This window comes from Procambarus clarkii, chromosome 54 (assembly GCF_040958095.1).
Source record: "Procambarus clarkii isolate CNS0578487 chromosome 54, FALCON_Pclarkii_2.0, whole genome shotgun sequence".
NCBI lineage: Eukaryota > Metazoa > Arthropoda > Malacostraca > Decapoda > Cambaridae > Procambarus > Procambarus clarkii.
Window position 1 is genome coordinate 23,096,691 of NC_091203.1, and position 105,698 is coordinate 23,202,388.

General features: G+C 46.0%; 1 protein-coding gene across 10 annotated transcripts; it reads right to left on the bottom strand.

Moving 5' to 3' along the window:
• Positions 1-6,413: 6,413 nt before the first annotated feature.
• MICAL-like (protein) lies at positions 6,414-89,302 on the bottom strand. Of its 10 annotated transcripts, none has more exons than XM_045763728.2 (10): positions 87,422-89,302; positions 47,359-47,518; positions 45,871-46,183; positions 32,271-34,276; positions 28,863-29,260; positions 28,544-28,687; positions 24,993-25,353; positions 20,101-20,339; positions 17,455-17,497; positions 9,210-9,381 (listed from the first exon to the last, which is right to left on the bottom strand). In XM_045763728.2, the coding sequence occupies exons 1-10, from the start codon at positions 88,626-88,628 to the stop codon at positions 9,369-9,371; spliced, it is 4,884 nt and encodes a 1,627-aa protein (XP_045619684.2). In that variant the 5' UTR covers positions 88,629-89,302; the 3' UTR covers positions 9,210-9,368. The 10 variants fall into 10 exon arrangements, with proteins under 10 accessions (XP_069161294.1, XP_045619681.2, XP_045619682.2 ...); XM_045763734.2 differs by having other exon boundaries at positions 17,451-17,497; XM_045763727.2 differs by having other exon boundaries at positions 17,455-17,500.
• Between the last annotated feature and the right edge of the window lie 16,396 nt (positions 89,303-105,698).

Sequence of the window (105,698 nt, forward strand, 5' to 3'; positions counted from 1 at the left end):
AAGTCCATTACATCCAGCGGTCGACCCCACAGACGCATTCATAAATTTTAATATGCTGTTCATTCAAAACGGGAATTTTCTCAAGTATAAATTAATATTATAATATATTAGCATATTGTGCATATATAGGCATAGGTTAGGTTAGGTTAGGTGTTTAGGTTCTGTTGGCGATTATTTGTATTTGTAGTACGTGGGTGAAGCATTTATAGCGTTGTGATTCGAACAAAATTCGTCAGTGAAACACTTGTTCCGGATATGTTCGAACGTCAGCAGTTGTGAGTCGTGTGTAAACCGCTTTTCATTCATAAACAGGGGGTTTGGCGGGTGCATGGAATCACTTTTGGATCTTTGTTTGGAGGACGGGCTGAAACTGTTTACCCACAGCCCGTCCTCCAGACAAAGGTCCAAAAGTAATTCCATCCACCCACCAAACCCCCTGTTCAAGTTCAAGTATGTTTATTGAGATAAGCAATAAATACATCTCAAAGGGATAGAGTAGCTTAGGCTATTTCTACCCCCCCTCTACTTCAAGTCCCTCAAGGGGCGCACAAATTCAGTGAGTACAAATAGACATATAACAGTACAAGAATCCCATTTAACATTGCATACAGCAAGTACAGCATATAATTGTTACATTCTTGGGGCAAAATTCTTGTAGCTCCTAAGTATACTGTCTATTATACCATTATCACACATCCAAACAATTTGATGTGGTACACTATTTATTTCCTTATTTCTATAGTTTTCAATAAGGTGACACTCTAATACATAATGTTCTAAGGTGTGGGCGTGCGGCATACTACATAATTTACACTCCTTATCTTTTTCACTGACATCAACACCGTATTGCCAGATATATTTATATCCTAATCGTAATCTCATGTAAATTGAATCCTTCCAAGTAGACTTTCCTTTACCATAAGTGAAGGACGAATTTGTATTTATTATTGAATAATTCTTAAGTGTGTTACTACTGTCCACCATTGCCATTCTCTTTATCATTTCTTCACCCTCCTGAATCATCTTGATTCTTGTTTTTATTTGTTTCAAGGTTAACTGACATACAACATCAACAAGAGTTTTTTCAGTGGCTCTCTTCGCTGTCATCAACTACCTCATTCAACAGCGGTCCGTCTAATTACCACAAGCTACCACATACTACACAAACTTCAGAAAGCTTCCTGGCAATACGTTAGTAATGAATAAATATGATATATTTACTCATTATAATGTTGGTGCTGAATGTACAACACGAAAAAACATAATTTTAATCTGAAAAAGTATCTTTTTATAAAGAAATTAGACGAAAATAAAAAGCTGGTGACGCCAAATCAAGTCGACGATCCAAGCTTCGGTTAGGTTAGGTTAGGTTTGGTTAAGTTAGGTTAGGTTAGGTTAGGTTAGGATAGGTTAGGTTAGGTTAGGTCAGCCTAACTTAATATATCATATTTATTCATTACTAACGTATTGCCAGGAAGCTTTCTGAAGTTAGTGTAGTTTGTGGTAATTAGACGGACCCCAACAAGACAACAACCCTATCTTAAAGGCCCCAAGCAACACCACTTAGCTGACTAAGAAGACTGGAGCCGGAGTGACAAGGGCCGCACCTGGCACCCATCAGAGAGAGAACTGAGTTGGCTGACCTGACCGTCAGACCCGGTACTCTTACCCCCATTCTAGATGGGGGAGGGGGGGCAAACTAGCTCCATGAAAAATTGGTAGTTTATTTTCATTGTTGGAGTTCTTTTTGGCAATTTTTAGGTTGCGGTCTCGTGTTTAAACCATGCAGTACTTTGCCCGAAACGCTATGCGTACTAGTGGCTTTAGGTATTGTATGTACTACCTCTATAAATCCAACATTATGTTTGTAAAACAACTATTTATGTACTTTCCTGAATAAAATTGACTTTACTTTGTTTTAGTTTGTCTAACTTTCTGGATGCTTTCCTGGTGGCGGCAAGTATGATTAAACTTTAAAGGGGAAATTTTCATAGACCTCTGCTACCTGCGCCTCTGAGGGGACCAGGCTGACTCATGGTTCCCGGTAGGCCAATAAATCTCCGTGACTGATGACAGCTGATAATTGTATTTACCGGAGGCCACTAAGAATCTAGTGTCCTCGACGAGGACAGGAAGCCAGCGACTTGTGAAAGGTCACCCCCATTTGCCCTGATGATTCTTTCAAGTTAGATTTTAAAATTTACCAGTTTTGTCATTTATGGCTTCAGCGGGTAGGCGGTTCCATGGGCTTATTTCATTTTATTTATTTTCTATATACAAGTTCTTACATTCTTGTACACGCATAGCGTTTCTGGCAAGACCTTAATCCTAATTTTCACACACACACACACACACACCCCAAGGAAGCAGCCCATAGCAGCTGTCCAACTCCCAGGCACCTATTTACTGTTAGGTAAACAGGGGCATCAAGGTGATAGAAACTCTCTCCCCATTTGTTTCCGCCTCCACCAGGAATCTGTGTCGAAGCTGAAGTGTCTTGTGAGGGTAAGAACTTGACACGTCAAGTGTTACATTCTTGTTGGTGAATATTGAAGATGTCTGTACTGAACCACTCTTGAAATTAGACTAATTATTTGATTAATTGATGATGAAGATTAAGCCATCAAAATGGTGGCACGGGCATGAATAGCCTGTAATCAGACGATTATTTGCTTGTCGATTGGTTTCTATAATCGGTCTGCACCTCGCCATCCTCTAGCAGGTAAGGAAGAAGTGTTAACTGTAATTCAGGAAGAGGTATGAATTTGTAATTAGTGGATTAAGAATAAATAACAGATCTGTCTCATTATCTGCACTTAAGCTAATGAGAGTTTGGAGCAAATATATTACTGACATAATATACTTACTACACTGTATTTCAACTGACCACAGTTAACTTCATCTCAGGATCTATGTAGAGCTACTTAGGTTCGGTAGGTTCATTCAATCCTACGCAGAAAAACAAAGTTCTAACAGTTTATTTCAATAAACCTTTTCAACCCTAGTTATATTCACCTAAGGGTCTATTTAGGTTAGGTAGGTTTTCTCAATCCTTCCAACCAAAAATTGACAAATCTTTGCAATTCTTACTATTAAACCAACGAACAAGGTAGTCCTGGTAATCCAAGGAGTTGCTGAAGGGTGTATCCCAATATCCCAATGATGGATGTCATGGGTTCTATGTGCAGAGACAAAGTGGGGTCAATTCTTCAACAATGTTCATAATCTTCCAACAGCTAGCTATCCACTGGTGTAGCAGGTGTAGATTTCATCAATGAGGAACTTCTTCAACCCTGGCATAATACTAAAAAGGCTACGTCTCCCTGGGAAATTTTACTCTTACCAGGCCATCTCCTAGTGACTTACGCATTTCCATGCAACCATAGGGGGTTAAAATTCCACACTGTGCATTTGTAAAATTTATGTAAACATAAAATTGATGTTATTAGATACTGTATTGAGATGTAAGTCTTGTCCTTACCACATACTCAGACCTTGACAAAGCACTCAGGCGAGTGCGAAAGACTTGGTGTAATATCTTTTACATAAATTTCACAAATACACAAGTGTGGGTTTTTATCGTATGTTATTACAGTATATCTGTGAGAAGACATTACCATTACTTACCATAAGGGGTGTCTAGGGGAGCCTCTGCCAGGATAGGTGGTCCTTATTGGTCTGTCAGACAAGCCCATAGTTTATTGAGCTCTTAGCATAGAGGACCAACCATGTCCAGAATGTAGAGTTAAGGAAGAATTAGTCTGTCAGCAGTATCTCTTCTACCCATGTCCTTCTATCCTTTTGGTTAACTATCCAACTGGCATCCTGTTGGGTCCTTTCTGGGTGTCCCCTGTATCTGAAATACCCCATAGGACCGAGAGTGACTCTCGAAACTTATCATCGCTTGCTATTCTCTGTACTTGGATTGCGAGAGAATATGGCAGTGACCTCCTGAGGACTGGAGGGTGGCTGGACAAGAAAAGATGTGTGTGGAGGTTAGTGGGTTTATAGTGTATTGTCGTCTATAGAACCCGGTTTTCAACCAAGTAAACCAGCGTATCTAGAAGGGCGAGGCTGGTCTCGCTGGTTTCTAGAGTGAAATTAAGGTTCTCATGCACCATGTATGCTTCTTGTCATTACCCCAGAGATATCATTTATACATCTTAGGTACAGGATAGAGGCCTGTACATAGTCTGTGAAACAACAGACTATGTGCACAAAAATTTCAGATACAGTACACTTATGGAGGCTCCGATGGCCATGCCTGTGTCAGTACAGAGGGATATACTGCTCCTGTCAAACTGGAGCAGTATATCCCTCATGACATGGAGTATGGCTTCCTCTAACAATACCATGGATGGGGGTCTCTTGATACCTGCTTGCATGAGCTCCTGTCCAATCCTTCCCTTTTTCTCATCAATGAAACCTGATATCGTTCTCGCCGCTTCCCTTTGTGGTATACCAGGGTACAAGGATACTACATCAAGGAAGAACAGACATGCTCCTTGCGGTATGGGGTAAAAAACAACTGCATCCAATTCAGGAAGACTGTAGTATCCTTGAGCCTTTCTGGTAGGAGTTTTAGGAGTGGTAAGGACAGCTGTACAGATAAGGCCCACTGGTCTCGTGGGGCCTTGCAGCCATTCAGGACCGGTGTTTTACTAGGCGTTAGTCTACCTGAGTTAGTCCTTAAGTCTCTTGGGAAGACAGTATAACGATGAAATATGGGAGGCAAATGCCAGAAAGGCGGCCCTCACCGATGCCCGGAGTAATCCCCCACTACTACCTATCCATGTATAGTTTTAGTATTAAGTGTCTACTGCATTTTCTTGCATTCTTCAGTACCAACTGGAATAATTTCTGAAAAACGATTTCTTGTAAAAAGTTTTTTTACTTTTTAAATTTTCAATTTCTCTAATGAAATAAGTTTTTCTTCATGAATCCTTAGCAGATCTTCAATTTTCACTAATCTGCTCATAAAGCCAGCATTTCTAATTTCCTCCTGAGTGAAGCCCTTGAAATTATTCTATCTTGTTGACATTTTCAGTATCCATGGCATCGGCTATTTTGTGTTTTGATTGAGCTGGCTATAAGTACCTTCATCATATTTGATCAAAGATTTTTGGTGTTCTGACCAAAGAACACAATTTGTGTTCCGTCCTCTCAGGAAGGCAGCATTAATCCTGTCAAAACACAATGCTTTGTTCCCTTCAGGTTTGACTACTCCTGTTGAAGAAGTGAACTTAATCCAAAAGTTGGATAAATTTTGTGTTTATATGGTGCTAATGAACTTGTTCTTACAGTGCCAAAAATTTAGTAAATATAATAAATTCCTCTAAACAATGCATGTGATGAAAGCATGTACACTCTCTAACAATTTAAGATCTAGTGTCACATAATTCCCCAGCATAGCAGAGGAAACTGCCTCTTCCTTCTTATCTTCATTATTCATCGCTCTGTATACCGCGTATTATGACAGGTATGGAGTTCAACCCAGACGAATGTCTGGACACCACCACTAGTATACCCTCCACCCAGCCCGAACACTCCAGGCAGGTGGGCGACTGCAAGACCTGCCAGTTCCTTGTTACGTCTAGGTAACCGCCTGTTATGCCGCCAGCTCCTCGCTCCAGGCCTCTGTGACAAAGGATGTAACGTCGCCATCAGGGGTATGAATACCCATGACCTCGGTCACCTCGGCAGTCTCTCTCATCAGGTGGCCATGAAATCAACACTACAGCCTCCGCACATCGCTTGTCTCCTGCTTCTTCATGCACAGGTTTTAAGTGTTTTTATGTAAATACTTTCAGTGTCACCCTTATTTTTGTGTTAAAGTCAATTAATTTATGTGTTGTTATTATTATTTCTGGTGTGTGCTAGCCAAGTGTGTTCAATCAGGGGTTTTGTGTATTTTTCATATTTGTTCATATTTATATTAAAGTGTCTTAATTTTTTGTCCGAGTATTCCTTCACTCTTGTACAATTTTCAAACGGCAAAGGCCAATGCGAAGCGAGTGTCACATTCCATCTGCCCAGTATAGCCGCACTACTGAGTCACGAAACGCTTTGCGTAATAGTGGCTTTAGGCATTGTATGTACTAGCTCTACCTATAAGTCAAACAATCCTTGTAAATATTTATTGTATGTATGTACCTTACCTAAATAAAATTGTATTGTATTGTATTGTATTGTATTGTACATCACAACAGTAAGAGGAAAGTCATAACTTTTCCACCAGTTCTTCTGAAGACTGAAAAGTAACTAAAAATGTTATATTATTAAATCTTGTCAGAAACCTAGCAGATATATAATGGATGAGAGAACAAATAATAATGTCCATTAGTCTTAAGATATATTAAGCAGGTGTGTGTGATCCAATGTGGGAACTAATTGAAAATGAAATTAAAAAAGTATTACCAAATTAAATCTTTATTCCCTAACTTAAACCATTTACTATAAAAAGCTTATTTATACATAAAACATCCCCTGTAGATGCATACAATTTATAATGCAGAATATACACTGATACTCATTAAATAAAAGAATATTGCATAAGTGTGGTGTATTGTCAATAAAATTGCACAATAGGTGATGGAACTGCATGTGAAATATAACAATTTAGGAAACCAACACCTCTCTGAAGATGTCTAATCACATTCCTACACAACATTAACTGATCAATGACCGATTTCGTAGAAAAAATAATCCCGTGCACTTAATAATATTAGTAAACTATAGACTTTAATAGGTACTTGCACCATAATAAATGTGACCTTGCATTCTACTGCAGATTTTTTTTTTTGTAATGATCTTTCAAAATATACTTTCACTTGTTGAGCAGAAGAAATGTGTTTTGTTTTAACATTTAGATATAAAAGTTCTTATCTCTAGACGAAGGCCGGGCTTGGCTATTATTACATAATAGGTTATGGAATGAATGAACATAGGGCAAGGATTTAAGAATGGAAAACAATTAGTCAACCTCTACATTGTTGGAAGCTCAATATCTTAATATGATTTAACAATCATCTGTGTAACAAATGCTTTACAAAGTTGAACTCTTAAAACTCAAAATAAAATATAAATATTTGCAATGCATTTGATTTTTCAACACATGTAAACCAAAATTATTTGAGTGAACAAAAGTATATACTATAATAATAAATTCAATTACAGTATTGGTAAGTAGCATTTAGTTGATCATAAACGTCACACAAGTTGGCACCAAGGGGGCCTCGTAGCCTGGTGGATAGCGCGCAGGACTCGTAATTCTGTGGCGCGGGTTCGATTCCCACACGAGGCAGAAACAAATGGGCAAAGTTTCTTTCACCCTGAATGCCCCTGTTACCTAGCAGTAAATAGGTACCTGGGAGTTAGTCAGCTGTCACGGGCTGCTTCCTGGGGGTGGAGGCCTGGTCGAGGACCGGGCCGCGGGGACACTAAAGCCCCGAAATCATCTCAAGATAACCTCAAGAACCAAATCTTCAGATTATTGTTCCAGGAAACTTGAACTTTGAACCAATAAAGCAAAAAGAGTGCACCCATCCATCATCTGTTTACAAATACAGGAATCCAGTACAAATATTGCTCCTCAACCAGCATTATTATTTATGGCTACAGTGATTTATCATCAGAGAACACAGCTAAACTTGGCAGTTCGAGTTACAGCCACTGTGCGCTAATCTGGAAGAGTTTTACTGTATCACATCTCGGTAAAGAAAATGTTATAAGAATTTATCACTAGATGACATCAGCTGCAGTTTCCAGGCAGCCTGACATGTGTATCAGCTCCTCTCTCAGTTATTTTAACACAACAGGCTCAGAACTTTACCCTCACAGTGCTTGATTTTCAAATTAACAAGACAAACTGCTACAAATACTAAAAGGTTTCTGTATTATCTGAACTACAACTAACACGCTGACAATCTGGTCTCTCGGTGCATAACTGAGCAGTGTCGGGCTCCCCGGGGTCCCACTCAGCGATGCATACAATGCTTACACTTATTTTGCATTTTCTAAGTTATTTGTAGGGTTATAACTACAAATTTAGTGTCACAATGTTCACAAGTGGATTCTCTACAGAATAGGTGCAACAACAAGAAGTGAATTTATAACAAATTATGCACAACAGTGATGAATGTTTGTCTCAAGTGAGGTCTCGTGTGCAAGTGGGAAGCCCTCTGATTGGTCTACTCATGCCCTAGATACGCTCTATCCACACAATAACAGTGATTTTTCATAAGTTTTCAGACTGGTTGATGCAAATAGAATAGCTCAGGAACTAGCGATCGGATGATGCGTCTTAGCATCATCAAACCGTTTACTGTTGGAATATGGATGACGCGCTTTAGTGTTATCGGAATGTGAAAGCGTTAATTAATTTAATAGAACAACTTATTTTCATTAACATCGTAAAATTAAGGCTTTTAACAATCCCTTAAGTAATTTTGTAAATAGCTCACAATCAAAAGGAAAAGGTTGATGTGCACTGCCTACTAGGGTTCAAATATAACCTCTCTTGTTTTCTAATCTACAAATCTATTATTTAACAGTGATGCTCTTGTGGCTGGTTTAATGTACAAACAAAATCTATACCCATCTAAGTACTCATAAAATATTGTAAATTTTATTTACAAACATTAAAACCAATAAATATGCGGTGGATGCCACTTTACAAGGAGACCAGCCGGTGCCTCGCAGGCTACAAGACGTATAGCTAAATCAGGGGGCACAATGACTCATTTCTTCCTAATATCTTCAATAATTTAACATTATGACTAAATTACTGCTTAAACAGGAGCAAATCTGCCTTCAAATAACTTTAATCGATCCATTAAAGTTCTTAAGATAACTTGGAATGCGAAACGCCCTTCAACAACAGCCGTCAGTGGCGGAGCCTTCAGTATGCGCAAGTGATAACAGGAGCAGAAAATCTCCTGTGTTTACTAACAGTACAATTGTGAGTATTAACTGACACATTAAAAATTATACTATTAAGTACAGTATTACTAAACACACATTGACCCTGAAGAACTCTGCCAGTTGAGGGAAGATTATATCATAGTTAAATACAATTTTGCATTGAATTCATCTATTATTTAAACCTCGTTGATGTGATCTTTATTTAACAGGGAGTCTTCCTTGAAGGAAGTGACTAACAGCGTCATCAAATAAATTAAAACAACCATTTCTTTTTCTTCTTCTTCTTCTTCACTTCTGTTACTTCAGTTTCATCTACGTCTTTATCAGCATCGGTCTTGCAACCCTTTTTATCTTTCTTTTCTTTCTTCTTCTTCTTCTTCTTGGGTAACCTCAGTGTCTTTTTCTTCTTTGGGGATTCTTGTAAACTATTGCCATTCTCAATTCCATCAATATGTTTTTCTGGAAAGAAAACCAAATAATTTGTGAATGTCCTTTTAATCATATACAGTATATGAGATTTAGGCCTGACTGTCCGCACTACACAAATCATATAGTGTACATATGATTTTGGCCTAAATGACTGCACTGATAATATCATATATATGTTTAAGAGTAATGTGTAAGATTTAACATTCCTGCTGATACACTAGTGGTTGACATATGATTTGGTTGATTTGGTGGTTGACAAATGGAATGCATTAGGAAGTGATGTGGTGGAGGCTGACTCCATACACAGTCTCAAGTGTAGATATGATAAAGCCCAATAGGCTCAGGAAACTGTACGCCTGTTGATTGACGGTTGAGAGGCGGGACCAAACAGCCAGAGCTCAACCCCCGCAAGCACAATTAGGTGAGTAAAGTGACCCACATCAACTTTCTCGGAGCTCCAGTAAACAGGTGCCATTTTGAATAAAAAAATTAAGGGCTCCGTTCCTGGGTGTGAAGACCTCAGTACTGAGCGAGCAACCAAGGTAGACACTTGCAGCACGAGCTAATAGTCCCACTGTTCAGCTTGTGACCACAGCATCACTTAAAAATAATCAAATATATATGTAAATACTATTCTTTTGCGATGATAATATCATAGAAGAGCCTGACTGTGATAAAGATTGTGTACATTGTTCAGATATCAGTGAACACAATGTTGTTTATGATGTTCACAGCATACAGATAGGCAGCCATAGCACTCTGCCATTATTTGATTCATCTAAGCATCTTGAAACAGCAGCTCTGGTTCCTTTACAAGATAAACTTGTGGAAAATTATTAATTTTCATGATTTAGTGACCAAAATTCTGATAATACTGTAGCAGTATTATGCCTAAAATTAAAGATTTGTATTATGTTGGAAGGAGGAATTTTGCTGAGTGAGGTAGTGTCTTCAGCAGACTAGTGTGCGGTGGCGCAATGCTGTCTGCACCCACCAGATCAGTTTAATGGTTTGTTATGGTGCACATAAATGTAGTTATACACAGTATAACGTGTGTATATATGTAGTGCAATAACAGCAAGAATAGTATGTTTTATTGTTCAAAATATATGACATTTAACTGATATTAGTGAAACGAATGTGTGTACCAATATTCTATACATTCTATGATACAAATACAGTAATGTTATTGACAGCCTAATACAACATTGCACTTTAAAAATCCATGGTAAAAACATTCAAAATACGAAGACTATTATCGATTCAACACAAGCTGTCAGAATTTAGTGTAAGTGTGACTAGGCTGAACTCTGATAACCATCTATAAGATTATTACACTCGCCAAGAATAGTAAGTGATTCATAATGGTGCATGAAACTGTAGATGCACCCTTGGCTGGACCAACCAAGCATCAATGACCATAGGACCCCTTCAGAAGCCTCATTCAGACTCATTCTTCACCAGAAGAGGAGCCAGCTGCAAGTGAACAAAATGCCCACTAGGGTCAAACGAACAAAATCCCCAGTGCCAAAGAGAGCATGAAACTCCCACAACTAGAGGCAAGAGAAACCAAGAAAAACATTTAATCTTGGATCACAGGGAATACCGTTAACCGAGTAGACGAAAGAAAAGAAAGAACGTGGTCTAGAGACCAAGCAAGTTCAGGTGGCACATGAGCAAGCTAAAGGTGAAACAATGCACAAGACAGGCTGTGAAATGGAGCCGAGGTAGTAACAACCCTCAACGCACAAGGAACCACAGAGTCGAATTGTACCCAAGGACCTATTTCCTACTCCCCAAAGCCTTGAGGGCTGCAAAGGAGGGGCCTGGGTCAGAGCCATCGTCTGCACCCTCCCCGCCCAGGATAAGTGGAGTCTAAGAGGCTTCAAAGGACGAAAAGATTGGCTAAGAGGAATACCCAGAAGCCTCGGCAGTACTGGAAGGTTCAACTGCCTCCGCACCCAAATTGGAAGTAGCAAACTCCAGAGCCACATCCTGAACTAAACCTTGCCATGACCCCAACACTTTTGGGCTGGAAGTGGAGGGTGGAAGGATCAGAGGAAGGGTGAACCACGCCCAAAGGGAAAGGAAGAGAAAGTGCGGATGACTGTGGCAAGACTGCTACTGCGGCAAGACTGCTACTGCGGCAGACTGCTACTGCGGCAGACTGCTACTGCGGCAGACTGCACCTGTGGCAGACTGCTACTGCGGCAGACTGCTACTGCGGCAGACTGCTACTGCGGCAGACAGCTACTGCGGCAGACAGCTACTGCGGCAGACAGCTACTGCGGCAGACTGCTACTGCGGCAGACTGCTACCGCGGCAGACTGCTACCGCGGCAGACTGCTACCGCGGCAGACTGCTACCGCGGCAGACTGCTACCGCGGCAGACTGCAACCGCGGCAGACTGCTACCGCGGTAGACTGCTACTGTTGCAGACGGCTACTGTGGCAAACTTTACATAAAGTGGCAGTGGTCTTATAGCAGTCTCCACGGCACAGTGGTAAAGCCCTAGCCTTTGAACTTCACGAGCACTTTGGCCTGGGTTCTTATCCTGGCCGGGAAGGAGTGACCGGGTGCCAATACTTGACTGTAGCCTCTGTTCACCCAGCAGTGAACGGGTACCTGGTTGTTAAACGATTTGGCGGGTCGTATTGCGGGGAAAATTAGGATTAAGGACCTGCCCGAAACACTATGAGTGCTAGTGGCAGTACAAGAATGTAAGAACTCTTGTATATACAGTATATAATAATAATAATAATAATAATAATAACAATAAAAATAACTAAAAAAAAATCCTTCTGCCGTACGCTGTACCCACTACACCCATTAAACTAAAATCACGGTACCTGAAGCTCTTCTGCAGACCACAGTCCTCATGTAGTCTGATAACTGTGGCCAGATGACCACTTTCTTGCCACTTCTCACACTCCCCCATGTTTTCTGGAGAATTTCTATATCCATTCTATATGTTTTTCACTGTTGCATTTAATCATTTTTGCATGTCAACATCCACACCTGCAGCCTTCCTATATTTCAGCCTCTAGAGTAGTGAATTATGTCTTCCAGAAATGGATAAATTTATAGTAAGTAATTCAAATTGAAGACAAAAGGGAAATGCAAACACATAGTTTTAAGCCGAGAACAAAGTACACAGCGGCAGAAAAAATAAAGCACTGAATGTAACGAGTTCCTCTTTTTTTGGTTTGTCCTCAGTAGCTTACCAGTGCATAAGTGCCAGTACTGCTAAGCCTTAGCATCATGTTAGATCATGTCAGGGCTTGGAAACCCAAGCTGATCTCCCATGAGCCTGGATCACAATCTGGCTCTCCAAAGAGGTGAGAAAAGCTTGGTAGAAACCGAGGAAAACTGACTAGAAAGTCAAATGAAATAAATCACTACTTGATAGAATAATAAAGGGAAAACAAAAGCAAACAATAGTTTTTTAAATGGGAAAACAATTCCAAGCCTGACTTTGCTTAATCCCTGTCCATCATATGGCAGACCAGGGTACCAGGGGTCCTACCGCCCAAAGGCTACCATACATAACCAGCCCAAAAGGAACCCTTAAAATTCCCATGAAAAGGAAAAGGAAGACAGAGCAGAGAGCTACTGGGACCAGAAGACAGCATTTCCTTACACTCAATGTTTGATTTCTTTGCAGTAGCTCTACAGCACTTACTAATAGTGAGTGGTGCCTTGGAGAAAGGCTTTGCTGAAAAGTAACATTGCATTAACAAAACAAGAAAAGCTGGATAAATGTTGACTATTGGGAAAGGATGGCAGAAGATAAGGGTGGCGGGGGTGGGGGGTGTAGAGAAGCTGCGTCTTATGGAGCAAGTGGATGCAAGCCAATAAATCAAGGAAGAGAGCCCTAGACCAAAGCCAGAGCATGGAGTGAACAATATGAAAGAAAATGCAGAACAGAACCAATGAAGAGCAGGGGTACCATAGGCACAATCAGAGAACACTGTATAAACATCAGAGGTCCGTGGCTGTTCAACACCCAGCGACTATAAGAAATATTGCTGGAACAACTGTGGACATCTTCAAGAGAAAACTAGATAATTTACTCCAAGGAGTGCCAGATCAACCGGGCTGTGGTGGGTATGTGGGCCTGCGGCCCGCTCCAAGCAACAGCCTAGTGGACCAAACTCTCACAAGTCAAGTCTGGCCTCGGGCCGGGCATGGGAAGTAGAACTCCCAGAACCCCATCAAGCAGGTATCAAGCAGAACTAAATAGCAGACTGGGAACACGCAAGGTGGGTGGTATAAAACAGTCGTGCAGTGTAGAGAATAAGAACAATACTACAGCATAGAACTAAAGTTCCAGGAATAACCAGCTACACTTATTTCTGTCAAAATATGGCAACTGGGTCCCAACAAAGGCCAGGTGAACTTTGTAGTACTGGGTGAGTGAAATAGGTTGCAGGATGAAACCACAGGTGACCACACCCATCATCTGGTGGGAACTGGCTGAATTACACCAAGAGATGTTTTCCCACAGAAAACCATTTTCCTTGTTTTTATGTCTTTCTTTCGCGGAATGCTTTCTTTCGTCTGACTTTGTTAGGTCTTTCTCGGTTTGGGTTCATCTTTAATCCCCAAGCTCCCATCACCTTTATACCAAAGAGCCAGAGCTCAACCCCCGCAAGCACAACTAGGTGAGTACCTCCCTGAGAGAGCCAGAATCAGGTCCTGGCTTCCAGTAGGGTGGCAGGTGGTCTCTGAGGCCTGACACGATCCTAAGGCTTAGTGGTAATTACCCCAAGTGTAGTTACAGGATGAGAGCTACACTCGTGGTGTCCCGTCTTTCCAGCATTCTGTCACACAACACTTTGAAACTACTGACGGTTATGGCCTCCACCACCTTCTCATTTAACTTGTCTACCAACCATCTACTTCACTCTTTTCAAAAGAAAACTTTCTAATATTTTTTCAGCACCTTTGTTTCCTTAGCTTGAATCTACTAGCACTTAAACACAATGGAGCTCCTGAAGAAGGCTTTCTTGAGATGATTTCGGGGCTTTAGTGTCCCCGCGGCCCGGTCCTCAACCAGGCCTCCACCCCCAGGAAGCAGCCCGTGACAGCTGACTAACACCCAGGTACCTATTTTACTGCTAGGTAACAGGGGCATAGGGTGAAAGAAACTCTGCCCATTGTTTCTTGCCGGCACCTGGGATTGAACCCAGGACCACAGGATCACAAGCCAGCGTGCTGTCCGCTCGGTCGACCGGCTCCCTCCAGAAGGCCTTCCAGAAAAGGTCACAATTACAAGCTTTACTGGTGAATAATTAGACTGTTTAACCAGAGTGTTATCCTCACTTTTATATAACTTGATGGTTTGTTCTCTTCTCACACAGAGATCACACTAACGTGATGCATCAAATGAACAAATTCACAAAAGCTCGGGTGCAGGGGGGGGGGGGGTTGTGTTAAAGCCTGGTTTGTGCCTCGGAGAGGCTACGGGATCCAGTAAGTTCAGTAGAACTTCGGTTTCAACCCTTTTACCCTGTCATAGCTCAGTCGATTAAGGCAGTGTCTGGGATGCTCCCGGACGCAGGTTCGAATCCTCGTCACGGCCCTTGTGGATTTGTTCATTTGTTCTCTTCTAGAATATTGCTTTCCATTATGGTCACAATATCTGAAGAGGGATATAGAGAAAATGGCGGACATTCAGTGTCGGGTAACAAAACTTGGGCCCTGGATAAGATATGCTGTAAAACATGAGTAAACATATTTATAAGAGCAGCAAAGCATCCACAAATAGCTAAGGCACAGATTGACAGTCTTGATCGACAGATTGATCAACAGCCTCATTTCCATCACGAAAATTGTTGAAAGTGTGTTCACAAGCCATAACCAATATCATTTTATAGTAGGACAACTATGATATGGTCTTGGATGCATTGGAAGACAAGCAAAAATGTAAGTGTAATATATAAAAGAAAGAGATTTCCCGAAAGCCTTTGACAAATGCAACCACGGCGCACAAGCACACAAAACGCGCACAAAAGTAATAACGGTAAAGGTACTCCCTTGTGTTTCACGCACAGCAGTATCTCTATGGATGACCAAGGCACACCAGTTTTCTACCTGGAGAGAGAATGTGCATGAAATAATAATGAGGGGGGGGATATTTAAGGTAAAGGTACTCCCTTATGTTTTACGCACAGCAGTATCTCTATGGATGACCAAGGCACACCAGTTTTCTACCTGGAGAGAGAATGTGCATGAAATAATAATGAGGGGGGGATATTTAAGGTAAAGGTACTCCCTTATGTTTTACGCACAGCAGTATCTCTATGGATGACCAAGGCACACCAGTTTTCTACCTGGAGAGAGAATGTGCATGAAATAATAATGAGAGGGGGATATTTAAGCAAGTACAAAGCCTGGGAAGGTAAAACACTCTGGCCAGATGGACAGAGCAAATATGTATGATAGAAATGTCTGCATGGAGGAGTAGAGAGCTGTATTGGACAGATACAATATGTGAAATGTGAAAGTCCAAATGTGAAAGATGCATATGAAGGGAGGTGTGAAGAGGAACAAAGCATAAGCATTTCTAGATTAGCATACATGAACCATCATCCTGCATGGTAATCAAAAAGCACATCAAATATTGATGGATGAACGGTCAGTATTGTAAGCAATGATGATACCTTTCACCATCTTCTATATACAGGTATTAAGAAATTTCCCCAATAAAGTGTAGTAGGGCATGCATGTCAACAAGCACTTGTGTCACCGTACAGAATACTAAGTGCACGCACTCACCATTCTATGCTTAATCTCTCTCTCCTCGTCTATGGGAACACTGAATAATCCTTCATCACCTTTGTATCTCTCTCCTTGACTATGGGAACACTGAATAATCCTTCATCACCTTTGTATCTCTCTCCTTGTCTATGGGAACACTGAATAATCCTTCATCACCTTTGTATCTCTCTCCTCGTCTATGGGAACACTGAATAATCCTTCATCACCTTCGTATCTATTCCTTACAACGATGTATAGAGGGTAGCACAAAGTGGGAGAAGATAGTATTAAAATTGACCTTCAAGGACTTTGCATGCCAAACCATCTTAATTAGTCTATTGTCAGCTTGATGTTTCCCCCCCCCTCCTCTCTATGGCTTGGCCAGTGCCTTTAGTGACCTGATGGGGACAGGAAGGATCCCCTCCTCTCTATGGCTTGGCCAGTGCCTTTAGTGACCTGATGGGGACAGGAAGGATCCCCTCCTCTCTATGGCTTGGCCAGTGCCTTTAGTGACCTGATGGGGACAGGAAGGATGTGTGCGGCTCATGGAAGCCACTCCCGTTCATGCTGATGAATTCATATATCATCATCTATCTTACTATACATTTACCCTTATTCCGATTGGCAGTTACACCGACACAACAAATCTGATCTATTGTTACAGTTTCTTCAAATGAGGGACTGGCTCCAGGTTCACCCCAGCGAGAATCTGAGCACTCTTTGTATGAACCCTACTGCATCACCCTCTTCTTCCCCATGCTCCTTGTCCTCCTCCCATAGAGGTCCTTGCCTCATTAAGTTCAAAGCATTCTTGAAATCATTTTCTTTATACCTCTTTCTCCATGCTTTAATATGAGCTTAGTATGCTACTCGGGGAGTAGAAGAATTCCTGGAACCCTCTCCAAGTGTCCAGGTACTTTTATATCTATATATATATATACACTGTATCTTCAGTCATGCCTGAATGATACTGTAACTATCTTTTTTTTCTTATTGCTAACTCGATTTATATTCCTATTTTCCCATTACATTGGAAGGATATGGCAGACTATGTAAATGTCACTTGATCTGCTGGCAGGTTAATGACAGCACTGGATCGGTGGACACATGAAGAGCCTCTCACTAACTATGAGGACCTAGATATGCCAGTAGCCCTAACGTCCAATGACAATGGTATACTACAGCATACCATACCATAAGTCATCTAACATCATGTGCTCCTCTACTTTCACAGCATACAACAATGTGGGATGCACCATTCCATGTCTCCTTCCCATACCAATTACTGACCCGTCTTTTTATTTCCATTTATTCTCTGTACAACTCCAGCAACGTACCTACCTTTCTGAACTCCCTTGATACCTCCGCTTCTGTTCCATCATACCTGCTGAAAGTTGTACCCAAATATTTAAACTCCATTTAATCATATTTCATACACAGAGCCCCTTTAAGATAACAATTTGTATTTTTATAAAGAGAATCACCACACAATGACCAGCCTTTACTGAATACGTCATTTCACTTATCCTAAAAAGAAATATTTTATTTATTATGCGTGAAATTTTCCACTAATCATATGTGAAACATTCCACTTATCGTGAGTGAAACATTCCACTAATCATAAGTGAAACATTCCACTAATCATAAGTGAAACATTCCACTTATCGTGAGTGAAACATTCCACTAATCATAAGTGAAACATTCCACTAATCACGAATGAAACATTCCACTAATCAAGAGTGAAATATTCCACTTATTGTGAGTGAAACATTCCACTTATTACAAGTAGAACATTCCACATAAGATGAGTGAAATGTTTCACTAGCCACACATAAAACATAGCTTAGTGTAAACGAAGGACACTGAGTGGTGTTTCTTTACGCATCTTGTGGACAGCTTGCCCCCCCCCCTCCACCCCAATGTCTTAAGTTTTGGTTTGTATGCATTCCAGTTCAATTTCCTCCTTGCAGATATAGCATTCAAATTCAGACATCATTCTTTCTAATTCTTTTCATAATTGCATCATTGTCACGAGTATATTGCACAGTAAAATACTGTACTTTGTTTCCAATTCTCTATACAGTACTCTCTTCAAACCGATGCCATTATTTTTTACCGAGAATTACTAGCAGCCACTATTAATTTATTGCATACATACCATTATAGAGGAATGCCATCATTATATATATATATATATATGATAGTTTTTCAAACTGCTATTGCATCTAACAGGTTTCAAGCACACCCGTTTATCAAACACACACACACACACACATGCAGCGTAGCTCTCGTCCTGGTAACTACACTTAGGTAATTACGCTAACTCATCGTGTAACTGCACTTGTATGACTGTACTACACACTGACTCACCATCACAACACTATTGGTCCAGAAGGCTTCAGGAATTTCCATATCTAAGTGTATTTTGGGAAGGTTGGTGGCTACAGGAGTGGTATCCCAAGAAAAATGAAAGCTAGAGATCTGCAAGTGCTAAAAATGGCGAGAGAATATATCAAACACAAGTCGTGTCAGACATTTAGTGACAGTTGCTGACTACCAAGAGTTTTGGAGGTGGATTAAAGCAAGCTCCCTCAAATTCAGTGATGATTAATCTGGTCCAAGTTTAGAGGGTCATACATTTATTTAATGATGACCAAACTGCACATCAGAAGGAGAAATGACGACATTTCGGTCCGTCCTGGACCATTATCAAGTCCACATACGACTTGCTAATGATCCACGACGGACAGAAATGTCATCTTTTCTCCATCTTCTGACGTGTGGTTTGGTCATCATATCTTCAGCCATGTTATCGTGACTCATCATCTACATATATTTATTTATTTATTTATTTATTTATTTACAAGAAGGCACAATGGGTTTGTGAGAGTTCATAATATAGTATTGGTATTTTTACACATTTGCAAAGCCACCAACACGCATAGTGTTTCAGGCAGAAACTTTATATTATTTAAGTGTTAATAGATAGAAAAATGGATAAGAATATATCCAAGAAGTCCTTTACAAAGACAAAGGGAAATACTAAGCATGCTTATCCAGGAAGCTCTAGCAGTAAACATGTGTTGAAGTTTGTTGAAGTTTGATCACTGTTGTGAGTTGCAGCCTGGAAAAGGCCAGTCGATGGCCTAGGAGGGGGGGGGGGTTCGAGGAGCCTAAAACGCCTACTTTCCCTGGCAATAGGAAACTTTATTGTCTAATCAGTCACCCTCTAGCCCTAATTATGTACATAATCTGATGAAATCCCCTTACCTAACCAAGGCCTCATACCTAATCTAACCAACTTCACCTGCTTGGGGACAGAGGGGCTGAGTAAATCATGTGATGAGATCTGAAGTTTTGGAAATTCAGTAAATCTCAGACTCACACGATGACTTGGGGAAGACGACAACTGGTAGTTTTTTTATATGGGCAAGTGGTTGCTCACTGCATGATATTTTATACAGCATGTTACTACCAAGTTTACCTGGATGATGAGAGAACTGTTGCAGGATTTTATATTATATTTTGATGTTTTTGTAAACTTTATGAATATTCTGTTCTAAGAAAATGCATAATATAATCAAATTCCATACAATATTTTTATTGCATAATGTCGATATTAATATTATAATCTTTATTTTAGATACCGTATAGGTAGATTCCTCCTGCTTATACTTGAGCACGATTCCAACTCTATTACTTGCCAGGCATTAATCACAGGTAATTATGCCTTCCTGGCATTATTACAATGACTGACACTAATATACCACTACTGTATATACACACCTGGTGTTCACGTCTGGCATTCAATTAACATGCACTAACATTTTGATTACAGGAAATAGATATGGAATGCAAATTAGGAAAACCAAAAAACAAGTAAATATATAATCACTAGGTTCAGCTAAACACAGTACAGTACTACAAAAAGAAACATGTGAAGTCACAATAAAATTTTGTTGAAACTCAGGCTGCCCAAATACCGACCTTGGTATTGCATCATGTGTGTGGCAATGCTCTCGTCCTCCTGTGCTTCTCGTAACCTGTCCAATTCCAAGCAGTTTATGATTTCGTCGCGCTGCTCCACCACCTTCACCAGCCGTGCTATCAGCTCCTCCTCCTGAGTATTGTCGGCATCAGATTTCTCTGCGGGGGTTTTGAGCATCAGGCACCGGATCTGATATTCAAGTTCCACGTACTCCTCTTCCAGTCGTTTCTCACGCTTGCTGCAGAAAATCAGTTAATTTACTTTCATTTGATGTGTTAAATAATGATGGGATTCAAATAAAACAAATGATTTGAAGCATTTTGGTTCAAACTAAGAGCTTCACATTTTGGCCATAATAAAATGGCTATGAATTTAAGTCACCAATTATGTTCAGTAAAGCCAACAAACTTTACACATGCTTTCAGGGATATAAACAGTTTGAAGTATCAAGTGCTTAATACAATCTAATAAACTTTAAAACTTTTGTTCATTTCACAGTAGAAAGGAAATACTTTCTATATGTAGAAGTAGAAAAATATGTACAGGATTTCTACAGATTTAAAGAGAATTAATGCATCTTGAATCTTGATCAAATTCTGCAGGATATTTTCCAACCAAATTTAGTGAATGTGCAAAACATGGGCTGTAATCCAGGAATTCATTCATCTTTTTAGGTGAATAAAGAGTCCATAGCATATACTACTTTTGCTACCAGGTTAATCTGTTACCGTTATTGTACTATAATAAATGGGGAATATGCATTATTGAACTAGTAGACTGTGTATGACCTGTTGAGGTCCTCCTGACCAGTCCATTTTCCATGTGCTCACCCAACCAATTACTGGCCAAACCCAAAACAATTTAACCTCAAGTATTTTTAGGTGTGATTTGTAGCCAATGATTACTTTTCAACTGTACCTGGATAGAATTTTGATAGTTCTTCTACTCTCCAATCATGGCCTGGGGACAGGCTTGAATTGTGAGAGCTTGGTCCAACAGGCTGTTGCTTGGAGCGGCCCGCAGGCCCACATATCCACTACAGCCCGAGTGGTCCAGCACTTCTTGCAGAAAACTGTCCAGTTTCTTCTTGAAGACATCCACTTTTGTTATGGCAATATTTCTTATATTTGCTGGGAGGGTGATGTACAACCGTAGACTTCTGATGTTCATACAGGTGGTCTGATTGTACCTATGGCACCTATACTCTTCACTGGCTATACGTATTTTGCATTTTCTTCCATATTGTTCACTCCAGTATGTTGTTATTATGCCCTATCTGAACACCTCCTAAACTGACTATATTCCTAACTGAGGCAATTGGTAATTGACTACAACAAATAAGGTGGATTCTACAACTGCACTTAATCAGACACAGATACCTTAAAATACCACAGCCAGGCCTAGATGTTCTGCCTCAGCTCCAGGGAAGCAGTACCGCCTCCAGTTGCTACCCAGTCCACACTGATCCAGTTTCTACTGACCTCTTGTGAGACTGACCTAAGTTTAGTTGCCAAATTAATCTTCGAAGAAAATTACTAACAAAATTCCTGTACTCGTCACTGAAGGTGACTTATTATTCCAAAACAATTGGGAAATTATCTAGATACTTGAGCCAGGCTAATTACAATATTCAATAGCACTTGCATATCACTAATTTACATGAATTAACAAGCAAGCTGGTAGGTACATATTTTCCAAGTAACTAGATACCATATTGTTACTTTAGTCAAATGCTTCTTTGATAACATACGAGGCTTATTCTTTATTCTCAATTGACGTTAATTTTAACATAAGTACTTAAACATGACTGATTCTTCCTACATGAAGAAACATGATTGATTCTTCTTTAATACATAAATTGTTATCCTAGTTTGATGTCTCGACACAGGATCCAGGTGGCGCTACTGTTTCCAACACATGAGCTCTAATCCCTGGGGTAGGGGGTGGGGGGGGGGGGTGACGACCCTAACCTTTCAGGTCAACTACCAACTCGCTCCATATTTTTACAAAGGGCGTATCCTCTCCTCTAGTGAACGCCAACTTTTAATGTTAAATCTATGGTCTTCTATATTAACAGTTCTACTGTTACAATTCTGGCACAAATCTTCTCGATATTCTTTGTTTTTCTTCACTGAAGCAGGAAGATTAAAAATTAACTCTCCAAAGTTCATTTTTACTTATTTTTTGGGTCTGGCGCCTAGTGATGTGTTTCGGAAGGTCTCGCCTCACATTCTCAAAGACAAATTTTTCTGTGTTAGCACCTGATTATATCGTCTAATGGTGAGGTGGTAGGTGACACAGTTGAATAACATACATGGGGTATTAATGGGGTCCTATATAATGGGGTGTTAATGGGGTAGTTAATTAAGAGTGTGACATATTGGCAGTGTATGTTCTTCTGGTTGCTTCTGTTCTTGTTGCAGGGTCCTTCGGTCCAGCTTCTGCATTGGTCCGGGGTCTTGAAGTGGGTAGAGTGTAACTGTGTATTAGCTGGTTATTGATGGCTGGTCTAGATTTCTTGATATACAGCACATCACTGATGTCTGATCTTCTATTGTTATTGTATCTATCAATTATTTCGGTGTTGCTCGTCAAAATATCCCTGGTGATCGTCTTGTTGTGTGTGGTGATTATATGTTCCTTGATGGAGCCCTGTTGTTTGTGCATTGTTAAACGCCTAGAAAGAGACTTGTCTTGCCTATATACTGAGTTCGTTGGGGCTTACAATCCCCAAGTGGGATTGTAAGCTGCCCGAATTCCCTGCCCGAAACAGATTGCGTAATAGTGGCTTTGGGCATTGTATGTACTAGCTCTATCTATATATTGATCCATTAATGTAACATCACTTGTATGTATGTACCTTACCTGAATAAACATATTTTATTTTTTTTTTAAGTGGGCACATGAAGGCGTAAACAATGTTGGTCTCTTTCCAGGCGTTTTGCTTGGTGTCAGAGAATTCTTCATTAGCAAATTAGCGGTTTTCCTACTCTTATAATATATTGTTAGGCGATGAATAGAAAGTGAAGGGACGACAACATTTCGGTCCGTCCTGGACCACACTCAAATCATACTCAAGCCAAATCAACTTGAGAAGGGTCCAGGACAGACCAAATCGTCATCATCCCTTCACTTTCTAGTGTGTGGTCTAGTCAACATTAATATATTGTCAGTTTTATCTATTGGTTGATGTCAGTTGGGGGTAACATTCCTCTCGATGATCTCTTTTAGGGCTCTTTTCTCTGCTTTGTAGGCTATGGAGAAGAAGTTTCTGTAGAACATTTTCATTGGAAGTACAGGTATTGCGGTATTAGTTGTTCCGTTGCCTGTTGCATACCTCGCCACCTTCCTTTTCATTATAGCTTCAACATAACCATTGAAGAAACCATTGTTGACCAAAATCTGCCTTATTCTACATAACTCCACATCCACCTGCTTCCACCCAGAGCTGTGAGTAAGAGCTCAGTCGACGTAAGCCTTCACAACACTCCGTTTGTGTGTCTCTGAGCAGTCGGTGTCAGCATTAAGGCACATCCTTATGTTTGTCTCCTTAGTATATACGGCATGATGAAAGCTGCCGTTCCTTTCCATGACTGCTACAGCTAAGAAGGGCAGCTTACCCCACTCTCCATCACACAAGTGAAGTTTAAAATCGAGTTTTGCTCGAAAGCTTCCTTCAACTGCAACAGTCGTTCAGTATCCGGGGACTTGTACAAATATGTTGTCGACATACCTGCAGTAGATGGTGGGTTTTAGGTCTAACCCGATCAGAACTCTCTGTTCAATAGTACCCATGTAAACGTTCGCAAACAAGACACCCAGCAAGGAGCCCATGGCAGTGCCGTCCACTTGCTTATACAAGTGTTCGTCAGGACTTAAGAAGGGATGACTCTTTTGTCTCTCGTTATTATTAGTTAGCTTCTCGTTATTATTATTACTATAAATTTAAGAAAACTTTGAAATATATGTACAGTATGAATAAAAGTATATGGACAAAAACTTTGAATTTAATAAAACTTTTTGAGTTAGAAATCTGGCTTTGAGTAAATATCAAAAGAACTGTACGGAGCAGTACTCTCGGCTGCTCCTTAAAGCAAGATCTTGCCAAAGAAGTCCCAAACAGCTTTGACACTGCTGAGAGTTCATCTTGTTGATTGGATAGCTGAAAGAGCCCATTGTAGCCAACACACAACCTGAGATAGCAGGCCGTGGCAAAGACCAGGAGCCCAGTAGATCTAGATGTTAGTTTACCTGTGCCAAACCTTCCAGAGAATCACCCTACTAATCTGATGAAAGTCCTGGGGACAATTTCAGTCTGAAATAGTGCCTAATAATGTTATTATTGATTAACCTAAAACCCCAGCCTTCCATGACTGGTGAGACCTTTTAGTTTGGAGCAATCTTGGCAAGATAGCCACATAGAGCCACCAGAGGACTCCCTCCAGAAAATGGAATGTATTCCATAGACCTCTCAAAGTACATTTTTCTACTTCTCTCTCAATATAATGCCTACCTGAATATTATAACTAAATACTCCCACCCCTTCCCAGTCACTTATCAGTAATGTAGACGAGAATAATTACCACAAGCCATTCACAAATACATACTGTACTGGTGTACTGAATATTATAGGCTTGAGGTACAGCAGGTTTTGCAGACTTCTAGGAAGGTGCCTTGGTGCAAGAAGCTATATCAAAATGCCCATAAAATACGCAAACTTGCACAACCTTTACTACTAAACTCAGCGTTTGTTTCCAAAATTTTGGTGTTTAAAACCTGCCTCGTGTACCTACAGTACAATAAATTTTGCATATACCAAACTTGCACATAGTATCTAATTACTGGTTTAAGTAGAGCATGAACATTAATTACAAGAGACACTGTTACTTACAGGTACATCAGCTCAGTCTGCCGTCTGAACAACTCGTTCTTCTCGTTGACGAGCTCAAACAACTGCAGTATCATATCTTCTACTTCTATACTATTTGGCCCACTGCTAGGAGTAGTTGCATCCTCCACAGAGTTGTTTAGTGCATTTTCTGTGCGGGTACGAATTGTAGTCTCGAGCAGAACACCCTGTCTTTCAAGCTCTGTTTGCTTGATCTCAATATCCTGAAGTTGCTGTTGGATTATGCGCATGGGTAACTTCTTAAGGGCTCTCTTCTGCGGCACTGGTCGAGGAGGTGCTGGGCCTTTCTTGCGCTGCCACTCCCCTGCCTCACTCTTGCTCATAGACCCATGCCTAAAAATACCTGCGAACAACAGATATCTTTGCTAACATTGTGTATGGAAATTCTGTGTTCTACTCATAAAAAAAAGTCAACCAATAGAGAACATTTTGAAGGATTACATGGTAAAAAGACATTAATTAGTTCAATAAGCTCTTTTTTATCTGGCATTGTCAGGAGGTAGGAAGTGTTGGTCACTAGAATGAGTTGGTTACAAGACCATCCAGTACCCAGTCTACATAAAGACAACAACTGTGTACTGCCACTGTCTTGCTAGTCTTCTATTTATCATCAGCCTTATCTTGTCATTATGCACGCTAGTTAGTTATTATCTTTAATATTATAAGAAAATCCACCGATGCTCTGAGGTGACACGAACCCACAACCAAGGCGCTGCCAGCTGCATATTCTACTACTGTACCACCATGGTATGGTAAAAGTCATACAAAATATACGCAGAAACCTATCTTGTAACTCATGACTCCCTTCAAATGATCCTTGACTGCTTGAAACCTGGAAATGGGGCTAAAATATAAAGTCTTAAGATATAGTGTCATATGAAGGGGGTGAACTTCTCCCTACATGGGAACAGGGAGGCCTGACGGCTGAGTGGACAGCGCTCGGGATTTGTAGTCCTGAGGTTTCGGGTTCGATCCCCGGTGGAGGCAGAAACAAATGGGCAAAGTTTCTTTCACCCTGATGCTCCTATTCCCTAGCAGTACATAGGTACCTAGGAGTTAGACAGCTGCTACGGGCTACTTCCTGGGGGTGTGTAACAAAAAGGAGGCCTGGTTGATGACCGGGCCGCGGGGACGCTAAGCCCCGAAATCATCAAGATAACCTCAAAATAAGGAACATGAATTTGATTGGTCACGCCCTCTTCTGAAGTTAGCACAATGGTGTTAACTCGGCTAGGCTTTGTCACATGCTGCATGAGAAAGAAGCACTGTACTAAGTCCAGAAATTACCCCCTTCCTCCTCTCCCCTTTCCTCCCAACTGTGATGTTAGACTCACTAAATCCATTGTCTCATGGTTATAATCCCCCATTATGAGAGGATGGGCTTTAGCTGCATCATTTATCCTTCTATGGAGATTTGTAACCATTGCCATTGCTGGTTATTACATTTTTTGTAATGTATTGTAATTTTGTAATGCTGGAATTATAGTCATTACCCTGTAGCATACTCCCACTGTCAGTTTGCTACCATACTGCACTATAAAGATTCTAGGGATTCCATGGTAGCTAATTCCTCACTGCAGGTTGCAGTCAAGTCCTCTTTTAACATATAGTATCACACTACATGCTCTTCTTGTTATCCTTTCTGAAAGGTGGATAGTATCCTAGAAGACGGAATTTCCCTTCAATTATTGTTTTCTCATTCCCACGTTTTGCTGGTTCCAACGATGTCGATTTTCTCGGCCTCATGTACGCACACAATGTGTCAAATTTATTTAAAGGCAATTTAAATTCCTAACAATGTTCCCCGGAGGCTGAGAGATTATTCCTGCATTCTGCACATTATTATTCTGTAATGTCCCTTTGGTTTTGTGCCTGCTTATGCAACTTCACCTTTTGTACGCACATCACAATATACAAGTTCAGCTTTGTACGCACATCACAATATACAAGTTCAGCGTTGTACGCACATCACAATATACAAGTTCAGCGTTGTACGCACATCACAATATACAAGTTCAGATTTGTACGCACATCACAATATACAAGTTCAGCTTTGTACGCACATCACAATATACAAGTTCAGCGTTGTACGCACATCACAATATACAAGTTCAGCGTTGTACGCACATCACAATATACAAGTTCAGCTTTGTACGCACATCACAATATACAAGTTCAGTTTTGTACGCACATCACAATATACCAGCTCAGCTTTGTACGCACATCACAATATACAAGTTCAGTTTTGTACGCACATCACAATATACAAGTTCAGCTTTGTATGCACATCACAATATACAAGTTCAGCTTTGTACGCACATCACAATATACAAGTTCAGCTTTGTACGCACATCACAATATACAAGTTCAGCGTTGTACGCACATCACAATATACAAGTTCAGCGTTGTACGCACATCACAATATACAAGTTCAGATTTGTACGCACATCACAATATACAAGTTCAGCTTTTGTACGCACATCACAATATACAAGTTCAGCTTTGTACGCACATCACAATATACAAGTTCAGCTTTGTACGCACATCACAATATACAAGTTCAGCTTTGTACGCACATCACAATATACAAGTTCAGCTTTTGTACGCACATCACAATATACAAGTTCAGCTTTGTACGCACATCACAATATACAAGTTCAGCTTTTGTACGCACATCACAATATACAAGTTCAGCTTTGTACGCACATCACAATATACAAGTTCAGCTTTGTACGCACATCACAATATACAAGTTCAGCTTTGTACGCACATCACAATATACAAGTTCAGCTTTTGTACGCACATCACAATATACAAGTTCAGCTTTGTACGCACATCACAATATACAAGTTCAGCTTTGTACGCACATCACAATATACAAGTTCAGCTTTGTACGCACATCACAATATACAAGTTCAGCTTTTGTACGCACATCACAATATACAAGTTCAGCTTTGTACGCACATCACAATATACAAGTTCAGCTTTGTACGCACATCACAATATACAAGTTCAGCTTTGTACGCACATCACAATATACAAGTTCAGCTTTGTACGCACATCACAATATACAAGTTCAGCTTTGTACGCACATCACAATATACAAGTTCAGCTTTGTATGCACATCACAACATACCAGCTCAGCTTTGTACGCACATCACAACATACCAGCTCAGCTTTGTACGCACATCACAATATACAAGTTCAGTTCTGCACACACATCACAATATACCAGCTCAGCTTTGTACGCACATCACAATATACAAGTTCAGCTTTGTACGCACATCACAATATACAAGTTCAGCTTTGTACGTACATCACAATATACAAGTTCAGCTCTGCACGCACATCACAATATACCAGCTCAGCTTTGTACGCACATCACAACATACCAGTTCTGCTTTGTACAACTTACGATATACCATGTTGGCTTTGGAAATGAGTCGCATGGTATCAGCTCAGGGCTGTATACACACACAAAACAGCAATAAACAGCACCAGCAAAAAGAAAAACACAGCAAGCAAGCACCAACCTGTCCCACACGCATGGTTATTGGAAGCCTGGAAAGCCCGGGAGGGCTTGGGAGGTGGAACTTGTTGATCTGTGGTGCCGTTCAACTTGTTCGAGTGGTTTTTCAAGTCCTTCTGCATTTTCCAACTCAGCACCTCATCCTGGTCTGGTAAGGGCCAAGCACAGAATCAGCTGCATGCTATTAGGGCCCATAATTACATAGGGACAAACAAACCGCTAACATAAAGCTAAGCACGCTACAAACTTGGGCTTCATATTTCTATCCAAAATGACAACATAATAAGCAACACCAACCCACAATGACCAATAAAGCCGCTTACCTTCCTCATGGCCTGACTTCTCCTGAGTATGGGCACCAATGCTGGAGAGGGACAGTGTGTCGGAGCTGAGGGTGTCGGCTATGGAGCTAGCAGGGGAGGCCCTACCACTTCTTGGAGTAGCCGCTTGGGGAGGAGCGGGAGCCCGTCGAGCCTTCCTCTTAAGAGCCAGAGAGCCGCTGGGAGAGGAGGGGGAGGGAGATGGGTAGGGGACAGTCATACTGGGGGATGGTGTTAAGTGTGACTGAGCAGGAGAGGTGGAGGGCGATGCTGGGGGGAACAAGTCTCTCATGCTGGTTGGCGGTTGTGGAGCACTGATCTTCTTGCGTGTGGCCGAGCCCCCTTGAAAAATGGGGCTCTGTTGCAAGCTGCCACCGCTATCGTACATCTGGGAGGGAGTACTGCAAAGTAGACATGCCAAGACTATCAGTAACAGCTAAGAACTCCGCTCCCTGAAATATATAGCAACCATCAAGTTAATCCATGTTCACTCCTGGTTTAGTTTGTGTGGTACATCACGTTCCTAACGGCCAAACATGACTTGCTCCTACCGTAACATTACTGTCAGCCCACCATTATCTTGGGAGACTTAAACCACATGGATGAAGGTCAGGGGCCAGATTCACGAAGCAGTTACGCAAGCACTTGCGAACCTGTACATCTTTTCTCAATCTTTGGCGGCTTTGTTTACAATTATTAAACAGTTAATGAACGCCGAAGCACCAGGAGGCTGTTCATAACAATAACAACAGTTGATTGGTAAGTTTTCATACTTGCAAACTGTTTAATAAAAGTAACCAAAGCCGTGAGAGATTGAGGAAAGATGTACACGTTCGTAAGTGCTTGCGTAACTGCTTCGTGAATCTGGCCCCAGGCACTTAGTTCACCCATAAATAAGACCACCTACATATTACGGTTAGTACCTCAGTATATATAATGCATCTTCAGACCAGACTGTGGAGTTACTATTCATGTCAGAGATTTTCTCGCAAACATGCGATTGGTATTTTGAAATGTGGTTTGAAAAATACAATGAAATTATATAAGTTCCTGGTTAAAAACACTTCTACCCTGTCTTCTTTAAGCTGGTTCTAATGTTCAGTGCGGTTCCTTTTACCCCCCAGCAGGGGTGCCAGATCTGAGTTGCCGAAAGTCGCGAGCTGAAGAACTAAATGTCACAAACTTTACAATAAAAGTCGCCAAATATTTTTTCTCCGATTGATTTGCTTTTTAGAATAAACAGCCCAGCTTATTTTAACTGTAGCCGAAAAAGTAGTAAGTAGCGACATACATAGATGGCTCTTTTAATTGAATACAATTATCCTAATTGGTAACCGAATTGGGCTTCCAATCTGGCATCCCTGCCCCCCAGACAACTGCTTGCATTAATTAACCTTTTTCACACTACAAATTTATGATAAATGGGTTCTATCTATATATATATATAATTAAAAACACCAAGCTCTGTCATTTCTATGGCTATTAATATCTAATAAAAGTACATATATAGTACTTTGTTACTGTACGTTAAAAGTTACATTATCTTGAACAGTTCTGAAGCATATGACATCACTGGGCCTAAAAATATTGATTAAAACATTAAGTTTGAAATTTTTTTTCTTCCTTTGCCCATATTTATTAATATTTTTCTTTAAATTCTGTAAGTAAATCTAAAAATGAGGGCTAACTATCTAAACTGGAGACACTGACATCAATATCTGAATTAAATCTATTTGAAATTCCATATATCCAAGGAAATGTACAGATTTTTTCTGTAAGATTTTTCTAAATATTCCAAATTGTAACTGCCATTCGGGAAGAAACTAAAAATAAAATCTAGTGTTACTTACACACACACACACACACACACACACACACACACACACACACACACACACACACACACACTAAGGTTTAAGATGCTTTACTATTAATAATCGGAGAGCAGTCTCCGTGGTGTAGTGGTAAGACACTCGCCTGGCGTTCCGCGAGCGCTATGTCATGGGTTCGTATCCTGGCCGGGGAGGATTTACTGGGCGCAATTCCTTAACTGTAGCCTCTGTTTAACGCAACAGTAAAATGTGAACTTGGATGAAAAAACGATTCTTCGCGGCAGGGGATCGTATTCCAGGGACTTGCCCGAAACGCTACGCGTACTAGTGGCTCTACAAGAATGTAACAACTCTTGTATATATCTCAAAAAAAAAAAAAAAAAAAAAAAAAAAAAAAATCAGTAGGAGCCACGAGGAGGGTCTAACATACAACACTGGGTACTCCCAAGCACACGCTCACGGCTCCTGCTGATTTTCATTGATATCGATTTATTCATATATACAAGAGTCTTAGTAGTAGGCATCCATCAGTCTCAGGACACTATGGAGTTGCGCCCTGGTTGTCAGCCTGGAGTGGCCTCACCAGGGCGCAAAGCCAGGGTAGGTTGATTCGGGGAAGAAGCTGTTACCCATGCAGCAGGTCCCCCCTCTCCACGGCGCTGAAAGTCTACAGCGCCGTCGTAGGAACTGAGTTCTACAAGACTACAAGAGTCTTACAGTCTTGTAAAACCACTAGCACGCATAGCATTTTAGGCAGGTCCTTAATCCTAATATTCCTTGGAATACGACCTGCCAAATCATTTAACAATCAGGTACCCATTCACAGCAGGGTGAACAGAGGCTGAAGTTAAGGATTGGTGCCCAGTTAATCTTCCCTGGCGAGGATACAAACCCAGGCCAAAGCGCTTGTGAAACGCTGGGTGAGTGCTTTACCACTGCACCATGGGGACTACATCACTTTAATGTGATTTCTTAGTGCATGCTCTATGTTGTATGTCTCCTTAAGATTGCCTTAATTTGTTCAGTATTTTTAAAGATTACTGCAGAAAAGAACATAAGAAGAACAAGTCTGGACAGTGGAAAACTCTAAGAATATTTTAAACAAAATGATCTGATAAAAATTGATCTCAATATTGACCATAATATAAAATGTTTGCTAATCTTATCTTGCATAGATAAGAACTATGCGGAACTGCATACATCTGCATGAAGGTCCGCAGAACTGGGAGGATGCTCTCCATATTATCACAAATATTACCCCACACCTACATTAGCAAACCTTCAGTTGCTATTCACCATCAGCTGCCAATACTTTTTGAAAGAACACTTTGCATACCTTCCTTATTAACATTCTCATCCAGTGCCTTTTATCCTCTGAAGTATTTACAAGAAATCTGTCACTTTTTACCATACTATAATAGCGACCCAGTGACTGCTGCTGCTACAACCTGTTGCAGCAGTCAAGAGGGTGTAGCAGCCATCTCCTTCCCTCTTGGCTCAACATGACACTGTTGCTAGATACACTGTACTGGGAACATAAAAATGTCTCAGACTGCTTAATTTACAACATTTGACCTACCTGTTTCTGGGCAAGGTTGGTGGTGGTGGTCTAGGAGGTTTAATTTTGTTTTTACTTGGTGTTAATTTGGTATTATCACTCTCTTCTCCGGCTTCATCATCGCTCCAGAAGGGATTTAGGTTCTTCAATTCGGTTTTCTTGTTATCTTTATTCATTTCCTTTTCAAATTCCTCATCCTCATCACTTTCAAATGGGTTCATGTTTACCTTGATAAGTTTCTTTGTAGTTTTCTGATTATCGTTATCTTGAGGTTCGGACCGTTCTGCCACACCTGCTTTGTCTGCTGCGGCATCCTCAACGTGACTCTCGTCGTCACTTCCAAAAGGATTAAGATCTTCTGGATACTGGACGGAGTGCAAGGAAGCAGAAGAGATGTCCGCACCACTGTCCTGCGAGACACAAGTGGCAATGAGATTATCGTCATTGCTGCCACCATCGGAATGGCATATTGCAACGCCACTTTCATCTTGCTGAGATTCATCATCCTCAAATGGATTATATTCTTTGAGTACATCTTTACCAAGTGGTGGTTCTTCAAGGCTCTTGGTGTCCGAGTCGTGCTGGTCATCAGTGCCATCGCGTTCCCTGCTCGAGTCTGCAACACGGGCAATACTGACTTTCTCTTTATTTCGGGTGATGCATATGGATGGAATGGTCGGTGAAGTTTCAACACTTTCACTTACTTTTTCGTGTTCAATACTTTCACGTAGTTTTTCGTGTTCAATACTTTCACTTACTTTTTTGTGTTCAATACTTTCACTTACTTTTTCGTGTTCAATACTTTCACTATCATTTACAGAGTTAGGTACTTTTTCAATACTTTCGTTTATTTTTTCAGAGTTGGGTAATTGTTCAATATTTTCACTGACTTTTTCAGAATTGGGTGATGGTTCAGTACCTTCCCTTACATTCTCAGAAATGGGCGACGATTCCCTTTCACCGATTGTTTTATAATTTTCTAGCGAGTCCATTAACTTTTTATTTTCCTCTTCATTAACGATCAGGTCCGAGTCCATCTCATCTACGTGCACAAACTTACTATTGATATCTTTAGTATTTTTATCCTTATCCGGATCCTCAACAACACTTTCGTTTTCCTCTTTAGTGACACCACTTGTTTCCTTTTCTATTTTATTTAAATGCAAATAATTATATTTTATTTCACGTTTTTCAACACTGGTATTAATTTTATCTGAGCTAACACTCTTATCACTAATTTCCCTAAACAATTTGAGACGCTGGGCAACAATAGACGAGGAGGTCTTGGGTGCACCATTAGTAACATTGTTAGTTCTATCTTTTTGTCCTGTGTCCAAGGTTAGTTTCTCAGGTGGGTCTGTTATTGATCCTTTGGCTTCATCACAGTGGTCTCGGAGGGAGTTGCCAGAGGCTGTTGCTCTGGAATCTCTCTCCTTCGATCCAAATAAGGCTGATGATACACGCGAAAAATGACTGATTCCTTCACTTGCCTTAGATTCTTCTGTTTTTGTGTTTAAGTCATGGTTTATATCATTCCCTTCTAAGGTTTGTGAAAGAAACACAGTACGAGGTTTAAGTGGCTGAGGAGTGAATTTAGGCGAGTGTGATAAAGAGTCACTGCGGGTGTCAACACGGTGGGTCTTGTCCTCGAGTAATGTCTCCACATCGTGACTATAACTATCGCTCTCTTCCCCAGAATCTTCACTGTTAGAATCAGATTCGGAATCCGAGTCGGAAGCCGAGGATCGTCGTTTATGTTTACTTGAAGTGTGGCTGGAAATACTGGCATTGTCAACAACTTCCAGCATATTATTGCGTTCTTCATCGGGACAGGTTTCACAACAAAATTGTCCCTTTTCTGTCTCATAGTAGCTCGCCAAGGTCAGCTGTGTATTGCATCGAGCGCAGCGGAAACACGTCCGATGCATCAGCTGACCCGGGGAACCTACCAACAAGCGTTCAGCGAGGAACACCGGGTTGTTGCAGCCAGCACACACCTCACGACGCACTCGCCCACCCGCCACCACCTGCAGATCCAAAGCAAATATCAGACAGATCCTTATCATTCATAAAGCAAAACCTTTTCATAATTCTTTTTAGACCTCTCATTCTGTTTATCTAAAGTTTAAAAATACTGCTTGAGCTATACAAGACAAAATTACAATAAAAAATACAATACACAGCAGAATCCATGTGGAAAAATGAAGACAACAATGTTCTGTATATTAGCATCTGTGCACCAAGACTCATCAGCACATACTGAAGAACACATTGTTACATAGAACAAACTATACAGAACTTACATATTTTCTTTATCCATGCGGGTTCCTTTGTACTAAAAACTAAGAATTATGAATACACACCGAAATTACAATAGCATGATATATCCAATAAACAAATCCACGAGGGCCGTGACGAGGTGGTCCCGGGCGTGGGTTCGAACCCTCATCACGGCCCTTGTGGATTTGTTCAAGAATTATGAAGTTTTGTACAGCCACAAACTAACAGAATTATAAATATTGCACATTATTCTTATCTCCATCCTATCAAAAGGATGGAAATGGAATATCTCTAGACTGCACTTTAAACGTGGCCAGTGAAGAAACTGTGAGAGCTGAATAGCAATCATGAGGTACAGCAAGGATGAGGTACACCAATGATGACACACAGCAGTGGTGAGGTACATCAGTGGCGAGGTACAGCAGTGACCAAGTACATCAGTGGCGAGGTACAGCAATGACCAAGTACATCAGTGGCGAGGTACAGCAATGACCAAGTACATCAATGGTCAGGTACAGCAATAAGATACATCAAATGATGACATACATTATTGATGAGGTAGAGTAATTATGAGGTTGCATCAATGAGGAGGTACAGCAAGGATAGGGATAATAATAATGGTGAGGCACATCAATGAAGAACTACAGGAGAACTATTGTCATGAGGTACAACAACTGGAACGTACAGCAGAGCAGATGTACAGTAATGAGGACAGCAATGGGGAGGTATAGCTAATGGAAGGTACAGCTATGAGGTGGTACAACAATGGGAGGGTACAGCTATGAGGTGGTACAACAATGGGAGGGTACAGCTATGAGGTGGTACAACAATGGGAGGGTACAGCTATGAGGTGGTACAACAATGGGAGGGTACAGCTATGAGGTGGTACAACAATGGGAGGGTACAGCTATGAGGTGGTACAACAATGGGAGGGTACAGCTATGAGGTGGTACAACAATGGGAGGGTACAGCTATGAGGTGGTACAAGAATAGGGAGTCACAGCATTGAAGTGGTACAAGAATAGGGAGTCACAGCATTGAGGTGGTACAAGAATAGGGAGTCACAGCATTGACGTGGTACAAGAATAGGGAGTCACAGCATTGACGTGGTACAAGAATAGGGAGTCACAGCATTGAGGTGGTACAAGAATAGGGAGTCACAGCATTGAGGTGGTACAAGAATAGGGAGTCACAGCATTGAGGTGGTACAAGAATAGGGAGTCACAGCATTGACGTGGTACAAGAATAGGGAGTCACAGCATTGATGTGGTACAAGAATAGGGAGTGACAACAATGAGGAACAAGAATAGGGAGTCACATTAATGAGGAAGTAGAGCAAAAGAAAGGTACAGTAGGCAGGAGCTGACCGCTAACAAGAGAGAGCGAACTACAGTTACTTGCCGAACATGCTGTACAAACACTGGTAGAAGTCACCACTTTTATACAAAATATCAACACTGTATACAAAGCAAGGCAATGAAGGGAACAATTATACAGCAATGGTGCTTTCACATACTTTATTACATATTTTCACTATTTGCAGCTCCAGCTGGGTCAATCTACACACAACGTTTGGAAAATAAGTGTTGCTGCAAATCTTCACTACGCAGACAAGAACCTAGTGATGTTAGTATCAGCATTAGTGTAACTTACATTAATAAAAACTGCAAGGTATCTTGTCGAGGAGCAGTGTTTTATATATAATGCTCGCGCTCTCGAGACAGATACGACATCCTGCGTCTACTGCTGAAAGGCTTTTTACAAGAGCTAGATAAACAACCTCACAAAGGGAGACCACTCCTGAAAAACCATTGATATCCCTATTATGCCAAAATCAGAAATAAAATTGAGAGAAAACAACATATCCACATTGATCAGAGGACCCCCCCTGACACAGTAATTATAGTAGAAGGGAAGAGATCATCACAGAAGGAGCCAACAGTAACAAGGGTGCCAATGATGTGGTTCCTCTACTAAGCATGCAGGAGGCGCAAGTCACAGAGAGAATTGAATGTGCCAACGTGACACGCACACCAGGCAACAGAACCCTAGAACAAAGCTACCAGAACTGAAGGTAATAAGATGTAGGCATGCGTGACCTTGCAGGGTAATGTCGTCAGCTCAGTGTTAGTACTCACATGAAGTCTCGTTTGTTACTGAAACACATTTTAACATGTATAACAGTGATATAAATAAATACCGGTTTCCAAATTCCATAACGTTACCAAATATGATGAATATACTGTAATTAAATTACTTTAAAAGCCATTAGTTAACACAAATAGGTTACGTACCATACAGTACTGAAAAATCATTGTTTGTACAGCCACTGCAAATTTTAATTATATATGTATATTTTTAAAGATATTTTGAGGTCTATGAGACCCTAAAAAGTTGCCATGCCACTACAGTACTTGTGACGAGTCCGCGGGTAAATAAGAGACAATACGTGTCATCGACAATTCAGCCAAAACCTGAACGCCGACTGAGACTAAGACCTCATGCCAGACACTGAGCCTCAGCATCTGACCCGCCACAAACAAGAGGTAACCTGTCGGTGGGAAATGATCTCATCCCTCGGTTTCTTGTGTCAGTCATTCCTCCCTGCTACCTTTGAGCATGCACAGGATTGTATGGTCTTTACCTCATCAACAAAATATTTCAGGCTTGTAAAGTCCCATGATGTCTAAATTGTCCTATAAGAAAGAGGGTAGGGTGAATTAGATTGGTAAACAAAAATATTATGCCAAAATAAAAGGTTATGGCTCCTATTAACACAAAACGCCTAACAAATGGATGTGCAAAATTATGGGTTATTATCTCGATAGTTTAAATTATCACAAAGTGAATGGCATATAATTAAAAAAAAAAAACATGTAAGGGAGCAGTTTCTTGAGCAACAAAGGAACATTCACAAACATGCAAAACATAATGTTACTTGGCAGCTAAAGCACACACTCCTCAAGTCAATAAGCTCAAAAAGAAACCGTCAATAGCAACTGTTAAGATGCTTCATGTTAACCAGTAAATTAAAACAACAAATATCAGAGAACACATTTAACACAGCCATGCATGGTTTTGCTAAAACACTAGAGGGGGAAAACAGACTGAATATTTTAAGACTGCATTGGTTCCAAGCGCTTGTGATGAGAATATGAGTCTGAAAAAGCTAAGAGACAGAGGGAATGAAGATAAGATTTCTAAACTAGTCTACCATCACAAAGTCCATTGCCTCAGAAATACTATATTTGATAATCAATTACCGGTATACCACACTGACAGTGGAAAGTCCTGGATGAGAACAAGTCCAAGTGCGTCAACAGAGCTCTGGCTACATACATTATCCCTCAAACTGAGCTCCATTAGACATTAAATCAAGTCTTAAACAAATAAAAAGAGACTATGCTCCTAGTAGATCTCTTGAGGTTATCTTGAGATGATTTCGGGGCTTTTTAATGTCCCCGCGGCCCGGTCCTCGACCAGGCCTCCACCCCCAGGAAGCAGCCCGTGACAGCTGACTAACACCCAGGTACCTATTTTACTGCTAGGTAACAGGGGCATAGGGTGAAAGAAACTCTGCCCATTGTTTCTCGCCGGCGCCTGGGATCAAACCCAGGACCACAGGATCACAAGTCCAGCGTGCTGTCCGCTCGGCCGACCGGCTCCCTATACTTGATAGTTTTACAAATAAAACAAACATCGAGCTGTTCAGTACTTGTATACAGCTCACCTGCAGTGACTAGATTGCCTTGTTTCCAGCTTTGTTTACAACAAATTGTAATGAATAAAAATGCAGGTAAAATCTATTAGAGATAATAGACTTTGATCTCTAATAGTCTATTAGAGATAATAGACAAATTCATTGAAACAATACAATGCAAATATAAGTGCTTCACCAAGTCTATCAGCAAATATGCTTTATTTTTTTATTCTTATTGGCAGGTGGAAACTACCAATGGTCAGAGACTGAGCCACAGAAAAAATGGAGCCTACAGAACCTTCTCGAAGTATGCCATACTGTACTGATATATCACACAGCTTGCACGATACTATAACAACAATCATACCTATCAATCAACTATCATGTATAACATTTTCAAGCATATTATATATCTACTGTACCACAATAATACTTGAACCTAAGTTAAAGAGTATGTTAGAAGCAAAAGATTAAATTATCACATGAGCCAACTGATGTAATTCCTGCTTTTAACTTGTGAAACAAAATTATACTGTACTAACATAATTTATCATTAATGCTTTACATATACCATGTGATGATGTACGTCCTAGAGTATGGGGAAGCATCTTTACAGCTATCGGGGGCTATTTTTCATTATCTAATTTATGGTTACAGGAGTAGAACTGTGTTGTGCCCCATCTACTGTACTTTGTTTAATTCATCGTACAGTACATGTTTTTGACAACAACAATGATTTCTGCTTTGCCGTGAAACAAATTCTACCCATTCACTGCTCAGATTTTGTCCATCCACGTCTCTGTTGGTAAAGATGCACTTCCTATTGTCTTTTACACCGGTTTTCAATAGTCTGAAGTGGTATACTTTTTTTATCTATTTGTACAGTATATGACATTTAACAATTACTCCATGGTCACATTTATCAAATGCCTTTGCAAAGTCTGCATATACCACATCTGCATTCTGTTTTTCTTCTAACCTATCATTGATTATGTCATAGTGGTTGGTCGAGTAGCTGTGAGAGGCATGATCTTCTTGGTCTAAATCCACGTTGGTCTGGGTTGTGGAGGTCATTGATCTCTATAAAATTGGAGGTGTGACTCCAGATCACTCTGTCAAAAACATTTATTGTGTGCAACGGGACTAATTCTTAGCCAATGCTTTGCTCCCTCCCTTGTGTAGGGGAGATATATCTGCTGACTTAAACACTTCTGCTATTTCCCCAGAGTCCAAACTTTTTCTCCACACTACACTGAGTGCTTGTGCTACTGGCACTTTGCATTTCTTTATAAATATTGAATTACACAAGTCTGGACCCAGGGCTGAGTACATTGGCATGACATTAATTTGGTTTTCAAAATCTACAGAGTTCATGTTGATGTCAGTTATATTGTCAGGGGTTTGGATATCATGCATAAAGAAGCTATCGAGATCTGAAGATGCTATGGAAACAAGGCACTTTCATGTTGTTTATTGCGGTGCTAAACATGTCCTCCTACAGCATTTTTAGGATTCACTAATTTCTTTGTCGTTCTCTTTGTACGAACTTTCACTTGTAAATATAGGTCTAATACTGGCGGAGGTTTTTGATTTTGATTTCTCATAAGCGAAGAAATATTTTTTATATTTCTTTATGTCTTGAATAGCTTTGTTCTAATTTAATTTCTTCAAACTGATATTACTGCTTCAATCTCTGTTCTATTTATTCAATCCCACTGCTTAAATTATTCTTTCTTTGTAGGGATAGTCGTGTCTGCTTTAGCATTTCCGTTATTTTTTCCTTCTGTCTGCATTCTAAAACCTGGTCCCCTTTCTGGCTTTTTTCAAAGGAACATGTTCCAGACATACTTTATAGGCTTCAGCAGTCAGTTGTTCTATTCCTTGCATTGGATTTATATTATTAGGAACAGTTCCCTTTGAATATTTATAAGTTCCATGTTCATCTTTTCCTAGTTTATCCTTTTATTATTAGAATTTTATTTATTGAATAATCCTCTCTCTTGACCATTTTTTTGTGTATTTTAAGAATATTGATGCTAGTTTACACTTACTGTACTACAATGAGCTTGTGATATGAATATGTGGTATCAGAGATTGTAATGTTCATGATTATTTCTTCATTGTTTGTGAAGATCAGATCTAGAATATTTTCAGTCCTAGTTGGCTCTTATCAGCTGGTTAAGCGAAAATCTGTTACAGAATCTAAGTACTGTACATAGTTATCTGACCTGTGGTTGAAAATTTCCAGATAGATTTCCTGGTATAATATTACTGTTGCAATTCTCCTTATTAGACTTCAGTGGCAGGTTGAAGTCTCCTAGGAAGATAATACCTGGTATTGGGTTTCCCAGATTATCAAGACTATTCCCTACAGTATTTTGTTTATCTGTTCTGAGAATTCATCAACCGTTGCATCCGGCAGTTTGTATATTATTATTTTTTTTTTTTTTTTTTTTTTTTTTTTTTGAGATATATACAAGAGTTGTTACATTCTTGTAGAGCCACTAGTACGCGTAGGGTTTCGGGCAGGTCCCTGGAATACGATCCCTGCCGCGAAGAATCGTTTTTACAACCAAGTACACATTTTACTGTTGCGTTAAACAGAGGCTACAGTTAAGGAATTGCGCCCAGTAAATCCTCCCCGGCCAGGATACGAACCCATGACATAGCGCTCGCGGAACGCCAGGCGAGTGTCTTACCACTACACCACGGAGACTTATTAGAATAATAACCAACTTGTTTTCTAAATTTTTACTCCCAGTACCTCTACCACCACATTTGTAGAGTTAAGAAGCTGCGAGCATACAAGGTCCTCTTTCATATACCAACATACTCCTCGATATGACCAATCTATTTTATTATAATCCTTGATTTGGTTCTCACATCTATTTTATCTCCTGGCGTCCAATGTGTGCATCTGCAACACCTTGAGTTTTTCCACCATTAGACAACGTAATCACCCAGGATTTAATTCATCTAATTCATCACATGTCATACAGTACGTCTAGCGGAACCATCTAGTTTCACCGACACTGCCCAAAATGCTGCACACGGGCAAAACTTCAATCACTGCACTATATACTAACTAACATTATCGCATTTCTTGTTTGCACCAGAGAATGCTAACTGGTGGAAAATAAATTAGACACAGATGGGAGACAACACTTCAAAAATTAGTGCTATGTAGAATGCAAAACTTGAACGAAATAGACCCTGACTGGGAGGTGATCACAGGAGGGGATGGAACAACTCACACAAATATATATGAAACAGCAGCAAGGCATCACAGTCTAAAAAAAAAACTGGAATATATATTAAGAGACAGAGCTTCATTAATAAACAATAAAAACAGGCAGAGGTTCAGCATGGATTAAGAACAAAAATATGAAAAGGCAGAGGAAGTGAACCGGAGGAAATGAGAGAAAAGAGTTGGAAATAATGCAAAACTAACAGCTGCCTTGGTAAAGGAACACCTCAAACTACTCACAGCTACAAAGAACAACAATGGCTCTGAGGCACCAAGTGATAATTTAAAATAAGAATATGAGACTACTTAGGTGTAATAACAAGAACGTAGGGGAAGAACTCGGGAAAATCAGCTGATATAGCTCCTCTGCATATAGGGGATAGTAAAGCTCTAGCAAAAAATTATAGACTAGTTGCACTAACATCACACACAATAAAAGTCTTCGAAAGAGTAATTAGGAATCAAATTTCCAGTTTTATGAAAAATAATGAACTACACAACCCAGGACAACATTGATTTAGAGCAGCAAAATCCTGTCTCTCACAGTTACTCAACCACTATGACAAAATCACAAAAGCCTTAGAAGAAAAGCAAAATGCAGATGTTGTATACACAGACTTTGCAAAGGCATTCGACAAATGTGACCATGGAGTGATATTCCTATTGATTTCATTTTATGGGCTAAGAGGTGAAGTGAGATTTTAAAGAGGATTTTCAACTTTGTCAAACAGAATGGAGAAAGTGATGGTCAATCAAAGAAGATCAAGCCCAAGTGCAGTGAAAAGCTCTGTACCCCAGGGTAAAGTCCTTGCACCGCTTCTATTTCTCATTCTTATCTCAGATATAGACAAAAATACTAGTCGCGTCATAGAATTCGTGTCATCCTTTGCAGATGATACAAAAATCAGCATGAAAATTTATCCTGTAGAAGACACTGAAAAACTGCAGGCAGGTATTAATTAAGTCTTCGATTTAGCAACTGAAAATAACACATGTTTAACGGTGACAAGTTCCAGGTTCTTAGGTATGGTGGAAATGAGAAACTTAAACAAAACACAGGGTACAGGACACAGGGTACAGGACACAGGGTACAGGACACAGGGTACAGGACACAATCAGACCTACTCATAGAAGAAAAGCAACATGTAAAAGATCTGGGAATTATGTTGCCTGACGACGTGACATTTAATGAACATAATTGATCAAATATAGCGGCGACCAGGAAAAACAATAGGATGGATTATGTGATTGTTCAAATCCAGGGACCCCACAGCAATGCTAATACGGTGCTATTGATATCACTGGTGCTGTCCTGTCTTGAGTATTGCTCGGTACTCACCTCATCTCTCCTACACACTGGGGACAGTGTGCAGGAGAGATCTCTGAATTAGAGGGAATACACAGAACATATACGGCATGCATAGAAATGATAAAACATTGAATTATTAGAACCGTCTCAAAGCTCTCAAAATGTATTCTTTGGAAAGGAGACAAGAAAGGTATAAAATACTATATACATGTAAGATACTTGAAGGCCAGATTTCAAATTTGCACAACAGAATAACAACACACTGGAGTGAAAGACACAAAAGGAAATGAAGAATACAACCAGTGAAGAGTAGAGGTGCCACAGGCACAGAGAACACTGTCTGAACATCAGAGGTCTGCAGCTGTTCAACACCCTCCCAGCAAATATTAGAAATATTGCTGGAACAAAAGGTGGATGTACAGTAGTCAAGAGGCACTTGAATACTGTACATCCAGACCTGGTTGGTGTGGCACTTGCCAGACCAATCAGGCTGTAGTGGATAAGTGGGTCTGCGCACCTCTCCAAGCAACAGCCTGAGTGGAGTAAGCAATTATAAGTTGAGCCTGGCCTCAGGCCGGGCTCAGGGAGTAGAACTCCTTCTAGAACCCTCTCCAGGTATGCTCCAGGTATGTAACTCAATAAAAGATTCCGGGAGGTATTGCACTTCAGCAAGAACAACAGCTGGACTAGAGCAGTACTGCAACAAAAAATACTAGAATACAGAATCATGGAAGAAGAGCTGATCAAGTGCTGGAAAATGCTGGATATAAATGTGACAATGACACCGAACAAGATATTGCCGAGAACACTGAAGGAAGGGGCTCAAGATCCGACCAAGCTACTATCAAAGAAATACAACACTAGAAAAAGACAATACAGTACATTACGTTAATGTTATGTTGGGATTTAGACTTTAAACCAGGTACAGGTTATTTAGTACAATTTTTTCACAGAGTGTAATACACCAATGATTATGTATCATGGTCGCCAATTACCGCTGGGAGCGCACACGCAAAGGATTGGTGTAACTGTGCCCAATTATTCCACCCAGCCCAAATATGCTTACAAATACACCACTGGATGCCCAAGTGAGATATCTGTAGCTAGATAATTGATAATCTTGTACAAATTATTAAAGGGACAGATAAAATGTCCTTAAATATAGACAGCATGTCTACTGGGACAGTGTGACTACTGGTGGACAGTGTGACTACTGGTGGACAGTGTGACTACTGGTGGACAGTGTGTCTACTGGTGGACAGTGTGTCTACTGGTGGACAGTGTGTCTACTGGTGGACAGTGTGTCTACTGGTGGACAGTGTGACTACTGGTGGACAGTGTGACTACTGGTGGACAGTGTGACTACTGGTGGACAGTGTGTCTACTGGTGAACAGTGTGACTACTGGTGGACAGTGTGACTACTGGTGGACAGTGTGACTACTGGTGGACAGTGTGACTACTGGTGGACAGTGTGACTACTGGTGGACAGTGTGTCTACTGGTGGACAGTGTGACTACTGGTGGACAGTGTGAATACTGGGACAGTGTGACTACTGGTGGACAGTGTGACTACTGGTGGACAGTGTGACTACTGGTGGACAGTGTGACTACTGGGACAGTGTGACTACTGGTGGACAGTGTGACTACTGTTGGACAGTGTGACTACTGTTGGACAGTGTGACTACTGGTGGACAGTGTGACTACTGGTGGACAGTGTGACTACTGGTGGACAGTGTGACTACTGGTGGACAGTGTGACTACTGGTGGACAGTGTGACTACTGGTGGACAGTGTGTCTACTGGTGGACAGTGTGACTACTGGTGGACAGTGTGTCTACTGGTGGACAGTGTGACTACTGGTGGACAGTGTGACTACTGGTGGACAGTGTGACTACTGGTGGACAGTGTGAATACTGGGACAGTGTGACTACTGGTGGACAGTGTGTCTACTGGTGGACAGTGTGACTACTGGTGGACAGTGTGTCTACTGGTGGACAGTGTGACTACTGGTGGACAGTGTGACTACTGGTGGACAGTGTGTCTACTGGTGGACAGTGTGACTACTGGTGGACAGTGTGACTACTGGTGGACAGTGTGACTACTGGTGGACAGTGTGACTACTGGTGGACAGTGTGACTACTGGTGGACAGTGTGACTACTGGTGGACAGTGTGACTACTGGTGGACAGTGTGTCTACTGGTGGACAGTGTGTCTACTGGTGGACAGTGTGACTACTGGTGGACAGTGTGACTACTGGTGGACAGTGTGTCTACTGGTGGACAGTGTGTCTACTGGTGGACAGTGTGTCTACTGGTGGACAGTGTGTCTACTGGTGGACAGTGTGTCTACTGGTGGACAGTGTGTCTACTGGTGGACAGTGTGTCTACTGGTGGACAGTGTGACTACTGGTGGACAGTGTGACTACTGGTGGACAGTGTGTCTACTGGTGGACAGTGTGACTACTGGTGGACAGTGTGACTACTGGTGGACAGTGTGACTACTGGTGGACAGTGTGACTACTGGTGGACAGTGTGTCTACTGGTGGACAGTGTGTCTACTGGTGGACAGTGTGTCTACTGGTGGACAGTGTGACTACTGGTGGATAGTGTGACTACTGGTGGACAGTGTGTCTACTGGTGGACAGTGTGACTACTGGTGGATAGTGTGACTACTGGTGGACAGTGTGTCTACTGGGACAGTGTGTTTGAAACACTGTCATGATTGTAATTGTCTTGGAAACGTAAACATAGTCACCAGTGTTTCCTAAACTCACAAAAGACACTGAGAGCCACGAAGAACCCAAGTTTTATGTTCCTTCCTCTTGAATCTCAAGGACCCAAATCATTTCCAGTACACACGATACGACAAGAATTAGTTTTCCTGTTGGCTACATAACACGAGAACAAAATTAAGTTGAACTCCTTAAAACAAAAAGAAAATAGTATGTTGTATTCTTTAAGACATAATAAAAAGTTAAGGCATTATGAAAATAAACGATTAACTCCTTACCGTTTCATTGTATTTTCCTCAAATGAAAATTATTATTACACGTAGATAATGACCGAGAAAAGTCCTATTGGACATACCTTATCTGTCTTGATCTCCGCCGGCTTGGCCTTCCGCTGCAGGGGTGGAGTGGTCTTGGCCTTGACCGTGCCAGGAGCCGTGGACTGGGGCGCCGCAGTGTTCACCGTCCTCTTCTTGTTGGTGAGGCCCAGGGCCGCGAAGGCCTGGTAGTACTGGGACACGTAGGTCAGCACGGAGAGGCGGTCCGGGACATCGTTCTCCACCATGTCTTCGGCGTCCAAGAGCGCTGGGATACCCAGCTGCTGTTCGGCAACGCGGAAGGCCAAGGCATTGTTCTCCAAGATGTTCTCCGGCTTCAACGACGAAAATTCGCTGTTGGCACAGGAGGAAAGTTTAGTAAAAGCAGGTGGCGGTTCATGTGATGAATATACATATTGCGCCACACAACATACTCCGTCCTATCACTTCAATACGAGTTTCAGCCCTTGTGCCACAGACGTTTCTCAAACTTATACATGACTGAAGGCTCTGTAAAAGCCTAACATTCCTACAAATACTCGGCCTGCAATTTCTAGCCTAAATTATACCGTAATTCAAATTTCATTTCTTCACAAAACAGGAAAATGACGCGTGAACAATGGCGGACACTTTTGGCGGGAACTTGTCCCATCCCACTCCCATAGCAGCAGTTGATTTTGTCAAACTCAAATTTTGAATTTTTACCATTGTACGTTATTAACTAAAAATATTAATTGTGATATACCGCATTTCATTAATCTTGCATACTGTATATCGTTACTACAAAAACCTAGCATAGTAGGCCTAATTACATATTTGAGTTTAACCATTTCTGATTTATATCACAGTATATGCCATATGCAATTTTATCCATTTACATTAAATAGTTCATACAATTGAATATATCTATATCTATTCTAGGTTTGGCAATGCGTCTTAGCCCTTGAGGGATTACGGTCTCATAATAACTGGTTCAAGCTCAACAAGCCACAATGTCGGACACAAAACAGGAGATGCTTTTTCACCCATAGGGTCGTAAACCCGTGGAACCGCCTACCCGCCGAAGCCATAAACCCCCAAAATCCTGCTGGGTTTTAAAATAGAAAAGATCATCAAGGCAAATGGGGTGACCTTTGACAAGCCGCCAGCTTCTTGTCCTCATCGAGGCCACTAGTATTAGTTGCCCTCAGGTAAATTCAGGTCAATAATGTGTTCTTATTGACGCAGTGGAGGAGTAGTTGAGGTGGTGAGGCTACTGAACAGTTTGAAGCCCACTAGTGTACTACCGCCAACCATCCTCCTGTTTAGGTAATACTGTTGTAACTGTGCACACCATAGTACAATCACTGATGTTCTAAGCACCTAGATAGTAGACCATTGTACTATTCACTTTAGCAGCCCAGGAGGATGGGCTGCTGTGTGAGGACTTATATGAGGTCGGGTCTCAAGGTACAATGACTCACATGAGGTCGGGTCCTCAAGGTACAGGGACTCACATGAGGTCGGGTCCTCAAGGTACAGGGACTCACATGAGGTCGGGTCTGAAGCGATGTATGAGGGCGCAGAAGGCGAGACCGTTGCGCCAGGCGGTGGTCATGTTGGTGACGCTGACACCCTGGTAGCCATCGGTGGCCCGCCGGGCCCATAGTTCCAGCGCCTTGGTCCCTCGTCGCTCCACACTCATCTTGCCTGGAAAGTCAACAACAACACACATTGATGATTTGTACACTACAGTATCATCACAATATCTGTGATGATTCGTACGCTACAGTATATCGTCACGGCATTGATGATTCACACACACGCTACAATATCAACACCTGTCTTTGAAGACTTGATATGCTACGGTGTTATCATTGATGCACGACTTACACACACACACACACACACACACACACACACACACACACACACACACACACACACACACACACACACACACACACACACTCACACACTCACACACTCACACACTCACACACACACACACACACACACACACACACACACACACACTCACACACTCACACACTCACACACTCACACACTCACACACACACACACACACACACACACACACACACACACACACACACACACAGGTGAGTACACACACACACACATTGATAGGGTAGATAAAGACACACTTTTTACCACAAGGGGACACAGGTGGAAACTGAGTACCCACATGAGCCACAGTGTCGTTAGAAAGAATTTTTTCAGTGTCAGAGTAGTTAACAGGTGGAATGCATTAGTCAGTGATGTGGTGGAGGCTGACTCCATACACAGTTTATAATGTAGATATGATAGAGCCCAGTAGGCTCAGGAACCTGTACACCAGTTGATTGACAGTTGAGAGGCGGGACCAAAGAGCCAGAGCTCAACCCCCGCAAGTACAACTAGTTAAGTACACACACACACACACACACACACACACACACACACACACACACACACACACACACGAGACATAACATGCATCAATACAGAACTTTAAGGCAAGCTTTACTAAATTATCATCAACCCATTTATGGCTCGAGGGACTTAATTACCACTTAAGGGACACTTAAGGCCTAACAGCTTACAGCATCAGTGTCAAGGTACACTTAAGGGACACTTAAGGCACTCTACTTCCCAGTACTTGTGATGGGAAGTTAGTAGTAACTTATTATGCACCCCATACCCCATAAAATACAGCTGGAAAAGATCGGGGCAAATGGAGGGATATTTGACAAGTCGCCGGCTTCCTGTCCTCATCGAGGCCATGTGCAGGCTGCACCTAGAGTCATGTGCTCCACACCCACCCAACTGGGCGGCAGCTTTACAGTCATGTGCTCCACACCCACCCAACTGGGCGGCAGCTTTACAGTCATGTGCTCCACACTCACCCAACTGGGCGGCAGCTTTACGGTCATGTGCTCCACACCCACCCAACTGGGCGGCAGCTTTACAGTCATGTGCTCCACACCCACCCAACTGGGCGGCAGCTTTACAGTCATGTGCTCCACACCCACCCAACTGGGCGGCAGCTTTACAGTCATGTGCTCCACACCCACCCAACTGGGCGGCAGCTTTACAGTCATGTGCTTCACACCCACCCAACTGGGAGGCAGCTTTACAGTCATGTGCTCCACACCCACCCAACTGGGCGGCAGCTTTACAGTCATGTGCTCCACACCCACCCAACTGGGCGGCAGCTTTACAGTCATGTGCTCCACACCCACCCAACTGGGCGGCAGCTTTACAGTCATGTGCTCCACACCCACCCAACTGGACGGCAGCTTTACAGTCATGTGCTCCACACCCACCCAACTGGACGGCAGCTTTACAGTCATGTGCTCCACACCCACCCAACTGGGCGGCAGCTTTACAGTCATGTGCTCCACACCCACCCAACTGGACGGCAGCTTTACAGTCATGTGCTCCACACCCACCCAACTGGACGGCAGCTTTACAGTCATGTGCTCCACACCCACCCAACTGGGCGGCAGCTTTACAGTCATGTGCTCCACACCCACCCAACTGGGCGGCAGCTTTACAGTCATGTGCTCCACACCCACCCAACTGGACGGCAGCTTTACAGTCATGTGCTCCACACCCACCCAACTGGGCGGCAGCTTTACAGTCATGTGCCCCCACACACATGACCGCCTCTCAAGGGTCCACCAGGCTGTTGCTCGGAGCGGCCCGCAGGCCCACATACCCTCAATGGCCAGCGTGTTATTAAGCCAGTATGTAGCTGTATACGGAACCCAATCACAGCAGGACGTGGATACAAGGAACAGGAACCTCCAAATGAACAAAGATACCAGAGGACCAACAATGAATTGGAAAATGACACAAAGTGGAGCCCCCGAAAAACAAGATGTTGGGCACCCACAACTGGAAGAAACAGGTAAGAAACAGGTGGAGGAGGCGAGGAAGGAGGGGGGGGGGGAGGGGAGAGACATCTTCAGACAATAACACGGAAGTGAGACAATCCCTAGAAGCTTCCAGAAGAAGCTTCACAACACAGCATTGTCAAACAGCAGGACCCGGATGAGCCTGTCCCTGGAGAGTGTGGCACCTCATACCATGTGGAGAGTGTGACACCTCATACCATGTGGTGAGTGTGACACCTCATACCATGTGGTGAGTGTGGCACCCATACCATGTGGAGTGTGTGGCACCCATACCATGTGGAGAGTGTGGCACCTCATACCATGTGGAGAGTGTGGCACCTCATACCATGTGGAGAGTGTGGCACCTCATACCATGTGGAGTGTGTGGCACCCATACCATGTGGTGAGTGTGACACCTCATACCATGTGGAGAGTGTGGCACCTCATACCATGTGGAGTGTGGCACCCATACCATGTGGAGTGTGTGGCACCTCATACCATGTGGAGAGTGTGGCACCTCATACCATGTGGAGAGTGTGGCACCCATACCATGTGGAGTGTGTGGCACCCATACCATGTGGAGAGTGTGGCACCCATACCATGTGGAGAGTGTGGCACCTCATACCATGTGGTGAGTGTGGCACCCATACCATGTGGAGAGTGTGACACCCATACCATGTGGAGTGTGTGGCACCCATACCATGTGGTGAGTGTGACACCTCATACCATGTGGTGAGTGTGGCACCCATACCATGTGGAGTGTGTGGCACCCATACCATGTGGAGAGTGTGGCACCTCATACCATGTGGAGAGTGTGGCACCTCATACCATGTGGAGTGTGTGGCACCTCATACCATGTGGAGTGTGGCACCTCATACCATGTGGAGTGTGTGGCACCCATACCATGTGGAGAGTGTGGCACCCATACCATGTGGAGAGTGTGGCACCCATACCATGTGGAGAGTGTGGCACCCATACCATGTGGAGAGTGTGGCACCCATACCATGTGGAGAGTGTGGCACCTCATACCATGTGGAGAGTGTGGCACCTCATACCATGTGGAGTGTGTGGCACCCATACCATGTGGACAGTGTGGCACCTCATACCATGTGGAGTGTGTGACACCTCATACCATGTGGACAGTGTGGCACCTCATACCATGTGGAGTGTGTGGCACCCATACCATGTGGAGAGTGTGGCACCCATACCATGTGGAGAGTGTGACACCTCATACCATGTGGAGAGTGTGGCACCCATACCATGTGGAGTGTGTGGCACCCATACCATGTGGAGAGTGTGGCACCTCATACCATGTGGAGAGTGTGGCACCTCATACCATGTGGAGTGTGTGGCACCCATACCATGTGGAGAGTGTGGCACCCATACCATGTGGAGAGTGTGGCACCTCATACCATGTGGAGAGTGTGACACCTCATACCATGTGGAGAGTGTGGCACCCATACCATGTGGAGAGTGTGGCACCCATACCATGTGGAGTGTGTGGCACCTCATACCATGTGGAGAGTGTGGCACCCATACCATGTGGAGAGTGTGGCACCTCATACCATGTGGAGAGTGTGGCACCCATACCATGTGGAGAGTGTGGCACCCATACCATGTGGAGTGTGTGGCACCCATACCATGTGGAGTGTGTGGCACCTCATACCATGTGGAGTGTGTGGCACCTCATACCATGTGGAGTGTGTGACACCCATACCATGTGGAGAGTGTGGCACCCATACCATGTGGACAGTGTGGCACCCATACCATGTGGAGAGTGTGGCACCCATACCATGTGGAGAGTGTGGCCCTCATACCATGTGGAGTGTGTGACACCTCATACCATGTGGAGTGTGTGACACCCATACCATGTGGAGAGTGTGGCACCCATACCATGTGGACAGTGTGGCACCCATACCATGTGGAGAGTGTGGCACCCATACCATGTGGAGAGTGTGGCACCCATACCATGTGGAGAGTGTGGCCCTCATACCATGTGGAGTGTGTGACACCTCATACCATGTGGACAGTGTGGCACCTCATACCATGTGGAGTGTGTGGCACCTCATACCATGTGGAGTGTGTGGCACCTCATACCATGTGGAGTGTGTGGCACCTCATACCATGTGGAGAGTGTGACACCCATACCATGTGGAGAGTGTGGCACCCATACCATGTGGACAGTGTGGCACCTCATACCATGTGGAGTGTGTGACACCTCATACCATGTGGACAGTGTGGCACCTCATACCATGTGGAGTGTGTGGCACCTCATACCATGTGGAGAGTGTGACACCCATACCAAGTGGAGAGTGTGGCACCTCATACCATGTGGAGAGTGTGGCACCTCATACCATGTGGAGAGTGTGGCACCTCATACCATGTGGAGAGTGTGGCACCTCATACCATGTGGAGAGTGTGACACCCATACCATGTGGAGAGTGTGGCACCCATACCATGTGGAGAGTGTGGCACCCATACCATGTGGACAGTGTGGCACCTCATACCATGTGGACAGTGTGGCACCTCATACCATGTGGTGGGGGGGGAGCATGAGTAAGGGAGGAGGGGGGGGGGTGACCAGGAGATATTAAGATTACTGGAGCAGACATACTGCCTGGTGAGTCATCAGGCAGTATGTCTGCTCCACGCTGAGTGATGCAACACCAGCGGCAGACATCACCAGCGGCAGACATCACCAGCGGCAGACATCACCAGCGGCAGACATCACCAGCAGCGGCAGACATCACCAGCAGCGGCAGACATCACCAGCAGCGGCAGACATCACCAGCAGCGGCAGACATCACCAGCGGCAGACATCACCAGCGGCAGACATCACCAGCGGCAGACATCACCAGCGGCGGCAGACATCACCAGCGGCGGCAGACTTGGACTTATCCTGTTTCTGATATACGTAAATGATCTCCCAGAGGGTATAGACTCATTTCTCTCAATGTTTGCTGACGATGCCAAAATTATGAGAAGGATTAAGACAGAGGAGGACAGCTTGAGGCTTCAAGAAGACCTGGACAAGCTGCAGGAATGGTCGAACAAATGGTTGTTAGAGTTTAACCCAAGCAAATGTAATGTAATGAAGATAGGGGTAGGAAGCAGGAGACCAGATACAAGGTATCACTTGGGAGATGAAATACTTCAAGAGTCAGAGAGAGAGAGAAAGACCTGGGGGTTGATATCACGCCAGACCTGTCCCCTGAAGCTCATATCAAGAAAATAACATCAGCAGCATATGCCAGGTTGGCTAACATAAGAACGGCCTTTAGAAACTTGTGTAAGGAATCTTTCAGAACATTATATACCACATATGTCAGACCAATCCTGGAGTATGCAGCCCCAGCATGGAGTCCATATCTAGTCGAGCATAAGACTAAACTTGAAAAGGTTCAAAGGTTTGCCACCAGACTAGTACCCGAGCTGAGAGGTATGAGTTACGAGGAGAGACTGCGGGAATTAAACCTCACTTCGCTCGAAGACAGAAGAGTTAGGGGGGGACATGATCACCATATACAAGATTCTCAGAGGAATTGATAGCGAAGATAAAGACAGGCTATTTAACACAAGGGGCACACGCACTAGGGGACACAGGTGGAAACTGAGTGTCCAAATGAGCCATACAGACGTTAGAAAGATTTTTTTCAGTGTCAAAGTAGTAGACAAATGGAATGCATTAGGCAGTGATGTGGTGGAGGCTGACTCCATACACAGTTTCAAGTGTAGATATGATAAAGCCCAATAGGCTCAGGAACCTGTACATTACTTGGTGTACAGATTCCTGAGCCTATTGGGCTCTATCATATCTACATTATAAACTGTGTATGGAGTCAGCCTCCACCACATCACTGCCTAATGCATTCCACCTGTTAACTACTCCCACACTGAAAAAGTTCCTTCTAACGTCTCTGTGGCTCATGTGGGTACTCAGTTTCCACCTGTGTCCCCTTGTTCGTGTCCCACCCGTGCTGAAGAGTTTGTCTTTGTCCACCCTGTCAATTCCCCTGAGAATGTTGTAGGTGGTGATCATGTCACCCCTTACTCTTCTGTTTTCCAGGGATGTGAGGTTCAGCTCCTTTAGCCTTTCCTCGTAGCTCATACCTCTCAGTTCCGGGATGAGCCTGGTGGCATACCGCTGAATCTTCTCTAACTTTGTCTTGTGTTTAACTAGGTATGAACTCCAGGCTGGAGCTGCATACTCCACACACGCATGGAGCTGTGTGTGTGGGGAGGGGGGTGGAGGGGGGGGGGGGGAGGGGGAGGGCAGCAGCAGCAGCAGGAGCAGCAGCAGTAGAAGCAGCAGGAGCAGCAGCAGCAGTAGAAGCAGCAGGAGCAGCAGCAGTAGGAGCAGCAGCAGTAGAAGCAGCAGCAGCAGGAGCAGCAGCAGCAGTAGAAGCAGCAGGAGCAGCAGCAGTAGAAGCAGCAGCAGTAGAAGCAGCAGCAGCAGCAGCAGCAGCAGGAGCAGCAGCAGCAGCAGCAGGAGCAGCAGCAGCAGCAGCAGGAGCAGCAGCAGTAGAAGCAGCAGCAGCAGGAGCAGCAGCAGCAGCAGCAGCAGCAGCAGGAGCAGCAGCAGTAGAAGCAGCAGCAGCAGCAGCAGCAGCAGCAGTAGAAGCAGCAGCAGCAGGAGCAGCAGCAGTAGAAGCAGCAGCAGCAGCAGCAGCAGCAGCAGGAGCAGCAGCAGCAGGAGCAGCAGCAGTAGAAGCAGCAGCAGCAGGAGCAGCAGCAGCAGTAGAAGCAGCAGCAGCAGCAGTAGAAGCAGCAGCAGCAGGAGCAGCAGCAGTAGAAGCAGCAGCAGTAGAAGCAGCAGCAGCAGGAGCAGCAGCAGCAGTAGAAGCAGCAGGAGCAGCAGCAGTAGAAGCAGCAGCAGCAGCAGCAGCAGCAGCAGTAGAAGCAGCAGCAGCAGCAGCAGGAGCAGCAGCAGTAGAAGCAGCAGCAGCAGCAGTAGAAGCAGCAGCAGCAGCAGCAGTAGAAGCAGCAGCAGTAGGAGCAGCAGGATGAACCAGATGACACAGCCTGGAGCTGGATAATGGCCAGATGACCCAGACCTTAGTTAGCAGTGCTTCCCTTACCTCACCCCTCTCACCCCCCCCACCCCCAGTCTCCCTCAACCCCCCTCCACCCCTCACCCCCACCAGTCACCCTCACCCCCACCCCTACCAGTCACCCTCACCCCCCCCTACCAGTCACCCTCACCCCCACCCCCAGTCTCCCTCACCCCCACCAGTCACCCTCACCACCACCACCACCAGTCACCCCCCCCCCCACCCCCACCCCCCACCAGTCAACCCCTTCATTACCATATAAACTCAACACAGGTCACAAGACACAAGCGGACCGCCCACAGATCCGTAAGCGGGCGGAATAAGTCCACAACGGGCTCACCATAGCCCGTGCTACTTGCAACTTCCTGTTCCAAGTAGCGAATCTTTAACAACAACAGACAGGCCACAGATGGAAAAAGTGCAGCACAAGATTGGTGAAGACTGTTAGGTGGTTCAACAGTTAGTGAACATTACCGGGGGAACATACACAGTTTATAATGTAGATATGATAGAGCCCAATAGGCTCAGGAATCTGTACACCAGTTGATTGACAGTTGAGAGGCGGGACCAAAGAGCCAGAGCTCAACCCCCGCAAGCACAACTAGGTGAGTACACAGTCAGCCAGGACAATGATACGGGTTGTGCAACCCGTTCTCACAGCTGCTTATAGTCAATATTTTGCTTATAAGTAAGTACATATGTGATATACTAATTTATTGTGAATATTTGAGTTTACCTGAAAAGCTGAATAGAAAACCACGACCTAACCTAACCTTCTTAGTGTGTTAAGATAAGCATTTTCTTGCTCCTTAATTACAAATAGTACTTAACCTATACCTATATTTATATTAGTTTTATAAAAAAAATAAAAAATACAAAAAAAATAATAATTTTATAAATAATAAAAGTCAGGACATTGTCAAATTTTGTATAAAATCTCTATTGTTTAATAAAACTGAAAAAGAAATTCTTAATATTTAAAACTTGTGTTTAGCGAATCGGGAAGAAGAGTTCGTGCTTTGGAAAAAAAATATAACTTGGAATATACCACATATGTACTTATTCATAAGCAAAATATTGACTATAAGCAATAAGTCATATATGTGCTATCTTGTGTGAGAGCAGCGGGTGGCAACATGGCAACCTTCCTATCCAGGGATGCCAATACTGTAGCATTGTATTGCCACTGTTCAAAATTGTTACAAATTGTGCTGTCCTGCCTTGAGTACTGCTCAGTACTCAAGGGCTGGACGGTAGAGCGACGGTCTCGCTTCATGCAGGTCGGCGTTCAATCCCCGACCGTCCATACAAGTGGTTGGGCACCATTCCTTTCCTCCCGTCCCATCCCAAATCCTTATCCTGACCCCTTCCCAGTGCTATATAGTCGTAATGGCTTGGCGCTTTTCCCCAGATAATTCCCTTCCCTTCCCCCCCCCCCCTTCAGAGTATCTTCTTGAGGTTATCTTGAGATGATTTCGGGGCTTTAGTGTCCCCGCGGCCCGGTCCTCGACCAGGCCTCCACCCCCAGGAAGCAGCCCGTGACAGACGACTAACACCCAGGTACCTATTTTACAGCTAGGTAACAGGGGCATAGGGTGAAAGAAACTCTGCCCATTGTTTCTCGCCGGCGCCCGGGATCGAACCCGGGACCACAAGATCACAAGTCCAGCGTGCTGTCCGCTCGGCCGACCGGCTCCCTGAGAGTAGGAGAGATTTCTGAAACCGAGGGAATACAGAGCACATATACGATGAAACACCTCAAATGTATATCTAAAAATGGACTCTCTTAGAAAGGAGACGAGAGAAGTATCAGATAATATATACATGGAAGATACTTGAAGGCCAGGACCCGGATTCGTGAAGCAGTTACGCAAGCACTTACGAACCTGTACATCTTTTCTCAATCTTTGGCGGCTTTGTTTCCAATCGACGGTGCTCCACGGCCTTCCCGGCTTGGTGCCTTCTTTTGGTAATTACTTACTTTGTTTACAATTATTAAACAGTTAATGAGCTCCGAAGCACCAGGAGGCTGTTTATAATAATAACAACAGTTGATTGGCAAGTTTTCATGCTTGTAAACTGTTTAATAAATGTAACCAAAGCCGTCAAAGATTGAGGAAAGATGTACACGTTCGTCAGTGCTTGCGTAACTGCTTCGTGAATCTTGGTCCAGGTGCCAAATCTGCACAGTAGAACAACAACATACTGGAGCGAATGGTATGGAAGGCAAGGCATCACAGACCCTGCGAAGCGTAGGTGCACCAAGCAACAACAGCCTGGTGGACCAAGTTATCATAAGTCAAGCCTGGCCTCGGGCCGGGCTATGGGAGATGAACTCACAGAACCCTCTACGGGTATACTCCATACCCCATCCTTTGGGTGGTAGTGGACCCCATACCCGTCCTGTAGGTGGTAGTGGACCCCATACCCATCCTGTGGGTGGTAGTGGACCCCATACCCATCCTGTGAGTGGTAGTGGACCCCATACCCATCCTGTGGGTGGTAGTGGACCCCATACCCATCCTGTGGGTGGTAGTGGACCCCATACCCATCCTGTGAGTGGTAGTGGACCCCATACCCATCCTGTGAGTGGTAGTGGACCCCATACCCATCCTGTGGGTGGTAGTGGACCCCATACCCATCCTGTGGGTGGTAGTGGACCCCATACCCATCCTGTGGGTGGTAGTGGACCCCCATACCCATCCTGTGGGTGGTAGTGGACCCCCATACCCATCCTGTGGGTGGTAGTGGACCCCATACCCATCCTGTGAGTGGTAGTAGATCCCATACCCATCCTGTGAGTGACAGTGGACCCCATACCCATCCTGTGAGTGACAGTGGACCCCATACCCATCCTGTGGGCAGTACGATTAACATTACAAAGGCACATAATTGTTCACATTAACCCAAAACTACATTGACGTGAGCAATTCAGTGTTCAGAAGCTAGCTACATAAGTTAACATGTATATCAGGAAGTCTTACAGCATTGTGGTTGTAGGAAGAGAACCCCCAACACTCCCCTAGTTCAGCATTATACATCTGTAGTGTGTTATCTTGAGGTTATCTTGAGATGATGTCGGGGCTTTAGTGTCCCCGCGGCCCGGTCCTCGACCAGGCCTCCACCCCCAGGAAGCAGCCCGTGATAGCTGACTAACACCCAGGTACCTATTTTACTGCTAGGTAACAGGGGGCATAGGGTGAAAGAAACTCTGCCCATTGTTTCTCGCCGGCTCCTTTGATCGAACCCAGGACCACAGGATCACAAGTCCAGCGTGCTGTCCGCTCGGCTCCCTTACTATACGGCTATAGTTACCTTTATAAGTTATACAGCTCGGGTTACCCACCGCGGCTCCTACAGTCACGCTGAAGCCTCAGTAATCGAAGCAATGTGCAGCACAAAGGTTTCCGGATCGTGTTTGAGAGGTTTCCATCTCATAAGGGCATCACTTAACACAGTAACTCCCATACTCTTGACCCACACTTTCTTGCCCCCTACTAGTTCTGCACGCAGCTTCTGTAGCACTTCTGAGCTGTGCTAGTGAAGCTAGTAGCACTTCTGAGCTGTACTAGTGCACCTAGTAACACTTCTGAGCTGTGCTAGTTCACCTAGTAACACTTCTGAGATGTGCTAGTGCACCTAGTAACACTTCTGAGCTGTACTAGTGCACCTAGTAACACTTCTGAGCTGTGCTAGTGCACCTAGTAACACTTCTGAGATGTGCTAGTGCACCTAGTAACACTTCTGAGCTGTACTAGTGCACCTAGTAACACTTCTGAGATGTGCTAGTGCACCTAGTAACACTTGTATAAAGTATGCAAGTGCATGCACTCTGGGTGCTGAACTATCCTCAACTTGACTACCCTCTTCAGCACTTTTCAGAGTCAGTGGCACTTATCTCATTCGTTCCTTGGATGCTGGGACTACATTTTTTTCCAGAATTGTGAGACGTTTCCAGTTTCAAATGTTTTATCAGTAGGTGAAAAAAGGCTCTCTACTTTGTAGGTGTTAACAAGAGGAGAGATAGTGATAGTGGTGAAAATTATCACCAGTGAGGAAAATGGTTATTAAGTCACCATCAAAGGTCACCTTCGGCTGGTTCCCAGGATCAATGCCCCCTGCGGCCCGGTCCCTGATCAGGCCTGCTGCTCAGTCATGACGCAAGAATCGCAGCCCGCTTGTCTAGGTACTCTTAGGTGTTAAATTTCTTCTTGAAGGGTTTCAAGATTTCTTGAAACCCCTTCAAGAATAAATCTAAGTTTGTTCTTTTTAAACCAAAGAATCCCCTTAGGGGGCTGAACATGCATCCAAAAATTAGCAGAAATGATTGAAATAAACTTGGTAATGGTAGAGGACATAAGAGAGAGTAGGGGAAAGGTGTTGAGTAACATCTACTCTCCGAGACGTGGTACTCCCCCAAGATGGAGAGTACAAGGAGCACTTGGAACACTGGTCCAAGCGGGAGGTACTGGTCATTGTCACAATGTTACGGTAAACCCACAACCCACACGAAGGTGTGGCGCAACACTAATATATTACCATTTATTAGAAGAAAAATATCAATATGTGTGTGTATGTGTCAGTCAGTCAGTCAGTCAGTCAGTCAGTCAGTCAGTCAGTCAGTCAGTCAGTCTGTCTGTCTGTCTGTCTGTCTGTCTGTCTGTCTGTCTGTCTGTCTGTGAGAGAGAGAGAGAGAGAGAGAGAGAGAGAGAGAGAGAGAGAGAGAGAGAGAGAGAGAGAGAGAGAGAGAGAGAGAGAGAGAGACAGACAGACAGAGAGACAGAGAGACAGAGAGACAGAGAGAGAGAGAGAGAGAGAGAGAGAGAGAGAGAGAGAGAGAGAGAGAGAGAGACAGAGAGAGACAGAGAGAGACAGAGAGAGACAGAGAGAGACAGAGAGAGAGAGAGAGAGAGAGAGAGAGAGAGAGAGAGAGAGAGAGAGAGAGAGAGAGAGAGAGAGAGAGAGAGAGAGAGAGAGAGAGAGACAGAGAGAGAGACAGAGAGAGAGACAGAGAGAGAGACAGAGAGAGACAGAGAGACAGAGAGACAGAGAGAGAGAGAGACAGAGAGACAGAGAGAGAGAGAGACAGAGAGACAGAGAGAGACAGACACAGAGAGAGAGAGAGACAGACACAGAGAGAGAGAGAGACAGACACAGAGAGAGAGAGAGACACACAGAGAGACAGAGAGAGAGACACACAGAGAGACAGAGAGAGACAGAGAGACAGAGAGAGACAGACACAGAGAGAGAGAGAGACACACAGAGAGACAGAGAGAGAGACACACAGAGAGACAGAGAGAGAGAGAGACAGAGAGAGACAGACAGAGAGAGAGAGACACACAGAGAGAGACAGAGAGCGAGCCATGATTCAACAGTTGCCACCAGAGGCCACAAAGCAAGCCAAAGAATTACCACCACCACACAACACACCAAGGAACAACTCCCACATATCCACATGTACACACACACGACCACCACCACACAACACAACACACATATCCACATGTACACACACCCACCACCACCACCACAACACACCAAGGAACACCTCCCACATATCCACATGTACACACACACTACCACCACCACACAACACAACACACATATCCACATGTACCTCCGCCGCCCGAGTCCTCAACACTCCTGATCAACTTTTTCCTCCCCACACACACACACATTGAGAATATTTCAGTATTAAATACGTTCATGTGTTCCGTTGCTCGGCGCCGCACTCTGGTGAGGTATATAATTGTTGGTTTGTAGTCGTTCATTAGGGGTCATTTTTGGCATAGATTTGGGTGTGGGTTGGCACTGTGTGGCACCACGGCCTGGGGGGGAGGGGAGGGGGGGGTCGTGGACCTGACCGTGCAGGGTACTGTTGACCGTGCAGGGTACTGTTGACCGTGTAGGGTACTGTTGACCGTGTAGGGTACTGTTGACCGTACAGGGTACTGTTGACCGTACAGGGTACTGTTGACTGTGTAGGGTACTGTTGACCGTACAGGGTACTGTTGACCGTACAGGGTACTGTTGACCGTACAGGGTACTGTTGACCGTACAGGGTACTGTTGACCGTACAGGGTACTGTTGACCGTACAGGGTACTGTTGACCGTGTAGGGTACTGTTGACCGTGTAGGGTACTGTTGACCGTACAGGGTACTGTTGACCGTACAGGGTACTGTTGACTGTGTAGGGTACTGTTGACCGTACAGGGTACTGTTGACCGTACAGGGTACTGTTGACCGTACAGGGTACTGTTGACCGTACAGGGTACTGTTGACCGTACAGGGTACTGTTGACCGTACAGGGTACTGTTGACTGTGTAGGGTACTGTTGACCGTACAGGGTACTGTTGACCGTACAGGGTACTGTTGACCGTACAGGGTACTGTTGACCGTACAGGGTACCGCTGACCGTACAGGGTACCGCTGACCGTACAGGGTACTGTTGGCCGTACAGGGTACTGTTGACCGTACAGGGTACTGTTGACCGTACAGGGTACTGTTGACCGTACAGGGTACTGTTGACCGTACAGGGTACTGTTGACCGTACAGGGTACCGCTGACCGTACAGGGTACTGTTGACCGTACAGGGTACTGTTGACCGTACAGGGTACTGTTGACCGTACAGGGTACCGCTGACCGTACAGGGTACTGTTGACCGTACAGGGTACTGTTGGCCGTACAGGGTACTGTTGACCGTACAGGGTACTGTTGACCGTACAGGGTACTGTTGACCGTACAGGGTACTGTTGACCGTATAGGGTACTGTTGACCGTACAGGGTACTGTTGACCGTACAGGGTACTGTTGACCGTGTAGGGTACTGTTGACCGTACAGGGTACTGTTGACCGTACAGGGTACTGTTGACCGTACAGGGTACCGCTGACCGTACAGGGTACCGCTGACCGTACAGGGTACTGTTGGCCGTACAGGGTACTGTTGACCGTACAGGGTACTGTTGACCGTACAGGGTACTGTTGACCGTACAGGGTACTGTTGACCGTACAGGGTACTGTTGACCGTACAGGGTACTGTTGACCGTACAGGGTACCGCTGACCGTACAGGGTACTGTTGGCCGTACAGGGTACTGTTGACCGTACAGGGTACTGTTGACCGTACAGGGTACTGTTGACCGTACAGGGTACTGTTGACCGTACAGGGTACCGCTGACCGTACAGGGTACTGTTGACCGTACAGGGTACTGTTGACCGTACAGGGTACTGTTGACCGTACAGGGTACCGCTGACCGTACAGGGTACTGTTGACCGTACAGGGTACTGTTGGCCGTACAGGGTACTGTTGACCGTACAGGGTACTGTTGACCGTACAGGGTACTGTTGACCGTACAGGGTACTGTTGACCGTATAGGGTACTGTTGACCGTACAGGGTACTGTTGACCGTACAGGGTACTGTTGACCGTGTAGGGTACTGTTGACCGTACAGGGTACTGTTGACCGTACAGGGTACTGTTGACCGTACAGGGTACTGTTGACCGTACAGGGTACTGTTGACCGTACAGGGTACTGTTGACCGTACAGGGTACTGTTGACCGTGTAGGGTACTGTTGACCGTACAGGGTACTGTTGACCGTACAGGGTACCGCTGACCGTACAGGGTACCGCTGACCGTACAGGGTACTGTTGACCGTACAGGGTACTGTTGGCCGTACAGGGTACTGTTGACCGTACAGGGTACTGTTGACCGTACAGGGTACTGTTGACCGTACAGGGTACCGCTGACCGTACAGGGTACCGCTGACCGTACAGGGTACTGTTGACCGTACAGGGTACTGTTGACCGTACAGGGTACTGTTGACCGTACAGGGTACTGTTGACCGTACAGGGTACTGTTGACCGTACAGGGTACTGTTGACCGTACAGGGTACTGTTGACCGTATAGGGTACTGTTGACCGTACAGGGTACCGCTGACCGTACAGGGTACTGTTGACCGTACAGGGTACTGTTGACCGTACAGGGTACTGTTGACCGTACAGGGTACTGTTGACCGTACAGGGTACTGTTGACCGTGCAGGGTACTGTTGACCGTGTAGGGTACTGTTGACCGTACAGGGTACTGTTGACCGTACAGGGTACTGTTGACCGTACAGGGTACTGTTGACCGTATAGGGTACTGTTGACCGTACAGGGTACTGTTGACCGTACAGGGTACTGTTGACCGTGTAGGGTACTGTTGACCGTACAGGGTACTGTTGGCCGTACAGGGTACTGTTGACCGTACAGGGTACTGTTGACCGTACAGGGTACCGCTGCCCGTACAGGGTACCGCTGCACGTACAGGGTACCGCTGCACGTACAGGGTACCGCTGCACGTACAGGGTACCGCTGCACGTACAGGGTACCGCTGCACGTACAGGGTACCGCTGCACGTACAGGGTACCGCTGCACGTACAGGGTACCGCTGCACGTACAGGGTACCGCTGCACGTACAGGGTACCGCTGCACCACGGACGTGCTGCGGTACAACAACAGTTACGTACCGCCTGGGGGGGGGGGCTGAAGGTTAGCCAGTCACGCCAACTCTCACGGTGGGGGGGAGGGGGGTGGAGAGGGGGAGGGGGTGGAGAAAGGGAGGGGGGTGGAGAGGGGGTGGAGAGGGGGAGAGGGGGTGGAGAGGGGGAGAGGGGAGGGAGGGGAGAGGGGGGTGGGGGAGGCGGGGAAGTTTATCAACAATGTCCGGTTAAGACAAGTCAAGTGCGTTCTTTAAGAATAAAGATTTTCTCCCCCAGGCTGGGGCGTCTTACCTGAAGGCTGAGCACCTCTCTGTCTGTCTCTGTGTGTGTGTGTGTGTGTGTGTGTGTGTGTGTGTGTGTGTGTGTGTGTGTGTGTGTGTGTGTGTGTGTGTGTGTGTGTGTGTGTGTGGGGGGGGGGGGGGGGAAGGGGCGGTCCTCCCCCCTCTCCCCCTCCTTCTGGTACAGGTGGTGGTGGTGATACAGGTGGTGGTGGTGGTGATACAGGTGGTGGTGGTGGTGATACAGGTGGTGGTGGTGGTGGTGATACAGGTGGTGGTGGTGGTGATACAGGTGGTGGTGGTGATACAGGTGGTGGTGGTGATACAGGTGGTGGTGGTGGTGGGCGTCGGAAATTTCCGACACTAACGGACAATTTCAAATTCAAATTTCAAATCACTAACCCCTGCCACAGCGAGATAAATGCGTTGTGTCAGGAAATTAAATTTCCAGGGAATATTAATTTCTAGTGCGGGGCCGCCAACAGTGTCCGTGTACCAACGGTGAACTGACAACGGTGACAACGGCTCACGCGGTCACCATGTCTTCATCTAATTCTTATTAGATGTACTCCGCAATTTGCTTTCAATTGGATTTGTTATTTAGATTTTAAATTAATTAAATTCAACAAGAATTAGCGTGTAGTTCCGTCCGAGGGTGAACGTCCACCTCCGTGACATGATTCACGGCCACAATAATAATCACGGCACATATTAAGCAGTACTTAAATGTGCTTTAAATCACGAAAAACCTTTCGACCCAGCGTTATGAACAATGGAAAATTGTTTTCTGTTACGTGATGTCAAATATTAGGGGTTAAAATCACGCCAATATCGTCTCGTTAGTGAACGAGATGACTTAAAGAGTCACTAATTTTCCCGGATATTGACCATGATGGAGGAGGAGGAGGCGGCGTCACAGCCCAACCCGTTCTCGCAAATTCGTAAAGTCAATATTGACTTATTAACTACGTGCATAGGTGATATACTAAACATAATAGATACCCTTAAAAAGATTCATAGAAAACACCGACCTTACCTAACCTTGTTAGTATCTTAAGATAAGCATCTTATTGCTTCGTAATTACAATTATTACTTAACCTATACCTATTATAGGTTAGGTAATAATTGTAATTACGAAGCAATAAGATGCTTATCTTAACTTACTAAGTAGGTTAGGTAAGGTCGGTGTTTTCTATGAATCTTTTTAAGGGTATCTATTATGTTAAGTATGTCACCTATGCACATATTTAATAAGTCAATATTGACTTATTAAATTTGCGAGAACGGGTTGCACAGCCTCACATCAGCTTCATCAGGTTAGCGACTTATTATCGTCTAATATCGGAGACATCCTTGGTGCTACGGCTCCTTGGACGTGGCTCCTGTCTCCACACCCGAGGCAAATTGTCTCCGGTCGGTTCACTTGGATTCTGTAAGGATTTTTTGTCGTATTTTCTCGTACTAGAGTTAACCCGTTATTACGGCTGATTGTTGGGGTTCTGGGAGTTCTTCTACTGCCCAAGCCCGGCCCGAGGCCAGGCTTGACTTGTGAGAGTTTGGTCCACCAGGCTGTTGCTTGGAGCGGCCCGCAGGCCCACATATACCTGGTTGATGGGGTTCTGGGAGTTCTTCTACTGCCCAAGCCCGGCCCGAGGCCAGGCTTGACTTGTGAGAGTTTGGTCCACCAGGCTGTTGCTTGGAGCGGCCCGCAGGCCCACATATACCTGGTTGATGGGGTTCTGGGAGTTCTTCTACTGCCCAAGCCCGGCCCGAGGCCAGGCTTGACTTGTGAGAGTTTGGTCCACCAGGCTGTTGCTTGGAGCGGCCCGCAGGCCCACATATACCTGGTTGATGGGGTTCTGGGAGTTCTTCTATTCCCCAAGCCCGGCTCGAGGCCAGGCTTGACTTGTGAGAGTTTGGTCCACCAGGCTGTTGCTTGGAGCGGCCCGCAGGCCCACATATACCTGGTTGATGGGGTTCTGGGAGTTCTTCTACTGCCCAAGCCCGGCCCGAGGCCAGGCTTGACTTGTGAGAGTTTGGTCCACCAGGCTGTTGCTTGGAGCGGCCCGCAGGCCCACATATACCTGGTTGATGGGGTTCTGGGAGTTGTTCTACCCCCCAAGCGCGGCCCGAGGCCAGGCTTGACTTGATAGGCACAATCAGAGAACACTGTATAAACATCAGAGGTCCAGTGAAGAGCAGAGGTGCCATAGGCACAATCAGAGAACACTGTATAAACATCAGAGGTCCAGTGAAGAGCAGAGGTGCCATAGGCACAATCAGAGAACACTGTATAAACATCAGAGGTCCAGTGAAGAGCAGAGGTGCCATAGGCACAATCAGAGAACACTGTATAAACATCAGAGGTCCAGTGAAGAGCAGAGGTGCCATAGGCACAATCAGAGAACACTGTATAAACATCAGAGGTCCAGTGAAGAGCAGAGGTGCCATAGGCACAATCAGAGAACACTGTATAAACATCAGAGGTCCAGTGAAGAGCAGAGGTGCCATAGGCACAATCAGAGAACACTGTATAAACATCAGAGGTCCAGTGAAGAGCAGGGGTGCCATAGGCACAATCAGAGAACACTGTATAAACATCAGAGGTCCAATGAAGAGCAGAGGTGCCATAGGCACAATCAGAGAACACTGTATAAACATCAGAGGTCCGCGGTTGTTCAACGTCCTCCCAGCGAGCATCAGAAATATTGCCGGAACAACCGTGGACATCTTCAAGAGGAAACTAGATTGTTTCCTCCAAGGAGTGCTGGACCAACCGGGCTGTGGTGGGTATGTGGGCCTGCGGGCCGCTCCAAGCAACAGCCTGTTGGACCAAGTTATCACAAATGGAGCCTGGCCTCAGGCCGGGCTCGGGGAGAGTATTAGAACTCTCGAAAGCCCCCTCCAGGTATGCTCCAGGTAAGCCTTCACCAACTATCGCTACGACTGGTGCTGCCACCAGCAACTGTGGCGGTCATGGTGTTACTTGCAACAGCTGGCACTCCCAGCAACCTCCAGTGTTGCCTGGAACCCCGTGTGCTCCCTGCCACCCCCAGGTGGTGTTACTGGGGTGAGGGGGGGGGGGGAGGAGGGAGCACCACCCGTGACATTTATTCAAAATAATGGACAAAACACAGCTTCGTGTGACGTCACGGACCGCTAAGCTTCACCTCCCCCTCTCTCATGCCCTCCAAGATGACTATGTTGCACTCACACACCAACATATCATCGTTATCTTGAGGTTATCTTGAGATGATTTCGGGGCTTTAGTGTCCCCGCGGCCCGGTCCTCGACCAGGCCTCCACCCCCAGGAAGCAGCCCGTGACAGCTGACTAACACCCAGGTACCTATTTTACTGCTAGGTAACAGGGGCATAGGGTGAAAGAAACTCTGCCCATTGTTTCTCGCCGGCGCCCGGGATCGAACCCGGGAGCACAGGATCACAAGTCCAGCGTGCTGTCCGCTCGGCCGACCGGCTCCCTTAATACACCAACATACTGTACCCACACACCAACATAGTGTACCCAGACACCAACATAGTGTACCCACACACCAACATAGTGTACCCACACACCAACATAGTGTACCCAGACACCAACATAGTGTACCCAGACGCCAACATACTGTACCCACACACCAACATAGTGTACCCAGACACCAACATAGTGTACCCAGACGCCAACATACTGTACCCACACACCAACATACTGTACCCACACACCAACATAGTGTACCCAGACACCAACATAGTGTACCCACACACCAACATACTGTACCCACACACCAACATAGTGTACCCACACACCAACATAGTGTACCCACACACCAACATAGTGTACCCAGACACCAACATAGTGTACCCACACACCAACATAGTGTACCCACACACCAACATAGTGTACCCAGACACCAACATAGTGTACCCAGACACCAACATAGTGTACCCAGACACCAACATACTGTACCCACACACCAACATAGTGTACCCACACACCAACATAGTGTACCCACACACCAACATAGTGTACCCAGACACCAACATAGTGTACCCACACACCAACATAGTGTACCCACACACCAACATAGTGTACCCAGACACCAACATAGTGTACCCAGACGCCAACATACTGTACCCACACACCAACATAGTGTACCCACACACCAACATAGTGTACCCAGACACCAACATAGTGTACCCAGACGCCAACATACTGTACCCACACACCAACATAGTGTACCCACACACCAACATAGTGTACCCACACACCAACATAGTGTACCCAGACACCAACATACTGTACCCAGACGAACAGTCATGTCACAGAATCTAGACACCTTATCATGTAATGGCTCCGGGGATCAACATACCCACGGCCCGGTCCCTCCCTGGTAGGCCAATTTAATACACAGGTTCTGGGACAACTCAAAAGAAGGGGTTTCTGTGTTTAGAGCGTGTTGAAAGGTCTTGGGGGGGGGGCGGGGGCCCCCTTGATGTTGATAAAGAGTTCTCTCTCAGTTTATCCACTGCTCTCTGCTTTTCAACGGGGGGGGGGGGGGGGGGGTATTCTGTAGCTCACACCATGCTGAAGGCCTGGTCGAGGACCGGGCCGCGGGGACGCTAAGCCCCGGAAGCACCTCAAGGTATGGCATTCGTGTATAGATTTGGAACCTGTCTCTTCTAATATTTTCCAAATGGAGATTATTCTCTCTCTTCTATCTCTTGATTGTAACAACCTGCTTGATCTCATGTATGTAGAATAACACCCATAGACTTGTGTATCTGGTGAAATTTATGTAAGGAATTTACACCAAGTCTTTCGCACTCTCTTGAGTGCTTTGTCAAGGTCTGAGTGTGTGGTTAGGACGAGAGTTAATCACACACTCAGACCTTGACGAAGCACTCAGGAGAGTGCGAGAGACTTGGTGTAATATCTTGATATATAATACACAAGTGTTTTTTTTTATCCTATACTCACCTAGTTGTGCTTGCGGGGGTTGAGCTCTGGCTCTTTGGTCCCGCCTCTCAACCGTCAATCAACTGGTGTACAGGTTCCTGAGCCTATTGGGCTCTTATCATATCTACATTATAAACTGTGTATGGAGTCAGCCTCCACCACATCACTGCCTAATGCATTCCATCTGTTAACTACTCTGACACTGAAAAAGTTCCTTCTAACGTCCCTGTGATACTGTATCAGTGAGGAGACATTACTATGACTAATTTCTCAACTGTTGATTGTTCCAGCTTTGAATGAGGCTGTTACTGTGCAACAATGTAAGGGGCCTCGTAGCCTGGTGGATAGCGCGCAGGACTCGTAATTCTGTGGCGCGGGTTCGATTCCCGCACGAGGCAGAAACAAATGGGCAAAGTTTCTTTCACCCTGAATGCCCCTGTTACCTAGCAGTAAATAGGTACCTGGGAGTTAGTCAGCTGTCACGGGCTGCTTAATGGGGGTGGAGGCCTGGTCGAGGACCGGGCCGCGGGGACACTAAAGCCCCGAAATCATCTCAAGATAACCTCAAGTGCACTAGTGTCTAGGAAGATTCATCATTCATATGGCGTCTCTTGAGTGAAATATTCTTGTTATGAACACCTGTGAACCATTGAAAGACCTGATTAACAACAGTTTAGAGGTTTGCTTCGTCATCTATAGTGTTTAAATGAACAAATCCACAAGGGCCGTGATGAGGATTCGAATCTGCGTCCGGGAGCATCCCAGACACTACCTTAATCCACTGAGCTACGACAGGGTTAAAAGAGTTGTCTATAGTGTTTACTCTCAACATCATGGTGGTGGGTGTGGCTGTGGTGGGCCTGCGGGCCGCTCCAAGCAACAGCCTGGTGGACCAAATTCTCACAAGTCAAGCCTGGCCTCGGGCCGGGCCAACCACAACAGATCACTGGAACATTACCTAACACAGTGCACAGTTACAAACCAAACGAAATTACCATTTAGACAACATGCACAGAAAAGTTGTTAAACACATAAGACTTAAGGCTTAAGACAGAAAGAGTAGAACCTTTTGGGCCAGCCAGAGACTTAAGGACCTCGCAAGAATATCCCTGCCTCAAGACACACTTACACCTGCCTTAAGACACACTTACACCTGCCTTAAGACACACTTACACCTGCCTTAAGACACACTTACCCCCCTCCCCCGTCTCCCACGCCTCACAAGGGTCAACTAATTAGGCACTTGAGAAGTTAGTTACGGCTTGTAGAGAGGTAAAGCAAGGTTGGTAATGTGGGATTGTGGGTGTGGGGTCGAGGCTCATATTCACCCTCGGCTCCCTTCGCATTCCTGCGGGAAGGTGAAGCTTACGTCATTGTCACGTCTAGCTCACCCGTCACGCTCCCACGGTGCATGGGTAACCACTTCACCCACGGTGCATGGGTAACCACTTCACCCACGGTGCATGGGTGACCACTTCTCCCACAGTGCATGGGTAACCACTTCACCCACGGTGCATGGGTGACCACTTCACCCACAGTGCATGGGTAACCACTTCTCCCACGGTGCATGGGTAACCACTTCACCCACAGTGCATGGGGGACCACTTCTCCCACGGTGCATGGGTAACCACTTCACCCACAGTGCATGGGGGACCACTTCTCCCACGGTGCATGGGTAACCACTTCACCCACGGTGCATGGGTAACCACTTCACCCACAGTGCATGGGGGACCACTTCTCCCACGGTGCATGGGTGACCACTTCTCCCACAGTGCATGGGGGACCACTTCTCCCACGGTGCATGGGTAACCACTTCACCCACGGTGCATGGGTAACCACTTCACCCACGGTGCATGGGGGACCACTTCACCCACAGTGCATGGGTAACCACTTCACCCACGGTGCATGGGTAACCACTTCTCCCACGGTGCATGGGTGACCACTTCTCCCACGGTGCATGGGTGACCACTTCTCCCACAGTGCATGGGTGACTACTTCTCCCACGCTGCATGGGGGACCACTTCTCCCACGGTGCATGGGGGACCACTTCTCCCACGGTGCATGGGTAACCACTTCACCCACGGTGCATGGGTGACCACTTCTCCCACGGTGCATGGGGGACCACTTCTCCCACGGTGCATGGGTGACCACCACACACACAGCCATGTTAGCACACCACCCAAGCAGTCTGGTGCAGCACGCCAGCCACAACAATTAGATGAACCAGAGCGGTGCGGCTAAGCACAGTCACCACTGACGTTGAAAGCTGCTCAGAGCTTCAGCATTCCTCCAACGCTGATATTAATCATTTACCAGCGAGGAGGGGAGCTGCCTGACAGCTAGAAGACGGTAGAGGCGTCACTCATCCTGTGAGTGGACACACCGCCATAGTGACAGTATTGGGCAGCGCCACTCATCCTGTGAGTGGACACACCACCATAGTGACAGTATTGGGCAGCGCCACTCATCCTGTGAGTGGACACACCGCCATAGTGACAGTATTGGGCAGCGCCACTCATCCTGTGAGTGGACACACCACCATAGTGACAGTATTGGGCAGCGTCACTCATCCTGTGAGTGGACACACCGCCATAGTGACAGTATTGGGCAGCGTCACTCATCCTGTGAGTGGACACACCGCCATAGTGACAGTATTGGGCAGCGCCACTCATCCTGTGAGTGGACACACCACCATAGTGACAGTATTGGGCAGCGCCACTCATCCTGTGAGTGGACACACCGCCATAGTGACAGTATTGGGCAGCGCCACTCATCCTGTGAGTGGACACACCACCATAGTGACAGTATTGGGCAGCGTCACTCATCCTGTGAGTGGACACACCGCCATAGTGACAGTATTGGGCAGCGCCACTCATCCTGTGAGTGAACACACCGCCATAGTGACAGTATTGGGCAGCGCCACTCATCCTGTGAGTGGACACACCGCCATAGTGACAGTATTGGGCAGCGTCACTCATCCTGTGAGTGGACACACCGCCATAGTGACAGTATTGGGCAGCGCCACTCATCCTGTGAGTGGACACACCGCCATAGTGACAGTATTGGGCAGCGGCACTCATCCTGTGAGTGGACACACCGCCATAGTGACAGTATTGGGCAGCGTCACTCATCCTGTGAGTGGACACACCCCCACAGTGACAGTATTGGGCAGCGTCACTCATCTTGTGAGTGGACACACCGCCATAGTGACAGTATTGGGCAGCGCCACTCATCCTGTGAGTGGACACACCGCCATAGTGACAGTATTGGGCAGCGCCACTCATCCTGTGAGTGGACACACCGCCATAGTGACAGTATTGGGCAGCGCCACTCATCCTGTGAGTGAACACACCGCCATAGCAGCATGTCCAACACTCCCCAATAGGAAGAAAACCCGCTGGGTTGTTCATCCTGACACTTGTAGCATTAGACTATTAGCTATAAAGTACCAATAAATATAACAAAGATAATACTAGCAGAAACAGCAAGGACTAGGTTGGTTAAGAAGCACAAACACTGCTTTAAGGAAGGGGAAAACATGCCTAACAAACCTACTCGAGTCCTACGACAAACTCCCATCAATACGACACCCTGGAAACACAAACCGAAACTGTCTCTATTTTCCGCTTGTTACAACTTGTAATAAAGTTGTTACATCTTGGCTTAACGTGTTTATGACGTATTAGAACGTTGTTACAACTTGCTATATTGGTTGTTGTAACTGGTTAGGAGGTGTTACTTGTTCCAACGTTGTAACAACGTCGTAGTCTCGGTGTGTGTTTGGCGGGCAGCACACACCAACTGGCTGACAATATTTCTGCATTGTGACATTTTTTTGTAAGACCCAGTTATGACTAAAAGGTTAACACACACTCGTAGAGCAGAAGGGCGTAACTGGTTGGGCACTGAAACAGGAAAGAAGACCTACGTGTGGGGGGAGGTGGGGTGGGGAGGGGGGGGGGGGGTGCAAGACAGAAGTTCTCATAACAATGACAGGAAATGACAGTGTAACAAAAAAGATGAGGAAATGTTCATACGGAACACTAATAGGTGAGTACACATAGACACGTAAACATAAAAATATATATATATATATATATATATATATATATATATATATATATATATATATATATATATATATATATATATATATATATATATATATATATAGATAGATAGATATATATATAGATAGAACTAGCCGGTCAGCCGAGAGGAGTGGCCGGGAGCCGGTCGGCCGAGCGGACAGCATGCTGGACTTGTGATCCTGTGGTCCCGGGTTCGATCCCAGGCGCCGGCGAGAAACAATGGGCAGAGTTTCTTTCACCCTATGCCCCCTGTTACCTAGCAGTAAAATAGGTACCTGGGTGTTAGTCAGCTGTCACGGGCTGCTTCCTGGGGGTGGAGGCCTGGTCGAGGACCGGGCCGCGGGGACACTAAAGCCCCGAAAGCATCTCAAGATAACCTATCATCTTAATAACCACTCCGCCTCCTCCCCCTACCTTCCCTCTCTTTTTAAGCCACAACAACTCACACTATGACTGGGAGATGCACCTAGCGATAATGAGGGGATGAGTTAGTCAGTCAGAGTTAGTCAGCTGTCACGGGCTGCTTCTTGGGGGTGGAGGCCTGGTCAAGGACCGGGCCGCGGGGACACTAAAGCCCCGAAATCAACTCAAGATAACCTCAAGATAGCGTGTTGAAGTGACCTTGGACCAGAGAGAGCAGGGGCGAGATTCACGAAAGCACTTACGAACCTGTACATCTTTTCTCAATCTTTGGCGGCTTTGTTTACAATTATTAAACAGTTAATGAGCTCCGAAACACCAGGAGGCTGTTTACAACAATAACAACAGTTGAATGGCAAGTTTTCATGCTTGTAAACTGTTTAATAAATGTAACCAAAGCTTCAAAGATTGAGGAAATATGTACACATTCGTAAGTGCTTGCGTAACTGCTTTCGTGAATCTGGCCCCAGGACACTGGAGACCGCTGAGCAGCAAGGCGTCAGGGGCCAACATCCTGGTCGTTGGTACAACTGACAGCTAAACATGACTCGGTTAAGTTCCCGGAATGGCAGGAGAAATGGCTCCTAGACTTCAATACCCATAATTGTAGACTCCTGACAGTTGGATGTCACGGCATCCAGTCACGGCCTTCCCTGGGATGATGCAGCTGTTCAGGGCCCGTCCCTGGGATGATACAACTGTTGAAGAGCACTCTTGGGATGATTCAACAGTTCAAGAGCACTCTTGGGATGATTCAACAGTTCAAGAGCACTCTTGGGATGATTCAACAGTTCAAGAGCACTCTTGGGATGATACGACAGTTCAAGAGCACTCTTGGGATGATACAACAGTTCAAGAGCACTCTTGGCATGATACAACAGTTCAAGAGCACTCTTGGGATGATTCAACAGTTCAAGAGCACTCTTGGGATGATTCAACAGTTCAAGAGCACTCTTGGGATGATTCAACAGTTCAAGAGCACTCTTGGGATGATTCAACAGTTCAAGAGCACTCTTGGGATGATTCAACAGTTCAAGAGCACTCTTGGGATGATTCAACAGTTCAAGAGCACTCTTGGGTGGTGAACACGTGGTCAGTGTTGCAACACGTGGTCAGTGTTGCAACACGTGGTCAGTGTTGCAACACGGGGTCAGTGTTGCAACACGGGGTCAGTGTTGCAACACGTGGTCAGTGTTGCAACACGTGGTCAGTGTTGCAACACGTGGTCAGTGTTGCAACACGTGGTCAGTGTTGCAACACGTGGTCAGTGTTGCAACACGTGGTCAGTGTTGCAACACGGGGTCAGTGTTGCAACACGGGGTCAGTGTTGCAACACGTGGTCAGTGTTGCAACACGTGGTCAGTGTTGCAACACGTGGTCAGTGTTGCAACACGGGGTCAGTGTTGCAACACGTGGTCAGTGTTGCAACACGTGGTCAGGGTTGCAACACGTGGTCAGTGTTGCAACACGTGGTCAGTGTTGCAACACGTGGTCAGTGTTGCAACACGTGGTCAGTGTTGCAACACGTGGTCAGTGTTGCAACACGTGGTCAGTGTTGCAACACGTGGTCAGTGTTGCAACACGGGTATAGCGTGGACGGTGGAGGTTGTCTCTGTAGTTACTCACTGTGCCTGCAGACTCCAGCTCTTGGACCCCGCCTTTCTAACCAATCAAGTTTTCCTCTATGTCTATCTTCTTGAGGTTATCTTGAGATGATTTCGGGGCTTTAGTGTCCCCGCGGCCCGGTCCTCGACCAGGCCTCCACCCCCCAGAAGCAGCCCGTGACAGCTGACTAACACCCAGGTACCTATTTTACTGCTAGGTAACAGGGGCATAGGGTGAAAGAAACTCTGCCCATTGTTTCTCGCCGGCGCCTGGGATCGAACCCGGGACCGCAGGATCACAAGTCCAGTGTGCTGTCCGCTTGGTCGACCGGCTCCCTATGTGGCTCATGTGGGTACTCAGTCTCCACCTGTACTCACCTAGCTGTACTTGCGGGGGTTGAGCTCTGGCTCTTTGGTCCCGCCTCTCAACTCCACCTGTGTCCCCTTGTTCGCGTCCCACCAGCCGCCGTGGTGGTGGAGTGGAGTGTGGTAGAGTGTGTGTGAGTGTGAGTGTGTGTGTGTGTGTGTGTGTGTGTGTGTGTGTGTGTGTGTGTGTGTGTGTGTGTGTGTGTGTGTGTGTGTGTGTGTGTGTGTGTGTGTGTGTGTGTGTGTGTACTCACCTATTTGTGCTTGCGGTGGTTGAGCTGTGGCTCTTTGGTCCCGCCTCTCAACTCCACCTGTGTCCCCTTGTTCGCGTCCCACCAGCCGCCGTGGTGGTGGTGTGGAGTGTGGTAGTGTGTGTGTGTGTGTGAGTGTGAGTGTGAGTGTGAGTGTGAGTGTGTGTGTGTGTGTGTGTGTGTGTGTGTGTGTGTGTGTGTGTACTCACCTATTTGTGTTTGCGGGGGTTGAGCTCTGGCTCTTTGGTCCCGCCTCTCAACTGTCAATCAACAGGTGTACAGGTTTCTGAGCCTATTGGGCTCTATCATATCTACATTATAAACTGTGTATGGAGTCAGCCTCCACCACATCACTGCCTAATGCATTCCATCTGTTAACTCCTCTGATACTGAAAAAGTTCCTTCTAACGTCTCTGTGGCTCATGTGGGTACTCAGTTTCCACCTGTGTCCCCTTGTTCGCGTCCCACCCGTGTAATTACCTAAGTGTAGTTACAGGATGAGAGCTACGCTCGTGGTGTCCCGTCTTCCCAGCACTCTTTGTCATATAACGCTTTGAAACTACTGACGGTCTTGGCCTCCACCACCTTCTCACTTAACTTGTTCCAACCGTCTACCACTCTATTTGCGAAGGTGAATTTTCTTATATTTCTTCGGCATCTGTGTTTAGCTAGTTTAAATCTATGACCTCTTGTTCTTGAAGTTCCAGGTCTCAGGAAGTCTTCCCTGTCGATTTTATCAAGTCCTGTTACTATTTTGTACGTAGTGATCATATCACCTCTTTTTCTTCTGTCTTCTAGTTTTGGCATATTTAATGCTTCTAACCTCTCCTCGTAGCTCTTGCCCTTCAGTTCTGGGAGCCACTTAGTAGCATGTCTTTGCACCTTTTCCAGTTTGTTGATGTGCTTCCTAAGATATGGGCACCACACAACAGCTGCATATTCTAGCTTTGGCCTAACAAAAGTCATGAACAATTTCTTTAGTATATCGCCATCCATGTATTTAAATGCAATTCTGAAGTTAGAAAGCATAGCATAGGCTCCTTGCACAATATTCTTTATGTGGTCCTCAGGTGATAGTTTTCTATCTAGAACCACTCCTAGATCTCTTTCTTTATCAGAATTCTTTAAAGATTTCTCACATTATATATAGGTTGTATGGGGTCTATGTTCTCCTATTCCACATTCCATAACATGACATTTATTAACATTAAATTCCATTTGCCAAGTGGTGCTCCATATACTTATTTTGTCCAGGTCTTCTTGAAGGGCATGACAGTCATCTAAATTTCTTATCCTTCCTATTATCTTAGCATCATCAGCAAACATGTTCATATAATTCTGTATACCAACTGGTAGATCATTTATGTACACAATAAACATCACTGGTGCAAGAACTGAACCCTGAGGTACTCCACTTGTGACATTTCTCCATTCCGATACATTGCCTCTGATTACTGCCCTCATTTTTCTATCAGTCAGAAAATTTTTCATCCATGATAGAAGCTTACCTGTCACTCCTCCAATATTTTCCAGTTTCCAGAACAACCTCTTATGTGGAACTCTGTCGAAAGCCTTTTTTAGGTCCAGATAGATGCAGTCAACCCAGCCATCTCTTTCCTGTAATATCTCTGTGGCCCGATCGTAGAAACTGAGTATGTGTGTGTGTGTGTGTGTGTGTGTGTGTGTGTGTGTGTGTGTGTGTGTGTGTGTGTGTGTAATTACCTAAGTGTAGTTACAGGATGAGAGCTACGCTCGTGGTGTCCCGTCTTCCCAGCACTCTTTGTCATATAACAAAGTATGTGTGTGTGTGTGTGTGTGTGTGTGTGTGTGTGTGTGTGTGTGTGTGTGTGTGTGTGTGTGTGTGTGTGTGTGTGTGTGTGGTGGGCGTGCGGTACATGTGTACTGGGATGACCAATTGTGTTCCAACTATGTGCATACAGCTCTCTCCATCCGCCCGTCCCTGTCTGTCTGTTCCGCTTCCTCATATGGTCTACTATTTCCGTCTGTTTCTGAAAAACGTCTAGAATTATCATCTTCGTCTTCCTGTCTATATAGCGCTCTGTATCTGTCACGTGGACAGTAGAGAGGTGTGGTACAAGAGACAGTAGGGGGGGGGGGAGTGGAACAAGAGATAACACCAGCAGTAATAACATTATCACCACACAATGCACCTCACGCCCCCCCTGAACAAGCCACGAGCACCACACACACACACACACACACACACACACACACACACACACACACACTCACACTCACACTCACACTCACACTCACACTCACACTCACACTCACACACAACACACACACACACACACACACACACACACACACACACACACACACACACACACACACACACTCACACTCACACTCACACTCACACTCACACGCACACGCACACACGCGCACACACAACACACATTATTATGAGTGCACTATTGCACAGGTGTTGTAGCTCACCTTGCCAGCTGTTGCGCCTCTACTCTTCACTGGGTCTGGGCCCAGATTCACGAAGCAGTTACGCAAGCACTTACGAACCTGGGGCCAGATTCACGAAGCAGTTACGCAAGTACTTACGAACCTGTGACCTTCCAGTATCAACCATGTATCATGTGACCTTCCAGTACCCCCCCCCCTCCATGTATCATGTGATACTTCCCACGTATAATAGCTTTGCGATCATCCCAGTAATTCATGTGGTTTACCGGGCGTGTGTGCGCTATGTGTGTCCTCTTTGGCGAAGATACATACACCACCATATAAGGATGATACATACACCACCATATAAGGAATATACATACACCACCATATAAGGATGATACATACACCACCATATAAGGAAGATACATATCATCTGGGGAAGATAATACTGGCAGAAGAGGCTACAAAGCAGGAGAGGTAGCAGCAAGGCGGCCACCAAGCAGGTGAAGCAGCAGGTGCCACAGCAGGTGAGGTAGAAGGTGCCACAGCAGGTGAAGCAGCAGGTGCCACAGCAGGTGAGGTAGAAGGTGCCACAGCAGGTGCCACAGCAGGTGAAGCAGTAGCAAGTGAAGCAGCAGGTGAAGCAGCAGGTGCCACAGCAGGTGAGGCAAGACACAAAAATTAGCATGAAAATTACCTCTGCTGAAGACATTGAAAAACTACAAGCAGATGTCAACAAAGTTTTTGATTGGGCAGCAGAAAATAACATGATGTTTAACAGTGATAAATTTCAGGTACTCAGGTACGGCAAAAATGAGGATCTGAAACATAATACAGGGTACAAAACACAATCGAATCTTCCCATAGTAGAAAAACAGCATGTCAAGGATTTGGGAATAATGATGTCCGACGATCTAACGTTTAGGGAGCATAACCAAGCAAATATTGCGTCAGCCAGAAAAATGATCGGATGGATTACGAGAACTTTCAAATCCAGGGATCCCATCACAATGGTTGTACTCTTCAAGTCACTTGTGCTGTCCCGTCTCGAGTACTGCTCAGTACTCACTTCCCCCTTCAGAGCAGGAGAGATTGCTGAAATAGAGGGAATACAGAGAACATATACGGCACGCATAGACGAGATAAAACACCTAAATTATTGGGATCGTCTCAAAGCTCTCCAAATGTACTCACTAGAAAGGAGACGAGAGAGATACCAAATAATATACACCTGGAAAATACTGGAGGGTCAGGTCCCAAATCTACACAGTAAAATAACAACGTACTGGAGTGAACGATATGGAAGAAAATGCAAGATTGAACCTGTGAAGAGCAGAGGTGTCATAGGCACAATCAGAGAGCACTGTATAAACATCAGGGGTCCGCGGTTGTTCAACGTCCTCCCAGCGAGCATAAGAAATATTGCCGGAACAACCGTGGACATCTTCAAGAGAAAACTGGACGGTTTTCTAAGAGAAGTTCCGGATCAGCCGGGCTGTGGTGGGTACGTGGCCCTGCGGGCCGCTCCAAGCAACAGCCTGGTGGACCAAACTCTCACAAGTCGAGCCTGGCCTCGGGCCGGGCTTGGGGAGTAGAAGAACTCCCAGAACCCCATCAACCAGGTATCAACCAGGTATCAACCAGGCAGGAGGTGCCACAGCAGGTGAGGCAGGAGGTGCCACAGCAGGTGAGGCAGGAGGTGCCACAGCAGATGAGGCAGGAGGTGCCACAGCAGGTGAGGCAGGAGGTGCCACAGCAGGTGAGGCAGGAGGTGCCACAGCAGGTGAGGCAGGAGGTGCCACAGCAGGTGAGGCAGGAGGTGCCACAGCAGGTGAGGCAGGAGGTGCCACAGCAGGTGAGGCAGGAGGTGCCACAGCAGGTGAGGCAGGAGGTGCCACAGCAGGTGAGGCAGTAGCAAGTGAAGCAGCAGGTGTCACAGCAGGTGAAGCAGTAGCAAGTGAAGCAGCAGGTGAAGCAGCAGGTGCCACAGCAGGTGAGGCAGGAGGTGCCACAGCAGGTGAGGCAGGAGGTGCCACAGCAGGTGAGGCAGGAGGTGCCACAGCAGGTGAGGCAGGAGGTGCCACAGCAGGTGAAGCAGTAGCAAGTGAAGCAGCAGGTGTCACAGCAGGTGAAGCAGTAGCAAGTGAAGCAGCAGGTGAAGCAGCAGGTGAAGCAGCAGGTGCCACAGCAGGTGAGGCAGGAGGTGCCACAGCAGGTGAGGCAGGAGGTGCCACAGCAGGGGAAGCAGTAGCAAGTGAAGCAGCAGGTGAAGCAGCAGGAGCCACAGCAGGAGCCGCAGCAGGAAGAAGATCAACAATAGCTGCAAGAAGCGAACAGTCAAAAGAGAAATTAGACTCACCTGAGTATAGGTAAGAGGTGAGTGACTAGAGGTCAGGTGGTGGTGGTGGTGGCGCTGTCATGGTGGGTCCTCCCCCACCATCCCCAATTCTCTCCCCCACACACACACACACACCACCGCACGAGCAGGGGGCTAGACCCCCACCACACCACCACACACTGTGATTGTGCTCCCTCCGTTATCTCCAGCGTGATCTTACACGCCGGAACATGTCTCTCTCTTAACACACTAAGACACGTCACATTGTGGGCGCTAGCGTGGTTGATGCAACCATAGGAAGCAGCAGCAGCAGCAGGAGGAGCGAGGCTGGGTATATGGGTGGTGGAGGGTAGAGCCAGGATAGAGGGCACACGGGGCGGGTAGAGAGGGTGGTAGGGGGGGGCAGGGGACGGAACACTTGGGCACACTACCTCACTACACACACGCTTGGCTCACACTGAGGCACCAGCCACACTCACACCACCACCACTCCTGCTGCTGCTGCTGCTGCTGCTGCTGCTGCTGCCACCACCACGGGGACCTGCTGGCTTATGTTGTGTGGTCTCCTTCCCTCCTGCTGCTGATGCTGCTGCTGCTGCTGCTGCTTCCACTGCTGTAAGCGCTTGCGTAAGTACTTTCGTGAATCTGACCCCAGGTTCGTAAGTGCTTGCGTAAGTACTTTCGTCAATCTGACCCTAGTTATCAACCAGTACACAAGTTATACTTCTTGGACCAATGACGATATTTGTACACTATTCAACAAAGAGAAAACATAGATATATGAAGCCATCCTACACCTTTTACCCCTAAGTCAATCTCCTTTATTCACTAGTAAAAGTTTGGCGAGTTTATTAAGCGCGCGCCACAATGACTTACCTTACCTAGCGGAGCCGAGCGGACAGCACGCTGAACTTGTGGTCCTGGGTTCGATCCCAGGCGCCGGCGAGAAACAATGGGCAGAGTATCTTTCACCCTATGCCCCTGTTACCTAGCAGTAAAATAGGTACCTGGGTGTTAGTCAGCTGTCACGGGCTGCTTCCTGGGGGTGGAGGCCTGGTCGAGGACCGGGCCGCGGGGACACTAAAGCCCCGAAATCATCTCAAGATAACCTTGATTACCTTGAGGTGCTTCCGGGGCTTAGTGTCCCCGCGGCCCGGTCGTCGACCAGGCCTCCTGGTTGCTGGACTGATCAATCAGGCTGTTGGAGGCGGCTACTCGCGTCCAGAATGATGTAGAATGACTACATCACTGGAGCCTTCCCACCTCCACTACATAACCTTTGAAACATTCTACTGGAAATACTAACTGGTTCTCACATCAATGAACTTCCATCAATTTAAATATGTATTTATATTCAAAAGTTATCTTGGATTATGGAGCAGATATACATTCTTGAGGTTATCTTGAGTTATCTTGAGATGATTTCGGGGCTTTAGTGTCCCCGCGGCCCGGTCCTCGACCAGGCCTCCACCCCCAGGAAGCAGCCCGTGACAGCTGACTAACACCCAGGTACCTATTTTACTGCTAGGTAACAGGGGCATAGGGTGAAAGAAACTCTGCCCATTGTTTCTCGCCGGCGCCTGGGATCGAACCCGGGTCCACAGGATCACAAGTACAGCGTGCTGTCCGCTCGGCCGACCGGCTCCCGGCACATTAACGAGCGGTGATTGACGCAGACGATAACCTTGACCCATTATGATATTTGTTCAGTGTTCAATACTGTTAATGCTGAACACAGCTCCAAGACCCCTCTTCTAGAACCACCATCACCAGTCAAATCTCCAACACTCGGGGGGAAGGAATGGTGCCCAACCACTTGTGGACGGTCGGGGGATTGAACGCCGACCTGCATGAAGCGAGACCGTCGCTCTACCGTCCAGCCCAAGTGGTTGGGCAGTCAAAACTGGAGACATTGCTGGCCTGGAGAACGTGCAAAGATCTGCCTGAATCACCATAACATAATGTCAACATTATTGGGAATGATTAAAATATTTAAATCTGTCTTCCCTTGAGTGCAGCCGGGAGAGACGAGGTCATTTATACTTCCTAAATATTAGTGTGTGTGTGTGTGTGTGTGTGTGTGTGTGTGTGTGTGTGTGTGTGTGTGTGTGTGTGTGTGTGTGTGTGTGTGTGTACTCACCTAGTTGTGCTTGCGGGGGTTGAGCTCTGGCTCTTTGGTCCCGCCTCTCAACCGTCAATCAACTGGTGTACAGATTCCTGAGCCTATCGGGCTCTGTCATATCTACACTTGTAACTGTGTATGGAGTCAGCCTCCACCACATCACTTCCTAATGCATTCCATTTGTCAACCACTCTGACACTAAAAAAGTTCTTTCTAATATCTCTGTGGCTCATTTGGGCACTCAGTTTCCACCTGTGTCCCCTTGTGTGTGTGTGTGTGTGAGTGTGTGTGTGTGTGTGTGTGTGTGTGTGTGTGTGTGTGTGTGTGTGTGTGTGTGTGTGTGTGTGTGTGTGTGAGAGAGAGTAGAGAGGAAGCAGGTCTTCACAAACCTTGGGGACTCCACCAGCTTCTGGTACCAACCTGCAAGAAAGAAATATTAACATTAACACCACAACCATTAGTCCACTAACACAATGTTTACTGGCATCTCTCAAACTTTTATACCTATTTACCAATTAAAACTAACTCCAATTATTGTAACAATTCTCTCTTTCTCATATATATATATATATATATATATATATATATATATATATATATATATATATATATATATATATATATATATATATATATATATATATATGCAGGTCAATTCATTTTAAACAAAATTTAATGCTAGGCCCCAAATTTGCACAATAGAATAACAATATATTGGAGCGAAAGGTACGGAAGGATATGCAAAATAGAACCAGTGAGGAATAGAGGTGCCATAGACACAATCAGAGAACACTATCTGAATATCAGAGGTCCAGTCAGGAGTAGAGGTGCCATAGGCACAATCAGAGAACACTATCTGAATATCAGAGGTCCAGTGAGGAGTAGAGGTGCCATAGACACAGAGAACACTGTCTGAACATCAGAGGTCCAGTGAAGAGTAGAGGTGCCATAGACACAATCAGAGAACACTGTGTGAACATCAGAGGTCCAGTGAAGAGTAGAGGTGCCATAGACACAATCAGAGAACACTGTCTGAACATCAGAGGTCCAGTGAAGAGTAGAGATGCCATAGACACAATCAGAGAACACTGTCTGAACACCAGAGGTCCAGTGAGGAGTAGAGGTGCCATAGGCACAATCAGAGAACACTGTCTGAACATCAGAGGTCCAGTGAGGAGTAGAGGTGCCATAGGCACAATCAGAGAACACTGTCTGAACACCAGAGGTCCAGTGAGGAGTAGAGGTGCCATAGGCACAATCAGAGAACACTGTCTGAACATCAGAGGTCCAGTGAGGAGTAGAGGTGCCATAGGCACAATCAGAGTACACTGTCTGAACATCAGAGGTCCAGTGAGGAGTAGAGGTGCCACAGGCACAATCAGAGTACACTGTCTGAACATCAGAGGTCCAGTGAGGAGTAGAGGTGCCATAGGCACAATCAGAGAACACTAAACACCAGAGGTCCACAGCTGTTCAACACCCTCCCAGCAAGCATAAGAAACATTACCAGAACAAAGGTGGACGTCTCCAAGAAGCACTTGCATGTTATGTTAATCTGTGTTTACGGATATCAGACTCCAGCTCACGGTCCCCGCCTCTTGCCCATTCATCACCCGCTGGGCCTTATCGCATCTAGGAATCCCTGAGCTCATGTATCTGAACATATTTAGGTATATCCGCTGGGTATATTTTTGTAGCCGTCATAGGACCTACACATGTGACACCTTCATTAGACACATGTGTAGTGGATCACTGTAGCTGTAATGATCAAAGTATTCATAGATAATAGGTTTTTATCGTGCTTTAAAAAGGAGAATATTTAGTATCTTTTGGGTTCATTTTGTGATAAGAACATAAGAACAAAGGTAACTGTAGAAGGCCTATTGGCACATACGAGGCAGCTTACGTGAGGAATGAGGCACTGTGAATTGATATCCTCCAACCATGAGGAATGAGGCACTGTGAATTGATATCCTGCAACCATGAGGAATGAGGCACTGTGAATTGATATCCTGCAACCATGAGGAATGAGGCACTGTGAATTGATATCCTGCAACCATGAGGAATGAGGCACTGTGAATTGATATCCTGCAACCATGAGGAATGAGGCACTGTGAATTGATATCCTGCAACCATGAGGAATGAGGCACTGTGAATTGATATCCTGCAACCATGAGGAATGAGGCACTGTGAATTGATATCCTGCAACCATGAGGAATAAGGCACTGTGAATTTATATCCTGCAACCATGAGGAATGGGGCACTGTGAATTGATATCCTGCAACCATGAGGAATGAGGCACTGTGAATTGATATCCTGCAACCATGAGGAATGGGGCACTGTGAATTGATATCCTGCAACCATGAGGAATGAGGCACTGTGAATTGATATCCTGCAACCATGAGGAATGAGGCACTGTGAATTGATATCCTGCAACCATGAGGAATGAGGCACTGTGAATTGATATCCTGCAACCATGAGGAATGAGGCACTGTGAATTGATATCCTGCAACCATGAGGAATGAGGCACTGTGAATTGATATCCTGCAACCATGAGGAATGAGGCACTGTGAATTGATATCCTGCAACCGTGAGGAATGAGGCACTGTGAATTGATATCCTGCAACCATGAGGAATGAGGCACTGTGAATTGATATCCTGCAACCATGAGGAATGAGGCACTGTGAATTGATATCCTGCAACCGTGAGGAATGAGGCACTGTGAATTGATATCCTGCAACCATGAGGAATGAGGCACTGTGAATTGATATCCTGCAACCATGAGGAATGAGGCACTGTGAATTGATATCCTGCAACCATGAGGAATGAGGCACTGTGAATTGATATCCTGCAACCATGAGGAATGAGGCACTGTGAATTGATATCCTGCAACCATGAGGAATGAGGCATTACTTCATAATATGCCGAGAGGGAAGAAATTACCTCATCAAATACTGAGTTATAAGGAATTACTCAAAAGCAGAGTCATGATGAATACCTTCATCAAATGCATGAGTTGCCTCATACAAGACGGAGCTTCTCCCCCCCCCCCCCGTCCCATCCCAAATCCTTATCCTGACCCCTTCCCAGTGCTATATAATGGCTTGGCGCTTTCTCCTGATACGCAGTTACAGCCCCGCTCCTGTGCCAGGTAAGTCCACTACGGGCTCGCCATAGCCCGTGCTACTTGCCCCGCTCCTGTGCCAGGTAAGTCCACTACGGGCTCACCATAGCCCGTGCTACTTGCCCCGCTCCTGTGCCAGGTAAGTCCACTACGGGCTCACCATAGCCCGTGCTACTTGCCCCGCTCCTGTGCCAGGTAAGTCCACTACGGGCTCACCATAGCCCGTGCTACTTGCCCCGCTCCTGTGCCAGGTAAGTCCACTACGGGCTCGCCATAGCCCGTGTTACTTGCCCCGCTCCTGTGCCAGGTAAGTCCACCACGGGCTCACCATAGCCCGTGCTACTTGCCCCGCTCCTGTGCCAGGTAAGTCCACTACGGGCTCACCATAGCCCGTGCTACTTGCCCCGCTCCTGTGCCAGGTAAGTCCACTACGGGCTCACCATAGCCCGTGCTACTTGCCCCGCTCCTGTGCCAGGTAAGTCCACTACGGGCTCACCATAGCCCGTGCTACTTGGAACCTTGGTTCCCAGTAGCTGAATCAATAACAACAACAAGCAGCGCGCTGGCGGAGTGCCAACCACTTCTCCACAATAATACATCAACATTTGGACGTCAAAATCCCCCCAACGGACAAAATACGATGTATTATCAATCCTATACACAAAAACCACGTTTTCTATACACGGGTTCGAGTTACCCGAGTCCCCCCTCTTCACCGAACGCGTTAACAGAAAACGGTGAAAATAGACGCGAGGGGAGACTCCGCCAGCTGGCTGCCAAGTATAATTAATTCAGTATATTAATAAACACGGTCACACACATTTTATATTGTGCTCGGGCTAATATAACGCGCTGTTTGCAGGCGACGAGTCACAATAACGGGGCTGTAGAATGCTGACCAGACCACACACTAGAAGGTGAAGGGACGACGACGTTTCGGTCCGTCCTGGACCATTCTCAAGTCGATAGTGACTTGACAATCGACTTGAGAATGGTCCAGGACGGACCGAAACGTCGTCGTCCCTTCACCTTCTAGTGTGTGGTCTGGTCAAAGTTCTATTATTTGGTTAATGATTCTTTATATTACAAATTTAACACTCAGAGAAAGTTTGGGAAGGGAAGGGGTTATCTTGAGATGATTTCGGGGCTTTAGTGTCCCCGCGGCCCGGTCCTCGACCAGGCCTCCACCCCCAGGAAGCAGCCCGTGACAGCTGACTAACACCCAGGTACCTATTTTACTGCTAGGTAACAGGGGTATAGGGTGAAAGAAACTCTGCCCATTGTTTCTCGCCGGCGCCTGGGATCGAACCCAGGACCACAGGATCACAAGTTCCGCGTGCTGTCCGCTCGGCCGACCGGCTCCCTAACCCGAATCCAAATTATCTTTGTGGGAGTTATTGATGGCGTGTGAGGTTATCTTGAGGGGATTTCGGGGCTTAGCGTCCCCGCGGCCCGGTCCTCGACCAGGCCTCCTTTATGTCACACATCCCCAGGAACCAGCCCGTAGCAGCTGTCTAACTCCCAGGTACCTATTTACTGCTAGGTGAACAGGTGGGCATCAGGGTGAAAAAACTGCCAATTTGTTTCCGCCTCCACCGGGGATCGCACTCGGAATCTCAAGACTACGAAACCCGAGCGCTGTCCACTCAGCCGTCAGACCCCCAAGTGGGTGACTTCGGGAGGAGACTAAACAAGACACACACCAACTTTTTATTATTATTATTATTATTATTATTATTTTCTACCACAAACGTGGCCACACATTTACACTGTGAGAGGTGTGGAGGCGGCCGTGGTGACGGGCGTGCCTAAACAACCTCTCTTTTCCCTCCTAGACGTTACATACGGTCAAAAATGGTCGTACTAGAACAAGGAAGCGGCTGGCGAAAATGACCTACTGTCCCGTTTTCTGTTTTGGGTCCAAAACAAAATACGAGGTATTAAAAACCTACCAACCCAAAACTCCTTCAAGTTCGTCTTTTGAGACAATAAGATCCATCTCGAGAGGATAGAGTAGTTTACCCCGCAGCCCAAAACCCCTACCTAACCTAAGTGAGCTACTCATAGAAAACGTGGGTATTGGCGGCCCGCTGGCTCTTAATACCCCGTATATTGCTCGTTGGGGCGGATCATATCGTCAACATTGTATTATCTGAGAGGCCAGGTTGGTCTAACACCACAAGTGTTGCCCGTAGCTGTTGTCACATTACCTGCCGCCTCAGTAACGCTTGTGTTGCACAGCAGTTGCTCCAGGAGGGCGTGCAGCAGCTGGTCGTCGTGCAGCTGGTCGTCGTCGTGCAGCTGGTCGTCGCGCAGCAGCTGGTCGTCGTGCAGCTGGTCGTCGTCGTGCAGCTGGTCGTCGTCGTGCAGCTGGTCGTCGTCGTGCAGCTGGTCGTCGTCGTGCAGCTGATCGTCGGCTGAGATGGGTGGACGAACCCCGCTGTCTGCAGCAGTGCTGACCGCTACAACCTTGCTCTCAAGAGGCGGGTCACAGCTCTCAAGAGGCGGGTCACAGCTCTCAAGAGGCGGGTCACAGCTCTCAAGAGGCGGGTCACAGCTCTCAAGAGGCGGGTCACGGCTCTCAACGGGCGGGTCACAGCTCTCAAGAGGCGGGTCACAGCTCTCAAGAGGCGGGTCACAGCTCTCAAGAGGCGGGTCACAGCTCTCAAGAGGCGGGTCACGGCTCTCAAGAGGCGGGTCACGGCTCTCAACGGGCGGGTCACGGCTCTCAAGAGGCGGGTCACGGCTCTCAACGGGCGGGTCACAGCTCTCAAGAGGCGGGTCACAGCTCTCAAGAGGCGGGTCACAGCTCTCAAGAGGCGGGTCACGGCTCTCAAGAGGCGGGTCACGGCTCTCAACGGGCGGGTCACGGCTCTCAAGAGGCGGGTCACGGCTCTCAAGAGGCGGGTCACGGCTCTCAAGAGGCGGGTCACGGCTCTCAAGAGGCGGGTCACGGCTCTCAAGAGGCGGGTCACGGCTCTCAAGAGGCGAGTCACAGCACTTAGCTTCCCTGTTGCCCTTGAGGGGCTGGACCCTGGCTTTCCTCCTGTATATGACCAACTCCTTGGACTCCATCTTGGTGGGTGAGGGGCCAGGCTGTGGCGACAGCGGGACCAAGTACCCGGCCTGACGCTTCAGTCTGTTATCAGAACTGCTTTTATGCGTTCTCAGAACCACAATTTCAGACTCATTACGCGACGCACAACCACGATCCAAACTGTCGCAACTACCACTATCACCACTAACAACACTGACACGGATATCGTCATCTATGAAGGGGATGTCATCGTGGTTTAAATTAAGAGCTTTTCTGTTCGGAAGAGGAGAGTTCTTGGACGAGTGACTCCTGCCTCGTCTCATCTGTACTGTGTCTTCTACCCCACGACACGGGGTCACACCGGGTACCTGTGCTTCCATCACCGCTGTACCTGCTACCCTGCCCCACTGGGTCACACCGGGGTACGTTTAGGCACGTGCCTCACACCGGGGTACCTTTGGGAACGTGCCTGCTACGCTCCTCTCCGCCACTCTTGCTAAATTTACTCTTGGGAACCGACAATCGGCCCCGAGCTGGTGCTTGAGAGCTTGCGTAGGGGGAGTGTCTGGGGTGACTTTCCTCTGCTCCTGTCCCGTCACTGGCCGCTGTGGTAGTGCCAGTTCTGTCCGCACTGACAAGAGACAGGTTACAGACAGGTGGTTGCACAGGTGGTAAGAAGCGTTTCCACGACACTAGTGGATTGTCGTCCAGTGTCGTCCAGTACTCGTCCCCCGGCAGGTGGCGTGAGTGGGGCTAGACGGGGTCGGCTACCACCACCGCGAGTGATATGGTCGTCCATCGTATGTGAGAGAGAGCACCCAGGCTCACCGGCCGGATACACACACCACAAGCCCACCTGCACCCGGGGTGAACTGTGAGGCACTGCTGCACTGACGCTTGGCGGTGCCCCGTGTGGTGCCAAGCCGCCAGCAGCACCAGCAGCAGCAGCAGCAGCAGCAGCAGACATCAATCTTGGCCACCTCTACCAATATGCTTCCCGGAGTCGCCTGGTTATCCTTAATGAGTTGATCCTGCTTGATACCTGGTTGATGAGATTCTGGGAGTTCTACTCCCCGAGGCCAGGCTTGACTTGTGAGAGTTTGGTCCACCAGGCTGTTGCTTGGAGCGGCCCGCAGGCCCACATACCCACCACAGCCCGGTTGGTCCGGCACTCCTTGGAGGAAACTATCTAGTTTCCTCTTGAAGATGTCCACGGTTGTTCCGGCAATATTTCTTATGCTCGCTGGGAGGACGTTGAACAACCGCGGACCTCTGATGTTTATACAGTGTTCTCTGATTGTGCCTATGGCACCTCTGCTCTTCACTGGACCTCTGATGTTTATACAGTGTTCTCTGATTGTGCCTATGGCACCTCTGCTCTTCACTGGACCTCTGATGTTTATACAGTGTTCTCTGATTGTGCCTATGGCACCCCTGCTCTTCACTGGACCTCTGATGTTTATACAGTGTTCTCTTATTGTGCCTATGGCACCTCTGCTCTTCACTGGACCTCTGATGTTTATACAGTGTTCTCTGATTGTGCCTATGGCACCCCTGCTCTTCACTGGACCTCTGATGTTTATACAGTGTTCTCTGATTGTGCCTATGGCACCCCTGCTCTTCACTGGACCTCTGATGTTTATACAGTGTTCTCTTATTGTGCCTATGGCACCTCTGCTCTTCACTGGACCTCTGATGTTTATACAGTGTTCTCTTATTGAGCCTATGGCACCTCTGCTCTTCACTGGACCTCTGATGTTTATACAGTGTTCTCTTATTGTGCCTATGGCACCCCTGCTCTTCACTGGACCTCTGATGTTTATACAGTGTTCTCTGATTGTGCCTATGGCACCTCTGCTCTTCACTGGTTCTATTCTGCATGTTCTTACATATCGTTCACTCCAGTACGTTGTTATTTTACTGTGTAGATTTGGTACCTGGCCCTCCAGTATCTTCCAGGTGTATATTATTTGATATCTCTCGCGTCTCCTTTCTGGTGAGTACATTTGGAGAGCTTTGAGACGATCCCAATAATTTAGGTGCTTTATCTCGTCTATGCGTGCCGTATATACCTGGTTGGTCGTTCTCTATATTCCCTCTATTTCAGCAATCTCTCCTGCTCTGAAGGGGGAAGCGAGTACCGAGCAGTACTCAAGACGGGACAACACAAGTGACTTGAAGAGTACAACCATTGTGATGGGATCCCTGGATTTGAAGGTTCTCGTAATCCATCCTATCATTTTTCTGTCTGACGCAATATTTGCTTGGTTATGCTCCCTAAACGTTAGGTCGTCGGACATGCTGCCCAATAGAGTCAACCTATATAGGGGACTCCGAGGGCTGCCAGGCTCTATAACCCAGGTCCACACACCGCACTCCACACCAACCACACACACACTTCACCGCAGCTGCCAGGTGTACCCACACACCTGAAGCTTCACCAACACTGGCTCTCTACCCCCCCCCCTGCCCTCCCCCACACCACATGCCACAACCTGCCCAAATGAGGGAGGGGGAAGGGGGGGTAGGGAAGAGGAGGAGAGAGAGAGAGAGAGAAGATACATCAGGAAACGGATGGCCTTATCGGCCAGATATCACACATCGTAAGTGTTATATGTATCACATGTGTACCCTGCCTCTCCTCCCCCCCCCCCCCACTCTGTATACTCCATGGTATACACACACTGGTTTACCTCCCATCAACACCCCCCTCCCCCCACCACACACACACATCCAGACAACAGCTGAGCAGCGGAGTTGCAAAATCTGAGACTGACAGACACCGCCTTGACCACTATCTACGAGACTATGAACACCTTAGACACATTACACATGTGTAGCATAATAACCCTCATATTATCTAAGTTAGGAAAACATTATCTGTCAAATATAGATACCTTTTTTTTTTAAGAGATTCCCGCATTTTACACCCGCAGGATAACGTCAGATTTTAAGGGTTGACAGATGTTAATCTTCTTGTTTGAGGAGCTGTTCACTCGAGACAGTTAAGCAAGTCCCAGCTGTGTCTGGGTACAAGTGACAGGATGAACAACCCAGCGGGTTTTCTTCCTATTGGGGAGTGTTGTACATGCTGCTATGGCGGTGTGTCCACTCACAGGATGAGTGACGCTGCCCAATACTGTCACTATGGCGGTGTGTCCACTCACAGGATGAGTGGTGCTGCCCAATACTGTCACTATGGCGGTGTGTCCACTCACAGGATGAGTGGCGCCGCCCAATACTGTCACTATGGCGGTGTGTCCACTCACAGGATGAGTGGCGCTGCCCAATACTGTCACTATGGCGGTGTGTCCACTCACAGGATGAGTGGCGCTGCCCAATACTGTCACTATGGCGGTGTGTCCACTCACATGATGAGTGGCGCTGCCCAATACTGTCACTATGGCGGTGTGTCCACTCACAGGATGAGTGGCGCCGCCCAATACTGTCACTATGGCGGTGTGTCCACTCACAGGATGAGTGGCGCCGCCCAATACTGTCACTATGGTGGTGTGTCCACTCACAGGATGAGTGGCGCTGCCCAATACTGTCACTATGGCGGTGTGTCCACTCACAGGATGAGTGACGCTGCCCAATACTGTCACTATGGCGGTGTGTCCACTCACAGGATGAGTGACGCTGCCCAATACTGTCACTATGGCGGTGTGTCCACTCACAGGATGAGTGTCGCTGCCCAATACTGTCACTATGGCGGTGTGTCCACTCACAGGATGAGTGACGCTGCCCAATACTGTCACTATGGCGGTGTGTCCACTCACAGGATGAGTGACGCTGCCCAATACTGTCACTATGGCGTTGTGTCCACTCACAGGATGAGTAGCGCTGCCCAATACTGTCACTATGGCGGTGTGTCTACTCACAGGATGAGTGACGCTGCCCAATACTGTCACTATGGCGGTGTGTCCACTCACAGGATGAGTGTCGCTGCCCAATACTGTCACTATGGCGGTGTGTCCACTCACAGGATGAGTGGCGCTGCCCAATACTGTCACTATGGCGGTGTGTCCACTCACAGGATGAGTGACGCTGCCCAATACCGTCACTATGGCGGTGTGTCCACTCACAGGATGAGTGACGCTGCCCAATAAACTCGCTCCTCGGGGCAAAATTAAAAAACCTATCTCCCCTCAACTCCAAGCCCATTACCCTCACACACCCACCACCCCACCATGAGGCAGTTGTGTGGGTGACCGCCAGGGACTCATATTATGAGGTAAACACTAGCAAAAATGCTATTCTGGGCCGCGCTCTACACCACTCACTAACCTGCGTGAGTGTTACACAGGCTGGCTGGCCTCACACACACAAGGATCCTGGGCTAAAGCTTAAATTCAGGTAACCCAAGCACTGCACCTCCTGCTTGATGGGGTTCTGGGAGTTGTTCTACTGCCCAAGCCCGGCCCGAGGCCAGGCTTGACTTGTGAGAGTTTGGTCCACCAGGCTGTTGCTTGGAGCGGCCCGCAGGCCCACATATACCTAGTTGATGGGGTTCTGGGAGTTCTTCTACTGCCCAAGCCCGGCCCGAGGCCAGGCTTGACTTGTGAGAGTTTGGTCCACCAGGCTGTTGCTTGGAGCGGCCCGCAGGCCCACATATACCTGGTTGATGGGGTTCTGGGAGTTCTTCTACCCCCCAAGCCCGGCCCGAGGCCAGGCTTGACTTGTGAGAGTTTGGTCCACCAGGCTGTTGCTTGGAGCGGCCCGCAGGCCCACATATACCTGGTTGATGGGGTTCTGGGAGTTCTTCTTCTGCCCAAGCCCGGCCCGAGGCCAGGCTTGACTTGTGAGAGTTTGGTCCACCAGGCTGTTGCTTGGAGCGGCCCGCAGGCCCACATATACCTGGTTGATGGAGTTCTGGGAGTTCTTCTACCCCCCAAGCCCGGCCCGAGGCCAGGCTTGACTTGTGAGAGTTTGGTCCACCAGGCTGTTGCTTGGAGCGGCCCGCAGGCCCACATACCCACCACAGCCCAGTTGGTCCGGCACTCCTCGGAGGAAATTATATAGTTTCCTCTTGAAGATGTCCACGGTTGTTCCGGCAATATTTCTTATGCTCGCTGGGAGGACGTTGAACAACCGCGGACCTCTGATGTTTATACAGTGTTCTCTGATTGTGCCTATGGCACCTCTGCTCTTCACTGGACCTCTGATGTTTATACAGTGTTCTCTGATTGTGCCTATGGCACCTCTGCTCTTCACTGGACCTCTGATGTTTATACAGTGTTCTCTGATTGTGCCTATGGCACCCCTGCTCTTCACTGGACCTCTGATGTTTATACAGTGTTCTCTGATTGTGCCTATGGCACCTCTGCTCTTCACTGGTTCTATACTGCATTCTCTCGCCTATCACATGACCTATCGAGGTCGATGGATTCAAATACTCTTCGTAGTTTAATTATTAATACGTCACATTCTTGAATTTCTTTCCCCCGTAAAAAATACAAGATATAAGGTAGGAGGACAGATAGTGCTATAATGCACTAGGCAGTGATGTGGTGGAGGCTGACTCCATACACAGTTTGTAATGTAGATATGATAGAGCCCAGTAGGCTCAGGAACCTGTACACCTGTTGATTGACAGTTGAGAGGCGGGACCAAAGAGCCAAAGCTCAACCCCCCACAATTGACATGTACAATAAGCCCTACATTATAAACCACGAAGGCAAGACTCCCCCCATTTTGCACCCGCAAGATAACCTAAGATTTTAAGGTTGACGAATTTTAATTTTGAGACAGTTAAGCAAGTCCCAGCTGTACTCGTCTAGTTGTGCTTTGCGAGGGTTGAGCTCTGGCTGCTTGGTCCCGCCTCTCAACTGTCAATCAACTGGTGTACAGAACTGGTGGCGGGTCCAGAGGAGGGGAATAGTGTTGGGGACGAGGATGAGGGAAGAGTGTGGGAGGGAGGGAAGAGGGGAGGGAAGAGGGGATGGAGGGGAGGGAGGGAAGAGGGGAGGGAAGAGGGGATGGAGGGAAGGGGGGGGAGGGAAGGCAGGAAGGGCTACACAACATGAAACTACAGCAGCAGCAGCAGCAGCAGCAGCAGACCGAAGGAGGAGGCAGCCATGCCTCTTTGTCCTGTAGCTTCCGCTCAGACAACAGCCCCGCCCTGCAGTAGACACTCACTCATGGCTCCCAAACTGTTCACACACTCACACTCACACACACACACACACACACACACACACACACACACACACACACACACACACACACACACGTAGGGGCCTCGTAGCCTGGTGGATAGCGCGCAGGACTCGTAATTCTGTGGCGCGGGTTCGATTCCCGCACGAGGCAGAAACAAATGGGCAAAGTTTCTTTCACCCTAAGTGCCCCTGTTACCTAGCAGTAAATAGGTACCTGGGAGTTAGTCAGCTGTCACGGGCTGCTTCCTGGGGTGTGTGTGTGTGTGTGGTGTGGGGGAAAAAAAAAAAAAGTAGTTAGTAAACAGTTGATTGACAGTTGAGAGGCGGGCCCAAAGAGCAAAGCTCAACCCCCGCAAAAACACAACTAGTAAACACACACACACACACACACACACACACACACACACACACACACACACACACACACACACACAGTACTCTCCAACCAGTCGAGTAGTGTCGCTAACTGGTCAATCCCGGTGGCCAGGACACGGCAGAAACGTTTGGGCCACGTTGACTTTCACCTCATGGCCCTGTTCACCAAGCAATAAGAGAGGTACAAGCTAGTTAGACAACTGATGTGTGTGTTGCATCCTTAAGATGACCAGTGGATGGAGATAACTAGTTATTATCTTAAGACAACAAGCAAGGCGGGGGTCCAAGAGCTAGAACCTGGAGCCTCGCGGGACAGACAGATGAACACACACAAGTGAACACACCTGGAGGTTACCGGTGAACAAGTGGAGCACAGATCCGGAGTTAGTTACCAGGTTTTTTTATTATTATTATTTTCTACCACAGACGTAGCCAGGCATTTACAATGCTAACCAGCATATATATATTACATTTTCTTCTGTCCTCCATGGACAGGGTGAGAGATGTGTTAAACATGTAGTTCAGTGGTTTATTGAACAATTAACTACACAAGGTGATTGTAGTGCTTTTATAATAGAGGTGGTAGAGTGTGTGTGGCGCCTCCACCACACTTCCCACTCCCACCACACTCCAACCACACTACTCACTCCACACGTCATTCTACTACACGCTGGCAGCCACTCGTCGACGCCCACACGCCCTGGGGCGCCCAACACGCTTAATACACGCTTAATGACCCCAACCACTTCCACACCTCAACCACAACAATCACGAACAACCACCACAACACCACCACCACCACAACAACAAGAGCCCAACAACAAGAGGTGGAGAGAGCGGTAAGCCACACTAAGAGAGAGGCCACTAGAGGCTCGAGTTTATGCCACACAAAATTTCCCTAAAAGAGGGAAAGTGGAGACCACAGACCAGCCCACTCAGCCACTCTTGTGGTGTGTGTGTGTGTGTGTGTGTGTGTGTGTGTGTGTGTGTGTGTGTGTGTGTGTGTGTGTGTGTGTGTGTGTGTGTGTGTGTACCCCTTTCCCGTCTACCCTTGCTCTCTACCATTTCCCTCTATCCCTTCCCCTCTTGGACGAAGGGTTTGTTTTGATAGTATCAGCTGATCGTCGGTCGACCCCAATTTTCTTTGGTTGGCAAAGCTTGGGTAGACTATGGTATATTTAGAACCAAAGCAGCAGCTAGTTAAGATTCATTCTTTTCAAGTGGGGTACAGGAGCCCCACAACTTCTTTCCGCTTTCCCACAGCTGACCCTACTAGCTGTCCCTGGAACACGACCCGCACACCAGTCTACAACCATGGGGTGAACAGTTTACAGCCTTGTTGAACCAACCAATCCTTGGTGGGAACATTGGTCGAGAGGCGCAGGTACTGAGTGCTATAACTGCCTCAAACCTACTGTTTACATGGTGAGAAAAATTTATATGTATAAGATATACGAATGATCATATTACTGTCGCTATATAGTACATTTAATATTTGTAAACGTTATATAATGACATATATATATATATATATATATATATATATATATATATATATATACACACACACACACACACACACACTGTAAACCTAGTATTTCCTTGTATTCACCTTGTAAACTATGACATACTATTATGTCATTCACTTCAACACTACACTATTGAATGTGAAACTGTAAAAAGAATTTATACCTATTGACCTATTGTACAATCAGCTATGTAACTATTTCACTGAATTTCGACATCGTAACACTACTACAAGCAGATATTAATAAAGTTTTCGACTGGGCATCAGAAAATAACATGATGTTTAACAGTCATAAATTCCAGGTACTCAGGTACGTTAAAAATGAGGACCTTAAACATAATACAGAGTACAAAACACAACCAAATGTGCCCATAGTAGGTAACAGCATGTCAAGGATTTGGGAATAATGATGTCCGACGACCTAACGTTTAGGGAGCATAACCAAGCAAATATTGCGTCAGCCAGAAAAATGATAGGATGGATTACGAGAACTTTCAAATCCAGGGATCCCATCACAATGGTTGTACTCTTCAAGTCACTTGTGTTGTCCCGTCTTGAGTACTGCTCAGTACTCACTTCCCCCTTCAGAGCAGGAGAGATTGCTGAAATAGAGGGAATACAGAGAACATATACGGCACGCATAGACGAGATAAAACACCTAAATTATTGCGATCGTCTCAAAGCTCTCCAAATGTACTCACTAGAGAGGAGACGACAGATTTAAAATATATATGAGTACTATTCCCACTGAAATTTGAATTACAAAGATTAGACAAAATTGTATATTAATTTTGTCACTATGTTAATATATAATAATTAACAACACTATACACACACACACACACACAGACACACACACACACACACACACACACACACACACACACACACACACACAGTTGTCTAACTCCAAGGTACCTCCTTAATACTAAGTAAACAGAGACCTCAAAGATTAAGGAAACGTGCACAAAGGGCTCCGCCCTCGACGGGAATCAGACCGGAGACCATGAGACGACGAGCCGACTGACCTGTAACTTCAGCAAATGATTACATTAAGAAGCAAGTAACGACTTGCTCAAGTTCATCACAGCGGAATGTCTACCTACCTTGAGGCTACCTTGAGGTGCTTCCGGGGCTTAATGTCCCCGCGGCCCGGTCGTCGACCAGGCCTCCTGGTTGCTGGACTGATCAACCAGGCTGTTGGACGCGGCTGCTCGCAGCCTGACGTATGAGTCACAGCCTGGTTGATCAGGTATCCTTTGGAGGTGCTTATCCAGTTCTCTCTTGAACACTGTGAGGGGTCGGCCAGTTATGTCCCTTATGTGTAGTAAATGTGTCTTTATGTGTCTAGTTCACACCCGGGGTCATTACTCACAAGGTTAATTACCAGTCATTACGTGATGATGACAGGTACAGTATACTCTGTGGTGCTCCGGTCAACACCACAGTATACTCTGTGGTGCTCCGGTCAACACATAGTATACTCTTGTGGTGCTCCGGTCAACACCACAGTATACAACACCTGAACATGTGTACCACAGTATACAACACCTGACCAGTGTACCACAGTATACAATACCTGACCAGTGTACCACAGTATACAACACCTGACCAGTGTACCACAGTATGCAACACCTGACCAACATGTACCACAGTATACAATACCTGACCAGTGTACCACAGTATACAACACCTGACCAGTGTACCACAGTATACAACACCTGACCAACATGTACCACAGTATACAATACCTGACCAGTGTACCACAGTATACAACACCTGACCAACATGTACCACAGTATACAACACCTGACCAGTGTACCACAGTATACAACACCTGACCAGTGTACCACAGTATACAACACCTGACGTGTACCACAGTATACAACACCTGACCAGTGTACCACAGTATACAACACCTGACCAGTGTACCACAGTATACAACACCTGACCAGTGTACCACAGTATACAACACCTGACCAGTGTACCACAGTATACAACACCTGACCAACATGTACCACAGTATACAACACCTGACCAACATGTACCACAGTATACAACACCTGACCAGTGTACCACAGTATACAACACCTGACCAGTGTACCACAGTATACAACACCTGACCAACATGTACCACAGTATACAACACCTGACCAGTGTACCACAGTATACAACACCTGACCAACATGTACCACAGTATACAACACCTGACCAGTGTACCACAGTATACAACACCTGACCAGTGTACCACAGTATACAACACCTGACCAACATGTACCACAGTATACAACACCTGACCAGTGTACCACAGTATACAACACCTGACCAGTGTACCACAGTATACAACACCTGACCAACATGTACCACAGTATACAACACCTGACCAGTGTACCACAGTATACAACACCTGACCAGTGTACCACAGTATACAACACCTGACCAACATGTACCACAGTATACAACACCTGACCAGTGTACCACAGTATACAACACCTGACCAGTGTACCACAGTATACAACACCTGACCAACATGTACCACAGTATACAACACCTGACCAACATGTACCACAGTATACAACACCTGACCAACATGTACCACAGTATACAACACCTGACCAGTGTACCACAGTATACAACACCTGACCAACATGTACCACAGTATACAACACCTGACCAACATGTACCACAGTATACAACACCTGACCAACATGTACCACAGTATACAACACCTGACCAACATGTACCACAGTATACAACACCTGACCAGTGTACCACAGTATACAACACCTGACCAGTGTACCACAGTATACAACACCTGACCAGTGTACCACAGTATACAACACCTGACCAACATGTACCACAGTATACAACACCTGACCAGTGTACCACAGTATACAACACCTGACCAGTGTACCACAGTATACAACACCTGACCAACATGTACCACAGTATACAACACCTGACCAGTGTACCACAGTATACAACACCTGACCAGTGTACCACAGTATACAACACCTGACCAGTGTACCACAGTATACAACACCTGACACATGTACCACAGTATACAACACCTGACCAGTGTACCACAGTATACAACACCTGACACATGTACCACAGTATACAACACCTGACCAGTGTACCACAGTATACAACACCTGACCAGTGTACCACAGTATACAACACCTGACCAGTGTACCACAGTATACAACACCTGACCAACATGTACCACAGTATACAACACCTGACCAGTGTACCACAGTATACAACACCTGACCAACATGTACCACAGTATACAACACCTGACCAACATGTACCACAGTATACAACACCTGACCAGTGTACCACAGTATACAACACCTGACCAACATGTACCACAGTATACAACACCTGACCAACATGTACCACAGTATACAACACCTGACCAACATGTACCACAGTATACAACACCTGACCAACATGTACCACAGTATACAACACCTGACCAACATGTACCACAGTATACAACACCTGACCAACATGTACCACAGTATACAACACCTGACCAGTGTACCACAGTATACAACACCTGACCAACATGTACCACAGTATACAACACCTGACCAACATGTACCACAGTATACAACACCTGACCAACATGTACCACAGTATACAACACCTGACCAACATGTACCACAGTATACAACACCTGACCAACATGTACCACAGTATACAACACCTGACCAACATGTACCACAGTATACAACACCTGACCAACATGTACCACAGTATACAACACCTGACCAACATGTACCACAGTATACAACACCTGACCAGTGTACCACAGTATACAACACCTGACCAACATGTACCACAGTATACAACACCTGACCAACATGTACCACAGTATACAACACCTGACCAACATGTACCACAGTATACAACACCTGACCAACATGTACCACAGTATACAACACCTGACCAACATGTACCACAGTATACAACACCTGACCAACATGTACCACAGTATACAACACCTGACCAACATGTACCACAGTATACAACACCTGACCAACATGTACCACAGTATACAACACCTGACCAGTGTACCACAGTATACAACACCTGACCAGTGTACCACAGTATACAACACCTGACCAGTGTACCACAGTATACAACACCTGACCAACATGTACCACAGTATACAACACCTGACCAACATGTACCACAGTATACAACACCTGACCAACATGTACCACAGTATACAACACCTGACCAACATGTGTGGTGCTCTACAAAACGTAGGTTTCCACTCAAATTCCGACACGATGTCAATAACTCTTCCTGAGTGTGTGGACGTGACAACACAACACTGTATTCCCGGGAACTTTCACCTCGGTACAGTACGGTACAGTTGCTGGATGGGGTTCTGGGAGGTCTTGTACTGCCCAAGCCCGGCCCGAGGCCAGGCTTGACTTGTGAGTGTTTGGTCCACCAGGCTGTTGCTTGGAGCGGCCCGCAGGCCCACATATACCTGGTTGATGGGGTTCTGGGAGTTCTTCTACTGCCCAAGCCCGGCCCGAGGCCAGGCTTGACTTGTGAGTGTTTGGTCCACCAGGCTGTTGCTTGGAGCGGCCCGCAGGCCCACATATACCTGGTTGATGGGGTTCTGGGAGGTCTTGTACTGCCCAAGCCCGGCCCGAGGCCAGGCTTGACTTGTGAGAGTTTGGTCCACCAGGCTGTTGCTTGGAGCGGCCCGCAGGCCCACATATACCTGGTTGATGGGGTTCTGGGAGTTCTTCTACTGCCCAAGCCCGGCCCGAGGCCAGGCTTGACTTGTGAGAGTTTGGTCCACCAGGCTGTTGCTTGGAGCGGCCCGCAGGCCCACATATACCTGGTTGATGGGGTTCTGGGAGTTCTTCTACTGCCCAAGCCCGGCCCGAGGCCAGGCTTGACTTGTGAGAGTTTGGTCCACCAGGCTGTTGCTTGGAGCGGCCCGCAGGCCCACATATACCTGGTTGATGGGGTTCTGGGAGTTCTTCTACTGCCCAAGCCCGGCCCGAGGCCAGGCTTGACTTGTGAGAGTTTGGTCCACCAGGCTGTTGCTTGGAGCGGCCCGCAGGCCCACATATACCTGGTTGATGGGGTTCTGGGAGTTGTTCTACTGCCCAAGCCCGGCCCGAGGCCAGGCTTGACTTGTGAGAGTTTGGTCCACCAGGCTGTTGCTTGGAGCGGCCCGCAGGCCCACATATACCTGGTTGATGGGGTTCTGGGAGTTCTTCTACTGCCCAAGCCCGGCCCGAGGCCAGGCTTGACTTGTGAGAGTTTGGTCCACCAGGCTGTTGCTTGGAGCGGCCCGCAGGCCCACATATACCTGGTTGATGGGGTTCTGGGAGTTCTTCTACTGCCCAAGCCCGGCCCGAGGCCAGGCTTGACTTGTTGAGAGTTTGGTCCACCAGGCTGTTGCTTGGAGCGGCCCGCAGGCCCACATACCCACCACAGCCCGGTTGGTCCGGCACTCCTTGGAGGAAACTATCTAGTTTCCTGTTGAAGATGTCCACGGTTGTTCCGGCAATATTTCTTATGCTTGCTGGGAGGACGTTGAACAACCGCGGACCTTTGATGTTTATACAGTGTTCTCTGATTGTGCCTATGGCACCTCTGCTCTTCACTGGACCTCTGATGTTTATACAGTGTTCTCTGATTGTGCCTATGGCACCTCTGCTCTTCACTGGTTCTATTCTGCATTTTCTTCCATATCGTTCACTCCAGTACGTTGTTATTTTACTGTGTAGATTTGGGACCTGGCCCTCCAGTATTTTCCATTTGTATATTATTTGGTATCTCTCTCGTCTCCTTTCTAGCGAGTACATTTGGAGAGCTTTGAGACGATCCCAATAATTTAGGTGTTTTATCGCGTCTATGCGTGCCGTATATGTTCTCTGTATTCCCTCTATTTCAGCAATCTCTCCTGCTCTGAAGGAGGAAGTGAGTACTGAGTAGTACTCAAGACGGGACAACACAAGTGACTTGAAGAGTACAACCATTGTGATGGGATCCCTGGATTTGAAAGTTCTCGTAATGCATCCTATCATTTTTCTGGCTGTCACAATATTTGCTTGGTTATGCTCCCTAAACGTTAGGTCGTCGGACATCATTATTCCCAAATCCTTTACATGCTATTACCTACTATGGGCAGATTTGGTTGTGTTTTGTACCCTGTATTATGTTTAAGATCCTCATTTTTGCCGTAGCTGAGTACCTGAAATTTATCACTATTTGACATCATGTTATTTTCTGCTGTCCAGTAGAGAACTTTGTTGACATCTGCTTGTAATTTTTCAATGTCTTCAGCAGAGGTAATTTTCACGCTGATTTTTGTCATCTGCAAAGGATGACACGAAGCTGTGACTTGTATTTGTATCTATTTCTGATATGAGAATAAGAAACAGTAGCGGTGCAAGAACTGTACCCTGAGGTACAGAGCTTTTACCTGCGCTTGGACTTGATTTGATTGCCTGTTACTCTTTGTGTTCTGTTCGACAGGAAATTGAGTATCCAGCGTCCTACTTTACCAGTTATACCCATTGACCTCATTTCTTGAGCTATCACCCAATGGTCACATTTGTCGAATGCCTTTGCAAAGTCTGTGTATACAACATCTGCTTTTTGCTTTTCTTCTAAAGCTTCTGTGATTTTGTCATAGTGGTTGAGTAACTGTGACAGACAGGATCTGCCCGCTCTAAATCCATGTCATGGGTTGTGTAGCTCATTATTTTCCATAATGAAATCTGATTCCTAATCACTAGAAATTTGATTCCTAATCACTAGAAATTTGATTCCTAATCACTCTTTCAAAAAACTTTACTATGTGTGATGTTAGTGCAACTGGTCTATAATTTTTTGGCCAAGGCTTTACTCCCCCCCTTGTGCAACGGAGCTATATCTGCAGATTCAAGTGCTGCTGGCATCTCCCCTGTATCCAGGCTCTTTCTCCATATTACGCTGAGTGCTCGCGCTACTGGTACTTTAAGTGCTTCTACTCACAGTACACAAGGACCTACTCACAGTACACAAGGACCTACTCACAGTACACAAGGACCTACTCACAGTACACAAGGACCTACTCACAGTACACAAGGACCTACTCACAGTTCAACAAGGACCTACTCACAGTTCAACAAGGACCTACTCACAGTACAACAAGGACCTACTCACAGTACACAAGGACCTACTTAATAGGAATTAAGAAAACTCGAGTCGAAGCCCTCAACGTGAATGTACTTTCTCAAGTCTCAAGCTTCAACTCCTGGGCCCCGCCTCACGGTCGCTGGCTCTCTCGGCCCAATGACTATGGAGCTGTAGTGTCGAGCGCTGGATGGAATGGACTCGCTCTGAGGACGGGTTGGTGTTGGCATCATGTTGAAGAGCATGCGTGTCAATGGTCACTCAACCGTACCTCAACACCTGCCATGAATACTCAATATCACTGACTAACTCTCACACACCTGCCTAGTATCAGGCAGTCGTGTACACCTGACCTAACTACTGGCTCTGGTTAGCTATCACCCACACACCTGGTACAACGGTATTATTTACTGTAGGTCAGGTGTTTGGGTCCACCACTACACACCTGGTACCACAGTACTACCAACTGTAGGTCAGGTATTTGGGTCCACCACCACACACCTGGTACCACAGTATTACCAACTGTAGGTCAGGTATTTGGGTCCACCTCTACACACCTGGTACCACAGGATTACCAACTGTAGGTCAGGTATTTGGGTCCACCTCTACACACCTGGTACCACAGGATTACCAACTGTAGGTCAGGTATTTGGGTCCACCACCACACACCTGGTACCACAGGATTACCAACTGTAGGTCAGGTGTTTGGGTCCACCACCACACACCTGATACCACAGGATTACCAACTGTAGGTCAGGTGTTTGGGTCCACCACCACACACCTGATACCACAGGATTACCAACTGTATGTCAGGTATTTGGGTCCACCTCTACACACCTGGTACCACAGGATTACCAACTGTAGGTCAGGTATTTGGGTCCACCACCACACACCTGGTACCACAGGATTACCAACTGTAGGTCAGGTATTTGGGTCCACCACCACACACCTGGTACCACAGGATTACCAACTGTAGGTCAGGTATTTGGGTCCACCACCACACACCTGGTACCACAGGATTACCAACTGTAGGTCAGGTATTTGGGTCCACCACCACACACCTGGTACCACAGGATTACCAACTGTAGGTCAGGTATTTGGGTCCACCACCACACACCTGGTACCACAGGATTACCAACTGTAGGTCAGGTATTTGGGTCCACCACCACACACCTGGTACCACAGTATTACCAACTGTAGGTCAGGTATTTGGGTCCACCTCTACACACCTGGTACCACAGGATTACCAACTGTAGGTGAGGTATTTGGGTCCACCTCTACACACCTGGTACCACAGGATTACCAACTGTAGGTCAGGTATTTGGGTCCACCACCACACACCTGGTACCACAGGATTACCAACTGTAGGTCAGGTGTTTGGGTCCACCACCACACACCTGATACCACAGGATTACCAACTGTAGGTCAGGTGTTTGGGTCCACCACCACACACCTGATACCACAGTATTACCAACTGTATGTCAGGTATTTGGGTCCACCTCTACACACCTGGTACCACAGGATTACCAACTGTAGGTCAGGTATTTGGGTCCACCACCACACACCTGGTACCACAGGATTACCAACTGTAGGTCAGGTATTTGGGTCCACCACCACACACCTGGTACCACAGGATTACCAACTGTAGGTCAGGTATTTGGGTCCACCACCACACACCTGGTACCACAGGATTACCAACTGTAGGTCAGGTATTTGGGTCCACCACCACACACCTGGTACCACAGGATTACCAACTGTAGGTCAGGTATTTGGGTCCACCACCACACACCTGATACCACAGTACACACCTGGTACCACAGTACCACGTCACCTGAGCTCTCAAGAGCCAGTGGTTGACGCCACCTGAGCTCTCAAGAGCCAGTGGTTGACGTCACCTGAGCTCTCAAGAGCCAGTGGTTGACGTCACCTGAGCTCTCAAGAGCCAGTGGTTGACGTCACCTGAGCTCTCAAGAGCCAGTGGTTGACGCCACCTGAGCTCTCAAGAGCCAGTGGTTGACGCCACCTGAGCTCTCAAGAGACAGTGGTTGACGCCACCCGAGCTCTCAAGAGCCAGTGGTTGACGCCACCTGAGCTCTCAAGAGCCAGTGGTTGACGCCACCTGAGCTCTCAAGAGCCAGTGGTTGACGCCACCTGAGCTCTCAAGAGCCAGTGGTTGACGCCACCCGAGCTCTCAAGAGCCAGTGGTTGACGCCACCCGAGCTCTC

What these genes read in the sequence shown, in the direction of transcription:
- MICAL-like (XM_045763725.2), bottom strand. Translation starts at nt 88,628, where the DNA reads ATGGAAGCACAGGTACCCGGTGTGACCCCGTGTCGTGGGGTAGAAGAC. An exon ending in CCAACCTTGCCCAGAAACAG is followed by an intron (nt 29,261 to 32,270) that starts GTAGGTCAAATG and finishes TCTACTTTGCAG; the next exon opens with TACTCCCTCCCAGATGTACG. An exon ending in CAGACTGAGCTGATGTACCT is followed by an intron (nt 20,340 to 24,992) that starts GTAAGTAACAGT and finishes GATTTTCTGCAG; the next exon opens with CAAGCGTGAGAAACGACTGG.